This window comes from Helicoverpa zea, chromosome 16, assembly GCF_022581195.2.
Source record: "Helicoverpa zea isolate HzStark_Cry1AcR chromosome 16, ilHelZeax1.1, whole genome shotgun sequence".
Taxonomy (NCBI): domain Eukaryota; kingdom Metazoa; phylum Arthropoda; class Insecta; order Lepidoptera; family Noctuidae; genus Helicoverpa; species Helicoverpa zea.
The window spans coordinates 2,117,493-2,222,220 of NC_061467.1; the positions used below are offsets into that span (position 1 = coordinate 2,117,493).

General features: G+C 36.6%; 5 protein-coding genes across 9 annotated transcripts; 2 read left to right on the forward strand and 3 right to left on the reverse strand.

Moving 5' to 3' along the window:
- Positions 1-8,403: 8,403 nt before the first annotated feature.
- LOC124637302 (protein real-time) lies at positions 8,404-78,062 on the reverse strand. 2 transcript variants are annotated; one of them, XR_006985216.1, is made up of 17 exons: positions 77,783-78,062; positions 54,191-54,340; positions 53,770-53,901; positions 46,660-46,789; positions 46,171-46,350; positions 26,110-26,225; positions 25,059-25,248; positions 24,616-24,704; positions 24,074-24,332; positions 23,527-23,645; positions 21,551-21,676; positions 21,001-21,136; positions 18,560-18,681; positions 17,964-18,088; positions 16,950-17,089; positions 16,579-16,639; positions 8,404-12,265 (listed from the first exon to the last, which is right to left on the reverse strand). XR_006985216.1 is itself a non-coding variant. In XM_047173662.1 (15 exons), exons 1-15 carry the CDS (start codon positions 77,843-77,845, stop codon positions 12,178-12,180), a joined length of 2,025 nt encoding a protein of 674 aa, XP_047029618.1. In that variant the 5' UTR covers positions 77,846-78,062; the 3' UTR covers positions 8,404-12,177. The 2 variants fall into 2 exon arrangements, 1 of the variants encoding a protein (XP_047029618.1); XM_047173662.1 differs by lacking the exons at positions 16,579-16,639; positions 16,950-17,089.
- LOC124637301 lies at positions 12,849-15,918 on the reverse strand. The gene is made up of 3 exons (XM_047173660.1): positions 15,541-15,918; positions 15,043-15,258; positions 12,849-14,890 (listed from the first exon to the last, which is right to left on the reverse strand). Exons 1-3 carry the CDS (start codon positions 15,652-15,654, stop codon positions 12,866-12,868), a joined length of 2,355 nt encoding a protein of 784 aa, XP_047029616.1. The 5' UTR covers positions 15,655-15,918; the 3' UTR covers positions 12,849-12,865.
- Positions 78,063-78,567: 505 nt separating the features above from the next.
- Positions 78,568-90,272, forward strand: LOC124637829 (ubiquitin-like modifier-activating enzyme 1). The gene is made up of 8 exons (XM_047174521.1): positions 78,568-79,618; positions 80,598-80,996; positions 81,101-81,359; positions 85,742-85,917; positions 86,205-86,426; positions 88,229-88,480; positions 88,679-88,984; positions 89,121-90,272. Exons 1-8 carry the CDS (start codon positions 78,884-78,886, stop codon positions 89,892-89,894), a joined length of 3,123 nt encoding a protein of 1,040 aa, XP_047030477.1. The 5' UTR covers positions 78,568-78,883; the 3' UTR covers positions 89,895-90,272.
- A 2,720-nt stretch (positions 90,273-92,992) lies between these two features.
- On the reverse strand, positions 92,993-100,183 carry LOC124637831. Of its 4 annotated transcripts, XM_047174523.1 has the most exons (7): positions 99,689-100,183; positions 98,811-98,931; positions 96,597-98,735; positions 95,836-96,024; positions 95,331-95,467; positions 94,791-94,876; positions 92,993-94,153 (listed from the first exon to the last, which is right to left on the reverse strand). In XM_047174523.1, the coding sequence occupies exons 2-7, from the start codon at positions 98,907-98,909 to the stop codon at positions 94,074-94,076; spliced, it is 2,730 nt and encodes a 909-aa protein (XP_047030479.1). In that variant the 5' UTR covers positions 98,910-98,931; positions 99,689-100,183; the 3' UTR covers positions 92,993-94,073. The 4 variants fall into 4 exon arrangements, with proteins under 4 accessions (XP_047030479.1, XP_047030480.1, XP_047030481.1 ...); XM_047174524.1 differs by lacking the exon at positions 98,811-98,931; XM_047174525.1 differs by lacking the exon at positions 94,791-94,876 and having other exon boundaries at positions 99,689-100,182.
- A 410-nt stretch (positions 100,184-100,593) lies between these two features.
- On the forward strand, positions 100,594-104,464 carry LOC124637727 (protein-S-isoprenylcysteine O-methyltransferase). The gene is made up of 6 exons (XM_047174355.1): positions 100,594-100,989; positions 101,252-101,510; positions 101,878-101,987; positions 102,259-102,366; positions 102,758-102,977; positions 103,307-104,464. Exons 1-5 carry the CDS (start codon positions 100,774-100,776, stop codon positions 102,974-102,976), a joined length of 912 nt encoding a protein of 303 aa, XP_047030311.1. The 5' UTR covers positions 100,594-100,773; the 3' UTR covers position 102,977; positions 103,307-104,464.
- The last annotated feature ends 264 nt before the right edge of the window (positions 104,465-104,728 follow it).

A 104,728-nucleotide genomic window follows, 5' to 3' on the forward strand; every position in this document is an offset into this window, starting at 1 on the left:
GGGTAGGTATCTATAGATAGAAACGCACAAGGGCCGTTCACCTGTCATTATGCAGTTAGGTACCTGCAATAAGAATATGATTGCATTCAATTTTAAACATAGTTACTTATTAAATGTTGGTTAAGATCAACTTATCTAACACTTTTTTTTTCCGACGTCAAAAATCATCAAATGACCCCTCCCGCTGTGGGTTAGCAGCGGTGAGGGAGTGTCAGACTCCTACTGACTAAAAACCGTCGTGTTCCGTCATAGGCCTTTTATGTACCAGGGCCGCGGTATCTCTTTCGAACAACCAGCAGATAACTCCTTAACATTGATTAACATATTTCGATTTAGTTTAGTCTTTAAATTGAACTGTGATTTTATTGCCTCAGTCAAATCCAATCAAAAAAACAAAGATAATCCATTTGAAAGTCTTTTATGGTCAAAATGAAAGTTATTAAAGCAAAAAAGGAGAATTAACGGTTTCTTAAAAGTTTAATTTGGTCAAGATTTGAACTAGTCAGAACGGAAAAGTTTAGATCTCGATTTTAAAGAAGCAAATTCCTCGATTTGTTTTCCTGTAGACACTATTTATTACAATAGTATAAAACAATACGATTGGTATATATTTAGAACAAAGGACAGTCGGCAGCGTCCGGTGGGTGTCCGATTAATCACTGCTCTGAGTAACACATTGTAACGTCAACTTCAATTATAAAACAAATCATAATCCTAACACTTAATTTTGTAAAGTTAGTGGTAATCTTTGTATTTTCTTACAAAGTGAAAATCAGGTCATCCAAAATTAAGTACGCAGGTAGGGTCTAACATAAAGGGTTTAAAGCAATTTTATGCAACCAAGTTTTACCAAGAATTTAAGTGACTAGGTATGTTAACTTATGTTGCAGCTAATAATATCACATACCGTAATTGCTTCTTTTAATAAAACATTGAAAATTATGCAAAATAACCAATTCAAAAGTATACTAACGGCTACAATTAAAACGCCTTTCGAAATGTTTGTTATTGGGTAGCAGTGAAATGATGCTAATGTTTTTTGAGCAGGCGTTTAGGCGTCGGTAACCGCAGGATTATCTACACAGTAACAAATAAAGTAAATAATATTCTCAGCTCAATATGAACCATAAATCTAGTAAATATATACTTAAAGATTTTTATTTGCAACTCGTGTTTAGAACGAAACAATTACGAACTAATGTTTCTAAAAAACGAGAGAGTTACTGAAAATAAGTGGACAGTATTGGTAAAGTACCTATGTGTATATTTTCAACCATGAAAACCAGTTTACCACCACAGTACAGTTTACCAGTTCAGAGGTGTAACAATGTAAAATCGTAAGTCTAATCTTGGGAAGCAGGACAGTTCGGGATCCTGGTCATTATCCACTGTCCCCATATTCATTAGATATTTTACATTTAGCGTTACCATTAGAATACACTTATGATCGCCTGAACCTTATCGATAAAGGTTATCTACTCATGTGACCCTAACTACATACAAGATGTTACATTTGGAGTAGAGTTTGTTCAGCTGCGACTTCACAAATACTCAGTTCAAGATTTTTCAAATTCCTTTTTAAAGCAAGCAAGACTATCTTGACAAAATATGGTTTTACTAAGAGGAGAATTATGGTGTTACTATGAAGAAATATGGTCTTATCTTTATGCCTGAAAATCTTACTGAAATCAAAGGATACACTTCAAAATTTACCCTGAAAAACCTCGTAGAAAACCTATAAAGAATGCAATCACACTTGACACAAATATCGTGTATAGTAATTAGGTGCGCAGGCGTCGATTTCACGGTGCAGGCTTATCCGCTGGGTCCGCGGCCGTTAAAGTTTTATCAACATTCGATAAAGCGTTGGATCGGCGCGCGCTATATGTGGGTCGGTCGCTACTTGCGCGTGCGATGCCTACGATGTCGCTGGAGGGTAGGAATTCAGACATTATGAGGAATCACTAAGTGGAAGATAAGTATATGTAACAAATTCTGAATGTATTGTCGTCACAGCCTAATTTGAGCCTATTAATGTCCACTGCTGAACTGCAACCCACTTGCCCATACTCACTGGGTCGGTCAGCTTCAGAGATTTCGCAGAAGAACACCAAATATAGCTGACTAGCTGCTCCCAACGGTTCCTGTCCCATCCCGAGGGAACCACTTCTCGCACCTGGATAGAAATAAACATGTATATGTCTCAGGATTTTACATAATTTCCGTGCTCATTTAAAGACATCACATTCACAACGTAAACTTAGAAACGTTTTCTGCACCAGCAATTAGAAGCCTACCTATTTTATCCGAAATTCCTGACACGTAAAGAATTCCAAACCTGCTAGACACAAGAAGATGTTCTTACAAATTAATTCAGACGAATCGAAGCTCATGGTAGCACATTTTCATTTGATATAGATACTTTCAAAAATCTACCCACATAATATATGTATTCCTACCTACGCGGCGCAAGAGTGTTCGTAGCACTGCTTGAATTCGTAGCCACTGAATTAAAGCGTAGCATGCTGTCTCTTCAGTGACGATGAAAAGTTTACATTTGCATCGTTGCATGTGGAAAGATAGAGATTCTAACCCAATTGAATAGTTTACCGGCTTACAAAGACACGTTTTTGGTTATATTAGGAAACTAAAAGTTTAACTAGAATTTAGCTTATCTTCCATCATGAAATATAGGACGGATAGCGAATAAAATATGATTTGCTATGATCCGTGTTTACTCATATAAAATTCGGTCTCCGATCGAATCGATCGATCATAAGGTTAAGCAGCGCCTGGCACGGTTGATCTTGAATGGGTGGCCATGGTGAAACAATGTCAGACTGCGCTTTCAGGTTTGAAATTATTATTCAAATGCATACTAAGAGTAAAATGAAGGAAATAGTAAAATTATTCTAACACCCAGCATCCACATGCATAAACAGCCTTTGTGAAGTAGCTTTTGACAACATGCGTGCTTTGATATACCCGCCACCGGCGCCGGCGCAACTTTATGCAGATACAAATACCAAGTACCTACCACTAGGTACGGAAACGGCCATTTCAAAAACGTCCAAGTTGCACTTAACCCACAACATTACAAAAGTAATAGTAGAAAACTCCTTTAGAATTGTTTCAGAAAACACTTGTGCACACACTACTACGTTTCGAAGCAGTTGTTGTGTGGCGGTCGGCGCGTACGCAACTCTTCGGCAGTGCAGTGACGTCATGACATGACAGCGAGACAACCCGAGCGGATTGAGCAAACTATTTGTCTGTTAGCAAGTTTGTTCGCCCCGGCTCGAGTCGTCTGGCGTCATAACTCGACGGAACCCCCGCCAGGATCGGGAGCCGCGCCACGTGAGTCGCTGTCATTGGCTGACACTTAGGTTTTTCTTTTTCAATTTCCATTCTATAGTAGCAATTCCATTTAAGTATTGATTTGATTTTAGAATTTTCCATTTCCTTTTTTAAATTTTCGTTGTACTTAGAAAAGTTCCGGAAAATTCTCTCGTAGCCCTCCAATTTTCTCTCCTTCCATTAGCCACGGTGCACCATGGTGGAAATAAATGAAATGTGTGGGAATAATGTCAATACCTTGATTAAACACGAACTCAAGGTGATTGGCATATTGGCCACATGTTTCAGTTTTTCAATTTCCATGTTATTGTGAAAAACTCGAGTCCATATGGTGCGTGAGGTTTTTTGTTCATTTCATCTATTGTTCTTTTCTTTAAGGCTTAGTAGTTGTTTATGGGTGCTGGAAATAGGTTAATTGCTCTGTTGATGCGTGGCCCTTTTACGAGTACTTGGTTTACAACGATACAACCATGAAGTTTAGTTCTAATGAATTTAAACGGAAGAAATTGATTCAACAGTTGTCCTCCTATGAACATCCTATTTATTGGAACTCTTGTCGTTAAGACTTGAGATTGAACAAAAAGCTTTTATTTTTTCTGCAATATAAAAGACTAATTTCCCGTTTTCGTCAATATTTCTGCTACTTGTGTTCCAACTTACAAAGTGGTTCCCCACAAAACATGTAAGAGTGTCCACGTGTGTTTTTCTTTACCGCACTCTTCCTACAAAAACTGATTGTTGCACGTGGTTAGACAAATAGACATAGTTCTTGGATTAAGTATCACCAAGCGGGCCCTAATTTTTTATTACATTGATTGAAATTACACTATCAACTACTGTAATATTGGTCTTGAAATGGATCCCACAGTTTGGAGAATAATATTATTTTTGAAATTTTATTGGGGAATCTTTTCTTCAGTACTTGCCTGCTATTGAAACTTGTTTTCGACTGGCCCGCCCAGACGTTGTAACTCTGTCTGTGGGGTCTCTATGTCCATTACTTAAGCTTTAGGTATCATTTGATTCTAGTCTTAAAACTTTATTCCAAACCTTACCTTTTCTTCAATAACTTGTTCTCCTTAAACTGAAGTTTGCAAACAAGGCAAGTAACTTAACATTATCGGGCACGATTCGAAAAATTTCGCTCGCCAACAATGCGATCGTAAATGTACAATAACTGGGTTATGGGTTATGGAACACCAACTAACCGGTAAAGGGCTTGTAACGTGCATTATTTTAATTGTATTGTATTGACGTTATTACTTGTTCCTTTGGGTGGAAATAAGGTTAATTGGTATGAAGTCTAAGAGTACACAACACACTTTCAGTCGGCTGATAGCTGGTTTGGGCTCCTAAATCAGTATGAAGAAGAATGTAGTACCTACGTACATTACGAAGATCAGGGGCCCGATTCTCCTAAGTTAATATTGTCAAAATCGAATAGAAATTGAATCACAATATGATCGCAATAGCAGTTTTAACCTTATCGGGTATTCTGCTACTAATATAAGACCAATCGTATTCCAATGACATTCGATTGATTTGCGATTGGTCTGCTATTTTGGTGATTTTGGTCTATTCGGTAGTTTGCTGTACAATCATTTTGCAATCGTAAATCATTTGCAGACAAAATGATTAATATTGAATGACAGAAAAAGATAAAAACGTTTATTTCAAAGGAAAAATAGCGGAATGCCATGCCATTTTGATAATCAGCTCAGCCGTCTAAAACTTATTACTACGATTTTTCTTATATTATATAGTAGCAGAATACCCGATATGGTTAAAACTGCTATTGCGATTCAATTTCTATTCAATTTTGACATTATTAACTTAGGAGAATCGGGCCCCAGTTTTACAAGGGTATTTGTAAATGTACTTAGGTACTTAATAACATTTTCCGCTTTTTGGTTTTTCATGATCGACGCTTCGTGGTAGGTTCTTGCGGTATTTTCATACTGACGGCATAAGTTGTGTTAATAAACATGTGCTTTGTGTTTGCGTATGAGTGCGGTATTATGTACAGGCCCGTTACTCGGGTTTATAGCTTGACATACAACTGGATAATAATAATGACTGATTTTAGTGGGAATGGCGTTGTGGGTGGTATTGCTGAGTAGCAGTATGTATGTAAAATACCACTGGTACTCAGCCGACCCCAACACAGTTGGGAAAAGACTCGGCAAATGATGGTAGCTTAGTGTGTGGTATACTATTTAAGAGTAGCTAATACGTACAGGTTAAACATTCCAACAAATATTGGAGTTAATAACACAGCTTGCTTTAGGAATCGAATGATATAATAAGAAGTTTGTCCTATAGAGATCCCTAAGAAATCTTACACGTCCCAAGACAACAATACTTGCTTGATAATATAATAGACAGCTAAGTCAATGAGGGGTATGTACCCCAGACGGCATAGCTAGTTCTAAATAAAGGAATTCTTTGGAGAATGAAAACTATCATAGCTTTGTTTAAGAAAAACAAGCTACGCTTTCCCGGGATTCCTATTGAGGTTGGTTAGCCTCTAAACATTTGGGACCTCTTATAATGCGGGTGAATGGTAAAATGTATGTCGTTAGTAAGGTAATGGACTGGACTTGTGAGCCGGAATAGAACAAATCATCATAATGTGTGTTAGATACTTTAAAAAGGTTGTATCGAATTCCCAAGTACGTGCCTATTGGTGCCACGCCACCGAACCAGCTGTTCAATTGTTTAAAATAGATTTGTAATTACTAAAGTTTTAGGTCCCTCGGTTGTTAGTAGACGGCTTGGTAGTACCAAGTTTTGAAATCCCTTTTCTTGGTTAGGTAATGTAACACAAAAGCCCGGTGGGTCATTTCTCATTCTCATTCTCTTGCCCTTATCCCACTAACATTTAACTCTATGGGATACATTAATTTTCTTATCTGTACAAAAAACATCATTAGTCTTTTCTTACCCCAGATGGGCTATTCTGGACTGTTTCTAATTTGACAAGCATCTGCCCCTCAGCTTGATTCGCACCGCCATTATGTACTTTATACCATTTATTAATTAAATTCCAAACAATACGAAACTATGTAGTTATGCATTACTAAGTTGGGCTTGAAATCAAAGCGAGAATTACGAATTATTGCTTGGTTTCAGCTGTGATATTAGTCAATGGTTACGTAAATGTACGTCATTATTTCCATGCAAATCCGTATCTTTGACTAGCTGCGCGATAGGTAACTAAAGCCTGCGAGTATTAAGTACCTAGTAGTTCTGTGACGCTAAAACATGGTCTTTAAAACCAGGGAACATCTATTTGGTATAATCATATTATATTTCAAGTACCTATCTTAAGAGAACTTAAATAATATGATCATGTTGAACAATCTACTAAAACAAAGGTTATCTTCCACATCTAGTAAGGTAAACCTAACTATTCGCCATCTCGTTGACCGTTTCATTCAAATTCGTTGATTGAAACTGATGTAGGTACCATTTTCATTTTGCTAACAACACAAGTCCTAAAACCTTGAAATAACCAGTAAGCAAAGAAATTACGCTTTTCCGTTTGCGTAACTCACAACAAAGTTCAATATATAGAAAAGAACGCGAATTTTTCATGGCGTAAAATTGTCCGCCGCCTTATCGCAGCTATAAAATATTTCATACTCTTAGAAATAGGTACGTCCAGTAATAAATTTCAGTGTGATAGTTGGCAATAATACTTATATACTTTACTTACATGTGCAAAGTTATCATGTGGCCTTAGAAACATGGCTAATTGGAGATCAGGAAAGAGTGTTCATAATCTTATATCTACACGCTTATTTTCATTCAATCATTCATCTGTCTTCATTGCGCAATGCGTAACAAGATAACTGAGATATTGTACTAACACTTATAATATTAGGTTTTGAATTAATCAAGTTTTTCCTACCTTTATCATATTCCTTCATACTATGGTTGCATGTCTTTTTGATCTCCCATTTGCTTCAGCGTAGATATCCATTGATGATTGTTTGGTAAAAAATGTTTTCTTCTTCCATACTCTTAATTCTGTCTGCTGTCATCTCACAAGTCACGTAGATTTTTTTTCTACATATTGTCCATAATCAGTTATCAGGTACTGGTACCCTGCGATTCTATAAAACATCTAATTATATTTCCTACTTCTGAAAATTCAGTCACCATCAACTTTTATTTATTTATTCATACGTTTTAAGTCATGCCTGTTTTAGTGGGTACCTAGATTTCACAATCTAGGATTTAGTTTCACCGAGGGTAATTAAACCCTATAAACACATATGCGCCCATTAGTACATAAGCCTGTCGGGGCTGCGATATTGTTCGACAATTACCGGGGCCCTGATACATAGAGGGGAGGGCTTAGGAAGGAACACGGCATCTTTTAATCGGTAAAGGTCTGACACTCCCACACGCTGTACCGGGAGAGGTCTTGATGATTTTCAGAAAATGACAGTTGGCAAGGACCTCCAAACCGATATAGAGAGTAGGATATCTTTATCTAGCACTAATCTTCAACTTTTTTTAATAAGTATAGATTTATTAGATAGATCTGACCAAATTGACCTTCCACATAGTAGGGAGTTTCCAAGCTAGGTTTTTCTTTTAAAGCATTTTTGTACTTATTATTTTCTAGATTTTTATTGGCAGCTCATAAACAGTGTTATCGATAGATTTGCTGCTAGATGTATTTTAATATCGCTAGTGTTGGGCAATGTTATCGAGCTTTTGGGTTTTATGAGTGCGAAACTCTATGGTTGTGAAATTATAATATATTTTTTATGACTGTATGTTTTATTGGGTTGCCATACATATTACTTGTAGGGTAACTATAGGTAGGTATATATCGATCAAATATTTTTTCAAACCTATGGTTTCAATATTGAGGTTAATAATGATAAATGTCGACAGCAGTGACCCGTGTTGTTTTTAATTACTTCTCTCATGCCAAAAATATACTTTTGGCATAAGAGAAGGCATGAGAGAAGTAATTACATAATAAATTATAAGATAGATTATCTGGTTTCAAAATAAAACAACACTACATCCGTTATCATAGATTTTTATTTCAATAGTTCAATAAATTCTACTAACATTATTTTTATTGTTCTTAACGTGAAATCCTTAAATAAATAAATAACTCTTCGACAGGATCAACTTCGCGCTTACAATCGATATTTTTTTGTTTATCTTTTTATACATATTCATTTAATATTGTATGTCTTACAAACTAAAAATAAATTGCTCATTCACAACACTAAAGAATTCCATTACTTAAAAATTACAAATGAATCGATATAATTTTCATATCGATTAGAAATGAATCGTCTAAATTACAATAGTTGTCGATAAGACATCACAAAACTAATTTTAATAACTAAATATTAGCATTTACTTAATCAACTTGAAATGTAGTCAAGTTTAACCGACTTCAAAAAAGAGTTTTTATTGTATTAAATCGTCTTAATAATCGGAGAGTTATCAAAACTAGTTTCTAGAAATAACACTAGACACTTTCATATTTTAGCTGTTGTTTTATCTAGAAATAATGGTACAAAATGAAATACAAAAAAAAAACATAGAAATACATATAAGACATCAGATCTATTTCTACAATTATGTAAAATTGTGCTATAAACTGAAAATAAATACAAAATCCCTGTAGCAAATGCAATTTTATTAAAATAATTTAATACATACATGATATTGTTATCTCAATTCCGAATTACTTGCGTAGGCGATATGCGATGCATTTACAAAAAATATTAAAGCTATTCAAAGTTTTTTTTATTGTTTTATTGATTTATCAAAAATAAACTTTTCTGTGGTAATAATAATTTTGTATGTGTTTATAGAACTATTTTTCAATAAAGGACTTCTAGAATTTTTTATTTTTACAATTGAAGTATTACGACAACGGGCATAAGGATCAAATTGATATCCCAAATTGAATTTCCTGCTAATTGATAATTAAAATTAGTTCTTTTAAGACCCACCGGATTCGTCACATGTAGCCACTGCGCTATAATTTGCAATATTGTTCAAAATCAATTTTACTCATTAGAATATCCTACAATTCGCTAGATTTAAAAACTCTATTACGTAACGCTGCAGCGCCACCTACCGTCCACAATCAGATATCAATCCCACCTAACATTAATTGAAAAATAATTGATTTTGACGATAATTACTGCTATGTCAATTAAATGTGAACTTTATATAGACGGAGTAAGGTTTACTATGCGTTGCCGTAATGTCTGGTAGCTTATCGAAAAGTATTTGGATACTAACGTTGTTTGTATTACTATGAAGGTTGGTTTGATTTGTATAACGAGAAAATATGTGAAAAGTGATTATTTTTAATTAATTTTGTAAGAGTAGTTAGAAACAGCATCTGTACCACACAGTTTAATTCAATGTTCTCGAAGATTCTCTGATTATCTTAAATGTTAGTAAATACTTATAATAAATCCATTTACATATCACTAACACGCGTTATAATACAACTAATTTCACTACACAATAGTTTTAAAATAGATTTTCAGTAAGTTACGTTATGTACTCAAAATGTCAGATGCCTTTAACATGAATGTTTACGTCATAGCTTATAAGAGATACTATATAAAGACAATCTTTTCCTACTCTGTACTCCTCATCCGTCAAGCATTTGTATTCTCAGTTCAAAACACGTCAATTCCTTGCTATTTTACATCTAGTTACACTTATATAAAATACATACATACAATATATTATTATGTACGGAAAAATATGTGCAATCTGTTAGTTGACCTATCAAATGTCGTCACTACGGAACTTTCTCAAATATTGAGTTACAATCCTTACGCTTCACGTAAATATATGGCGGGTGTCATGTTGAGCGGGAAATGGCGCCATCTTGAAAATGAGAAGAAGAAAGAAAAACTAAATTTTGTTGGATAGAAAGATTGTTAATAGTTTATCGAAAAATTCAAGGTTGTAGTATTTAGTATAGCCAATCCAATGATGTATTAGATATATAGAGCTATATAAATAGTGCAATTTTCTTTGAAAGTAATTGCCTTATAAGATGCTGTATACATACTATATAGTTAGTGCCACAAATTGTAAATGTTGATTTATAATTTGCGATAAAATCATAAAAATAAGGAAATATCTAGAAAATGTATATAAATTGTTAAATAACATTTAAAATTGTCATAAACAAGATGTTTTATTTACCGCTCAATGTGACACATGCCGGCAAAATTAGGCCAGGAGCTTAGTCAATTAATTTTCACATTCAATTGTAACAAGCTCTGTATAAAAATACTCTGCACTTCTATTTATACCAGCTAAAGAGAAAGTGATAAGTAAATATTACTATTTAGTAATATTTTTTGATATATTGCAACACCGGCTCCTGGACTAAAAGCCTCGTACCTAACACAATTTTGTACCCAACTCTTTGTTACCTTATACATATTATTCTGAGCATTTAATTTGGCTACATATCTGTTTATTTAGCACATTTCTATGAAACAAGTCTATAACGCATGTTTTGAGACCCGAACAGAAAGATAGAGAAATTAGTATTTATAAAATAGATCCTCTATCGATCTTAGAGCATATTTCTTTTAAAATAGGGTCACTTCTTTTACCTAATTTACCTTAGGCCGCTTTTCAATTCCACATAGTTACAGAATTATTATACCTTTACACTTGAAGTTTAAACATGCGTTATTTACGACCGATTAAATGTACATACAAACATTTTATTCATATATTTAGCTAGACATTGAAAAATAGACTTTATATATTCCGTATAAGGTTGAAATCTGTTTGGCATATTCGCTACGTTTTAGTTAACACGTTTTATGGCTGCGATAATGAAAAAATATTATATAAAGACTATGATTTGTCACAGTGATTCTGGCTTGTTCAGACGGAGAGATTGTAGTGGTCGATTTCCACTGTTGTTAGAATAATTTTACTAAGCTACCATAAGGAATTAATTACTCCTACAGAAATATAGAGTAAATTACATTACAATGTTCGTAACTACAAGATTTACTTACAGAAACCATCTCTCAAGGATAGATTTCAAACTAACTTTCGCTAAGAAAGTATTCACGTCACAACATTATTTTCGCCAACTAACTCTCGACGTCTGAACACGCCTTTATATAAAGCCGTTTATGAACATACATACATTACGTGGATACTCAAGGACGCAATGAGATCGTGACATACTTTAATGTATTTATTTTAAAGGCATTACTACACAATAACTGGACAATGTTTGATGTTTAGGAGAAAACAGATTATAGTTGTTACATAGTTCTAAGATACATACAGAAAATTCTAGAACTATCGACATATAGGAAATGCCCGCACATTTAACGGTTGTCAAACCAATTATGCAAAAATGAAATAAAATTAACGATTCAAAATCTTGTATTTTATTACCATCGTAACCCCTTTATTAATTGCATTACAATTAAAATTAAACATTAAAAACTATTTTACAACAATTCAGTTGCATGGTCTATTATTCGTACCTATATCAAATCCGACAGTTATTATAAGAAATAACTTTGAACTAAATATAATGTAACTTTTTGTCACTAAGTCTAACACTAAACCTGTGAAAGGTTAGTCAATTCACTCACTTAGGTGGTCATATACCACCCCTCACTTTTTTACTTATAAGTGAACAACAAAATAACTTGTTACCTTATTGTTACCTCGTGTAACGTACCTCTGTTCGCAAGGTTCACTTTTAACCGGTTAAAGCTGGTTTAGGTCGGTGAGGAGCGGCGCGTGCGTCGCGGGAAGCTCGCATCACCGAGAGGGACAGCTACTGGCTACGGACTTGCCGCTGAGGCAGGAGAAACCACTTGTGCCGGATTGCAGGCTGGACATTGATCCTCTGTGGAAGAAATTACGGTTATATATTGAATGAGGTGGAATTTTGATGAGATTTTGGGGTAGTTAGTGCTATTAAAGTTACACTTTAAAAGTTATTTGTTACGTGTAAAAAATTAAGGAACACAAAACTTTGTTATAGGTACATAAAAACCTCCAACAACTGGAGATGAACATTTGATTTGGGACATAAGTTCCTTAAACGACTGATTCCTATTGCATGGTCCGACAATTTGAAGGGTTTTGCAAAATCTATTTTGTAGTAGAAAAGGAGAATGCCAAGATTCCCTACAAGACTCGGCCAAAACCGACAAAGATGAATTATATGTCATAAAAAAGGAAAGAAATCATAGAATTTAATAGTATAATTCGTTTTTTATTAGAAGTACACCAAAAAAAGTTATAGTTCTTTAAAGTCGACCACTTACTTAATACTTCTGATTTTAAATAGTAAATGATTAATTAAATTAATGACTTGTCAAATCATCTTTGCATACCTACAGGTCTTTTATAGTAAAAACACACACAAAACACAACAATACCTAACTACATTATTTTAAAATGTATCGAAAAAAAACCACATGTCATACTTTTTAACAATTTATTATTCATCAAATAGTATATCGTCATACTTAATTAATAAATCGTCTAAAAACTGGGCTGGAGGGGTTATATTTGTTTCATGCCTTGCCCAGCCAAGGTACCATAATATTGTCATTGTATGGGCACAGCAACCTACGGTTCTTCGTCCAACTATGCAATTACAACAGTAGTGTTCAACTGCCTCTCTCCCACTTACATTATTGTTAATTATGATATAAACATAATATATTTTTCGACTTATATGTCTGCTTTGAATTTTGCCTCTGAGAAGCCAGTGATTTTGGGAGAGTGACAATTCATCCCGCAGGTTGCTAAGATGAGCCTCTCTACACACTTCAATAGTATAGGAACCATTGTATCGAATATGTTCGCCATAATAAGACCGTGCTTGTTTTATCTGATAAGTACCACAAGCAATTAATATCAAGTCTTCCTGTGTGAGTTGAGGGAAGTTACTTATATTTTGTGAATCAACATTTATGTTTGTGAAATGTGCTCTCCTTCTATTGTAATTATTATTATTTATAAAATCAGCTAAAACATTATTTTGGTACATTTTTTGATTAATTATTTCTAGAATCTGTGCTGCATCAGTTCTGTCTGTATAACGACAATGAAACCGGTTTATCAATGCAGCAGCAATAGAAAAATCTACCATCAAATGAGATGATGCTCTATTAAAAAATTCATGGCGGAATATTTTAAATTGTTCTTTAAATATACCATTTACTGTTTCCACTACCCAACGGCACATGGTTACTGTCCTTGATCTATTTGCTGCTAACGTTGACAACTGTGTTTCATTCTCTTCTAATGAAAGTGGCATATGAACACTATAGTTACTATTTTCTAGAACTGATACTGCATCTCTAAAACCCCTATCCAGAATAAAAACATCACCATGTCGAAAATACTGCCTTAGCGGTTGAGACTCATTTATAAATTCATTTTGCATAATGTCACCATCTGATGTAGTTGCTGGATAGGGGCCAAGAACCTCTAAAATATACCCATCACAACACACAAACATAAATGGTTTCACAAGGTTCCTATACTTATGTAGAGAGTATGTATCCTTTTGATACTTATAATTTGAGCTTTTCTGGCAATATATATAAGTACCATCAACAATGACAATTGGTAATCTCTCCCCATTCTCATTAATACCTCCAAAAAGACCATTAGGGATTAAAAGATTTCTATTAGCAATCTCTGCCCTCGTCATATGGCTTAACCCTAAATGCATTGGCACAAAATCTTGTTGAAGCAACTCTCTTGCTTTGGACATTAAATTCTCCAAAGTACTGCGAGGCATTTGGAATAAACTGGCAATTCGCTCATTAGAGTCTCCATTTCTTAATTTCAATAATAATGCAGCTAGAGCAGTAGACCCTCTATGCATTTGAGATAACCTAGTGACTTCTGCCAACAATGTACGGAACTGCTCTTTGCTTATACCAAACCAATAATGTACTAAATGATTATCCATCATGTCAATATTTTCAAAATCAATTGATGTCTCTTTACTTAATAATGACACAAAATCATATATATATGCCTCTGTAAAGGTATGGTTCACTTCAATTTCATTTAATTGGTGCCATAAATTACCTCTTAAATGATAATTGCAGATGCGACAGTCAGCTGGAACATAGAATTTAAAATCTACAAAAAGTCTTATTCTTATAGATAATGGCACTACAAGTCTTTCAGCATGGTGACAACCAGGAAAAAAACAGCGGGCCTGCGAGTCTGATGCTCTCCCATACTGAGATAAAACAATTGTTGATACTTCTTGAGGGAGGGATGGAGAAGATTCAATTTGAACATGTTGTGTTACTTGCTCAGATGATGTACCCGGAATATCAGCAATAGATTCTTCAGATGTGGATGGTAGAGGTGGAACTGCAGATGATGTGGATGGTAGAGGTGGAACTGCAGATGATGTGGATGGTTCAGTGTAATGTTCAGCCAAACTATCACACCTCTGCCAACAAGGGTGACAAATCCGATCAGATGTACGTAGCTGCAATAAAATACAAAATAAATTATTAAATGAAATAAATAGCTATATGCCTTACCTGCTTATATGTTATATGTTTTACATAAGTAAGAGATAATGAAAGATTTGCTTAACATTTTATAGCATTTTGATAAAATATTAACATGAATACATACTGAGCGTGGCAAAATCCTCTCTGCAACAACAGCCCTTATGCGTACTTCTCTTTCAGTATTGCTTGATAATGTATGGGCTCTTGACCGATACAAAGACCTCCCACAGTGTACACATACGTTCCTATGCCCTACAGTATGTGTAAGTGGTCCTGGTGCTTCAATTGATTGATGTAGTAGCAACCAACAAGCATGACACACAACGCTATCCCTCGGTATCTATAAAAAAAAGAAACTTAGATTTTTCAAACCACTGATAATGAGCTATAAATAAATTATTGGATGGGTTAAGTTGATACGTTTTTTTATAATGAGCTCAGTGGCATGTTTACATTTTACACATAACATCGTGTTTCGCTAGTTAGGTTTTAAGTCCCATGTGATAGGGGGCGACGCTATTGCCATTAACCGGATAGAGTATATTATTTTGTTTGTAACATGAAGCAATCGCAATGACTATACTATTACAATATTCACAATAAATAATAAAACACAACTTACATCGGTAATAGCATTTTGTTGCTGGATCAATCGCCGAATGTCTTCAGTCTCAGTTTCTAACGAGTATCGACGCATCCGAAAGATATTTAAACCACAATTGATGCAGCGGATCATGGTTAATAGATTACAGCTTCAGATATCCACGTGAGAAAAGCCAGGTCAACAAATCGGCTGGTTCAAATGTTCAGTTGGGCGGGCCGAGTCAGCGAGTAATACAGGTTCAGGTTCAGTTTTAACAGCCAAGGTAGTCGCAAATGGTAGAAGAAAAATCGGAATCCAGAAACACAGCAATAAACAATACAAAACTCAAAAGGAAATCGGAATACTTCGTCACTCGGAAACGCGGGAGGAGAAGTGTTAAAGCTTTTTGACAATGACGTGACTGTCAAAAAGTTTTATTCAGTGCTGCCAGCGCTATAATGACATGATTAGATTAACGGTATCAACGGTATCAATAATCGATTTTTATATATTAACAATAAAAATATGATTATATTCAGAAACATAACTTATTATTATATTATTCATTATAATAGGGATTACTGCGTAATAAATTCACTTGCGCATCTTCTCGTAATGATATTGTTATTGTAATCGATTGGCAAGTGCAATTTCGTTTCGATATTGTTATTTTGGTCTTGGTAACATTTCTTTCAAATAGTGAAATCGTTGTGACATGTGTTGATAAATTAAATTACTATTTAAAATTACTTTTCAACGGTGTACTTCTACAGATTTTGATTATGTTGTATAATTCTTAATGTTTTTTAATACGAATGATCATAATTATAGAAAATCTGTCGGTCTTTATATGATTCGGGCCTATTCTTGGCATTGTCCTTTTTGTCATTTATAACTGACCAGTTACATGTGTCAACGACTGTCGGTAAATAATACAACAAAACATGCAAATAAAAAAAGCCTATGAGTTATGCGGAAAAATGTGCCAGCGCAGATACACTGATGTGCAGATGGACAAACATCGGCTGATGATGATGATTAATTTTTTGATGAAACTAAAGCACACTAAATACCAACTTTGTATTTTCTTTCATCCTACATTTTCATGGCATCTTGACACAGTCATAATATCATCGATTATTTTTCCGACCCAAATATCGACCAATAGAATTGCACCATTCGACGTCACGTGGTACAACCTACATGGTATTATACTGAAAATTTTTTGAATATTTTCTCTGGTCGTTGCTACGTCAAACTGACAGGTTGTGGCCGACATTTGGGACGGAAAAATAATCACTTATAATACCACAAGAGCTTCAAAATTATCACTCGCGCTTCGCGCTCGTTATTTTTTAACCTGAAAAACTTGACTCCTTCATTTGTTTGCAACGAACCTATCGGAAAATACCCGATAATTTTGAAGCTCTTGTGGTATTATAAGTGATAAATTAAATAAATATTTTTTTCATACATATATAAGTAATTGACTCTTTAATATAGATATGATATTATGTCTATTTTTGTTCAATTCGCAGAGCTTGGATGGCCGTTGTCCGATGAAGATTTAGGAAAACTTGGCGGCGAGCTGTAGTGCGACAAAAAATATGTGTGTTCAATGATAAAAGTGGGCGAAATGCTGAATAGGGGTGAAAGAACCCAGACGAGAATGTGTCTAACTAATTTTTTTCATCTCTATAATTTTATAAATGGTTTAATAAATAACGTAAATATTAAGTAATGCATAATATTGCATGATAAACATACATAAGTCATCCATTTATTTTTTTCATTCGGGAGAATTACTCTTTCGTACAATCTCACCGACCCGGCTAACATTGTGGGTTAAGAGGACGAATTGGAATTTTTGGCGCCAAGGATGTCAATTTTTCTCAGTAAATACAAAACGGATCAAAATACAACTTGGTTACCTGAAAGTTCATGATATAAGCCTTATTTTGTTAGTTGTAGAAACATGATTAGGTAACTTTTATAACAGAGAAAAATATATCAAACATACCTCTTTTTAAAAAGAGATTCACATATTATGGGCAAACGGGACCGATTTAAGCCTCTTAACTTTTTTAGTAGTTGAGTATATACATACTCTTTAAAATGGTAGTAGGAATTTTTATTAAATTATCATTTCTAAATATTAAAATTACAAAACCATTTTGTCGCTTACGACTTTTAGTTATAAGCTAGCGCGCGTATTGTTATCCTCGCCCCGCTCAGACGCTCCGACCCCTTTTGGCGCCTTAGATGCGCGTGCCGGTTATGGAATTATTGTTGACCAATTCCTCGCCTTAACGTCGTAAGTGGAAGCGAATTACTTTTCACTCAGCGTCTTCTCACGAATTCCGACGTCAATAGCGCTTCCTACTGCAGTCGGATGTTTTCACATGTCTAATCATATGTAGTGTCCCTGTTTGAGTACATAGTGTCCTTAAACGAGTACGTACTTGTAGTGGTGGCTGGTGAGGGTCTCGTGGAAGTACATGAGCTGCGCGGCGCGGTGCGCGCTGTCGGGCGCGTCGCAGCGCCACTGCAGCACGTAGCTGCCGCACTCCAGCATCACGTGCGAGCCCTGGGGGAGGGATCAAGTTAGAACAGGTCTTCAAATACAGCCAGGATATGGGACCCTTCCGACAGAAGCCCCTCGCGACAGAGAGCATGGGAAGCGGCTAGATACAGCCATCTGGGACCAATGCGACAACAGTTATAGTATGAAAACGTTTCTCAGCCCAGCGCCGATGGCAGACATCAGATCCATACATTTACATACTGTGTCAGCTGCGAGCTGAAAAACCTTCGCCAGTTGATCGAGAGAACCCTACGTCGGCGTCAGTGTACAGTACGACCTTGTTTGGAATCTTACAAGCTGATGCTGATGCCTTATTATTCACGGCCACAAAAAAAAACTGGCATCATAAATAAAATTGCTTTTAAAAATCGTCTTTGTTTTTAATTTTAAATATAACAACATCCCCATAGGTCCCCGAAATAAAACACGAATCACAACAAGACACACAAAGAACTTTCTAGAACATCATAATACCTGTATGCTCTCCCCATCATGGCAGACGAGGGTTGGCTCTACGCGGTGGAAATGCTCTCCCTCCCGCCAGCCCTTCTGGTCCAGCACCGAGCGCGCCTCGTCGCCGCCACCTACGCACAGCGCTGCAATCAATAGCTGGTGTTACCCGCAACGCAAATAAAACATAACAAGCGAAAATAAACCAAGATTAAAGGGGTGATAATGGGGGGTGAATGAAAACTTCGGTGAAGAAAAAAAACTGAAATTCAAAAATAAATGTAAATTGAGTAACACAGCTATTAGTTATAAAGAAAACTTAAATCTATTGTTTTTTAACATCAGAGTTCCATATATTCTTTCACTAATCTCAAAACGCAATGAAAATAAAGGTATTTTACGAACAGCAGGTTACATTAGGCAACCCTAAATTATATTGTCCAATAGCAACACTAAAAGCAACGGTTACTCTTATAAGATTACTGGAATCATCGATGTACAACACTTTCCTAAAACGCTGAACCAACATTAAGAAACCATTATGGTTTCTTCAGCACATCGAAGTCCCACGTCAGCACACTTTGAGGGTCGCGGTTTGCTCTTCATCCTCTCATCAGCTGAATGTCCTGTTTACCTGAGGGATCAGCCGGTGGATGGGAAAGCTCGTGGTCACTGCGGTACACCGCACATACGTAGATTTGACCAATTTAGGCGGCCAAAAATATTTTACAATGTATTTCGTTTTTTCTATCTTTATTTTATCATTATTTTATTATTTATTTTATTTAAGCATTGTATTTTGATAATAAGCATGTTTTATTGAAAAAAACCGTAAATATTTTTTTTTTAATGTAGAGTATCATATATTTTCATTTTAAAAGTAGTTATGATATTTTTTATTATATCTATTTCAAAATAATATGTAATGTAGTAAAAAAAAAATTAATATTTTTTTATTCCTCACTTTCTGCCTCTGATATATCAGACTCTGTGTTTGATTCAGCTGGTAGTAGCATATTTTATTGTTTCAGGGCAAAATAATCTTGTTTTGATGTTTTTTTTTTTGTTGGTCACATTTCTTCAGTTTCGTATTTCTTTAGTTTTCCTTCGTTTAGTCCTCTCACTACAATCTTTAAGTGATTTAGATGGCCGCCCCGGTCGATTTCCAACACTTGTCGGGCGTTCAAATGTTCTGCTTAACCAATTCTCATTAGTTTTAAGGATTTTTTTTACAGTTTCAGTTTCTTACTTTCGTAGCTATTTTAAAATATGCAAATCTTTGTTTAAAACTGCTTATATTATCAGGTGTGTCACCTTAATAGGTCAAAAGTTAGTTTCCTAGGTAATTTAGTTTTTCTTCCAAATTAGTCAGATCTTGCTATTGTATTTTATTGTAAATATAACGTTGGGTCACTATTTTTACGCCAGAGGTACTCAAAACAAAAAAAAATGCACTTTGTGACATTTTAAAGAAAAAAGTATTTTATTTTTGTATGAGCTTCAAATCTTAAAAAGCCTGTAAGTCGGACATCCGCAGCTATCCGCAGCCAAAAAATATGTCGTAAGCTAGTTTAATATGTCAAATATCTAAAACTAAAAAAAATGTTACGCGGTCGAACGCGATAATATAACAAAATTGTGTTTAAACAAGAAAATTACTAAAAAAATATTTTGCTTACACACCCTCTTTTAAAATTGAAATAATACTATAAAAAATTAAGTGATCACACTTAAAATATATTAAAATATAATAACTGTTACCTACACAACTCGAATCCATCATAATAGTTGCTTAAAATCAATTAGATAGCACAAAAAAAATTTTTCTTTAATACCGTCTACCGAGATCTCTAAAAACGTATAACGTAAAATTTGCACTAAGGTCAAGTTCCAACTCCTGGTGCAAGCGCATATCGCATGTTTGGTAGGTAGATGTGGTAAATTCTTATTGCTGGGGTATTCCTCTTTCCATTTTACCCACAATTTGATGATAACCTTTATTTAAAAAAAAAAGACTTTTGGCCAGCTAAATTGCTCAAATCTACGTTAGTGCACCGTGAAGGCGATGTCGTGGCGCAGCACGTCGAAGTCCCACGTCAGCACACTTTGAGGGTCGCGGTTTGCTCTTCATCCTCTCATCAGCTGAATGTCCTGTTTACCTGAGGGATCAGCCGGTGGATGGGAGAGCTCGTGGTCACTGCGGTACACCGTGAAGGCGATGTCGTGGCGCAGCACGTCGAAGTCCCACGTCAGCACACTTTGAGGGTCGCGGTTTGCTCTTCATCCTCTCATCAGCTGAATGTCCTGTTTACCTGAGGGATCAGCCGGTGGATGGGAAAGCTCGTGGTTACTGCGGTACACCGTGAAGGCGATGTCGTGGCGCAGCACGTCGAAGTCCCACGTCAGCACACTTTGAGGGTCGCGGTTTGCTCTTCATCCTCTCATCAGCTGAATGTCCTGTTTACCTGAGGGATCAGCCGGTGGATGGGAGAGCTCGTGGTCACTGCGGTACACCGTGAAGGCGATGTCGTGGCGCAGCACGTCGAAGTCCCACGTCAGCACACTTTGAGGGTCGCGGTTTGGTACTATGACTTCGTGCACCTGGGGGATAATAAAAGGCTTATGGAGACTGTTTAAATATATTTGGAAGTAGCTGTTGAAAAAACCAGTAGAAGTGTTTATTGTCTCAGAAAATGTGGTAAATATTTCGAAAAATAAAAAGATCGAGTAAGGTCTTCTTGTCTTAAATATGACTTTTATATAGAACCTATCAAAATAGCTTAGCTGCAGAAACAATAGCTCCACTTCAATCTCATCTTTCTACTGATTACAAAGTTAAGATTGAGAGATTGAAATTGAGATTGAAGTGGAACTCTTCTCGGTAAATTTTAACATTTTATTTTTTGAGCAATATAAATTCCAATAGCGCAAAAAATTACATACACAGTCATCACATAGAAAATATCGTGTGAAGTATTTTGTAAATAGATTCTATTCTTCAAAAATTCAACATACCTGTCCCTTCCCCAAGCTGACAGATCTATAAATGCTATCCTCACTCAGAGGGTCGCCCTCTCGCTCCGTGAACGCTCCACTCACGTACAAACTCTTCGGCACCAGCCCTCCTTCGTGCACGAAGCTCTGAGGACACAGAGATCTGGTTAGGAGTTGTAGAGGAAAGGATACGTGACTTGTGAATCTAGCGGGGTGTATGTCTGTGATTTGTGATGATGTGATATTTTTGGAGTGTTATTAAATAAGCTGGTATTATGGGTCGTGTTTTAGCTGATCAAGTAGACTGATGGAAATTAAATAATTCGTATTTTCCACTAGTGACTTCTTGAATATTACATGGGGATTATTGAAGGTGTTAAGTTGTTCTAATATTCTTGTGAAGTAATGGTGACTAACATCTAATACAGTAATTTGAGTGACGAAGTAAGAACCTAATTTTTTCGATTGTATTTATATTTTAATCAATAAATATCAATTTACATTTTTGTGGCCAGTACAGTGTGATAAATGCTAAGAAATGCCGTAAAAAAATATGTTTGTATCACTCCTTTGAATTGTTCTACAGCAGTTCTCTCGATACCTATAGGCATCTCATATGTTGACTCCTCAAAAGACATTGATTTGACATGGAAACAGAGAGTGAACAAGACGTAGAGAGTCCTAGCGTGACAGTGAACATGTAGATGATGTGCCAACACAGAGGTTCTCGGAGACAGGTGAGCCGACCACTGACTAGCACCAGCGCAATACACTCACAGGTAGACAGGCCTCGGTATCCGATGTAGCTTTAGCTTTATATTACCCTAGTAGGTAGTAGTTTACATATGTCTTATTTTTTTAATTAACTAATCAGCAAGCTCGCTCTAGGAGCAAAATTAGAAGCACCGTCTTACTACGCACAATAAGTCTTGAGCGAAATTAGGAACATTTTAGCAAATCTTTTGTTTGCTGAAGAAATTGTTTTCACAGACTTCTAGAGCGAAGAGGAGATTCTCAATGACTAAGGTTACAAAAGGTTACATAATGTGTACAGAACAGAGGTTAAGCAGAAGGTCATATGTTAAATTTTGGTCAGGTTGTTAGAAATTGGTTTCATGCTACTTTGTAACCATGAAAAATGTAAGAACGAGTTTGATTCTGGTTGGAATACACAACTGCAATAAGCATTCTCGGATTAGATTGTTATGACACGACAGTATTTGAGCTCAAATAAATGGTTACAATTTGAAAGCAATGTTCATAAATGAGAGATGTGCTAACAGTATTGCTAGCAACTATTTTATTCTACATTTATATAGCTTAAAACCTAGCCATAATAAAGTAAACAATGCCACGGATACCAGAGGCCTAGTGCGGTACTTATCGCGTACTGAGTCGAAATACTGATGCGGCACGTTTAGCGTCGCGTCTACTATGTCCGACTGCGGCCAGAATAAAACAACAATATATTACAAATATAATAGAAATAGGTTGGTTTATTATCCTGTGATTGGAAGTTGTACAGATGTGGGGGTAGGTAGAACCATGGGGTCGGTTCCAACAATACTGTAACTTGACATTAACTAAAAACTATAGATCCTTCTGTTATTTGTTTTCCATGTGTTATTTGAGATTTTTCGTCGTTATTGTTATATCTGCTTAGCATTTTCCCAACTAAACAGCTTTTGGGTGCGAGTCATACCGGATGAAGCTATGCACCAATGTTCTTTGACGTAACTTCAATAAGCTAAATTCTTTATTCAGCTGAAGTCTAAAGCCGAATTTTGGAGTCACCAACAGAAGAATGAGTCTTTCTCTAGCTGTGATTGGACCCGTGATTGGCTGTTTCTCCTAACCCGTACTCCTAATCACAGCAAGACAAAGACAGGCCTGCATAGCAATTGCGCACTTTATTCTAATCTTTCTTCTTGAAGTTTGTTTCAATCTGTTATTCGCTCATCGCTAGTACATAACTGGTCTTCTATAGTTGGTCTTACCTTGCATGGTCCTCCAAGGAAGTCGGGAATGAGATCCTTGGGTATGTAGTCAAGCAGACCTCCTGGCTGCAGGTAGTCCTTGCCGCCGTAGAATAAGAATTTACTTCGGGTGTTCTCGTCTGTAATGGAGAAGAACGTAGTAAGATTTGCTAGAGATGAAATTTTTTTTGAATGCATTTTATTTCCCAGTGGCTATTAAATCATAACTTTTAATTTTTTAGTAGTAGGATTTGTTATGAACATATCTGATTTTATTACGAGATTCCGCTCTTCTCCAATTAACTGTAATCAGCACTAGACACTATTGAAGATCAATTGACATTGGCTACAAAGAAACAAATGGTAACCTTCAGAAATGCAGAGTTATGATATGAGTGACCTATCAACGACATCGTAGAATACAAATATTTATTTATTGAATACTAAATTGCCCAGTTGACACCAGCAAACTTAACTCTATAGGCTTTCATTACCAATCCACCATTTCACAACTATTATTATAATGCACCCACCGGAACACCAAACTAATATGAAGCTCAACACTCACCAATAAAAGTGCTAACAATAGTCCACAATATAGGGAAGACTCTGGGCGCCCTCACGATCAGCACCCTGCCCATGGTCTCCGGGTAGTTAGCCTCCACGATCTGAATGATCCTCAGCAGCGCCCGCACTCCTGGCCGCCACAGGTGACGCATGTTCAGCCCGTCGAGGTCCACCAGCAGGCACCAGGATAAGACGGCGCTGTTGGACGAGCGGCTCGCCTCTTCTAGAAGTTTTAGACCTTCCTCGCATACGTGAAGTGTCTGGAAGTAAAAAGTGGGAGTAAAAAGACGTGAGCTGCGCTGTAATTTGAATAGAAGATTAAACCACAAAAGTACATATTAATCTGTATTTGATGGTATCTACACTAATGTTCTAAAGAGGAAAGATTTAATTGATTGATTGACATAAATGGGCTCCGAAGATACTTGACCGATTTGGAAAATTCTTTCATTGTTGGGACGTCACATTATCCCCGAGCTATTAAAGAAATCTGAGAAACCCAAGAGCAACTATATCAGGTAATTATAAAATGCAGCGCCTTACCAACTTCAAGAGGCCATCTTCTCCGATAGACTTGAGTAGTCCCTTCACGTCCATCTGTCCCAATCTCAGAATGTACAGCGGACGTCCGTCTGAAACACACAATAAAGTTGTTCATTATCTGCCTAACCTTTTCCAAACTATGTTGGGGTCGGCTTCCAGTCTTACCAGATGCAGCTGTATACAAGCACTGAGCACTGCTAACATGACTTGCTCAACCCATTTATTCCGGCAACCCCAAACCCCCTGGTAAGACTGATTACATAACAAGAAAAAAGAGGAAAGAAAAATCTAAGAATGTCGCCAATAGTGTAACTAGAAATTATCTCAAAACGATACATGCAAACCAGTATAGCCTAGAATCTAGCTCAAAGAAAGCTATAGGTACCTACATATTAACTGCGTGTATAATAGGTAATTCACTATGTAACATAATGCCCTCTCACCCTTGTCATGATGATGCCAGCCTCCAGGGAAGTACTGCTTGACAACGTCAGGAGTCTCGTACTCCGAGAGAATGCGGTCCACCTGGTGCTTCTTGCGCCACAGCAGCGACTGGGAGAGCATCTCTCTGGCCTTCTCCACGTTGAAGTCTCGGGCGCGGAGGAAACGGAGCAGGGTTGTGTCGCTGGGGACCTGACGAGGAAAGTTATTGACTAATTGGAGGGAGAATATTTAGAAGAGTAAATACATATCAACATTAAACACATGACTAGTAGGGTGTAGTAGACTATAGCAGTTATTGAACTATTCTAACGTAGCAAAGAAATAAGTAACAAGTTCATCAGACGTCTTCTTTACTTTCCCATTTTAGAAAAAAAAATTGGGGGTTTCAGCTATTAACATTAACTTATGTCTTATCATAACGACCCCCTCTGCTGTATCCGATACAGCATTACATACAAGTGAGAAACAATACCTTTTTTCCATAAGAGGAGTGATAAAAACAGCCATCTAAATTCTTTAACTATTCTCCGAACATAGAAAATTAACTGTCACATATGTTACCCCCGTGCCTTGGCACTTGGAGTCGTTGCATTATTCCGCTTCCACTTGTAGCGTACTCGCGCGACTTTACAATTTATAGCGCACGTGCGGAATGCCCGAAATTTCACCGCCTGTTCCGAAACGGCCATAAATTCCTGTGAGCACATGTTTTTAATATGTTTGAAGTATGGAATTGTGGAATGGAATTTAATTTTGTGACCAGCTTTCTGTATGAATGCATGTTTGTTATTGATATGCAAGGGTTGCACGAAATGAAAATATGTGCGCTCTGAGAACATTTTCATTTACACTAACATTTGACAAAAGATGGTTTGTTAAATGCCTCGCTAAATTAAAAGTATTTTGGCTGACATCGAAATCGAATAGAAGTTACAAACCTTTGTATTGAGCCCCTTGACAGTAGGTACAGAGAATACGTTTCAGCTTACACAAGTCAGAATCTCTTAATAAGAGACCAGGCTAAAGTAAGAATTTCCATCAGCAGCTCACCTTGCCCTTCTGCAGGTCATTGATCCACTTGCGCAGCTGCAGCAGACGCGACTCCTGCACCGGGCTCAGCTCGCCCAGGTGCCGCTTGATGTACTCGCTGTCCATCGTGTATTGTTCTGGAAAGAAGATCATTGTTCCTTTAGAGATTCATTTATAAAATTACAGCATCTCATAAGCTGACGAACATCCCACACAGGACTCGCCAACACGCATGCCCAACGCTGTGAGCATGGGCAAATTCCCCAGAGCGTGGGGAGGATGCAATCCAGCAGTTTTTAGGCTGTGACGGAGAATTGCATTGATATTCTGATTAATACAGCATGCAGTATCTACGCATCTACGTAGGTGCATCATTGCTGACTGACTGCCGAGTTGATGGGTGAAAACAATACAACAACATTTTCTTTTCCTAAACACCATAGAAGAGATTTTTCTGTCCCATGACTGACATATTACATTTTTGTAAAGTTTCTGATTTCGTTCCATAAATCCTTATAAACCAACTGCGATAAATTCTCACGAGTCACACGTGCGAGTAGAAATCGATATAATTTCTAGAAACTATTCGTATTGAAACTCGCGGCGATAATACTTCAGCGTTATTCAGTTTTCTGTTACTGAAACTGTATGAATGTTCTAGATCTATGAATATGTACCAAAGTGTAGATATGGTACGACTATATGTTGTACACATACATATTGATGAGAAACCACATTTGGAGTTTCTAACCGATTCTTTCATTCCTTGAAACCGTACGACTTTTTTCACATTTCATCACATTTCATGAGATCTTGAAACTATCAATTTTAAATTAAAATTAGAAAGTTTGGAGTGTCGTCGAACTTGACCATATCAGCCATATATTTCAGCATACCATGTTCTCGAAGTGCAATTCTTAAGGGTGTCAGTTTTTTCCTAGGACTAAAGAGTGATTCCAGGGCAGACCTTATTTGAAATTTTATTTACGCAACTTTCTTGTTTTGTGCTTAGTTAATAGCACAATAAAAGCCACGGATTTTATTGTGACTTAATCAAGTAACTATTGAGTACACATACTTAATACCAGTGTCCTCTACCAAACCCTGAGGGAAAAACAACGAGCATATCTGAATTTAGACGACAGCCAGACGGGTTGACCCAACCTGACCCAACCTTCCAAATCAGAAATAGCTAATCAAATTGTTCCAATTTCACATGTCGACTAGTTAAACATTTTATTAATTCTAATGTGATTTTAGAATTAATAAAAACATTTCAAGTTCTATCTAAATGGAAAGAAGAAAATACGGCACTGTATTTTTTCAGACATTTTACATATTATGCAAAGTTACTTATTGTTGTCTTAAAATTATTTCTAAAACCCACATACGTACTCGTATATTTTACAAGGTTTTATTTAACTTGTTCCATTTACAGCGAATTTTCAGCTTTGAAGATACACTTACTTCTTCAAAAAAGCCCAATAATGTTGCAAAACGTTCCCCAAATATCGAATACCATCTTAAAGGGTTTCCAAGGAGATTAAGTCCAGATCCGACACTTGATAGCTACAGAGCCCCTGTAGGAAAGACAGGTGCTCACCCAGGAGTCGAGGTAAGCTCCTTGCTCGCCCACTAAGCCCACACTAAACCCCTATTTGTATAAACAAAATAATGTGAATAACCAATAAGTACAATAACAGGGAATTTCCGATATAAATACAGCCAAAATAAATCGCCAAAATACTCCGAATTCGGTTGTTTTTTTTTGCTGTAATTGATACGGCGTAATCTGCACATCCCACGATCCTACACCGATGATGATTTTATTTGGATCACTACAATATAATTCCCGGTAATGTAACAAACAATTAATTACGTAGAAGCTACTGGAAAAACCAAAACAATACAATAATCATGAAAGCATGTGACGATAAGTTGATATTAGTCCGGTGGATCCCTAAAAATGGACCCTCCAAATAACGCGCTGACTGGCGAATATTTTTACCATCGGAAGAGCTCACTCGCACACCCACGCACCCCGATAGCACCCAGCTAAACAATGGACCTTAATCAAGGCTCTTTGTTAAACCCTTTTTACGTCATAAGGCTTACCGTATTTTTGCCGAACCATCCATTATAATGACACTTCCATTCTACTTTATACGGAAAAGTACTCGGAAATAATAATAAAATCCAAATAGTATTTGTGCTTCGTAGAAATTTTACCTACGGAAAAGTATCTAGAGGGAAATAAAACTGAAGTCCCAATCCATTTTATTAGTTCAGCGAATTATTCAGCGTCCCCGAAGGCTATTATTTTAACGAGCAATGTAAGTTGCTGGATCAAAAGACCTTGGTTTGTCGGCTTTGCCAAGTGGCAAGAAGTCAAGTAAAATTGCCGCAATTGCAGATACGATTCTGCAGTGACAGGGTTAAGGTCAGCCTCGCAGGAAACGGGTTAAAGCTCACTTGTTGGATGTACGTATGTGGGTCGATTAGACCGATCTACATACATTTACATATGCAATTTGCCAGAAACCTTCACTGAAAGTTAGTTCTTTAGGCAAATACATTGTGTTCAAGGACTTAGCAGATTTTTTTGCTGTTCCTAAATATCCGCAAGCATCAAATTAAGAAAGTAGAATTTACTTTTAATTTATTAAAATGTGTAATTTCTAGACGGCTGCATCGCTACATACCTATACTATAGTCTGAACGAATATAATATCTCTATTACATAAGTACTCATGCTTTCATGCACTAAATGTCTAGACTTCCGCAATATCAAACCGTCTCCAATCTGTTTCAGACATCCAATTTAAAACACAAACAACTATTCGCAAAAACTTTTAGACATAAGCGGAAGCATGAACTTTTCTCCCTAACAAGTTGAGGACTTAAAGTTCAAACCACTTATAGCGATATAAATCAGCTGGTATGTACGTGGGCCCAGCTCCCACGCGCTGACGTCACGGCTGTGACGTCACAGATACGATCCGTTCCACGGTGAATGGGGGATGAATGCGGATGAATGAGGGTGAGTTATGAGGATGCGACCGCTATCTCAACTTTGGGACACGATCATTTTGAATGTAGAACGGAACAAAGTTCTGTTTTATCTCTGTGTATGGTGGTGGAATTTTAGTCAGTTGTAGATAGTGTAAGTTCCTAACAGTGCAGGAATTCTAATCGATTCGGTAATTACGGAATACGACAGCTGTTTAAGCTATGTATATTGACTGTAATATTAATAGAAGGTGGCTCATGTGGAAATTTCTGACAATATTGGAAAAAAATATCACGAGTTCATAATGTTCATTATTGTTAAACCAATATTTGTGCTCAATAATATAAAAAGACAATAACAAAATGCAAATATACACAAGAAAACGAGTTGTTTTCAGAGAAAGATATTTTCACAAGAAAATTGTCGAGTATCCTTTATTGACAGAAATCTTTAGTCCGGAGAACACGGGCGATATTCCGAGATGAATCGGTGGCGTACAATAAGAAACAATATTGATGTTATATGTATGTACACAATGGATACCCTTTTGTGTTTCATGTTATGCTATTGATATAATTTGGTATTTTATTTTATGTAAACATATGGATTTATTTTTAATCTAACAAAAAAAAATGTTCAGTATTAGGATACATTAAAATTTGAACTATAGATTAGTAAGTATATCTTTCGTTTTATATGGTCAAAGTCAAAGTCAAAGTCAAAGTCAAATCATTTATTTCATTTAGGCCTTTACAAGCACTTATGAACGTCAAAGTTATAACTAAGTTTGATTCTAGTTGCCCATTCCAAAAGTAGCTTCCTATGGAGAAGAACGGGCAAGAAACTCCATGGTTACTCTTTTTAAAAATAATATAGTATTACAATTTGTATGTATTGATACATACAGTAAAAGCATGCGAAGATCATGTAGAATCGCAAAGACAAATGAGGATAAAGTGACAATTAAAATGCTACATGGTGTTCACATTTACAAATTGGTTTATATTTTGGTACAAAGTTACAAACAAATAATCAAAAGATGAATACAATTTTATTTGCTGGTGTAATTTTAATTTGTTAATTAATTAGATCTTGTCAGTATGTCCTATGGAGCAGGACCAGCATGTTTCCAAGCATTTTTATCTTGAATGTAATCTTCTAATTTATAATATGCTTGCTTACAAAGTGTGGCTTTTATATGAGTTTTAAACCGCATGTCATTTAGTTCCAGAATGTTGTCTGGTATTTTATTATAACATTTGACACAATATCCCATGAAAGATGTATGTACTTTAGATAATCTAAACTGCGGGATAGCTATCTTATTTTTATTTCTAGTGTTATAATTATGTCTATCACATATTTTTTCAAACAAATGTAAGTTTTTCCTAACATACATGATATTTTCACAAATAAATTGGCAAGGTACGGTCATGATATTAATTTTTTTAAACAGTTCCCTAAGAGATTCACGACTACGTAAGTTGTACATAGCTCTGACAGCTCGCTTTTGCAAGATAAATATGCATTCAATGTCAGCAGCTCGTCCCCACAGCAGAATGCCGTACGACATGATGCTGTGGAAGTAACTAAAATATACCAGTCTAGCTGTTTCTACGTCCGCTAGCTGCCTCATCTTTCTGATAGCATAGGCGGCCGAGCTAAGACGACCCGCAAGAGATGTAATGTGGGGTCCCCACTGTAGTTTTTTGTCAAGAGTGATTCCCAGGAAAACTGTTTGATTTATAAATTCTAGTTTTTCACTATTAAGTATAATGTCACATTCACTACTTTTTACATTTGGCAATGAAAATCGAATGCATTTTGTTTTTTTTTCATTAAGAGCCAAGTTATTTGCGTTGAACCAATTTTGAACCTGGAGAATGGAATTGTTTACGTCGTCTAAGGTACGTCTACGTCGATCAATATTAAAAATAAGAGAAGTGTCATCGGCAAACAACACCATTTTAGGTTGATTATCAAATAAGTAGGGCAAATCATTTATGTAAACTAAAAAGAGGAACGGACCTAATATAGAACCTTGTGGTACGCCCATTGCCATCACTGACTATGGTTTAATTTAAACCAAACTTGCGGGTCCAATTTTACATCTATGTATGTATATTACTATCAATTATTTCTGAGATAATCCTCTCAGAAATAATCACATGTGTCTGCTCATCTGCTGTGTATCTTTACATTAAAACAATTTGATAGGTAAACAGTGCTAAAATGCTACGAATGCCCTTATTTTTGCTCTAGTTGGTCTAGTTCTTGGTCTGTTTGGTCTAAACACACCCATAGCCCACCCAGATACAAAATAAATAAACGTGTAAGCTTAATTTGACTAAACACTGCTCTAGAATGCATATTATTAGCGCATTTCCTGGTAGTGTGCAACGCTGCAACAAGTTTATTGATTGTTGTAAGTCATATTGCGCAATTCTTCTTCTTCTTCTTCTTCTTAGCGTTTATCCCGCGGGTCCGCTTTCCGTATCTTCTTCTTCCACTTCGCTCTATCCTGGACATCTTCCTCTTCGAGTTCGCAGCTTATCATATCTTTCTTTACGACACTCAACCACCGCAGTTTTGGCCTGTCTCTGCGCCCTTGACCGGGTATATCGAGATTGAGTGTCGCATTGCCGATGTACTCAGGTGGTCTCCTTTGAACATGTCCGTACCATCGCAGCCGTTTTTCTTGTAGTTTGTCGGCGACATCGCGTACTCCAAGGCTACCGCGTACGTACTCGTTACGGATCTTATCGAGCCTCGTTACTCCGCACATCCACCGCAACATCTTCATCTCGGCAACTTGGATGGTACTAACATGCTTTTTTGTTACGGCCCACGTCTCGCTTCCATAAATGAGAACTGGTCTTATGACTGACTTGTAAATAATCCCTTTCAGTTTAATGGGCATTCGACTGTCGCAGGTAACTCCTGTAAGCTCGCGCCACTTAAGCCAGGCGGCTGATATTCGGTTCTGAATGTTATTTTCCAGGCTTCCGGATTTGGCAATTATGCTACCCAGGTATTTATACTCTTCGCACTGTTGAACTACTTGTCCATCAACCACTATCGGGTCAGTACGGGGGATAGGCACGTTGCACTCCATATACTGGGTCTTCGAAACGCTCAGAACTAGTCCACCTGCCTGCAACTGTCTCTTCCATGCCTCCAGAGCGTCTTCCAGAGCCTAACGAGTCGATTGCTACATCATCCGCGTACACACTTACACGACTCAATGTTCTGCTAAAATGCTAAGCATGTCTGCATTACTTAATAAGCTTTGAAATGCAAACATACAAGCACCAATCTAATGTATCTACCTACTTGCACAGATTACTAAATATATACTTAGTTACTACGTAATACTAGCCAGGGATTCCTTGCCGCATCATAAGATTGCATTTATGTCTGTCTGAACTTAACGAAATTACTTACTAGGATAATAATATCTTGTATGTTAGTATCGAAGCTGTAGGTAAATTATAACTGCTGCATGAAACATAAGCTCAGTTTTTCAACTACACATTCTTCTCTTACTTTCAATCGTCACTTTTTTGGTGTAGTAGAAGTCTTTACATGTTCCTTCGTGTTCCAGAACCGCAGTAATTCTTTCGATCAATCCCGCAGCCTTTCATACATAACCCTACAAGTTCCTATCTTGACATCATATTTTATAAATAAATCTAGCTTTCCATTAAGGCTTCTAGACATGTCTAATAACGCTAGGAACCAATCAGCCGGGCTCCAGGGGCGCATCCATATATATTATCGAAGAGTTCCATTCCCTTGGTACTGTGACCGCCCACGCGCTGAGATTTACTCGCAAATTGCGGATCACATGAAAAGACTGGAACCTAGATTATTGCACTGGATTTGCTATTAGATTTGTTAAAAATAGCTACGGTCTAGACATTTTGTTTTGTTGATAAATAAGCTCGTGTTGTCGTTAGATAAGATGGAAAAAGCAATCCTGAATCACGAAACGGCAATGAGCATTACTAAAATGCCTTAAATTTTGGGGTGCATATGGTCTAGCTACCGAGACCTACAAACCTCTCAATCCAAACAGTATGTCCGAAGCACCCATAATTCTTTCTAATGTGCAAAAAACGAGGTTAGACCTTTCGGCCATTACAAAGAGCTTAAACAAAGAAAAAGGGCAGAAAGTCATAAATTAGGCCAAAAACTTCCACCGGGCAGACCCGACTTTGACCCATTTTTGTTAGTGGGCCGTTTATCGCCGCAGGATGACAACCAGAAAACTTATGTTCTTACATGACCTAGATACTAGATAGCCTGTTATTATTTTTCTATTGGTAAAGGAAATTGCGACTCAGAACAATATTATTGAGTCTCTGACGCAATAAACCTTGATCAAGGTATTATTGAAGCTTGAATTAACCGCAATCAAGGGAGATTACAAGCATTTCTCTTCAAGGCTTATTGATCAACCATCTTTTTTATAGGATTCCACGAAATCAATTTAAAAGTTTTCCTACACTGAAATAAGGACAGAAATATTTGCAAAATTATTCTTGTGACCGCCGAAAACCGCCGTTAGAGTAATCTATTCGTCATCAGCGGTAAGCAGGCAAATGGCTAAATAGCTGCGATTAAGGTCGTTCCCGTGCGCCGCTTCCTGCGATCACGACCGGCGGAACCGCTCGCTAATCCGCTTAGCATCAATATTTCGTGGTAGCGACCCACATTGACGCATTGTCGTCGACAAATTGATGGGAATTATTTATAGGATGCTGTTGATGGATTGTGACATAGAATGTGTAGTGACTTTTTTATGGTGTTTTGATATTGCTTGATACAATTGAAATTGGATTAAGATAACCTTTTACGGACTGTCAAAAATGAAGTAGATTTTTATTTTAATTTTCAACGGTCTTGATTAAAGTACTCCGAGTAATCTACACGCCAGTGACGCCAGTCTTTTTTTTCTTTAATGGAAAAATATGTAAAAGCTTTAGCTATCTCCGCCAAAATGAAATGTCTTCCTTATCCACTTCTAGGAAAAGGCTCTCGTTGTAATATTTACGCGCAATTCAAAAGAACTGAACAAGAACAAAAGATAAATTAGAATCTGCTATAAAATTAAAATATAAAAATACATATTTTCCTTGGAAATGTTGAAAGATGAATGGGGGACGTCTGAAGACCACTCAAAAGTTTGTTAATATCGCGAGAATACGCAAATGTTTCAGAAGCCTGTCTGCTTTCATATCTACCCTCATATTTCATGCTTGCGTCACACGATGGATATGGAAAAGATGTGTATATTTCAAGTTCAGAACATTTACATGGAAAATACCCGAATTCCCACGCACTGTGATTTTAATTGAACATACAGAAATATACAATGCTTGGATTCTAGGGAATGCTGATAAGTACACCATATAGAGATTTCTCAGAAAGCCATTCACTCTCGATGTAATTAAGGGAACATAAGTATTTTCCTTTACATTGTTTTAGCACAATACGTAATGCCTCAAAAACCAGCAGATCGATAATTCTGCAGTGCAAGGTGAAAGATAATTACAGATACTTATGTACAAACATATTAAAGAACGCTATTTTCCTATAAAAACAAAGCTAGTGACAGCAAAACATCCGTAACACGGGTAGCAAAACAATACAAGCCTTGAACATCAAACGGCAGTCGCGTCTGTTTGTTTATGTAAACGTATGTTAAACAGCGTTTATTGTAACAAAACTATTGTTTGTCGAAGTCGATATATTAACCTACTCTTTAGCTAAATCTATAAGGGTTGCTTGGAAAAGGGCATTGGTTAGAATAAGTGTTGGATATGGGTGCAGGTGAGACAAAGAAAACACATGTATCCTGAACGACTGTTATATTTCGAATGTAAGAACGTACGATTAAAGTGAACATTGAATGATTGAATGTTTGACGAATGATTGAAGTAGGTATGCTTTATATAATCTTGGATATTTGTAAAGGAGGTATTATACGTACATCGTGCGTATATTCCAACAGCCCCCCTCAAATGTACAAGCATTTTATACAATCATAAGTCAAAAATCGTTTACCCAAACTTGTTATTTTTAATTGTACATACCCAATTTGAGCTTTTTATGTTAAAATTTTTAGGTCTTGCTATGAGATTCCAAGTATTATTTCTATGATTAGACTCTATTTCACTTTTTGTGGTTTTCAACATATGTATACTAGAATCATCCCCACTAAAAATGTCACAATAGGTGCATGGTAGTGATTGAACAGTTGTGAGCGATAAGCAAAAATGGGTCATCAATCCTTTTATAATCTATTGGGGTACTTTGAGAATTATTTGTATTACGTCTCAGTTTGCTAGATGAAGGTCCAGCTTCTGAGCTATTATCAGGGGAATGATTATGTTTGTGTTTGTTGCCTATTAACTTTGCCGATTTATCGTCGTTATCGTGCTTGTTAATTTAGGCGGGAATTTGAACAGGTATTATAGAAATACAACTCATCAAATCATCATCATCATTGGCCACAGAGCATCTTGGACAGATGATTGTGGTAGTGTTTGTCTACGCGGTTATTAGTGCCGCAAGCACTTTCTATCATCAAATCAACATCCCTCGCAATAGGGAATTGGTTATTTTCTGTATTAGGTAAATAGTTTGTAACCATTTTGGTCGTAACCAACTAATATGGCTTTAAATGACTTTTTTTTTCAAATTTCGAGGCTTTAGTTTTATCATGAACATGTTGAACCGAATCATCATCATTATTTTAAATGTCTTGAATGACTTATTTTCGGTTTCGTATTTTCGGTATTGATTGTGTCATGTTTCGTATGGTGTTTTATTATTGGCGAGCGCTTTTGTGGGTAGTCTATTTGTTAAATATGTATATTAATATAGCTTCATCCCAGAATATTTTATATAATTTCTAACCAATTTGTAACTAAATTTGTAACCAATGGTCGAGCCATTTCGATTAACGTACGATTCATACGCTCCTCGACACCATTTTGTTGTGGCTATTCGATACTGTTAAACAGTACCTAAGTTATTCCTTACAAACACAATAATAATCTTTAAATTCATTAGAAAGATATTCTCGCCCACTATCGCAATATAAATTAGTTTACTTTATGGTTAAATAAATTTTCACTTTTAGCAACAAAATCTTGAAAACATGTCAGCACTTCTGACTTAGCGTAGGTACATCAAATATATAACAGTGTGATATTGCACTGTAATGTATAAAATTGTCTATAAACGTAGCAAAATAGTTCTTATCATCTACAGTACATGGTTTTTACCAAATATGCAAGGTTCACATAATTCATCAGAATTATCAAATAAAAACATTATTTTCATCAACTCCATATTTGAACATTTGATTTTTCTGTTTATTTAAGTGAGTACTATGCCGTATTATTTATACTCTTTTACACAGTCTTGGTGATTCTCTTCAACAAAATTTAAATTACTCAGAGAATTATTACTGTTTAAAAGTAATACTAAAAAAAAACGTTAGTGATTGATGTTCTCACCTGTCATAAAACATTTATTATTTTTACCATAAATGTTAAAAAAAAAATTACCGACATACCAGTCTTTTGGCATATTATAACGTACCTCCGGTGAATATAAAACGTCATCAATTGATCCTTGAATTTATGTTGTTACCTCGATTTACCCTTTACCAAACTCCAGGATTGAAACTCCTTTCCTAGCAACACCGATCTTCAATGGTGTGGATAATTCGACGTACGAGGTTAAAACCTTTTTACATTGTCAATATTTTAATTTTTTTTTTTTTTAATATGATATATGTCATCATGATCTGTCACACCAGAATCTAAAAGAAAATAAACAGTATTATTTTCTACATAATTAGCAGACAATTTACATTATGAAATCATAAAAATGAAACCGTCCTGGTCATTGTTGCAGTATTCAATGTTATTGGCAGACTTTTGAAGTTCACCCATTGATTATTTTGCTGCAGTCCCTTTAAGTAACGGCAGTCCTTTTTGAAATTATTCCGACGTCCGCAATGATCACAATACATTTTTTTTTTTTTATATTATATTGATATTATATGCATTGAATTTCCGGGTTGATAATTATTTTTATTCTTCTTCTTTCGTGTCGATGACATGTCTTATAGTGAGACTACACTTTGTCAGCCCAATATGCCGCCACAGCGAGAGCACTAATTATTTTTATTTTGAGTGTGGGTCTCATGTGGGTCTCATGTGGGTCTCATTATTATTATACAATTCATGATCGAGTCGTAGTCTAGTAGTAGGCGTAGTCTTCACAGAAACCATATTGAGTTGCTCATCACCTAGCAACGCAGAAATAACACCGTCAAAAGATGTGATATTTTGTTCATTGTTAATGCAATTTTAATTTACACTCTTTCACTGAATTTAAAATTTTGTTGTATTACTTTTAACTACAGAAAACGGCCTGGGCCCATAACCTGTTGGATATGGGTGCAGGTGAGACAAAGAAAACACATGTATCCTGAACGACTGTTATATTTCGAATGTAAGAACGTACGATTAAAGTGAACATTGAATGATTGAATGTTTGACGAATGATTGAAGTAGGTATGCTTTATATAATCTTGGATATTTGTAAAGGAGGTATTATACGTACATCGTGCGTATATTCCAACAATAAGCTTCTTATATGTGGCTACTGAAATGTCTGGTAAGGCGATGTCTATTTTCTTGAAGATTATGTCTTCTATTATCATGATGTCAATCAAACCAACCTTTTGTTGTTATAAATTCTTTCAGTTTTACACAGAGCCCATTTAGTTATGCCTTGATCATGATATTAGACAAACCAACCTTTCGTTATAAAAAAAATATATATGTTAGATAGAGCACATTTATCGAGGAAGGCTATACATATGTTACTCGTAGTGCACGGCGGAGTAGTTCGAACGGGACACTGGTGAATCCGCTGGCGAAAGCAAGTTCTTAATATATTCTGGTCGTCCGTCGTTATTCTTGTAAAACGAAACTTACACCTATCCAAAATAAATAAGCCGTTTATTTCGGTGACTAATTAATTAAGGATCTAACAATCAATTTACACGTACGAATACTTGATTACCTCTTGTTAATGAGATTTCCTGCAAGATTGATAGTACAGGAAATATACCTACTGATGAATAAAAGAAAGGACATCCTTTTATCACTATTATAAACTTGTAGCAACAACAGCAACCTCTATTATAATAAGCTTCAGCAATCATAGGGACACTTCAAAATGGTGTAAGCCCTTTTTGTTGAATGCTTCTAACTAGAACTACCAACGTATTCCAGGTATTAAAGTTGCAAACTCCATTTAATTAAAGCAATATTAGTTTTGGGCAAAACTGACAGCCGCTCGTTTACGTGAACATAACGCGAATTAGTTTTATAACTAGGCTTAACCGTATGAATGAAGAGGTTTTTACCCTTGTAAGCTTTTACATGCGGAAGCCTGAGATAGATGTGTGTAGGGAGTTATATTTTAAACTTTATTGAAAGGACTTGTGATCGATTTTCAGGTGTATCAGAGGAACAGCAGATTACAGGCTTACCTCAAAATACTCAAACGTTACTTAATTTTAGTCTTTTTATCAGTCAGAAACTTACATACGTAAATGTGACAAAATCAGAATAATGTTTGAGCAGTCTTTAAAACTGAGAGGCGTCCCAGGCCGTTAGAACACCTAAATGAAAGCACATTGCCGATCCCTAGTTTGACATTTAATGCATACATATGTGTTGTCTCAAAATTTTAGTCTTCCCACCAGTAAATATTTCGCGCCTTAGCTTTTAATGCTAAAGGTTCTCACTTCCACTTCCCCTTAGTTTTTGGGTCACGTTCGACATTTAGAGCGCGCATTGTGCCTCTACAATGCTCAGTTCAGACCCATATGGCATTCACCGTTTCTCGTTAAACAAGACAGTCTTCAACTGAGAATTTCGTATTTTCGAGGTGCATCGATTCTGCAAAATGCATTAGATTCAGTTTGGCAACTTGTAGAATCGATATCTATTTCAGTTTCAGCTTTTAGAGGGAGTTAAACTTGCACATTTGAATGCGTGACAGTTGTTACTGCGTCTATGTACATGATGCTAGGATTATTTTATGTAAAACAAGATATTTTTGCCTTCAATCTATAAAATTACTTCGGTATTCTAGTTCCAACTTTCCTAATTAGAACAGCTGGTCACCCTAGATAGATTTTACATTGAAACTTCCACAATAGCGACCCGTTTACTAGGTCAGGCATTAATCATAAAACATCCTGTGGGCGTAACTTACGCCCCCTTCTCAGAAAAACAACAATAATCCGATTAGGAACTCAGTCTAATTTTACTTTGTAAATAACACCTTGGAAAGAAGAAAATACTTTCTCGCTTTATGTAGATCACGCTTAACATTTTGAACAAAGAGTAAGAAGTGGGCGTCTTGTCGTCAAGTTGGTCGGGCATCTTATAATACGCAGATAAGGGCACTAAACGATAGCTTGATGAGGTTCTTTTGTAAAGAACGACGAGCACTTTTAAGTTTCTTTTGTTTCTTCACACGTGTGCGGGTATTTAAATAATCTGGTCTTAACTGTAAGTACGTCATTTTTGTACCCTTAATTCTTTATCATAGAAGGGCTAATAATAAAATATCCGGATTCTCCTATCATTTACATGCATTCATAGGTTAAGTGCATCCATCCGTACAGTTACTATTTTCGTAAGTTCCATAGATCAGCCGTTTTATCTTAAAATATACACATACGTTGCAAACGCCCGTATAATTTAATCAGGAATACTGACAAAAAAATGAATGAGCGTAGTACAAAAGTCGATAATAAGCACCCTATCTTTGGCGCCTGCATGGCGCTATGCACCGATTCATTCAAGCAGTCAGATTGAGTCACATAATATTGCACGCGTCATCTGCGTGCCGCAGACATACGCCCACGACTTACTCAGGGTTTAAGTCTGGAACTTTAATTTATTAAACAAGCATGCAGACTTGGATAATAATACTAATATTGGATTTGTGAATCTTATGTGCCTCTCTGTTACTACATTTCATATGTAAATCGTCTTAGGCGAGCTCGGTTGGACCAAGTCTACTTTTTATTCGTTTGCGAAAAATAGTGACCTTCGTGGGCCAAAACAGAGATAATATTTCAAAACGTATTATTGTCCTCCTATATTGTATTTCGGAAATATTTTTTCGGGCGAAATCCGAACTGAAGGCCTACAATAATAAATCTTGTACCCAATATGTCATATATAAAATTAACCAGGACGCGTAAAAAATTTTCGGCCGAGCATACCACTCGGTTATCGCTAGCCAACAGGCCACAAAGCCTCCATTTTTCTAGCAAAACTGTCAAAGGAGGTTATCGATATTCGCAAAAAACAATATTTCCATACCATTAAATCGAAAATAGGCTTCGTTTGAGGGTCAGTGCAGGCCCGGCGGCGGATCGATAGCCTATTCAATTACTTAAGCGTATTCGCAGCGCTTTCCAATAACAATATCGTAGATTGACACGTGATACCCGCTGTCAGTGATAGATACACCTTGCCATTACTTCGCAACATTATGATCCTTGAAAGTTTGAACTCTTTGAACACTCTTCGATGAGATTTTCTATTAAACCCATTAGCTAAATGAAGGCCCTGAAGTAAACCTTGTTATGCCGAAAAGTTTTAAACACATTTAAAACTTAAAATAAAATATATTCTCCAACAATAAAAAATAATAATAAAACAAACATAATACTCAAAAATAAAAATAAAATATATTTACACTTATAACCGTCGCTCTCTTCTGCCCAAAAAGACAGAAATGGGAGTGGACAAAATGAGCATTATCACAGTTGCACAAACTAGCACCACTAGAAGGTTATCCCACCTGGTGAGGACCTGAGCCAAGGAGCTGTTCTCGCACGTGCACGGCTGGAGCCGCACCAGGTCACTGTCTGAGGTCACCTCGTCCACAGGCAGCCCTGATAAACCCTGATCCAGCTTAGCTTCCGAAGAATGTCGCCGTTTCAAAGAGTGTGTTCGAGTTGGACGACTGTCCTGTAGTCTCTGTCTGCTTCTGTGTAAGAAACCGGCACCTTTAGCTAAGAGGCTAGATTTCCTGTGATCTGATGATCTTTCTGCCTTGATACTTGACGTGCCTGGACTAGATGAGCGGAACCTTCTCGCGAGGCGCTTCAGGCTGGTCGATTTTAACAACGTGAGGCTGGCTGGCGGAGTGGAATCTTCTGACATTTCTGCAGAGGAAAACGTCATGTGAGGGAAGGAATAAGGATAGGGTAGTATAGGGTATATAGGATAGGGTAGTATAGGGGTTTATATCTCGTTGTGTCAAAATTTCTCGTACTTAAATTAGCTACGTTGAGAAAATCTGTTTCCAATATATTGTGTCGGTTTAGCATTAGGTATAGGTACTAATAATATATTCATTAGTCGACGGCCCGAGCCAAACGATGTAAACCGTAATTTATGGCAGTTTGCAAAAGCAACTTTTATGAATAAATCTTGGAAGTCTTTTTAATAAAATTGATACTGAATGATTTTGAGCAGGAAGAATATTAGAAGTCGTCTAGGAACCTAGTCGTTGCAGATGAATTTAAACCCTACAAAAAGTCCAAAATTTCAGTCCCTAAAAACGAGACCAGCATACGAAATGATCCAAAAAGCGAGGTACTTGACATTGGATTAACTAGAGCTACTTAACCGCTCGACATAATCTCGGAAGCCGTGCAGGTGCCGCAATAAAATCTACCGGCCTATTCATAAAGTTGACGAGCGATAAATGTTAGCTACTATCGATGAAGTGGGGCTGTTGATTCACGAGTGGTTTTCTTTTGTTTCGGGTCGGTTGAGGAGCGATAGATTGTTATCTTAGGTGTCGGGGGATTCGCACGTTTTTTTTTATAGAGTGAGCACGTGTGTTATTCTTATACGTATCGGATTTTTGTGAATGACATAGATTTATATATAGTTGTATAGCTGCAATAAGGATTCTTTAAGAATACATATTAGAAGAAGAGAATACATATTAAATCGAGGTCTTGAAAGCATATTGATGCACCCACAGTGCAAAGCCAAAAATTTACCACAACATGACAAGTTTTTTTTCTTCATTCATTGATATTTTGAATAAATAATACACGGTTTGAATAAAAAATAAAGCACATGTCTAGCCAAACATTCGATAAAATAAACCCCAGTTTGGGGCACTAAACACGCAGATTTATAAGAACCATATTTATGACCGTAAGGGAGGAACACGAAGCTCACTAAAAAAATAGGAAAGAAAGGAAGAAAGAGGGTAGTTTAGAGGTCGTTTGGCGAGAATCCCTTCCGAAATCTGATGCACATAAATCTTTGGGTAGTGAGAAATTATTTGCATTATGTTCACGTGCCAAGATTTTGTACGGACAAATAAGTTGGACAATATTTGTTCTATCTTCGTAAGACGTATTTGAATAAGAAATGAGAGGGTTGTTTTTGGGATTATGTTTACCCTTGAAAATCCGATAGTAGACTAGAGCTATTTATGAACAGTTTTAAGACTCAGAACATCTACTCTGTCTGGAAAAACAAACACGTTTTTCCAATAACACAACAACAGCCAGTTTACCTAATACCTGAAAATAAAACCCACGAAAAATGTTCATTCACAATAAACAAACACACGAGGGCTCGCGAATTTTTCAATCGAGCGGCCTTACAACGAATTTCGCGTTTAAAGCCGTCATTTGAATTACCCCGAAGCTCGCGTTTCAACATTTTACACAGAAATTCCACCCCAGTGTTGTCAGAAATAATTTATTTAATCGAAACCCTTACTAGGAATTTGAAATATTAATTTTGTTTATTCACTGTTCAAAGTGAGCTTCAACTAGACCTAAAGTATTTGGTTGGAATTCTCAATAACTGAAATGATGAGTTGATTCAATGTTATTGTTGAGTTTCAGTTTGTTCTATTCTGAAGGCTAGGAAGTTGGTAGTATTTCAATTAAAATAATAACATAAAATGGCAGATCCACTACCATAGATACATATTAGCTTTAGTTATCCATTTACTACACTCTGATTAAACGACATTTTAAAAGTAAATGTAGGCGAATAAATCTGTGTATAGAGACAGTTTTCTGCCTAGTTTACCTGTCCCTGAATTATACCGGGGCGCACAAACTTGATGCAGAATCGTCCTTGACCGAAATGCGGCATAAAACAAACGGTGAAGGCTGCTATATTGATTTTTTATTTCGTAACATTTACAAGAAAGATTTACCTAGGAGCTCATGGTTTACAGATTAAACCAACCTGGCGAGGATCTTTGAATTGGTTACCTGGGCATGACCAATATTTTATACATATTTCGACAGAAAGTCTGACAATCAGCGAGCTATAGAAACGTATCGGTATCGAAGAGAGAAACATGATAGATAAGGGCCTATTATTTTTGTCAAGAAAAAATCTTAATGCCTGTCATTTTTCGATAACAAGAAAAATAATAACATTTAGAATTAAATCAGATTCAGACAACGTCCAATATCGTGAAAGACGATCGACATTTTCTGTTTAACAATTCTTTAGGATATTCCGACATTTGTAATGTAGCGGTTTCAATCAAATTCGAAATAAAATATCCTATGTAAACTGAAAATTCAATTATAACCCTCGTCAAATTGAGAAATGGTTTACCAAATCGTAAATCAATGGTAACTTCGACCGACTATAATAGCAGGTTGAAGGTTAATTAGTTAGAATATAATTCTGGGACAATTAGCATAGATTGGCAATCAAGCAAATCCATTGGTGCGGTTAGCCTATTATTATAATAGTAAATGGTAAGCTAAACAGATTTGAGAGCAACAAGTTAATTGCATTCGGTAATCCACTGCTTCAGAAAATGCTTTGATTTGAAACTTAAAGATATATGGTTCATTGTCATCATTATATCAACCAATTGCTATACACTGCTGAACGTAGGCCTTCCCCAATGAGCGCCAACCATCCTAGTCTTGGGCAACCCGTATCCGTCCACTGCCCGTCACCTTCTTCTATATGGTTACATTAATTTGGACTGTATTCCTCCAAACATATGCAAATATAATTATCCTAACTTCATACAGAGCCTCTTTTTTTTTAACGACGCCAAAAATCATCAAATGACCCCTCCCGCTGTGGGTTAGGAGCGGAGAGGGAGTGTCAGACTCTTACTGACTAAAAACCGTCGTGTTCCGTCATAGGCCTTTTGTGTACCAGGGCCGCGGTATCTCTTTCGAACAACCCACAGCCCCGGCTTCATACAGAGCCTTGAATTCATCCCTCGCCTTCAACTAATCAAAGACTTTATCTTTCTAATTAGCAGACTTACGAGTTTGTTGAAGATATAAATAAACTCCCTTTGTGTTGAGTACCTCATTATGCCAAGATCACGCTCACGGAGGAAGGAAAGATGATGGAGACGCCATAAGGAAGGTAGGTTGGGCATGGCAACAAGGCATAATCAGTTACTAGAACTAACGAGGCGTTCGGGTTTCATGTCAACTTAAAACCAATCTATCAAAGATTGGTCTTGGTTGATTCGCGATATTATTTTGAAAATAATAGGCGGATTCCATAGAAGGCGTGTAAGGGCGAAGCTAGTAACGTTCCTCGTCCCTCGAACACCTGCATTTTGGCGCGCTACTTTCTTAGGAGATTTTGCGTTATGGCATCTCCGGTAGTAATTTTGTTTTCCATGATCACGCATTTCTTTTTGTTATGTAAGAGGTTCCCTGGCTTAGTATAGACCTTCCTACGCTTGAACAATAATAGCGTAGTCTGGAATAATAGGATTCAAGTGCTCGGCTCATGCAATTAGGATATACGTGTCTCCTGTTTTCATGACTTAACCGTTTTGGTCAGTTCTGAAATAATTGAATTTTGCAGCAGCAATGTTTTTTTACGGATCTGGATAATTTGTTGCGAAGTGTTTTTGTAGGCTTCCCAGAAGCGCGTCAAATACGAAGTCTTTTTTTTTAACTTCTTAAATGTACCTTTTCACAAACCTACACAAGTGGCAAAATAGATAAACACATGAGCTCAAAAGAGGCGCAATCAAAAAACAAATGTAATAAAATAACATCAAGGGCAGGCTATAACAAGCTAACCATTTGCAATCCACTTTGATCGAGCTTTCCCCCTAAAACGTTCCACAAAAAACGCGTATAGACGCGTATAAACTTATATACGCGGTCGTTTATATACACGTGTAAGTAACCCTCTCGCAACTGCCATAAATATTCATTATCCTTTAAACCAAGTTAACCCTTACGTATGACAGGGCACTTAGTATTTATGAGCTCGTTTTGACCTTCCGACTGTGTCCTTGCAAACATACGTTATACTGTCGCTGATAAAAATATTTTTATCCGGCGATTTTAAAACGGCTTTACAGACTATGAAACGATTTTCTTTGATGACAAACCCTTGTTTTTTTCGCAATGACAGAGAACACAAAAGAAAGTTGGATAATACTATATCCATCGCCGAAGGTCGATCAGTCATTTACAAATTCATGAAAAATACTAGTAAAGCCTTTGTGTGGGCGCGGCTGACACTTTGCGACAAGTTATTACTAGATTGACTCCGGAAATTTCGATCTACAATAGAAAGACTAGCCTTTTATAAATGGCACTTTTTCTATACATAGAATAATGGAATTTAAACGACAAAACACTAAAAAAATTGTGACACTTTGAAGGACGCAATCGCAATGCGTCTTCTCGGACACAGTTTCATTTAGTATAATGTTGCAAATTATCCTCAATCGATGATAGCGTGTAGTTTTTGCAAAAGGTATTCCCAATAGTATGTTTTCTTCCTCATCATTTCTCCTAGGTTATATTGTTGTTATATTATATGGTTCTTGAGCAAAGTCCCTCTAACGTGGCAGATCTACCGATCAGCCTGTTACGCAACTGCTGATGATGCATGTTGATCTAAACTGGACTTTAACACCAAAGGAATAAAGATTAGATTCAATAATCCACTGACCTGAGTCGGAATATTTCCTGAGATCAGCAATAGACAGCCTGGGGGACAGCGGCTCGGTTCCCCTGGTCACCGCCTGGCGGAGCTCCCGGTTGTACGCGATGTCATTTTTCTTCCAGGGCTTGAGCTTGGTCACGCCATCGTTGTGGACCTCCTTCATGAATACGTCGATCAGTTCCTTACCTGGTGAAGGTAATGAGTGATTATGACAAATGCTAATTTGTGGCAATGTAGACAAAAGATGACTCACTGTGTCATCTCATAAATGTGGGGGTATTGAATAATTTAATAATGCCAAATTGCTGCCAAAAGTTAGTTTAGTTTTACACAGTAAAACAACATTTCTTAAATTCGCTTTGTGAAAGTATCCAAGGTTATCATGAAAAGACAAGGACATTAAAAAAGTAAGGAATATTGAGCAATCTTTATCTTGACATCTGGGAAAAGGCATTTAACAGAAAGTCTGACTATCGAAGTTTATACACAACTCACCCTTGGCAATATTGGAAGCATATTGCTTCATGGCGATCTTCTCCACAGTGTTCTCGAGGCCGAAGAAGTTCTTCACATCCAGTAGAGCGCTCTGCTCGAAGCACGTCCAGTCTGGGTTGTCTGGGCACACCTGGGTAATTCATGAATGATTATTGTATTATTTATCCTTGTTTAAATACTTAGGTATAATACACCACCATTGACCAAGACCTCTAGAAGACCAACTGTGATTTATAAAGATTATCATGAATGAATAAAGTAGGTAATATCAAAACACGAGACAGACAAGATAATGCAAATATATGAACATAACGCTGCACCTCAAAATAAAAGAATTGAACATACATAACAAAAACAATTTTCTTCTCATCTCCAAAACATTAACGAATCTCATTGGTAACTGAAAGTCAAAGATTTTGAAACGGTCATGGTACAGTAACGATATATACGGACGTATCTTAGGCCAGGCTGTGTATGTACTAGTCTTGTGCAAATAACATCATTTTGTAACTTAATTATATCGACACTACAAACGTAAATGCTACTTAAGAAATCTTCGGTTAATTTTGGTTAGTAATCGTTGCGATCTACAACATTGAATAGGTCAAACTGTTTAAACAAAGGTTGAAGATTCAGTTATACACCAATATCGACTTCTTATTCGATTTAACCATTCAACTGGAAGTCATCGTTATTGTTACTAAGAGAACCACATTCTAACATCTCCTTAGCATAGCGATCTGACCTTTATTATTTAGGCTGACTTTGTTGACTGGTTTATCCGTAACTTTATATACGTCGTGCACTTTTTTGGTAACACCCAGACAGTCAACTTTTTATAATAGAAATAAAAAAGTTATAATATACAGCACTATCAACGCCGTAAAAGAAATAACATAAAATCCATGATCCAATAGCTAAGTTTCAGAGATGAAGTCAATCTACAAAAATAATTGAAATTAATAGATTTTAGACCTCGACTAAAAATTCATTTTACCGGTACATAGTACTAGGGGAATCCAAAGTTAATCTTACGGCTCTAGGAGCCAAGCAGTTCATTAAAGATAAGAATACTATTTTATGGATCACTCACCCCAATAATAGCATTGACTAAACTGTATCTCTTTAAGACACAAATAAAGAACAAACAAGCAATAGAATAAATAAAGAAACCTTATCTACAACTAAAACTATTATCTACGAAGGTGACAAAGGACTCGAAAATAACTAAACACATAAATATAGACATAGATATAGACACGTGTAACAAAGCAAATCACTTTCACCCTTCACGGTCACCACTCAATAGAAATTGTACAACAATAAGTAGACCTTCAATGGCTGATAATGTAGTTCCTGTATTGTGAATGGAACAAGTAGGAACCACGACGTCCCAGATATCCAGTCATAGAAGATTAATGTATCACAACAAACAAATATCAAAGGTTCTATTATTTATTCTATTATTCTTCTCGATATTTGAAAACTTAACCACTCTATCTCTCAGTAGTGTTTTGGGAATATTTCTACTCAGTCGTCCGTGTTTTCGGCTCGAAACTACTCCCTCTAGCTTTTAGAAGCTTTTATTTGAAATTGTTATTTATTACATTCAACGGCCATTACTGTTCGCATTCAAATATTCCAACATACCTCTTACATTGGACTCACACAATAAATTATTCAATATTTTTGTTATTCTTTTCCACCAAGCTCCTACGGCTCTTGTTCACACATATTATATTATACGACATGACATAACAAATTTTCACATCCTGCCTCTGCTTATATTACAGTACTCCATTAAAAACATCTTTAACACCCTTGGAGAAGTCCTTGTCAATACAAACGATACGCGCCCCTGAATAATCCCTCACTAGGAAAGTTATTAGAATTTGCAACCACAATCAACCCACAATGGTTAATATGAAAATAGACTTTAATTAAAACAGGGTAAAGTGCATTATCGTGTTTTATTAGCCACGACTTGCGAGCATGCAATCAGCAATTTCTCGCATGTAAGTATGAAAATACACCCTATCGTGACGGAGAAAAGTGGGAATTCATTTACAAGGATTAAATCCATGCAATGTATGGAAATATAAATTATGTGTGTTGGTAATGCGTTTCCCTTGCAATGAGGGATATGACTAAACATTTTCTAGACTTGAGGTTAATTCAAATGCTACATGGATTGGTTTCCATTTACGTCAATTCGGTAACACCGAATCATAAGAACATCGTAAGTAGATTTTCTTCCCATGTCACTATTTTAAGGATAAACAAACAAAAAAGATGTAAAGTTGACCTTCCATTACATGTAGCTTGGACTTTGAGTAAAGACCTCCGATCACCTAAATGATAAATAAATTAATCGTAGCATTGGTGTATCTTATGAATATTCAAAATTATATCAAAGCAAAAACAAAGAACTATTGAACCGCTTTAAAGCAATCAATCACACAATAAAGTTTACACCTTCAATTTCAAAATTGATCGTAAAGTTTGGACCAAAATTTGGGACACGGTGTACAATAGCATTTAAAGCGACATTGTTTAAACCGGATCGTGTTGGGGACAGGTTTTCTGGCACCTGCCGCTTTGACACTTTTTGGCAATGACATCGAAAATTGAACGCTTCGAATTCTGTACGTTTGGGAATCAATGTGATGAAGGTTCCAGCTGAGTTGGGGCTTTGAATTTTTCTGGCACAAATTGCTGATTTGTTCCTTTGAAACGTGTTGAAGAATGTTAAAAGGAATTTTCCTACCAGAAGCGATACATTGTTCAAAATTATACTCATCAAAGTGATCGTTCTTAGCAGAAATAAATACAAAACTAAAAGCTATGTCTTCATTTAATCCATGTAATTAACAGCTGAAACTCTTGGACGTAATTAGCTATAACCACGGAGGAGAAAAGACTAGCGGAGATGCCCTAACGAAAAATCTCCTAACAAAGCAGCGCGCCAAAATTCGGGTGAGCGGGGGACAAGGAACGTTACTGTCTCCACCCGTGCTCCACCCTTATACGCCTTTTATGGGAAGCCACCCATTTTTTGTAAATCCATCTAGCGTGGAATAGGATGATTAAAATCTAACCCTAAACTAACATCGACCACTAGTGACATACTCAAAAGTAAAGTAAATACTCAAAATTAATAATTCTTTTAAAATAGAAATTCAATTAAAAAGTTTAAAGAAGCATTCATTTGAAATGAACGAAGAAAAAGAGAGAGATAAAAAAGTTAGAAAATTAATTGTTTTATAAGTATTATTTTGTGCAGAGAACTTGCCCCACAACAATTTATTTACTCCTCCAGAAATGAAATAGGTTTCTAGGAACTATTAAACGGAGACTCGATGAAAAATCATTTTTATTCACCACGGGTCTAAAATACCCCCATGGTGTAATTTAAGTATCAACTTATGGCATTGTGTTAGTTCGTCTACTAGCCACTATGGCATCACAAGCACGAAAATTCGTTCTATTTGTTCTAGAACCGTGCTGCGATGACTGTTGTTATTTTCGATGTTGCCACATTACGAAATTCACCAAGAAAAATGGGAATTAAAATTATAGGGACAGTGTTTATCAAATTAGAGTTTTCACAACTGTATCATAACGGCGCATCCACTAAATAAGTAGCAGACTTTATGTGAGTCGGATGTTGCTCTGAGTAAAGGTACATTCAAAAAGTATGTACGGCAAGAGAGATATACCTATGTAAAACATTGCTGATCTATTCTAATATTATAAAGAAGAAAACTTTGTTTGTTTGTTTGGTTGTAATGGATAAACTCAAAAACTACTGGACCGATTTTAAATATTCTTTCACCATTAGAAAGCTATATTATCTGCAAGTAACATAGGCTATATTTTATCCCGGTGCAGGCAGTAGCTCCCACGGTACGCGGGTGAAACCGCGGGAAAACGGCTAGTGATGAATATAAATAAACATACATAGTTAGAGTTATGATTAATTTTAAGATAATTGCAGCTTTTTTAAATAAGACCTTTTTTAAGAATGGGTGATTGCATTTTCGATGTCTGGTAGCACTTAATTTTGTAACGGGTCTCTCTGTCTTGATGAACGCAATTTTACTTCAAATTTACGTAAGTCGACTACTTACCGAAAGATGGTGTTTTTATAATATTAAATTTTCATGATAATATATCATATGTTTTGGTTTGTAAATAATCTATAAAAAAAATTGTAGGATGCAAGGAAAAATGAAGCTGCTTTTTAAGGCAAAAATTGGTACCAATAATATACATTGATACAAGATTGATACGAAAATAATACAAATTCACTTAGAGGTTCTAGAAATGCAGCTATTCGACGACAGATGTCTCTAGCAAAAAATATGTTTTAAAGCTAAAATATTACTTACACGTGAAATGTTATCCTATGGTATGTTTGAGTTTGGATCCTGAGCAATTTCTACAATTAATGATAGCGCATTTCATCGTTTTAATCGAGTAACAAATAAAATCTGTTGAAATTGTGGTAAAAATACAACTATGACAAGATGTCAGTTTGATGTAAAGGACGGTATATGGGCGGTGTCCAGCCACGCCTGCCGTGACGTAGTCGTGACGTATTTGACCTACCTGAAGGCGCGTGACCTACCTGCGTTAGGGCATCTCCGCTAGTCTTTTCTCCTTCGTGGCTATAACACAGTTATAATCTACTAGATTAACCAGTACATTTTTTCCAGGGTCAATATTTATAACCATCGTAACAACCTGCTCACCAACATTCAGAACTACTGGTGCTGCAGACCAGTCCACCCCACATCATTAGCAAGTTCATCGCGTGTTCACTTTCTATGTTGCATCACCCCAGATATAATCGCCTGAATTATTACCTTCCTCTAGCACCTCAGTTACTTCGTGTTGCAACAGTGCAATATTTGTTATTAAATAAATTGCTCCGAAATTGCCAGCTTCCCCCAATTTGGCAATGAATACCAGTCAATTATCGTTTCGTTTGTGGATAAAACGGTCCTTTGATTGATGGGTGCGTGAAGATCAAGTTCTATCATGTTCTATAGAACATTTAGTATTACCACAGATTATATAATAGTTACTACGTAACAGATAAATCACTCCATACAAAAAAGTCCATACCTACTGTTATAAGCACCTACAAGTTCCCCAACTACCTACAAATTCCTATCTGCGTTATAAAATGAACCTTAAAAGCTCGAGCGCTTGATTGTTATTCCAATGCGATAGCGCACAGTTCAGTGACCGCAACCGTGCCGTGGCCGTGCTTAGGGTTGCTTCTAACAATTTATTAATATTTAAGTAGGAAAACAAAGTTACGCTTATTTTAAGAGAGCCATTTTTAAAACTGAGTTTTTAAATAAAAAGTAATATCAAGAATATTTTTCTTTAGTTAACTATTGTATTGCCTACTAAAATGGAGTATGGGTATATATTACTAACTAAATATTACCTAATACGTAAGCATAGGTAAGTACTTAAGTAAAGCTTTCGTCAAAATCAAAGTCGGTTTCCAACTATTTTTCGAGCACAAGTGCCCCCATACCCCATATGGTACAACTCCGTCGAGTGTGTTGATACATACCTAAAATTGGTTTCTGCGTAGCGACACGCGTAATGTTCCGAGTTGTCATTAAGTTGGAACTATACCTAGGTACTTACACTCGAAATGTGTTTTGAGCTACAAAACTCACAATACAGTTCATATAACTAAGTAGGTATCTAAAGTAAAATAAGTACCTAATGATCTCTGTTGTTAAAATCATAAAGTAGAAATGTATTAATTTATAAAAAAAAATAGAATTACTAGATAAGTTCATACATATAAAATGTTTCTAAATCTTACAATAGTAGCATATAAACCAACACAACTCAAAATAATCCATCAGTTTGTGAGGTAGCTTAAAAAACCTAATAAAAACCAACAGCATAACATGCCATGAAATAAAAATAATAATATTAGAGCGCGCGCGGCGCGTGTGACTGTTGTGCGCCCTGTGCCGCGTGGGGCTACCGGTAACCCAGCGAGCGGTAGGCATTTATCGCGCGCAAGTACGTCGAGTGACAGAGGCCTGGTATTACTTTGATATCCGTCTTTTTTAACTAACGATAATCCTACGCTGAAACGGCCTTACCGGCTCGAGTATAAAAACAAATAAAACATTAAATTACAAAGACTTCTTTTTAGGTGAATAGATTATTATACTTTCACCTGAATCCGTAATTTTGATATCCGGTTAGTTCCCGGCTATAAAAGCGTGCTGATTTTAACAAAACAAACATTCTAGATACCACATATTTACTAAACATTTTAAATTCAAACTGAAGTAACTAAAGCTAAACAGCTCAGCACTAGAAACGAAAGTCATTAATTATGATGATGTGTTTACACAGACGAGAATATACACCAGCCTGGTAATTGAAATGCCTTCTCTCCGTATAATTAACGCGTTCAAAAATTCCAAGATTGAACTTGAACTATTGCTGACTATACACTGACTTCAAAACTGGGTTTTACATCACAGATACATACATTCAAAGATATAAGGACCATTGAATCCTTTGTGAACAATATTCGACCAATTACTTCAGATAACAGGTTCCCTTGTCTCATTATAAAAATACTGTTACATCTATTCAAAACATTGCCTTACGTAAGAAACAACAACAAATACAGTGGAAAACTCCAGAAAAAGATAACAAAAACAAATACTTTCAGCGAATTTCTCAGGATCTCCGTCAAAAAACACAAACTTGGAGATGTATCGAATAAGTAAACTCGTCCTTGGGGACTTGTAGAAATAAAGTAGCTACGTTGATAGCAACTATAAATATTGATGGATCGCAGAAACATAATGTGATAGAAAGACATCATTATCATTTTTATTCAGCGGCAGCATCTTTCCGAAAATTGTTCTTTGGGGATGTACTTAAATGTGATCTCTTTAAACTAGAAGGCAATTACTATAACACTATATGGACGATAGTTTTTCTGTGTATCCATTTTACTATTGCACTCGCAAATGGCTAAATGGACTCTTACGGCGGAGGTTACAAATAAAAATATGACCTGTAGAATCATAAAGATTCGTGAGTACTTACATAGTATTTACATTTCTCGACAACCCCGACCCTGGAGGCGAAGGTCTCGTTGGTGGCTTCGATCTCCAAGACCCTTTTCTTGAGGTCCAAGTTGTTCTTCTGGATGAAGTAGATATAGTCAACGCCAATCATCTAGAAAAAACAATTATTAAAGACAACTGAATTCGAAGAAAACTTACTCCAATTTTATTTTAACAGGTTCAAAGAAATTCTGAAGTCGAATGAGAGTTTTTAATCGTGCAAGATAATAAAAGTAACATTTTTGGCACGGAAAAAAATAGGTCACATGTTTCATTCAATTTGATTGCGACAAAAATAAGATTATTAAGTGGGATCGATAAGAATAAATTCTGCGCAATTTCACCAAGAAATGTATTTTTGATTGTAATTGTAATATCTCAGTTCGTGTGTCTGGACGTACTTTTTTAAGAAGATAAGGAGCTTCCACGTTGAGCTGACACCGCCTTGTAGTCAGTCTCACGGAGTCGTCTGCTGACCAGCTGTCCTCTGTAATAGCGCATTCCACCACCACCGGGATCTGGGGGCAGCTGGGGAACCGCCTCTCGTATGCCTGGGACAAACAAACATTCACGTTAGCATTTATTTTACTTTAAATATTTACGAATGCCTAAAAGTCACGCATAAAATAAATAAAACGTTCAACCTAGGTCGACTAAAGAACACCCGTAAATAAACCACCTACACCCAAAATCGGGCCTTTAGAACCGCATTAGCATTTTCTACGCGAAAATAAAACCTGACATCATTAATTTTCCTTCCAAGCCCTAGTTTTACACCCCCAAATTACTATTCCAAAGCGCGATAAACATCTTAAATACTGCTTTTCGTGTCTAAGTTCTTAATTCTAGGATTATTAGTTATAGTTTCTAACTATGCCAATGTCCCATATTAAAGTTATAACAGCACGGATAGGCAGGCAGATACCATTAAGATCTGTTGGATCTCTACTTAATTCCAAAATGGAACAAATAGGGCCCGACATTTCTGCCGAAAATTCTGGAACGGCAAATTCTGCGGAGTTGACAACGTGGCATCAATCAAATACAAATGTTTATGAACATTTGACAGTGAAGGGCGAAAGAGATTTCAACCGAGTTTGGGTGCAATATCCAATTTGGGACTTATTTTCGGCACATTTATCTGCTGTTAGAATCAGACTTTTTCGGTTTTTCTACTTAAATTCTTTTCTCGGTTTCCCCCGGAGACTACCATTCTGCGTAAGCCTGAAGTCATTTAATATTTACTGTTGGAATTGGTAATGAAGTTCTTCTATTAGTTTGGAATTACGTGATTAAAAACTTACTCGTAGAAATAAGCTTTAAAAACGAAGCTAACATTTGCGTCAACGATAGCTGAAACATCAATAAAAGTGTAATTGAAAAAGTTTAGGTAGTCCTTAAAACTTTTTATTTCCGTAACTAGCAGCGCGATGTTCGTGGAAAAGTTACCGTCCATTGATATTTTATGTCTAGATTAGGAGGAGGCGTGTGACTGGTCACGTTGTACAACATGTGTCGAAGGCACGTGTGAAAACCACAATCTGGAACTTCGGTACATTATTGAATCGTTAAATGAAGAGGAGGAGGAAGAAAGGTTACCATGAACATGTTTCTTGGCAAACCTCTTTACAAAGCTCTCACACTCACAAGTATACTAAGAATTTACAACAATATAATTTGGAGGATTCCACAAGGTTCTATATTTGGACCGTATCGTGAAGTTTGTTTCTGCAACACGCCTTAAGCGATCTGGCTGTACAAAATGTATTTACGTAAGATCTAAATCATGTGTTACCTTTGTTTGATATTTAACGATGTATTGTGGCTTCACAATCGGTGCGCGACAATAATAGCTCATTCGTGTTACGTGTTTCTGCTTTATTGCATATTAACTTCATAAAAGATTTGTCTCACGTACAACATTCCTTCAGCATGGTTAAATTTTGTTTAAAGGGAGTTTTCAGGGGTTTCATAGGTAAAATTCGATTTGAATAGGCTTTGTTTCACTAATGCTTTTATTACTCGAATATTTGATAAATAATTTTCAAAACTTGAGTGGCATAATAATTAGTAATGAAGTAGGTACAGTTTCCAGATAGATATTAGGAGACTGTTTAGTATTCAGGTGGCATTTCAGCCAATGGTAAACAATCCAGGTTAAAGATTTCACTTTCAAATACATACGTATTTGTGTTTCAATGGACGATTAAAAACAACAGCCTAGGGTTCACTGCTGGTGGTAAAGCTTTGTACTCTTGAATATCTAGATATTCTGAATGTTATATGAGCCTTTTGTTATATTTTATATTGTAATTCAAAACCAGAACGTAAATATTTTATTGGTAACTACATATACATACATGTATGGGTTTCGAAACGAGGTTTTTCCTTTTTTACGAGAGCCTTATAAGCTTATTCAACCTCTAACATGTCATTAATGGGGTACGATAATGTCTAAAGTTTGGAAGAGAGTAAGGAAAGCTTTATTTCACAAATTATAGCAATTTGGAAACCCTTTCCTCAGTATGGGGGATTTAAACGTGTTTCTCACATAATGACACATATCGATATAATTCTAAATTCCCTACCTGATGCCTTACACCCACTCATGACGGAACGAGCGTGAACTGAGTATTTGCGATCTAAATGTCATAATGCGACAAACAAATAGTTGAGCGTACGTGACTATTCTATGTATTGAGCTACGCACACACTAAGCGAACGGTGTATTCTTTTCGCTGCTATGGTTATGTACTTGTGTTTCCTATTAGACTTGATATAGCGTGTATAGATATAATGTAACCTTATTCCTTAAACCTTAATGACCCGGATAAAAAAATTACGACCGAATCATTAGATCCAATCTGAGACAGCCTTACTTATAAATGTGTATTAAATAATAAGTAATTCTTAAGGGGTGTTTAAGAAAAAATCTTACTTATAAACGTTGCTTAACTAAATCACTAGCTTAGCAATGTCCTAAATGAGCTGTCAAATTAAGTAGCCTCACACCCTTGATTAATCCGCTAATTAACAAAATGGCGGATCTTTACCAGCTGATTTTTCATTCCCGGTTTTTTGACAACTCAACTTTTTAATTTTATATTTTACGGTTGTCATTGTTGCCATTACACAACGTTTTGATGACAAATATTTTTTTAAGCTACCAACATTCCGGTAGTGTTGAGAAATTAGTATGGTTTTATATCATTATCTGTTCATTACTTAAGACATGCTTAAGCAACGTTTATAGGTAAAAACAACTAAAACACTACTTAAGGCTTTAAGTAGTAATTAGTGCAAACAATGCTTAGAAGATGATTAGTTGATTTTTATAAGTAAGGCTGTTAATGTGGTTAAGTTTAACTTTTTGCGAAGGACATTTTATGCCAAAAAACTGCATCCTACTAACTATCATTCCACGAGCATGAATTGAAGTACCCTAGAAGTCAAATACCCTATTCTGGATAATACCCACCAGGACGAAGGCGGCCATTGAGACGACGACCTCTAAAAGCTATCGAGCCCAAGGGGGATTCGAAAACGTGTTCAACAGCTAAAGGGGCATAAGTGCATTGGAGGAAAATAGAAAACTAGCTAGGAAGAGATGATAAATCTGCTACATGTTTCAACGCTTGTTGAAGTGAATCACGGGCGGGATCGAACGATATTGGATTTTAAAAATATCACGTGAAATATGCATGAAATGAAAATGCAGGCACGCTTTTAAAAGCGGTTTACATGTATTTTATGCATGGTTTTTGATGTCATTCTTAAAAGGTGGTCTGATAAATAAGCGAAGCAAAATATCACAATCAATTAACACAACATTAACAAGCGCATTCATTAACTTTTAAAAGTTTTCATTCGTGTGAAACAAAACTCATTTTCATGTTACCCAAATAAACAGTTACCTAAAACGGCTGAAGTTCAGAAATAAATGAACTCATACAAAATTAATGTTTTCCATTTCAAGTGTGATTATAGCCTTACAAGCAATATTCCCGCAGAAGCCTGTTTACCTTTTTGAAGGGAGAATACTAATCTATGTACTGAAAGCAATTTGGGGGAGACTAATACAATATGACAGTCGCTATGAAAGCAATGAAAGAGCAAATAAATCCAATATCAAAATATTTCGATAGTAATATTAAATTCTGCAGCCATGTACCGTCCTTTTGTGATCTCAGTATTTGTGTTGTGGATCACGATTTTACAGAAGACAATGAAAGGCTAATATAATATAGTAATAGTTCTACGCCTTGGAACATCTCATATCACTACTCTCTTTACACATAATGAAGAGTATGCCTCCTCGATTAAGCTGCACTATCTTCTAATAAAGGCACTTATTGCCTCATCACTACTAACGTCTACTAAAAACATCCTTACACCCTGTGGTATAGGAAAATATTGCAACATGGAATTAAAATTGCTACCAATAACGCTTTAGACAAGACAATTAGGAAAAGGAAACTGGAGTCTAGCAAATAGCGTGGTCAAAACCAATTTAACTAAAACTGTGTTCCCTGGAAGTGCAACTGGACCTTAATGATAATTTCTTGGTGGACCTAAGCACTGGAACAACTTTGTCGTAGGTCAAGGTTAGTGGAACAGGTCGGAGGTCTAAATGGTAAGGAAGTTTAGGAGTATGAAACTTGACGATGCACAGTATTTTGTAATGACACAGAGGGATGTGGTAGGATAGCTTGCATTTTTAGAAAATAATCCGTCTACATATTAGCAGTAGATGTTTAGAAAAGTATGGCCATATTCACCACCCTCTTAATATTATTACATAGTACCTATTTTAGAGCTCTGACCATCTACGCCAAAAACTCAGTAGTCAACTTGCTACTTGGAATCACTGTCATGAACTCGACAAAACTGTCATGCTGTCATGTCACCCTCGTCAATTTATACAAAATTCCATCTATAGTGTTAACATCTCGTCAAGTTCTAACCAAACAACTTTTCTTCAAACTGAGACAATATATCAATAGAAATTTCTGACGTCATGCGTCATTCCGTATGTCGGCTTCGAACAGCGATTGTTGCTGTCAACCTGTCATTTGTATGTGCGGCGATTCTGTGATGTCACATTTCATGTTTGTTAATTAATATTACCAGTACTTCATTTGAAAGTAAATTATTTACGTCATAAGTCTAGACTTTTGGGGTCATGAATAAACACGATTGCGATAATTCTTCATGAAGCTGACCAATCGCTACTGAATCGATTGAAATACAGCGGTAGTGCATTACTATCGAGCATGAATAAAACTGCCAATATCAATTTGACCTTGTGCCCAGTCGCGATGCAATCGTCTACATAGCGCAAACAAACATTTTCTATCTCCATTTGTCGATATCCTTAGTAAAGATCTAGATATAATTGTAATGTAATTTTTCCGTTGTATCTTTAGTAAAGGTAAATTAAAATGAATTTGTCGGGTTTTGTTTTAATTACAATAGACGACAGATGGGTCATTAATCACTGTGATGAAACAATACTGATAATAATGAACAATACACTTTAAAATATTGAATACGTTTAAGTAGAACGATTTTGAAATTAACTAAACAATATTTGGATACAATTACTATGATCAGTTTCGTTTACATTATTAATTAAAAATATGACAGTGGTTTTAGCCAAGTTTTAATAGCCAACTATTGAGTAAAGAGTTGTCAAATTACATCTACGTTGATGTGAAGATCAAATTATCGAATTTCATCTTAGTCATCTATGTAAATTGAGTGAATACGATGATTTTATTATGACGATACGAGCCGCGGAAAGAACAGAAATAAATAATGGGAAGCAAACTCTTAAACGAAGACGGTGCAAATACTTGATCCTCGGTAGGCTGTGTGGGACACGAACGTCATTCAAGTTTTCCTGAAGAAGTTCCCAACTCTTATTACTTTTCCCGTAAAGTACTTTACAACTTTTGGTCGTCCCGTTCACAGCTTATACGTTTAAAAATAAAACATTATTTTTTCGCCAAGTGTGTTCTAAATACTACGTTTATCGCAAAAATAATTTCCAGCCAATAAAAAGTAACGCAATCTTCACGAATATGCGAAATACGAATTTCGAATTCCCGACGTTGCTCGAACGCGTTCGTGTTGTAACATAACGATTTCATATCCGTTCGGACACCGTCGGCCGGTGCTCGGCGAAGGGCGTTCGTTCGTTCCATTTTCAAATTCAAATTTCAATCAAGGTATCCTCTTGATTCGGAAGCGCGATTGGCTGATGAATATTTTATTGATTACAACGGCTGATTCTTTTGTGAGTTTGCTTTGCAGATGATATTTTTGTAGTCTTGCATCAGTTGTAGGCTTGAATTTATTACAAGCTCTTTTGGGTACAGTTGTAAACAATGACGAACATAACATTGTGCATGTGCTGCTAATTATATAAATCACCACTGTTATTGTGTTAATTATAATTATGTATTTGCGGTTTTTTCCTTAATGAAATAATTATATCATCTATAGATTACACAGAGGAAAAATCAACTGATTATATTTGATCAATTGTTTAATCATTTATTTTAAAGAGAACTGTAAATAGCAGATCTATATGGAATACGGAATATAGTCCTTGACCCTGCGATTCCCGATTTTTAAATATTTTTCATGTCCATAATCCAGGTGACCTATCGGAAATTAAAATGAACGGCGCTGAGGTATCGGCATCAGAATTTCATGCTTTTATGGAGATTAAAGAATTGTATAGCGAAACAGCTACTTTGATCAGTTCACGCTCCGATGAATTTGTAGAACTTAAATTTATCGATTTCAGTAGTTTCAATGTTGAATTTGTATTATACAAACTTTCTTGTTCAAATTGAGATTTTATCATATGATGCAAAAATTACATAATCCAAGATGACAGTGGTAAAAACAAGACTTTAAATTGCTTGGTTGGAAATATTTTCCTTCCTCTTATCAGAACAAAACAAGCACTCAGCAAAATGGCATTCATACAATTATGTAAATTGATACTAAGACTTTAATGAACGTTTAAATGAAGAATAAAAATTAAATTATAAATTTAAAAAAACCCCCGACCCAAAAAAAAGCACGCAATTATTATGACAAAAGGTTAAAAACGCTAAACCCTATAAAAAGCAAAAAATAACTTTTAACACTACGTAAGTACCAACTAAAGCATGTCAGACTAAACTAAATTTTGTCGTGTCGGGGGACCGCTCTAATTTATTAGCCTAACGTTAGAAGTAATTATATACTACTACATTACATATACTTTTTATAACTTTTTATACAATTTTGTTTAGATACGTGTTTTTTTTAATACGAATGTTGTAATTAGGTAGGTATCATTTGATTTATGTAAGTATTTTTAAAGGTAAAAAGCGGTCCCCCGACACGTCAAAATTTAGTTTAGTCTGACATGCTTTAGTTGGTACTTACGTAGTGTTAAAAGTTATTTTTTGCTTTTTATAGGGTTTAGCGTTTTTAACCTTTTGTCATAATAATTGCGTGCTTTTTTTTGGGTCGGGGGTTTTTTTAAATTTATAATTTAATTTTATTTCATGCTTTTTGAAGGAGCTCCTTAATTTTTCCTTCTTTCATTTAATTTCTTTTATTTTAAGATGGGGTCGCTATATGCGATCTCGGCCAAAAGAAGCTGTTTAACAATCCTCATGACAAACCAGCTCTGGGAGAATTGCACAGATTGAGAAACAATAAAGATTAACCTTTGGTCATTCTAGATTTTCAGCAAAAATATAAATCGGTTTATCCGTTTCATTCCGGCATTCCAGGGTTTCATCCGCCACATCCCATTTCCAGCATCAGGTTCTCGTCAATCAGAAACATGAAGAGAACTCGTCAAGACAAATTCAACGAGCCCAAACTCGATGGGTTTACTAAACGGCAGTTCAGGGTTACGTATCCTATCTTCGTGTCCTAACAGCAGACCAGCTCAGTGGTTCCAGAAGACATTAGTATTTCAAATTTCAGATCCCACATATGCTTGCAAGTAAACTGAGCGTGTAACATTCCTATCACACCTAACAAACGAGCTGATGACCTTGAAGACCTGAACCGATTTCCACCAAACATAGCTAAGAACACTCCCGAATGACATTCCTTTCAAACAAAAAAAACCGCATTACAATCGGATCATCCGTTTGGGAGCTACGATGCCACATACACACACACACACACACACACACACAGACACGTCAAACTTATAACACCCCGTCGTTTTTGCGTCGGGGGTTAATAAAAAATGAGATAATTCTCTAAGAACTATCATTAAATTAATTAGGCTTGGAGTGGGGTGTCCTTGTCTGCCTTAGCATTGAGTACGATCGATATTATGAAAAGCTGTGTTTTTTCGCTTTTAAGTGCCATAAAGTTAAGTAGTTATTACACGCCGTGGGAAACAAACATGTGTTATTATGAGTCACTGCGGCAAAATTTTAGTCTTACGGCCAGTTTTACCACGTTCGCCACAATATTTGTTTTTATCTGCAGTGCTTCAATCATGAACTAATCTAACAGACAATCTTTAAATCAAGACACGAGAAAGTGTGACGTTTGTCTGTTTTAAATCTCCTAACATACAATTTGGCAATTCGCCACAACAACAGGATAAAAACAGTTAACGAAGGGGACTACAAACAAAAACGTGTCCCCATCCGAAGGATTAACGACCTGAAGGTCGTGGGGACAGGGGAGCAATTTGACGGGAGCAATCCATCAGATTAGGAATACTCGACGCAATTGCCGGTGCCAAAACGTGACTACAGACCGTCACACGAGACCAATAGACTCAATTCAAATGGTACACAATAAGTCATAGTAGGACCACTGTATCATTGAATTGCGAAAAATGATTGAACTATTAAAGGACGCATAACTTTAGTACTGGAGGGCCGCTCTAAAGCAAAGAGTTGTATATTCCAATGGACCGCTTTGATCAGCGATTACACAGAAGCCATTACATTTAATAACCGGTACTTAACGCGGTATGTAATTAAACACAGCGACACGGCGTATGTAATTGTCAACCATTTGTAGGCACGCAACTATCAGGTCACGTGTTCCCAAGTGTTGCCTCCTCATCATGCAAACAACTTTAGCAGGCTTCTAGGAACACTTGGCGTTTTAACGGCTTCCCTGGAAACACGCGATTTCTAAACAGCAATCGCCGTAAAAGCTTTAAGTTATGTCTTGTCATGTGCTCTCTAAAAGTTTCATTACTTCTCAGGACCTGCATCTATGGGCTGCTTTATCAAGTTAAGTGGAAATCAAGTCTTAGAGACGACTTCTCATTAAAACTTTAGACAAGCTGTTCCTCACTTTGAATGAGAAGTAACAATTATTACCTCGCTTGATTCAAAAGCCTTTTCTAGACCACCAGTGTTCTTTAATTTTTATTGAGCGGAACGGGATAATGTAGCAATTAAAATAATAAGACAATGAGTTACTTTAACAACAACCATTAATAATATTGTTCATTCAAGTTTATAAAAGCATGTTTTACATAACTTGCGTGTTCTATGAGTGTTTAATAACAAAATGGTATTACGTAAGATCTCTTTAATTTTATTACGACAAGCACGCACGACATGTTTCGTGCCATCAATAGGTTCATTCAATCGAGTATTTTGGAGCTTTACCGTAACGACGACCTCCAGTACTTGCGAAGTTTAATTTATTCTGTCTAATCTGCGAAGATCAAGAGTGAGGAAACAACTTCATTTTATTTATAGACAACAATGGATTGGCAGGAATTAAATTGATATATAAGCCTCTGGAAATTCTGTAGCTATAAATTAACAACATTGTGAATACACAGCATAACTCAATCAAGTTTGAAGATCAGTCCAAACAAGAGTTGTTTTGAGCTAAGGCCCAGTTGTGCCTTGAAGAGTACTTTAGAAACGAGAAGTATCAAACTTTCTCATATTTGTCAACAAACTCGTGGAGACAAGAGCAAACATTTCCAAGATGAGAGTGAATCTCCTAATATATTTTTTATTCATTCACGTAACCTTACTGCTCGGGGAGCTAGAGAAAACAGCTCATTAAAGATTGCTGAGGAAAGAGCTTATCGCGTCGCTCACTGCAAATGCAGACTTAAATGGGTAATGCGGGCTCGAGTGAAGCTCACTGTTATAAATCTTACAATCCAGAGACTGCTATTAGAGCACTCGGGCAGAATTAGGTAATGTACTAATAAACTTACAAGTTTATTTGTATCGCAACTTTTTTAATACAAACCTTTTAGAAATGGCAAATCAAATACAACTAAATACGTCATTCATGTTACAAGGACCACATAAATGCCAATCTTCATTACAACATAAGCATATTTGCTTAAACGAACACGTAGAACATTATCAAGCACGCACACTCCCAAACAAAATATTTCCATTTTATCTTAATCTTTCTCAAATCCACATTTCGTAACACGTCCTCCGTTTTTGTCTCTGGAAAGACATTCGCTGTTATCCGCAAAAACAGGGATCCGTGAGCGATATTGCAGACTTCGCCCTTGACTTCCCCGGCATTGGGATTTACTAGGCATATTATTTGCCAATAGTAATCCTCGGTTCTGTAGCTTATGTCCTCCGATCTGAAGGCCGTCATCTGAATGATCAATATCTGCGCTTCGATGAACAAAGGTTAAAGGTAGGGTCGGCAACATTTGGATTCGCATTTTTTGCGTTATGAAAGGTTTGGGATGCGTGTAATGGAAAAGGAAATGTATTTTTTGGAGATGGCGAGGGGCGTTGAGTGGAAAAGGTAAACATAGTGTAAAAGGTTCAACTATCAAGGAACAATATTATTATTGTGAACACATTTGGTTGTGCGTAAGAACATAAAATGTTACGAGTTATAAGGTTATAAGTACCGACACGGCAATTCCCTTAACACATTTTCCTTCATCATCACTACTGCCATGAATCACAGTAAATAAAATAAGCCATGACTTGATCAAAACAATGCAAAGATTATTAGACAAAGGAAACACAAATCGTCAAATGTATTGAAATGCAAATTTTTAACTGACTGGATACTGGCGCCTTATCGTCACAGTTGACAACTTGAACACGTTTATTGACACTTGCAAGATCTATTGTTAAACAACTTTAGTTTAATAGCTCACGTGTTTCTTTACGTTCGTGATCAAATTCAACTAGCGAAACTATTGTTTGGAATACTAAAATATCCGGTATGTATAGGAAAACTTTAGAAGTATTGTTTACAGATGTTATTATTGTTCACTTATTGTCTTGTATAATTTGCAAACAACATTCATTACAAACATTTTCAAATTACAATTTCTCTTCTCAATAGGAGATAGACTGATTTGGATCGATTCTATCAAGATCATTACTAACATTGAGACAAGCAGATTTTCGAGCATTTTCTACCAATTTGCACACAAGAATGTCAGAAAACATGTTTCCTATCTAATTTTACGCACAAGCCGACCTACATATCTTGAGATAATTAAGGGTCACCGATAAACACTAACCAGCGCATACCTAACGTGATAGCCGAATGTTCCGTATCTATTGTTTGTAATTATATCAAAGTTGAACTTAGTAAACGAAAACTACATATATGTATAGAACCCTTTGAATAATTAATCCATTTAAACAACCGAATAAAAATGTTATGGGCTCCAGAATTCGGCAGTAAATTAGAATAGAAATTATAAGCCTTAGGAAAATCCTTTCAGAAACGTGGAATATTACTCAAGCTTTTAGTAAGAATAATAAATAATGAAGGACAAATTAAAGCAAAGTAACTCAATGTTTACAGATGATTATAACCATCTTATCAGTCGAATTTCGCAAGCGTGTTTTAAATTTTCTGAGGGGCTAATTCCAAATCCAGTTAATCAATTTCTCGTCTCCACTTTGAGGAAATTGATAAACTAAGATTAGCCAATAAATTGGGATATTTAATCGTTAATCTGAGACCACTTATAGCAACTCCACGTGCTAATAATAGAATTTCGAAAAGGTCAGGCGTCCCTAGAGATTAGGAGCCATAAATACGTGCCCATGCTTAAGTCAACAGATTATTAATTAATATTGTACAGAGGATATTTTAGGAACGGCGAGTACCTGCTTTCATTATACTTTGTTTTCCATCCAGGAGGATAATAATTATAAGCTTCCAAAATTAAAATTCTCAATGTAAAAAAGTTAAAATTCTAACATAAAATTCAAGCACTCGATATAGTCATCCCTGCAGGAAAATTCAAAGAATTAGGTCGGAAAAGTACAAAAATATCCCATTCGGGCCAAACGAAAAATAAGAAGGTACTTAAAGTTTCGAATAAGCCACAGGTACAGCTACTTCAAATTTAATTTACTTCGCAACAAGAGGTAAGAGGCTTCGCGAAAAACATCCAGAAATACTTTCCAAAGAAAATGTTCATAAAATATTGATAGCGAAAACCTTCCTCAATTTTAAGTTAACAACGAGTTCAAATTGCTGTAATTGGGTCACCCGGAGGAAACTGTTAATTAGCTTTTCAACTTATTAGTGAGAGTTTAGAGTAATCTAATATGAAAGTAGCAACTGGCCGTTATAGATCTGACCTTGTTAGTGGAAGCTGTGATTTCTTTACATCACTCCACCTCGACAGAGTCAAACATTTTATTCAATATAGCTTTTACCTGCTCAAGGCAAGTGTCGAAATAAAACTTTTAAGTAGGAGACTAGTACTTAAAGTAAGTCAAGTAAAGCAAAGTAAGAAGGAAAATAACTGCGCAACAACTCCAGTCAGATATGGCGTTATTCTCAGAATGTTTGAGAGAAACTTCGTCAACAATTTAGTTCTTGCAAAACGGAGAATCTAGTAATAGTTAGCAGAGCAGAGCTTGCATACCTCACAAATGGGAGCATCGGAGTATACAAAGGGAACAAAGAATTCTTTGTATTAATTAAACGTTTCCTTTTTAATAATAGAATAGTTTTGTTAATACTCATACTCTCTCAAATGTAATATCTTACAAAATCATAGCATTTCCTTCAGAATCCCGTCATCGCTTCCACATAAATATTTCACATAGCCACGATACCGGTTCAAGTCAGATTGCAATTTGCAAAACCGGTCTGAGCCGGTCTCCGAAGACGCTTCGCAGCAGTATAGAACTAATAAAGCTAGCTATTTCAAAAGCATTAAACTAGGAAGGTGTTCTAACTAAAACTAGCTACAAGAGCGGCAATAAAAAGATAGTAGGTGGTGTAAGGAAGTGAACACGTACAATATTGTGTGAATGTGGTTCTATATAAGGAAAAACAGATCTCTTTGTTCGTAATACTGTTTTTAGTGCACCAACAGATGTCCCATCTGATACGTTATGAGATAACAGAGACGTTTACTTAAGTGTTTACTTGTCCAAAATTTGATAAAGATACACAAAGTCAACAGAGCAGCGTTTGTAAATAATACGTGTAACGGAACTGAATATTGAGCTTAGGAAATGATATTGAAAGTGGAATAACGGTCCGCGAAAACAAAGAATTGTTTATTGAATCTGAAAGACAATATCCGCAAGATAATTATCTATTTGGGACACTATTCAGAAAACAAATCAAATACACTATAATAACATAACACACGTGGCAAATAGATAAAAGATAAGAGCGAGATGATGGATGATGGTATCCATATAATCAACTAAAACAATGAATCACTAAATAAATCATTCCAGTTGAGATTAGTTTCAGGCTACTAATCCACGCAATAGCTGAATATTACGTACGATAAAGTACACAATGTAAAGTATCAATATCAAGGTAATGCAGATATATTTAGCTATTCCCGAGGAAGACCAAAACAACAGTTTGGGAGCTGCGCAAACGCCGCTCTGTTTATTTATACGGCAGACGCTGGATTATATTCGCAAAGTTGTTTGACAGCTTGTTAGACGGTTATGTCTTTTGGTGTTGTCTGGGAAACGGGTTTGAATTCATGCTCTTTGTAGTTTATTGCTAGTCTTAGAATGTTTACTAAAATTAATATATTAATCTTAGGAGGCACATTTCTTTGAAGATTTATGCGGTAGTTACTCATGTGAATGAGCAGCCGGATAGAAGTCTGTATAGTAAGTGGAAGTACAATGCCAGTATTTTGCTTTTAGCATAGCTGTAAACATCACTATTGCAGAATCAACAATTTATTTTAATGCAGATGTGGAATCAACACTAGGACTGCAGAACTATCATGCCACGCCATGCATATTCATTACCTCCAATTTAGAGAATCAGTGATCTGCATACTGACCAAAGAACGCTTCAATTGATTTTCATTCCTATGGTGATAGTATTACAGAACAATTTGGGATGGCCCGGCTCAATTCGAAATCAACTTCCTCTTGAGGTAGATTTCCGGCAAATATTTTGTTGTTATGAATTCGATATTTATATGAAAAGATTTATTTCAATACCGGTTTTCATCCGGAAGAATGACCGCAATAATTAATAACGACGTATGGGTTATTTGATCAGCTTCAAACAATCTTATGTAGGCAGTCGTACCGAGAGTTAATTTAAACATGAGACAATTTTCGAGGTTATCGCGCATTTAATAAATATCATGCTACACACACAACAAAGAAGTGTAGTAAAAAGCAGATCTTATTGGAGATAAGAAATAGCTCACTAGAATTTAAAGATGAAAAAAGTTTGCTCTACAAGAAGAATCCTATCCACACGGAAAAGCATTCCAACAACAAAATTACGAAATGCTTTAAAACTACTACGATAACATTGAAATACCTTCCCACTTTAGTGAATACCACTGTGAAAGCCATTATTATGGAAATAAACATAAAGGAACGCGTTAAAATGTAATTAAAACACGTGTAAACTGAATGAAATTGTTTAGGTAAAATATTTCATCGGCAGGCATTGTTATTTGATAACATTGGCGTTTAATTATACCAAGGGGATTATTTTTAACCAGAAAATTTTCCTCAAAAACTTCTGCTTTCAATTTTACGAAGTAAAGATGAGCGGCTATTGAAAACTGTGAGACCATTCTCCAAACTTTTGCATTGGAGCGGGTTTAAATATTAATATCTGTTGATAGTACTTCTCCAACTTTACCAATGACAGCGGAATGTTATAATGTAGTAAAAACGGCAGCAAACACAACAAAACAAACACGCATTTCTGGAATAAGGTCATCGGCCATCTCTTCCGCATGACGGCTGTCCTTGTTATCAGCTGGTGTGATGACAATATCGTCTACTCTCTGTGTCAACAAGGACTTTTATTTTTGTTTGTCAGTCTATAAACTTAGAACTAAACATTTTTCTATCTAGTCTGTTTACCGTTTAGAAAATATGTAGAGAGAAGTATGATGAGATTGAAACTGTTGGGGATATTGGAAATTTTGCGAGCATCTTTGGAAGATTGGTTCAAAATGTATTCGTGCATTTTATTTTAAATTTTATTCATATCTTCAAGGTGTTTCATTGACAAAATGGAAAGCGATGACTGCTCTCCAAAGAACCTTTTTCGGTTCCGGGTAAGCGTTGAATGTTTTTATTCAATTTGTCGCAAGCTTTATCTTCCTGTAGTATAAAACTAGTTGATAGGTCATTGGCCATCTTCTTAATGATGACCTCTGCCACTTTGCTGGACAGCGGCGCAGATGGCTCTTAGGAGCACTTAAATATGCTTACTCCACAACATCAGCTAAGTGGGGCACTAAATACACACTGGCTTAGAGCTTAGGGACAACAGAAGTTTGCATCTGCTTAGATTTTGTGACACAGTGTTTGTATTTAGACAACCTTATATTCAATTCATGAATGCAGATTTAAAATGTTTAAATTAGAAAGGCATCCGATATAAAAGTAACGATATGCATGAAGGAGAAATACAACACAACAATATTACATCAGTCTGGACAAAATTAGAGTTAGGTACGGTCGCATTAAACCGATCTGGGTTTTTACAGCAGCTCCACAACATAAACAAGTTGACCACATAGTAACGATATCATGAGCAAAACTAAATAATACCAGGAAATATATAATAAAAACACCTGCAACCGCAGAAACCTATACCATGGATATATGTATTAGCAGTAGCTGATCACGAGTCTAGGATCCTCGTGTAAAGCTCCTCATCTATACAGAAGAAACATTATTATATTACTTGTACAGATTTCTTGACGTGAAGCCTAAACCACTGGTGCTACAACCCTGTCATTTAAGCAGTTGTCTTTTGTCTTGCCAGCAGTCAAGAGGATTCTTCGAGATATGAATTATGTCCCTCAGGACAAAGTGCATACAGCGGAAAAACGGTAATCAAGAGTATTCGTACATTTCCCAGTTGCACCCGCAAAACATGTGAGTAATTTGTAATTTACCACACTGCACGTGTCGCGAGACGTGCACATCTCACAAACACGTTATAACAAACTGGCTACTAATTAAAGATGATTCATGTTGCACCAATTAGACAGCTAGTATACAGATAAGTTCTAAACAACAATATATTTCAGTAATTGTTTTACATTTCCACAACATGTGGTCTTAGTAAGCAAAAATTAGGTAGACGATCTGTTGTTATAAACCAACGCCGAAAACCTTGAAGTACTGAATTATTGTCTCAATTCAACCTGATGGGTGATTTTACGTGAACACCAGAAACATCGAAAAGTAAGGACAAAACAAGAAAATATTTAAGTGTTATTAAGAAAGTTTCTGATATCTAAGAATATGTATGTGACAAATAGGTTTGACTACCTTTCTTATACAATTTAACGACTTATCTAAGTACAGTAATATTATCAAACATTGTTCTTATAAAATAAATACATAACGTAGAAAAAAACTTGCAACTTGAATGTCATTGTCCGATATTTAGGATAACGTATTACGGGCACAATAACGTTTTGAGGGCAAATGAGTTTAATCTTGCTAATAATAACATTTCGTGAATTAAACGCCTCTTATTATTCGTTATGTAAATGAGTTCATACGCCTGTATTATTAAACTGGTCTTTATGTAGCTCCTTAATTTGTTTCTACGATGATTTTAATCATATTTATATTTTTAAAAGGCCATATTGTGGTATGCACATTCAATGCACCGTTCACTACCAGAATGCTTACTAAGTTCACTTTAACTGTTCTTTTGTAGTTATGCAAAATATTTGCCCACTAATAACCGACTTGCAGTTGGGGCCTTATAAAGCTTGCAAACGATACAATTTAGAAGGAAATAACAAGTAACCAGTAAACAGCATTGCACTTGTTTATTAGAAATGCATTATCCTAATGGGTATTTACCAACGTCCTGCGGACACAGCTGATAATGGTGACACAAACAGATTTATGAATGGTCACGTCCTAAATCCTATTGACAAGATAGCTAATACTACGCAGGGCTATGCATACGAGGATGTAATGGCAGTAGCGTGCGAAGAATGAATAGCTTGGGAATTAATGTCGAAGATTGGGCTATGAATAGATCCTTTGAATCGAATAGGATTGAAATGTCAAAGGGACTGTGCTGGTATCAATTGACTCTCAAAATTACCCTGATGGAATGAAGAAGAATGAGAAGAAGAAGATAGCAAGTAATCCATAGAAATAGACTCCAATCCAGTAAACGCAGAAAGGATCACGACATTACATGGAAGCAAATGACACGGCATCTAAATACAACTTTACTACAACAATAAAACGGAACGACAAGTTGCTGATATGAGAACAATAGTCTCGAAATCTAGACGTATTCTTCCCCAAAGATAATCAGAACGTGTCAGATAATTGTGAAATGTCGTAGTAGAACAATGACACGAAACTTCACCTTCATTTGAATGTCATTGACGCACTTGAAACAATATGCATGTTACATGTTATATTGGCCTAAGGTCGCGGGTTCGATAAATGTGCCAAATTATTTGGATAACAAATATGGACCCTTCCTAACATTTATGAAGAAAGTATTCTATATGCTATAGATCGAGGACCCAAATAGAAGAAAAGAGACGCTTCGTCTACGAAGAAAAGTAGATCATCGTTCGGCGACAATAAAACAACAGCAAAGCTAACAAACTAAGACAGTCACTGGATAATTTTTGCAATAGCAAGTTCATTTCAAGCCTACAACCCAGAATAAAAGAATGAATCACGATTTCTACGTCCGAAAACCTCAGCTAGACAAACCATTCAGATCATCGACCGTAGCGTAACTAGCCAACTGTCAATCTAAACCACACCTTCGTGCTAAGGAAATAGAGTCAAGAATCCTTTACCACGTACTTAATTATAAAATGAACTCGAGCAATCGGTCATGGCAAGTGAAACCCACTAATTTCGAAGGTCCGATTGAAATTAGACTTTAGTGCATTGTGTTAGAAACTGTTGTTTGTTAATATAATGATGCCACCCCCTTGGAAAGCAAATGATTCCAAATAAGCATAAGATGTAAATTGACCTCCGTTACTACCAAACAGGAGTTTTCATTAATTGTAACAAAATGAAAGTACAATGAACCATAGGCCGATGAATATTTATGGAGGATTTATGAAACCATTACAAGGAATGAACAAGTTTACGCCAAAATTGAATAAAGTACTGATGTAACCGCAATCAATTAAATACATGGAATCGCATTAAACGTGCTTGATACTGATAAAATCAAACTTGCAATATTACTCATTCACTGCGAAAACGTGACCAATCCCGTATCGCTAATGAATAAATAATAATCTGTTTCCGAAGATCACAGTTCAGGAATTATGATTCTGTTTATCAAGTAGGTGAGAAATTAATATTTATTAGAATTACATAGTTGTATGCTAAGAAGTTAAGCAGTTATACTAGTCTTTGTGCAACAAAGGAAGATAGAAAGATATCACTATAGACAATGGTACGAAAACGCAAAACCTATGAAATAATTTGTTGATTTTGGAGTCTCTACGTTCTAGAGTCAAATCAGGAACATGATAACATGACATGAGAGTTTGTAACGTTGTAGGTGACAATCTCTGGATCTATCGAAGGTACTGATATTGCCGATTCTTTTACCATCGGAAAGCTCTCTTATTTAGAAGTTTCAAACGCTGTAGCCTGTACTTTATCTGGTCTGTTTGCAGTTCCTTCGGGACGCGGATGAAGCTGAGGGACATCTAATTGGACGATTAAATTAACTTACGAAAAGTATAACATAAAAGTTTAGTGTTGCAAGCTCCTATTTCAAATTGCATGCAAATTGTACCGAATGCAGGAAAGTTATCCGATATCCTTGTCCGCCATCGCGAAGTGTAAAGTCACTATTGCGAGAACTCTGCCTTAGGTAACGGTAATTCCCTGTTTGACCTAAGCAACACAAAAAACTTTTTTTACAGAGTTTGTGATAGTTTTATATCGTAAATGCGGTATAAGTCCCTCCGTTTGTCTTGGTCACGCTAAGATTATCGAGTCTAAATAACCTGAAGGGTTTGAGTTTGGTTTATATATTTCTTCGGGATTTGAATAATGCTTTCAGTGTTTACTGTGTAAAAATACATTTATTGGGTAAGGCTATGAGAAAAGAAGGGAAACAGCTGTTCAGCTTTCGCGTAAACAACATTTTTCTAAAATTGCAATCCGTGTCATTCAGGACGCGAATGAATCCGGGAAAACAGCTATTTTTTCTATAAAACTAAACAGTTCAGAGAAGAAATATTCCACGGCGCTAAATTTATCGCATACGATACAAGATCACGAGGATCCACACGTGTCTGCGTTTAGCGCTTCTGAATAACAGTGTGAAATCATTTAGCATTGTTACGAGTTGTATCCAAACAGCTTTGTGCGCCATTTTAAGACCAGCTTACGAGAAATTGGAGCCTCATAAACGGATTAGTGGTTTGTTTGTAGTTAATTAAGAAATGTTTGCTTACTTTTGTATTTTTAACCGACTTCCCAAAAAGGAGGAGGTTCTCAATTCGTCGGGATCTTTTTTTTTTTTTTTATTTTTTATGTATGTTCACCGATTACTCAGAGACGCCTCGACCGATTTGCAAAATTTTTTTTTTGTTTGATAGGGTTTACCTCCCAGGTGGTCCGATAGTCACCAGGTCAGGATCTGATGATGGAAACCCTGAGAAATCGAGGGCAACTTTCGAAAATCGTAGGCATACGTAGGGTAAAAACTTGACACTAAGGCGCACGTCTGATAACACTATGCAATGGTGAAGGCTTGGAGCTGACTTGATGATGAAGACCAGAGAAGGTCGAGGGAACTTGAACAATGAATGTGTAAAAAACTACCTCGTGTTTGGGCTTATTTTGTTCGTATTGACGAGACCTTTGCAACAGTGAAGGTTTGAAGCTGACCTGATGATGGAGACCAGCGAAGGTCGAGGGAACTCGACAATTGAATATGTAAACTACCTCGTGCTTGGGCTTATATTGTTCGTATTGATGAGAACTTTCCACTGCGGATATGACATGCGGATAGTGACAACTATGCTTGTCACTGAAAAGCTAAAAATAAAAAACTTTTTACAAAAAAATAAAACCGACTCCCAAAAACACTGAAAAGCAAAAAAAAACTATTATTAGGTGCATCGGCCTAGAAGTCGGTGGCGTTATAAACTTAGTTACATCCATTAGACACCGACTTCTAGGCCGATGCACCTAAGAATAGTTTTTTTTTGCTTTTCAGTGTTTTTGGGAGTCGGTTTTATTTTTTTGTAAAAAGTTTTTTTTTAATGCTTCGAAACTGGTGAACATAGAAACTGGGCTCGCCCTCTTTGGCATAGTAATCAAAATTGCGCCAACAATGAAAGCGGACGTAGGCCTAATTATTTTGATTAACTGTATCCGCAAATTCTTCGTGTTATGGGTAATAAATTTTATATTCATTCTGCACTGTTTACCGTCTTTGCGAACCAGATCACGAGACATTTCAGTTGCTTTGTGAGCAAGAAGAACCCAATCATTTATTATACTTACCGACTTAGATCTTTTCTTAATGACAATAACTGCAACCTGATATGGGAAAAAACGCTAGCCTTTCGTGTCTAAGAAGCCATTTTATATTAGGTAGGTACTTAATGAAGTGTCGAAACATAAGGACCTACCCAATATCGATCGCTTCGGAACTGCTATCCACCGCTATCGTTGAGTGGTAATTAAGGACTCGTAAACACAGATTAGAGGGCGATAAAGATAAATATCTACTGAAGGTTATATCATTCGTGTAGTCTGACACCGTTTGGAAAGGACGCCGAAACCGATTTTTTTTTTTAATCGACAAAAAATGGGATAAAGTAAACAAAGTTGATGATGAATGATACAGGCATCCATCCGATAATTACTAAATAAATTAGTATATTCCCCAATTGAAACCGCATTTCGAAAGTGCAAACAATTATGTTTACACAATACAATAATTGGTAACATCATTACGGATTGGTTATAGCGTGAAATTAATGCAATATTTTGGATGCAAATAACAATTTAAAGCTATTGGCTAATTGTTTATTGCGCATTGCAGACACGACTTTGGAGTTTTTTTCACACATACCTAGGTTCTCTTTTCTATGTAAATATCGGCTGGTTAGGGGTAAAATATCATCCAGATGACCTTGCTCTATGGTTAACACACCACCACAGAATGAACTAATCTAAACCAAGGTAAAAAACACCTGTCCCACTAAAAGCCCTTATCAGCCAAACAAATGAACTTCATAATATTATGATAAAACCTCACGTGTATTGATAACGCTGGCAAACGTATCGTGTGACAGTGAGTAACGGTATCATTCTTTGCGTTTAGCATTCTGGGCATGCAGAGTGAAAAGAGCGCGGATAATGGCGGCGGCGACCATGCAGGCTAGTATTGTTACTGTTCACGGTTAAACGATCTTTAGTATTGATATAGCAGACGAACCTACCTAAGTCTGTAGTAGTAGTACTGAAGAAAGAATATAAATATGTTAAGGACATGCATGATGGAACGGAAAGTGAAACGGAAAATGAAATGGAAAGTCGTGGTGGCCTAGTGGGTAAAGGACCAACCTCTCGAGTATGAGGGCGCGGGTTCGATCCCAGGTCTGGCAAGTACCAATGCAACTTTTCTAAGTTTGTACGTACTTTCTAAGTATATCTTAGACACCATTGGCTGTGTTTTGGATGGCACGTTAAACTGTAGGTCCCGGCTCTCATTGAACATCTTTGGCAGTCGTTACGGGTAGTCAGAAGCCAGTAAGTCTGACACCATTCTAACCAAGGGGTATCGGGTTGCCCGGGTAACTGGGTTGAGGAGGTCAGATAGGCAGTCGCTTCCTGTAAAGCACTGGTACTCAACTGAATCCGGTTAGACTGGAAGCCGACCCCAACATGATTGGGAAAAGGCTCGGAGGATGATGATGCATGATGGAACATCCTATTATTTTATATGCAGATTTTTACAGTAATTCCCAAATTCTCTTTTTTTCTTACATCAGGCTCCTACAAGTGTAGCCATAATTGTATCTCTGGTAAGCACAACAACAGTAGATAGAATATTGGGAACGGTTGTTCATGGGAATTCCCTCGGGCCATGGGTCGCACAACCCTTGAGATACATCCATTTGTTTAGTATTCAGAATATGAATGTCATCCTAAGGAATTTGGGCAATTGACTACAGATTCCCAGATAACAGATGTGATGTGCATAGTCAATATGCTATTTACTTTTTTCATGTCTGCTTGAAATACCACAGCTATAATGTAATACTTCTTTACTTGCAAAAATAACCAGTGGAGTAATAATCAATGTATGTTGAATTAAGTAGGTTTATTAGCATAGAATTCTGTTGTTAATAAATTATCTTTGTGATCTTCTAGTTTCTAAGCTTCTCTTTTTACTATGTAGCTAGTTTATCGAACCTGATTTAAATGCATGCCTGAACGTATTCAGCGATAAGATCTTATTAGATTTAAGAATGAGATTAGATTTTATATTTTGATATTAATATTTAATCTAGAAATCTTAGAATAGAAGTATTATTTGTTTGCTTTTAACAATCTGTTTGAAATAATAATCAGGACGGTAGTCAAAGAAAATATAAACACAAGATACCTAGGAAGTAGGTAGTTCAATGATACAAAAACCGTTGCTGATAAACTTATTTACAGCAGTATTATAACAACTTTAATCTTAGGAATATTTTATAGTCAAGATTAAAACAAAAAGAAGTTTGTGAAAACACATTTAAATCTAATTAATTTCTCTAAAAACCAAAGATTTAATGGCCCAGTAGTAGGCCTCATTTTACATTGTCAAGTATGAGTTAAATAATGTCACAGCAGAGTAAATAAGTAGACCATAGAGTAATTATGGCATAAATAAAACCTCATTCTTCTATTAAAAATAATATAAAATTAGTAATTCTTACAAGAGTTGTTTTATAAGCAGTTTACATGATGAACTTGAATCTAATGCATATGAATATTGATTATAATATTAAGCAGAGGTGTAGGTACCAATAATAATTATTATTGGTTACTGAACAGATTTTTCCTTGTCACACAAGGATATGCCTTGACTTCTGTGGTTTCTAATTATTTGAAGAATAATTATTTAACACTACTTTTATCTTAATTTATTTCAGAGTAAAACACATAATCTTATTCTAAAAGGATTTGCAAACAATACTGGAGAATAATTTTAAAATTCTAATTGGAAAACAAGTCAACAAACAAAGATCATTATCGTATTTATTAATTTACCTACATTCAGTCAAGTTTTACCAATTCTTAAAATAAAGTCAGTCTTAAGTGTAAGCAAACATTTTGGAGGTGAACATTGCAAAACTCAGCACTCACTCGATTGACAAACCTTGCTGACCAAACACTATTGTGAACCATTGAAGGAAAGTTTTCATAATTTATGTGCAGCCTGACCTTCCAGCTACCAACTATTGCAATTATAATTCATACAATTATCATATAGTTACTAAATAAGTGATAAATACTCACGGCCATCACCATCTCGAAGGGATACTTATGTACCCTCGTTGGAGCCACAAACTCCTGAACCATTTTTCACAACTTATAAACACACGTATCAAAATAAAAGAATACAAGGACTTCACAATCTTTTCAATATCAACAGTTTCACACAGTAGTCATGCTGCTCGAACTCCTTTCACTCGCGATCGGTACGACAACAATATATTCGTGCGTCGAGTCAGAATTACACCGTGTCGTGAACTTGAAATAAAATCCACGGATTGAAACAAAATGGAATGTTTGCTCTGAAGTTAGGTGCTTGTCAGATTGATTGACACTTGACAACTTTTGTGTTGCAAGTGCTAAATAATGTGAAAAATAAACCAAAAAGCGTTTCGGATACGTCGTCGATGCTTGATGCTTTTTACAAAATATGAAGCTTATTTATGATATTTAGTTATATATGTGTCATTTAAGTATTCAAATATCTGTACATCTTGGCATCGGAATACAATGCATTTTATTATCGATTGATCACGACATAACTTATTTTTTTCACATTTATGTCCATGTCGGGTATTCCTTTATTTGGAGAACAAAAATTTTCAAATTGTCTTTTTTTGTATCTCTTGAAATCATATTGTGGTTAAACCATGGTTAAACATAGAAAAGAAGATGCAAAACTAAAAAAGAAAGAGCAGAATAGTAGTTTCTAGAAATAGATTTTTTAAAAAGTTTCAGATTTGAATCGCAGCTTATGGTAAGCAGATCAAAGTTGCTACATCTGAAAAAATACAAATTTGCAATCGCAAAGAGAACTTTTAAGTTCCATATTATAACTTGCCGCTCAGAGATAGTCCGGTTCTAAATTAGTAAACTTGAAAGATAAATTATCAGTGACGAATTAAGTTCATTAGAATCTCTATTTTTATCGAACTATCAGAAAAATAACCAAACAAAATATCATTTCCGCAGGTCATTTTCCACGTATTTCGCAACTAACTTCAAGACAGTGAGTAAGCGGGCCTTGACGAAGCGCGAATGTCGCTTTCTATTATTTGAAGATTATTTCTTCTGAATTTAAAAAGCAAAGCAAAATTCTGGCAAAATTGTGCGCGTTCGTGCCCGATGTCTAGTGCTGAAGTCGCCGATAATTCCGTTGACCCCCCGGCGAAAAAGCGGAAACTAAATACAGGAGAATCACGTTCCAACAACTCGGCAATGGCGAACAATGGGACGCGCGTGGAAGATGAGATTGACGAGAGTTTGTACTCGCGGCAGCTATATGTGCTGGGCCACGATGCCATGCGGCGGATGGCCAGCTCGGATGTGCTTATTTCGGGACTCGGGGGTCTCGGATTAGAGGTAGCGAAAAACGTGATCCTCGGCGGAGTGAAGTCGGTAACTCTTCATGACGAGCGGATATGCACGATTGCTGATTTGTCGTCGCAATTTTATCTGTCCGAAAAGTCAATCGGGCAGAACAGGGCTCTGGCGTCATGCGAACAGCTGGCGGAGCTGAACCATTATGTGCCTACTACTGCTTACACGGGCCCCCTCACTGAAGAGTTCCTGCGTAAGTTCCGCGTGGTGGTGCTCACTGGTGCTTCGTGGGTGGAGCAGGAGCGTGTAGCAGCCATTACTCACGCCAACGACATAGCTCTTATTATAGCAGACACTCGAGGCCTGTTCTCCAGGGTGTTCTGTGACTTTGGACCTGAGTTCACAGTGGTTGATGTGACCGGGGAGAACCCGGTGTCAGCCATGATCGCTGACATCACACATGAGTATGAAGCAGTGGTCACCTGTCTTGATGACACCCGTCACGGCTTAGAAGATGGTGACTATGTCACTTTTAGTGAGGTTTGTATTATTTCATTACACAATTTTGTGGAATAATTATTAGAGTATGGTTTTATCTGGCCATTAATTTTCATTAGGCTCTAAGATGGAAGAATTTGTCACTTGTTGAGAATTCTTAACGAACTTAGTCATCATTATAGTTTGTGTGTATTTATAAGCTGAGAATATTTCAGTGTCAGTGTTATGATGTTATCACCATGGTGGCTATCACTTATCCATGACCTATAATATAATTAAGAGCAAATATTTTGAATTTCTGCCAGAAACTCGTGTTTATACATATTGTCAACATTATGCTGCCAGGTTTATAAATGTTGATGAACACATTTTCATTCAGTTTTCCATGTGGATTATGAACACAAATCTTTTCTTTATCATAGAAACATATTAACAGCTTGTATAATTAAGAGTATTTATTTAGTTATACTGTGACTTTTTCAATGTGAACATCTTTTCTTAGCCTCATGAAATCCTCATTACTATAACATGTAATTATCATGGTATCATAACAAGTTACAATGGATATAACAAAGATAAAGTTTCTTGTTGCATCTGCATACATACTGCAATATGCAGTTGTTCTTGAAATGCCAGCCATTCCATGGACAATGCTAATATAGACTGCATGCAAAGTAATTAAAACTTCTGTAGGTAAAGGCAATGGAAAAAAAGAGTTTATAGTGCCATACTTCTTTTATTATTCTAGCAGTACAGACATACTGCTGTATTTGAGACTAATTTAAAGAACCTCAATTAGATACTTAATGAGAAGACAATACTGAGTTTTTTTTTGTGAATTTGTTTTGAAGATGAGTTGAATGACCTTAACGTTTTGACCATGACACTTGCTTTGATGATTCAGTTTTCTTAGATTAGCTCAACATTAGCAGATCAATGACCTAGGAAGCATTGATGTAAACTCACATTAATACACATCCTTATAATAAGTTGCTATAGGATTTATTCTTTACATCCACAGGTCCAAGGCATGACTGAACTGAACGGCTGTGAGCCACGTAAGATTAAAGTACTTGGCCCCTACACCTTCAGCATTGGTGACACAACCAACTGCTCCAAATATGTCCGAGGTGGTATCGTCACACAAGTGAAAATGCCCAAGAAAATCCACTTCAAGCCTCTGAAGGAATCTTTTGCCAACCCTGAGTTCCTGATTGCCGATTTTGGCAAGTTCGACTACCCTCAACAGTTGCATGTTGCGTTTGCTGCCCTCTACAAGTTTGAGGAGGCTGAAGGTCGTCTGCCAAAGCCGTGGAGTGATACCGACGTGTCCAAGTTCATGGACTACGTTGAGAACATTGATGTCTTCAAGAATGGAGATATGGAACTCAACTCTGAGCTGCTTAATACCTTCTGCAAGGTTGGTATACTACATAGCTCGTTGTGTACATAAGTTTGGATCTATCTTACTAATTATATAAATGCAAAAGTTTAATTGAAATAATTACTATCTTCATCTCCTAGGTGGCTGCGGGTGACCTGAACCCCATGAACGCTGCTATCGGTGGTGTTGTAGCCCAAGAAGTAATGAAGGCCTGCTCCGGCAAGTTCCACCCCATTATGCAGTGGCTCTACCTGGATGCCGTTGAGTGCTTACCCAAGGACACTTCTCTTCTCAATGAAGAGAACTGCAAGCCTGTTGGGTCAAGATATGATGGCCAGGTGGCTGTGTTCGGCAAACACTTCCAGAAGAAGCTGGGTGACCTCAAGTATTTCATTGTTGGTGAGTACTGTCTATCTAGATTTTAAGATCGAAAAGGGTAATTCTAAGAATAAGCTTCTTTGCATTTTATTTATGTTGTATTGGGAGATTGAGAATTATTTATTAGAAATGTATCACTGTCCACTAGTGTGATTCATGTCAACACAAATAATGGAGACAATGGGTATGTGCCATTACAAACTAAAACTAAATTCCATTGTTTCGAATTAATTATCTTACGTCAAAAGTTCGTTAACCTCTTAAATGTTATAGACCGTTTTACTGTCACTATCTGTCTGTTTTGCTATCGTTTCTTATCAAAACAACGTGTATAAACATGAGGAACTTCACAAAGGTACCTTGAGGGTACCATTAGTTGCTGTTTTTCCTTGTATCGGCGGTTAGGGCGCCCTTGACAAACGTACTAACAGTTGATTGCCACGTTTATCGGATAAATAAAATAATTAGACGCGTACTTCCAGCAGGGCTACAGATCTATATATTAGTGAAGATGAAGAATTTGTTTTTTTGAAAGGACTAACCTCAGGACCTACTACTGGTTTGATTTGACCTAGGTCCAATATGGAATACAAGAGAATCTTATGCATCCTCATTATCAATTAAGAAAGAAACTTAATACTGTTAGATTATTTTTACCATTTTATACCTAGTTATTACAAATTATTTTCTATAAATACAGGAAACTACTACTTGTAACTCTTTGTTCACTTAAATGACTAAGGTATTTTTCTAACTTGGTTACTGGGTGCCTGACTCATTATCTTGTAGCGATGCGTGTATTTCCTGCTTTATTAAAAAAAAAAACTTCGTTAATTATAGACTACAAATGTGTAGTAAGGAACACTGCAGAAACTAAAATGTATAAAACTGTTAAAATGAACTCGAAATTTTGGTGTTTCAAGTTCCTATTTTTTCGTAACAAGTGTCTGTTTTTGTGACCTCAACGACTTGCTTAGGTAACGTAATTCACACAACATTAACGTAATTAACTGTAGTAAAATATTCAACAAATATAACGAGTTTTCTTACCCTGAAGGTACTTATACACTAAAATAATAAACATGTTTTTTTCTTGTTTATTTGTAGGTACCCTAAAGGCTTCGAATCTAATTCCATATTTTGTCTTAATCTATATTTTATCCGAAACCTCGGGAAAACAACTAGACATTAACATTAAGACGCCACCGTGATTTTGATAGCCGTTTGCCATGCCAAATTATAGGACTACCCGCTTACCAATGGATCTGAAATTTTGATATAGGTAAATTGATATCTTTATCTAGATTCTGCCAGAACGAAAACACGATACTGATAATTTTACTCGATCATAATTAATTCCGAAAACACGTCTAAAAAAGTACTATTTTTGAAATTACAAGGAAGTTACACTATCTTTATGTTTCAAAATTACTCTAATATATTCTTAACATCAATATTAACGTTCTGTCAAAGTCATTTTTCCATAACTATTACCAAACATTTTTAATTAAAGTTTTAAGATATTGGATTTTTTGAGCGGCAGCGATCATGATAGACGCTACGCAATTCTGAACCTTATGTCCGTGCTCTAGCGATTGATACACAATGTGTACGGAGACGAGCCAGTCCGGCGATAGCCCTCGTCGAGGTCGGACCTGCGCATGTTGTCGCTCCGGCCGTAGGTATAATAATTTGTGACGATAACTCAGATTTGCGCGCGGCCCTATGTGTGCGTCGGCTTGTAAATATACAACTTTCGCTCGTGTGACAGTGACGTCGTCCGAGCATGACGTGTTCTTATCGCTTTTTGTTATCGGTACAGTCGTTTACAAAAATGTCTAGTTGTTCACGAAGAAAATGTTTAAGGAGTCAGGTAGCGTTTCAAAAAATGAAACAACATCCAAAGCTTTTTATTATTACATCTTACAGTTTTTCATTATTTTCTCATAAGTTTTTTCAAATTGACATTGACAGTATCTAAGAAATAAATGAGGTGAAATATCTAAGATGAATTAAATACTCCTTACATATTTTCTAGCTCGGGGTACGAGGACAATAAATAAAAGTGTGGACTTGATTTTTCAAGTAGCGATTCAGAATCATTATAAATAAATAAATATTTTTATTGGGTATTAAACAAATCAAAAACGAACTTAATAATTTCAATAGATATTTACACAGATAAATAAACATTAAATTACGTAATAACTGTTTTTCCTTAAACAGCCGTAACCCCTAAATAACTGTATTTGTACCCGACTGTACCTCTTGTCACGCACACAAAGTCACTGTATATGTACAAGGGTTACCCACACATAACTGCGCGCAAGACTGAGTTGAACTTACTATAAGCACTCTGAGAACAAAAAATCTATGGAGACCGTGTTATACTATAAATTCTTTTTTTTTACATTATATTATTATTTATATTTCAGTTTTAATAAATATGTTTAAAAATGAATTACTTAGCTTCATTACTTCTTTGATACCTTACAGCTTCACTACATACATTTATAGCATACATAACACACAAGATCTACGACGCTTTTATTCCTTAACCACTTAATTTTTACTAGCTGTTTAACGCGATTTTAGCCGCATTCCCGGGGAACTTCTTCCTGTGCCCGGATAAAATATGGCCTACATTCACTGGGGATAGTGTAAATCTCTAATTGTGAAAGCAAATCAAATCAGTTAAGCAGTTTCAGAGCTTATACAATCCACAGAAACAAACAATCAAATCTTCCCTCTTTATAACATTAGTATAAATTATTTAACACTGGTCAAACGCTTTCATTTTATACCCATATTGAGAGAGCTATAAAAAAACAATGCAATTCAGCATTTTCTGGCGGTGGCTATCTTGGACTTTAAATAATATTATACATGATTCTACATACTAATCAAGCCCTTTCATTTGATATCCATACTGAAGGAATTGTAAAAAAAATATGTTATTCGCCATTTTGTGGCGGCGGCCATCTTGGGCCGATATTCACCAAATAAAGCTAGGAACACTCCCGATTTGAATTTCATTTCAAACAAAAAAACCTAAATACATATCGATTCATCCGTTCTGCATATACAAACACACATACACGACACACCACACATACATACACACAACCATACGCGTCCAAATTATCATATTACTCTTCATAAAAAGTTTTCATTACAAATATTTTTTGTAAGTACAACAAAAAAAAATCCGATCAAAAAATAAAAAACTTAGGTAAGTTGCGGCTCCCTATCTTCCCTGTTCGGTTCTCCTGACCCCGCGCTGACCTCGGCGTGTGCGATTGGCGCGAAATTCAAATTTTACACATTGAGTGAAGAGTATAGCTTGCGCGACGCGATAGACGCGGAAGTGTAGTGGGCGGAGCTATCTAAAATCAAAAAATCCGCGGTGCGGTCTTAATAAAACAATAGTAAAAGCTCACAGAACATGGCACACGTGTCAAGTAAAGATCGTTATCCGAGTAATTGCTCGGTCGTAGGTATATTATGTAGTATTGTGAAGCGTAGGCATGGACTTAATACCTGTTTTATTGATTAAAGCTTCCGAGCTATCGAGGTCGTGCCAATCGATTCCAGAAACTAATTTACTCCTTCTATTATGTCATCTGTTTTCTGTGCAACTTAAACTTTATGTAATGCTTTGAGCTGTATACGCCTAGATACGTCGTGTTAAGACTTCATCTCAAGCTTTTATTATGTCCGATAAAATATTTTTTACCTATGCTTATCCTTAATTAAACAAAACGTTTCCTTACCGAAGCTATTTATATAATTTGCATATTATTCTGATAGCGCGTTATCTTAGGAAATACAAAGCGTAGATAATGTCTTAGAAATTAATTGTTTCGAAAATAAACGAAGTTATAGACAGCTATCTTTTGAATGCCATTGAATATGTTAATGCGAAGTTGTAACTGTAATAAAATGGTCATTGCCGCCCTTGAGCGTCCGCAAAACAAGATGTTTCGCATAACACGCGTAATTAAGAATGTTTTTCATCAGAAATAATTAATGGGTCTCTAAATTGCTAGGACCATCAGTCCATGAGGATATCAATTTGTTAAAGCATCTTATATTTTCGGCACAAATACATATGGCTTTTCTATCGGTTGATGTGTGATACACCATTGCTTTGTGTAAATCGACGCGCGTATGCGTTGTCAACACGTAGTATAAAACAAAGTCGCTTTCTCTGGCCCTATATCCCTATGTATGTTTAAAACTACGCGAAGAACTTTGATGCGGTCTTTTTTAATAGATGGAATGATTGAAGGGGAAGGTTTTTGTGTACAATAACATCTAGGTTTTTTTTTAAGAGTTCTAAAGATGTAACAAATAAATCCGTTCCACCAATTGGAATATAACCATACGTATCGTACCTATAGGCGCTGGCGCCATCGGCTGCGAGCTGCTGAAGAACTTCGCAATGATCGGCGTGGGCGCAGGCGGCGGTCAGATCACCGTCACCGACATGGATCTCATTGAGAAGTCCAATCTCAACCGCCAGTTCCTCTTCAGACCTTATGATGTCCAGAAGCCCAAGTCCAGCACTGCTGCTAGGGTAAGTTTTTGGCAATTTAGCAACCAGTTTCTTGTCTTACCTAAAAAGTCCCTATTTTCATTATTTGTGTCGTACAGGGCCGTTTTCAACACAGCTGACCTTCCTATAAGAAGTGATTCTTTAAATCTGAAATACCTACATATATGCAGGGAATATGAGAATAACATGTTGATATATCAGCTCACTTTGTTTCAAAAGTTTCCTCAGCGACCAAACCCCAAGGTCTTACAGAGACCTATGTTTATACACTTTCGAGAATATTGTCTAAAACTATTCTCCCTTTTCAGGTGATCAAGCGCATGAACCCCGACATTAACGTGGTAGCCCAAGAGAATCGCGTGTGCCCCGAGACTGAATCTGTCTACGATGATGCGTTCTTCGAAGCCCTGGACGGCGTGGCCAACGCACTGGACAACGTGGACGCTCGCATTTATATGGACAGGCGCTGCGTGTATTACAGGAAGCCGCTGCTGGAAAGCGGTACTCTTGGTACTAAGGGTAATACACAGGTCAGTTGGGTTACTTGTCCATAAAGTATAATTAAAAGTAACTTTTATATAGTAGCTATCTAATTGCTATCAACTTGTGTATGAATAGTGCTTCATTCTCTATGAAATATATCGGGTGTGTCGTTCATAATCACATTAAATGAAATGCGTTAGTATACTGGTTAATATATGTCGATTAACACAAAGGAAAAATAAAAATAAACATAAATAAAAAAATGAATTTTTCGAACAAAGTAAATAGAATAAAAATGTGCGAAAATAAGAACACCATATACATGTCAGTCTTTACAAACAACTGAAATTCTCCCTTGAAAACTGACAGATGTCAACTGATCAAAACATTCGATACTCCTAACTTTATCTCTGCTTTACACATGATGTTGTAAATTATGAAAACGAAAAATGACTCCTGTGGTGGCTAAACCACTGAATGGATTAGGTTATTTTTTTTACAATTCGCGATAGAATATCATAAAGTATATGTGATAGGATTTATAGTTCGGCCATTCAGAGAATGCGTTCCTGACACGTCGCGATTGAACTGACGACGTAACTTTGCAATGGCGTTGCAGTTACGATAAAAATATTTTTGCTGGTTGTTTACCGTTTTAACAATTGAGGAGCATTAAAACAACATTATTATATCAATAATCAATGAATGTTATAATTTTGTGCCAAACTGAGTGTCAACTAACTTGGTAAACAATATTTTTCTAAATCTATACTGCGCTATTACAAGGTTATGTCAGCGGTTTATATTTTGTAGTGCTGTGCTAAAAATAACAGGCAAGTATCGTAATCTGTTCTTATACAGTTATAATATAAAATAATACGTTTTGATTTTCTTTTTAAGAATTGGAAAATAATGGACTATAAGACTTAATTATAACTTTTATGAAATATAAAAATAAAACTATGACCAAACCGCATTTTTATACTTAGATTAAAAATGGTAACCCCAAATGGCGTTATGGGCCGCCATTTTGTGACGCTAAAACAGTCGTCCGTTGTCGTTTCGTGCGCATAGACCACGTTTTTCAAGTGTTTTCGATCTGTTTTTATTTGATTACCCGGCTTTTGTTAGACCGAGATATCAGGATTGATTCTGTTATTGATAATAATATAATTATACATGTAGGCGAAGATGATGATGAAGACACCACCTCCTCAAGCAAATCGGAGTCTGATTAATATTCTGTTCGCACATTCAATTCAATGTACTTGTAACAAAGAATAAATAAAACAATTTTATTATATGAATATTACCTTTTTTTGGTTTCCACTTAAATAACTAAAATATAAAACAAATGATTCCGCCAATTTAAAACGAAAATAATCTTAAAATAATGCGGCGGTTCATTTTGAAGGAACGGTAACGAACTCAGTGTTATGTTGTGCCCATCACTAGTCGTGACTAACTGATAGGTGTCAGGAACGCATTCTCTGAACGGCCGAAGTATAATGTGATTAGGTACGACACACCCGTTATATGGCGAAACCAAAAAATACAAATGAGGGAATAAGAAACACGACGAAGAAGCAATGCAAAAATATAGCCCTTCCTGGCAGTTGTAAAAGTAAATCATCGTCATCATCATCATCATCTCAGCCATAGGACGTCCACTGCTGAACATAGGCCTCCCCCTTAGATCTCCACAGATACCTGTTGGAGGCGACCTGCATCCAGCGTCTTCCGGCGACCTTCACAAGGTCGTCTGTCCACCAGACAGTAAACGTCGTAAAAGTCGTGGACAGACACAGACAGTAAAAGTAAATGCTTAATATTATTTATTTCCTTCCAGGTTGTAGTCCCATTCCTGACAGAATCCTACAGCTCCTCCCAAGATCCCCCAGAAAAGAGCATCCCAATCTGCACCCTGAAGAACTTCCCGAATGCCATCGAGCACACCCTGCAGTGGGCTCGTGATGAGTTCGAGGGTCTGTTCCGTCAGGCTGCGGAGCATGCTGCCCAGTATCTGAGAGATCCATACTTCTTGGATAGGACCCTGAAACTGCCTGGTAGCCAACCCCTTGATGCTATTGAGAGTGTTAGGGTAAGTTACATGAAGATTATGTTTGTGATAGATTATCATTGGTAATTACGTGTGCAATGCAGATATTTTGTACAATTTGAGCCATGCACAACTTAATAAAAAACTGTTGTGATAGTGTCTGAATCTTCAAATAAGCGACAGTATAAGGTCATGCCATAAACCTTGTTACACGCTCATTTCTATCTTCCTTCATTTCAGAACGCGATCCACGAGCGCCCTCTGACCTTCGACGACTGCATCACCTGGGCTCGCTTGCACTGGGAGGCTCAGTACTCCAACCAGATCAAACAGCTCCTGTACAACTTCCCGCCCGACCAGCAGACCACTAGCGGAGCCCCGTTCTGGTCCGGTCCCAAGCGCTGCCCCTCGCCCCTAACCTTCGACCCCTCGGATGAACTGCATCTTGACTATGTGGTGGCTGCCGCTAACTTGAGGGCTCATGTGTACGGTATGGCGCCTTGCGTTGATAGGGAGAGAATTGCAAAGGTTGCTGCTAGTATTCAGGTGAGAATTTGATTTAATTTTACTTTGATAATTACAAAAATACTGAAATTGTCTGCCATTTTGGAATTTTTTGTGAGTTGGCTTTGACTTTAGTCAAAATGAACAATTTATTAATTAACTTTTGTAACTTTTCCAGGTGCCAGATTTCAGCCCTAAATCCGGTGTCAAGATCGCAGTGACAGACGCTCAACTGCAGCAGAACAACGACGACATGGACCACGACCGAGTGAAGAACATCATCGCAGAACTGCCCTCGCCCGCCAAACTCGGCAGCCTCAAGATCACGCCCCTCGAGTTCGAGAAGGACGATGACACTAACTTCCACATGGACTTCATCGTAGCCGCCTCCAACCTCCGCGCAGCTAACTACAAGATCCCGCCCGCCGACCGACATCGCTCCAAACTCATCGCCGGCAAGATCATCCCGGCCATCGCCACCACCACCTCCGTCGTCGCCGGCCTCGTCTGCCTCGAGCTCTACAAACTCGCCCAAGGCTTCAACACCCTCGACGTATTCAAAAACGGATTCGTCAATCTAGCTCTTCCTTTCTTCGGATTCTCAGAACCCATAGCTGCCCCAACAAATTCGTATTACGAAAAGAAATGGACCCTCTGGGACCGCTTCGAAGTGAAGGGCGAGATCACTCTCCAACAGTTCCTAGATTACTTCAAGAACGAGCACAAGCTGGAGATTACGATGTTGTCGCAAGGAGTGTGCATGCTGTACTCGTTCTTCATGCCGGCCGCCAAGTGCCAGGAGCGGCTGAACCTGCCCATGTCGGAGGTGGTGACGAAGGTATCGAAGAAGAAGCTGGAGCCGCACGTGAAGGCGCTGGTGTTCGAGCTGTGCTGCAACAACGCGGACGGCGACGACGTGGAGGTGCCCTACGTGAAGTACACGCTGCCCTAGGCGGGCCGCCCTCGCGCTGCACAGGAGAACGTCTACAGCATAATAGTTACCACTTGGGAGATGGTTCGTTCACATCGGGAGCCGCAGCCGCTCGCGAGTGGGCCGTGTCGGACGATAAACGAGATGTACAGATAGTGTTTACATGTGTGACGTTTTATTTTGTGCTTCAGAACACGCTTTTGTCTACTTATTGATTCATATATTTATAGTAGTTTATAATTGATTGATTGCTCACGTCTCATCAAACGCGCTAGCATTTATTCTTTTTTATTCGTCTCGTGATACCACAATAGTTTTTACACCAAATTTATTGGATATTTTTAAAGTTGAAATCAGATGGGTCTGTATATGGAAAGAAATAAATAAAATTTGAGCATTCTTTTTGTTTTATTATTCTGGAAACGATTGACAAACTACCCAGGTCATATACCGAAATTCATACAAGGCATACGTATATAGATAAGCAACTCAAAGTACAGTATTTCCGATATTCCGGAGCTGAGCACTCCGAACAATGTTAGGTATAAATAAAAAAACCTGATAAGTTTTTGCATTTTTATTGCGTAAAAAATATGCACGAAAATACAGTACAATAATCTCACTGTCGGAAAACATCTTTGGAAATACTTGTCATACATACCAATGAAACATATAAGACTACAATTTTTTCGGTTCTTATGATACTTATGTCTTTTTTAATTAAAATTATATAATGTTGCACTAATCATGTCTTTTGCAACGTAAATACAATAAGTTATTTTTTATTTTAGTTCGATACAAAACGTGCGTTCCGTTATAAGTAGTTAAATCATATTTTTAAATGCAGTTTATAACATGCAGATACGAGTAGTAACAGAAATTAGAAGTAGTTAACCACGAGATCTGAGACAGAACTGACTAGAGGTGCAGAGATTAGCACAAACGATCGATAAGTTAAAAGATGAACTAAACTTAGTTAGTAAAGTGTAAAACCACATACAAATGGAGAGATTGACATATTTATTCTGTTTACCGATTAATTAATGACTGGGAAGATAGATCACAGAAGGGAATAATAAAGAACAATATGTAAGGCGTTAGATAGAAGTACAATTAATGTAATTGCCAATAAATATGGGTATATTCAGGACATCTATATAGAGTTGGAAGCACCATGAAGTTATAAAATTATGATATCCATTCCTGTAGTGTAGTAAACGATTTTCCGCAGCAGAGGGGAAAATAATATATGAAGAATAAACAGTGGCTAACGAGTTATTTATAAAAATGCAAAGCCAAATGAGTTATGTGGAGTCTACACTATAATTTAGAGATATTACACCATGTGCACAATTCCAGAAAACCTATCGATTACTAAACTTACAATTATGAACTTTTGTATTTATCGCAATACAACTACATACAAAAGGCCTCTTTTTAAGCTTATTATTTTCATACTCTTTAAAGTTTTTCGTTTAGTTTTTAGTAAAGATCAACCACAAGAAAGATATAATTTCTGACTACTCAAAATAAAATTTTAATGTACACTCACAGGCACAATTAACCGCCCACCTATATTTTTGGTGACCCTGTTTGTTTATGTTAACTGTGGCTTATCTACTGTTTTGTTTTTTGTTAAGTGGGTACTTTAGCAACAAACTAAACACTTATACCCTTATTTCGATTCATAAACTTGTGTCACCAAAGCGTTTTTTGGAATTTAGTCGCAGCTTGACATTGTTGCAGTTACGTTACCTTGTTTACATTTCTTGTTCTTTTCTATCCTCCTGTGCGAATATTGTTTAATTTGAGTTTTTAGTGCTTGATTATTCTTTGTGACTGAAAAAAATGCCACTCGATGCAACTGGTGCTGCTAGGGCAGTGGCTTTAGCTGACGCTGGGTATAGCCAACGTCGCATCGCTCGTACGCTTGGTGTACCTCGAACTACGGTACGAGATGCCATCAGACGTTTTCGGGAGACTGGTTCATACACGAGGAGGCCAGGTCAAGGTCGACATCGGTGCACTTCAGCTCGGGATGACCGCTTTATTGTCAGTAACGTCCTAAGAAATCGCTTTTCCACCGCTACTGAAGTGCGTACACGTCTTTTTGAGGTGAGAAATGTTAGTGTGAGTGAACGTACCATTAGAAGGAGACTGGCTGAAAGGAATCTGAGGGCTTTTCGTCCAGCTCGTGCTCCACAACTGCTTCCACAGCATCGTAGAGCTAGACTTGCCTTTGCGCGAGAATATGCTGACTGGACTATGGAGGAATGGAAGAACGTACTGTTTTCAGATGAGAGCAGAATAGCCTTAAGAGGTCCAGATGGACGTCAGCGTGTATACAGGCGCCAAAATGAACGGTTTGCTCCATGCGCAATAATCGAAACCGTGGGTTATCAGGGAGGGTCCATAATGGTTTGGGGAGGAATCACTTACGAAGCTCGTACCGATCTTGTGGTGTTTAATAGAGGCAGTGTAAACGCTCGAAGATACGTGGAAGAAGTCTTACAAGACCACGTCGTACCTTTTGCACCATTTATTGGGGAGAACTTTAGATTAATGCACGATAATGCTCGATGCCATACCGCAAGATCCGTCACTCAATACCTCGATGAGGTCGGGATTCAAGTTTTGCCATGGCCTGCACGTAGTCCCGATCTTAACCCAATCGAGCACATTTGGGATAACCTAAAAAGACGTGTTCGAGCAAGAGTACCAGCCCCTGCGACCTTAGGAGAGCTCAAAACGGCTGCGGTAGAGGAGTGGCACAATATCCCTCAGTCAGATATTCAGGACATCATGGATGGATTACCAAACCGGTTACAAGAAGTCATTAGGGCTCGAGGTGGTAACACCCATTATTAAAATTAAAATGAATAAAAAACCGATAATTTTTTTCGAAATTAAACTCATAACATTTTTATGATTTTTTTTGATAAATCGATCATTGGCATTTTTTTTTAAATAAACTGTTTTTTTTTTTTTAATTTTGTAATTTTATTTATCCCAAATGAATGCTTTTAACGTAACGTCCATCAAATGTGGTCAAAATTTGACGATTACTGAAAACTGCAAGAAATACAAGGTGGGCGGTTAATTGTGCCTGTGAGTGTATGATGATTTATCCAAGAAAGTCGCCACTAGCTAGGCACTCGTTTTTCTTGCCACTTCTTCACCTCACCACTCTTGGCAACCCCGTAAGATTTGTCTAGTCTTGCCACACTTAAAAATTAAGTTTACTTCATACAACATTTTGTTCAAATTGGCATTCATGGTATGAAATTCTTATATTTCAGTGAATTGAAATATACTCTAGTCTACTATAATATGTCGCTGTGTTTAATTTATAAATGTGCACTTATGCTAAATCTAATTTATCAATATTCAAAATATATGGTACCGATTAATCGGAATACTTTTAAAGCTTATAAAATTATGCATTATTTATAAAATTACGCTTGTAAACACAGCGACGGAGTTGATACAGTTCTTAATTTTAATTCTAAGTTATTTTGGTGCAAATATAGGCACTTTGCTTTGGAAGCATACCGAACGGAATAATAATATTACAACCATAATTTAAGACTTAAATGCTAACAATAAATAATTTTGTTACAAATAATATTTGAACTTATATCGGTGTTTTTATATAAAAGTTGAGTTGACGCACAATATGTAGATAAAGTTTTCCTTAATTTAAGTTTAAATACACTTGAAGCCAAACTTTAGCACGATAGTCTTCTTGCTGTATGTATAAAAGAGAGCATTCGAAACGCTTAAAGCTTATATATTTTTCATCAAAATTAGTCATTGTATTTATCAGTAATAAAAAAATGTTACGGACTTTTCTAAGTATAGCCCAATTGGTCAACTTATATTTTTGACTCTTGAAGATATAAAAATAACTGAAAACAATTACTATCAATTTTGGTGGCTTAAAATTTTCGTATTTTGCTTGTAAAATAGAAGCCTTAAAAATACATCAATCAAAAAATATTTCGAGAAACGATAAAATTTCAAACAAAAACAATAAATTTTTCATATAATTTGTTTCTTGCAACACAGATAAAGTGGGGAAAGCCTTAAAAAGCTGGAAAATTTTGTTTGAAATTTTGTCCAAATTTATAGGCCGATGTCGCGGCGCGTCGCCCAGCAGTGGGCAAAGAAGCGCGGCAGACAGCTGGGCGTGGGCGAGGGTCAGCGCCACGGGCGTCGGTGCGGACTTGACATTTGGCGGGAAACTGATACGCCCGCGCGCTTTTCGTCGTTAAACGTCTCTGTGATACCATACCGAAAAAATTATGACCAGAAGCAGTAAGTACGATCACTTTTTGGTAGCTTTTCAAACTTGGTGTCAACATTTGATTCGATGAAATTGTGACTCACAATTTAACGCGTTTCATGTCTTTAAATATGCATTTAAGTTTGTAAAGCTACTGTAAAATAAACGTTCCGTTTACACATAAAAAATCTGAGCTAGAAAAATTCAAACCAGTTCTATTGATGTTTAAACCCATTCAGTAATTCTTGGGAGTTACTTAATGTATTTAAAAAATAAGCAAAAAACAATAATTATATTGAAACATTTATTCCAAAGTAAAACTTGTTAGGTAACAAATGATTAATAAATTAGTAAAAAAAGCAACACCGTTTTCTTGAATGGCAATATAAAAATAAGAATTTAAATGTAAGCACAGTGCTGTTAGGAGAATAACCAGGCAATTGCACATTTCAGAGCAAAGCGATATAAGAAAAAGAAAATAATTGTATTATGGAATCGTTTGCAGGCAAGTGGATGCGTGATTCATAATTTTTCGTTTTTTCTAGGTTCTTTTAATGAGTGTGCAGAGTATGAACCATTCCTAATGGGAAAAGAAAAAGGAAAGCTGGCAACATTACGTGGTTCAGTGTTACCATAGTACGACTGCGTCATCAGCGAGGGTGGAGGTCGCATGGTGCGCGCGGGAAACGCCCCGGTGTGGCTTTGTGACATTAGGTCCCTGTTTTATTAGTTTTTGTTATAGAAATTGATCAAGAATTTTAATATGTATGGCAGATATCCTGTTACTTATGAATATAGATTATAGATAATACGGAGAAATGACTATGGTCCGAAATTGGGCTGACCATATTTTAATAAGGTCATGAAACAGCGAAGGATCAAGGATCCTAAGTTTTAGTCAACCCTAAATATTTATTAAATTGAATGTTCACCTAATAAATCCATCACCAAATATCCAAACACCATTTTATATGCAATGCATAACCTGCTCACCCCTTAATCAATTGAATAGAGAACAGATTTATAAATAAAAAAAATGCGCGAGCTTTACCTTGAAATAGCGCTTTGTACAATTCACAATAACAGAAACAAGTAGACACTCAAACAAAAACAGATACACTCTGTCCAGAGCACTATTTCAAGATATATGCTACATAGAAGTACGGACTTACGTCTGTCTAAAGGAGTTGTTGGCTTGCCGCGCGGCGAGCGAGCGACGGCGCCCCCTGTCGGCCGCGATGAGAGCGCAACGTTCCGAAGCCGTGCTCGCTACGAATGTGTCGTGAAGGGAGTAACATGCTGCTGTGATCTGCAACGTTTTTTGAACCCTATTTAGAGTTGGTGTAGGTAAAAAATTGAATGATGCTAGTCGAATAAGAACAGCAAGACCTGTGTCATGTACTCCCCATAGATCTTCATGTTTGCGAAAGAAAATTCTCTAAAAACTAGATATTAATTACATAGTTAACCATTTAAATTAGTGGCAAGAAAATATTGAGTGGAACTATTGAAAGATCTATTTAACTATTCTACGGTTAGTTACATTCTACTATCAAAAATCTTAATTGTTAGACAACAAAAGTACTCTTCTATCTTTTATTTTAAAAGTTCTTAACATAACGTCCAAATTCACCAGTTGACCCAGAACCAGTGCACCCACATTCACAGCAAGCCTACCTGCTGTATCAACCGCCGATGCAGATCCACATCAGCTCCCCTGATCCCCTCCCGATCCTGATGCAGCTGCAGGGCACACAGTAGTGCATCCTTGATGGTCTGCACGGTTGCCTGAACCCGGTCGGTGCGCATGAGTCGACGGACCAGGTACCCTTTGGCCACGGCCACTATTTTGGTAGCTGCCGCATGCTACATAAAATCCGGACAGTACATAAAATTGTATTGCGATTTGTGCTGGTTGCCGAAAACCGGGGGGATTAGGAAACCAGTAAAGGATTTGTGGCACAGGTTTTGGGATAAGGAGTAATTTTTTTATGCAGTTTGAATTGGAGAGTCATTGAATGGAGTAAAAACGTAGCTGATGACTGGATGACTGGATGACTATGCCATTATCCGTTAGCGGAAAAGACGTCGTAGAGTACATATTTTTTGGGATATGGAAGGGATCAAGGTACAATAATGTAAACCAAAAGGATATAAAATATCAGAGGGGCTTTAAGAAATAAGGTCGGAATGGCCTGGGATTCAGGATAAATGGAAGGAACTTAGGAAACACATAAAACAAATAACAAATATAACAATGTTACACCACAAACGTTTAGCTAAGACAATACAGAACTAAAATGTGCTACTTCGAAATTAATCTTTACTGGTATTAAATTATTGCAAAACAGTGTCAAAAACAATCAAATTTTATTTTTTACCACACTATTGAAGAACTATCCTAAAAGATACAAATTCTAGTAAAATGAGCAGATTACCTCCTCTGGCGTCCCTTGGATGTTGTACTTGGACTTGGCCACTCTCGAATTAGTGCTGTTGATTGAATTGTGTATCGTTCTCTCCATGTTGCGGATGGCATTGTCCGTAGACTTGCTGCAACGCATCGCAGAACTCGTGTGCGATGCTCCATGAAGCGTTTTGATTTCCTTACCGAACACGTGGCTCATGGTGCTGCTGGTGTGCTGGCTGTAATCGTCGTTGTCAGAAGGAAACGTCACGTTCAAATCGGCCATCGTGTCGTTCGTTCGATCGGTTAGCATCGGATCCAACTCCTGATCAGATGATGCGCTCGTGTCGTAGTTGAGTCGTCGAGACGTCGGGGTGTTTCTCTGAGACGGGGAGTGAGCCCGACCCTTACTCGCCTCAGGTTGTGGCTTCGGAGGCAAAATCTTGGTTCCGTTCTGAAAACGAGGTTTATTCGGTTGCTTTTTGATGCTCCCGGAAATATCCCTGCTTTTCTTCAGAACGTTATCGCACTGGTTGATGTAGTTGTTAGTTTCAGTCAATGTTGTCGAAACAGGACTGCCGAAATCACTTTGATCCGGAGACTTGTAGTTGATCAGCTGACTCAGGCTGACCGGGCCCCGAACTGCGTCCAGATGTTTGTCGCCCCAAGCCTCCTTTACTTCTATCGGAGACTTGGGACATATAGTCTTTAGCTGTTTGAAGAGCAAATTATTCTGCTCCTCAAACACTTGCTGAAGGAGCAACTGCTCCTTCTTCTGTTTTTCCACTAACGTTGCCATTTGTAACAACTGCTGATTTTGTACTTTCTCATAGAGCTCCCGCACGCGCGCCGCCGGGTCGTCCGATTCAGATATTGGTGTTGGATGCGCGTGATATTGGGGCAATGGCTCAGGTTGTTTTCTTATCACTTTAGGTGACCCTGGATCTTTTGCTACAGGACGGTTGCTACAATTTCTTACTGGACTAATTGATTTTCGATTTAGATTTTTTGGAATTGGTTCAGATTTAGGTGATATATCATTACTGGGAATCGCATTAGATTTTGTCATTGGTTTTGGCGCTACGACGTTGCGTCTAGCTTTATCTAAAGTAACGGACTTAGTCCGCGTGGGTGGTGTGTTCTGAGGAGACTTTTTCACTTGTTGATTTTTTAGGACAGTTCTAGTAGATACCTTCCTAGCAAGATTGTTTACGACGTTAGTCTGTTTCAACTCTAGTGCCATAGAAGACCATTTCACTTTGGCAGTTTCCAAGTCCCAACTTCTACGCTTTTTGTTCGGACTACTCAGGTTAGAAAACGATTCACTCATCGATATAGAGTTCACCTCGATACCGGTATTCTTGGATTGTACTTCTAGATGAGCCATGAGCTGTGGACTCGGGTTCAGTATAGTATAAGATCGCTGGCGTATTAATGTCGGAGCAACATGCAAGTCTTTAATGCTCTCTCTGTGCAAATCGTTTAAGGATCCAGTAAAGCTCTTGGAGCTAAGAGACGAAGGACCATCTTGGAATATAGGTACATCAACAAAAGGATTGCTCAAATTATGTTTATTAACACTAAAGCTGAAATCAGTAACTTCTTCGGCTTTCGCTTTTTGTTTTTTATTATTTCTTTCAGAATCTACTTCCGTGATTACTTCTTTTTCTGTTATTACCTTTTGAGTAATTCTTCTTTTCGTGCAATTATAATCTCTTTCTGGAAGATCTATTTGAGAGTGTGGAGCCTTTTTAATAGCTTCAATAACATTCTTTCCAGTTTCATTGATGCTTAAACTGAGATCTATTATGAATTTTGGAGAGTTAGACCTAGAACCTGAATCCACTGTTTCCACAACCACATTGGAAGTGATATTGTTACAAATACTGGTCACGGGGCCGAGTTCTGGGGATAGGGCAAGCGCTTTTTGGCCATTTTGAGATGAAGTGATAGCAGTAATTTTATCTATATTAACATTGAAGCCAGCCTGGACCTCCTCATGTGGGAGTTCATAGCTTTGTTCGCATTCAGGCAGTTCAGGAGCGTCAGTCTTATCCTCAGATTCCGAGTCAGTGTCTATGACATAGGGCTGTAGAAGAGTTATACGCTTCTCAACTTCTCGGGCAAGAAGTTTATAGTACTGCATTTCTTTGCGACATTCTTTAGATAACTGAAATATAAAATTAACATGCGTAAGACACAAAACATACACAGAATTATTAATGCAATGATTATTGTTTGTCACCTCTGCATGTATTTTTAACAATATTTTTTTCATTTTTACAAATATTTCCAATAACAGTGTTCTAATAAGGTCTTGAACAACTAATGACAATCTGCACATGCTATTTTAAATGCTTGACTTTCTGCAAATAAATGAAAAAAATAATGTAGATAAGTTGCCAGGTAACTTAGAACTTTAATGAGCATGGTTCAATGTTGGGTTTACCTTGGTGCACATGATTCAAAATCTACAAAAAAAAACGCTAAGTAAGAGTCAAAGCTCTATTTTAATTTTACTATACATTTGGGTACTGAACCCCAAGAAGGTCAATTATGATGGTTTTTCATGTTTATTGCAATTTTATTATTATGTTCTCATCATCATTACTCTCAACTTTAACTACACGAATATGAGGCATCGAATGGACTGACTTCAGGCGGCAAAGTTATTTGATGAGCACACTATGACAATGTCACAAGCATTTTTTTATTAACATTATTCGCTTCAAGAGCTAATCAGATTTGGAAATTGACTATTTATAAATATTCAATCCTTGTTGTCTAATAGAATTCTTATTGGTTTATACACAACAAATGTGATTATTTAGGTCAAAAGGTTTTCTGCATTTATCGGTTTAATTAAATTTACCCCTTCAACCTTGACATACCCTCTTCACACCCTTACATTAGAGCTTGTTAGAGACAACAAAGTGTTTTGTTTATCTGTGATGATAGCTAAACTAAATGATTTCAATTTATTTGTAGGACTTATAATGGTACCTATTGTGCTGAAGGATTATCAATGCTATTTGTGTTCAGGGAGGATTTCGTTTGGTCACCAAATCATCCCTGGGTCTTAGTTTAGTGTAAGGTCATCTATTTATTATAAAAGTAACTTACAACAGGCGGAAGGAGCGGCACCCCATTTATTTTCATGCAGGACACGTACTGGCCTGCCCGTCGCACAGACTTCACGTCCCACGGGTCGTTCATCCTCGTCCTCCGGACCTCCGCAATCAACGGCTCCTGGACTCCTTGCCTCCCCACTAAACTGCTAACTCATCAATATCCGACCACTATCACGGCCATAGGAAATTGCACGCCACTTTTTAGTCTATCTAATGTATTAAATCACAGATTTTGAACCTTATGACGAGGGAAATTTAATTTCATTAAACGCCGACGGCATCGCATCGTAATGTACCAGATGTTGTCATGCACGATTACGTCAGTTAATAAGTATTTTAACCGGTCTGAAGGAGAACATTAATTACAATTTACTCTACGGTATGCGGTGGATGCAGAAATATTATATTGACTGTTCTGATATTAATTTTCCAACTTTATTATGAATATTGATAGAATAATCGGTACTCGTCGAATAACATGAATTTGAAAATATTGCACTGACTTTTCTCAATTTCAAGGTAACTAAACAATCTTAATATTAATATTCCAACCAATCTCATAAGAGCATTTTTGTGTATGCATTGTCATAAGCCAATAGAAACGTTAGAGAAAGAAACCACTTTTATTTAGCATAAAGAAAACAGGCTTGCTTTGCAGTTGTCAAACAAACTGCGTGTTGCCATGGTAACTTTTAAAAATTGATTTATGGTGCACATACTTTGATGATAAGCAGTAATTTCATGCCATCGTAATCAATAAAATTAAAGCAAATTCAGGCTTAGCTTCGTAACTTTTACTAGTTAATAACTAACAATGCATTCCAATCATTAAACACTTTTTGAACGCGCGCCGCCATTCTCTGACTTGGATGACATTGACTCATGCTCACTGACAGTGACAGTTTGACAACCCTACATGCGGGAGGGGAGGTATTATTAGTTTCTAATGTGAATTTTCGGATAAATATTTTAAATTTTCAATGATTTCTCCAAAAAAATCATAGTTTTTATGTTTTAAACATCAGAAGAGCTTTACCAGCTGGTTTCCAGATATTCTTACAGTTACAATTCAGCAAAATGGACATCATAAGGATGAAAAACATTTGTCCCGCCGGAAAACAAGCGTTAATTTGTTTTTTTCTCTCTATATTTGTGTTTACGATATCGTTCTTCTCTGGGAGTATTCTGGGCTTCTCGTCGGAGCTATGGGCACTAACATATTGGGGACCAGCATTGTATTTCTGCCTGTTTAACTTCATATTAAGATACTGCTATAAAGGCTTCATGTACGAGGTAAGATCCTTATTATTGGATTAATTAGATATATTTTGGTGTGCAATGCTGCTTCAATAAGCTACCTGACTTTATATAAGACTACACTAGATGCAAGACTGTTTTAAGATTGCAGCTTATTAAATTAACTTTTGGGTCAGCATGACTCTTGCTAATTTAGTAAGCATTATTTTTAGAAATCCATTTTCTTCTTTTTAAGTATGCAATTCTTGTATGTATCTAGTACTCGTCCTTATTACCTTAATAATAATACTTTTTCCAGGTCTCACTCAGATCAGCGTTTCTCGGAGCAGCATTTTCTCTGGGCATCTTCCTGTCTACCTTCGAGAATGGCTGGAAAGTGTTTGGGCTGTACACCATGATACTGTCGTTCTTCCATTTCTCAGAGTTTGTGTCAGTAGCTCTTACAAACCCGCGGACTCTGTCGGTGAACTCGTTCATATTGAACCATAGTATCCAGTATGGTGTGGCTGCGGTGGCCAGTTGGATAGAGTGGGGAGTGGAGTATTACTTCTTTCCTAGTGAGTATCCTAAAAATAATGATATTTTAAATCTGAGTTTGTTTGTTTGCTTGAATGCACTTATGTCCACAATAAGGCCAATTTGAAAAATTATTTTTAATTTTACTAATTTCGAAGCAGCTGACAAAAGTAAGTAAGCATAAAACAGGCCATTAATGTATCTATTTCTAGAAAAACCAACTCATCTACCTTGCCTTTTTCAGCAGAACTAGCCCATTTTTCAGATTTCACATTATGTATTTCAACTTTTAATTCACATACCACAATTTTCATATAGTAGAAATTAATGCTTAGTTGTCTACATAAATGTTTTGATACCTATAGACTTATTATTTTTCTAATAATGTTATCAATATATTTACTTCAGATATGAAGACCTACTTCTGGGTGTCAGCCGTGGGTGTAGCAATGTGTGTCACGGGGGAGCTACTCAGGAAATCTGCTATGTTCACAGCCAAAACTAACTTTAATCACACTGTAAGTAATACTTTTTGATTGACAAATTGGTAGGGTCTAATGACTCAGTTTATATTATGGTATTTGAATGCCTAGTCCTTATAAATGGAAACTAAAGGGTTGATTAGACCTGCTCTAAAGATTGAAATATTTCTTACTTATTTTAAGGTGTTTTTGTTAGTAGCTACAAATAAAAACCATACGGCTACTTGCCGCTATGATAGGCGCCCTTATGATAGCCACGCTATTTGAAGGCACTCTAATTCCTCCACAACTCTTATTTACTCCTCAGGTTCAGTTCGTGAAAAGGCCTGATCATCAGCTGGTGACGCATGGCGTGTACTCCATCTGCAGGCATCCCAGTTACGTGGGCTGGTTCTACTGGTCTATTGGGACACAGGTAAGACTTCATTGAACCCTCGTGTTGTAAGAATTAAATGATATTGGTTGCACATGCAACCTTCTTCCAACACCATTCTTCATAAGAAAGCATATAAAGTAGGTATTATATAGAGATGTATTACCTATAGGAATACATAAGATAGCACACAAGAAAGTAGATAAGGGAGTACTTATATCGGTAAGTTTATAAGAAGCGTGCATAAAAAGAAGAAGTGAATGTGACATCAGAAGTAAATTATGGTTATGTGTCTACAATAGATCCGCCAATGCGCTTAGAAAGAATAGTCGTTACCGACAATCGGTCTGAATGCCATTATTTTGCAAAACTTCAAGCTTGAATCCGTGTCCAGTGTACACCTTTCTATATACCAGGTTTGCCTATCTTCCAGATAACACTACTAAACCCTCTCTGCATAATAATCTACGGGCTAGCTTCATGGATGTTCTTCCGGGAGCGAGTGTACGCCGAAGAGCTGACCTTGCTGACATTCTTTGGACCTCAATACGTGGAGTACCAGAAGAAAGTGGGAACTGGACTGCCATACATCTTGGGCTACATCCCGGAGAACACTGCTCAGAATCTTAAAGATGAACATTGGAGTTATTGAGGTAAGGTTCAATATGCTACATTTATGCCTATATTTAGATTCTCCTTAATAAGTCTGAGTTTTAGATTTGTAATAAAACTAGGTAATATTATAATAGTTTCAGTAGTTTTGGCATGAAAGTCCGGCTGACAAACGGAGTTACTTTCGCATTTGTAAGCAGTATAGCTGCTGTGCTTTAAACATGTTCTCGATACATTTGTTTCCCACAATGTTGCATGCAGCGTTGTTTTCGCTATTAAAAATATGGAGCTAGGCTCCCACTGAAATAGCAGCAGAAATATAGCTCTAATTCACAAACACTATGGTTTATATTTCGTTTTATATCCACAGGTACATTGCAGATTTAGTTTCAATACAAAGTGGGTACAGCAGGCTCAAGTCACAGTTATCTAGTCTAATACAATAGAATAGATAAATAAATTTTACGTTAAATATATTTTAACTATATTCAGCTGGTTTTCTAGTTGAATTCATGACATCAAACATTATTATTTACCATTCTTGTAAATATGAACTTTATGCAGTTTTAAAAAGGATTTTTATGTTGTTAATCGAAATCACCTTTTTTAATAGCAACTGAAATGTAGTTAATTATAAAATAACAATTTTAAACAAAAGAGTGGTTGCTTGTAGCGCCATCTACAACTAGGTATGCATAAGTTTTAAACGCTAAAAATGGCATAACAATTAAAATTAACAAAAAGCTTTATAACTAAAGTACTTATTTCTTTGTAAATAAATATGTACATTTTAAGCCCATTTCTTCATAATAAAGCCACATATTTTCTGTCTTTCCTTCAAGACGATGGTTTTATTATGATATAAGGGGACAAATCTTTACAAAATTTCTAAGACTTCTTTGATAACTAACTTTACCAAAAACTAAGTATTTACTAGATTTTCGCTACTATCTTATGAGTAAATGACTTTGTAAATAGACTTGAAAACTTCGTATTTTCTAATATTTAAAGGCGTTCAGAATAACTTCCTGCATCTGTTTCGCTTCTAACGGGAGACCAATTTGTACAAGAGTCAAAGAGTCACATTTTGCCCGCATGCGGTTAGACGCCTGTACATTAAGGTGTAATAAAATTGCTATTAACAGTCTTAAAACGCAAGCGCAAGAGTTAACCTCTGAGCTTGTGTGACTTTTTCTAGAACTAGATTCACACGCATCCCGGGAGAACTACCTACTCCCATATCGGTAGTTTAAAAAATGTGTACGTTTTCCGGGTGCCTCCTGTCTCTCTGCAAAATGTCATTTCAATAAGTTCAGCGCAATAGGTAGATAAATGTTTGCTAATTTACATAATAATAAGCTGGATTTATGGAATTTGCGGGCTGCTAACCGCGAGCAAAAATATAACTTCTTGACTCCCATAATATTATCATAGAGCAATGATTGTGATCGTTATAAATGTTTGTATGTAAAGGTTGTGAATGTACGAACAAATGTTGAATCAAATAAATATTTTTAATGATTACGTACACTTTGTCTTTTCTTATTACTCCTTAAACATGCTACTTATAACATCACTATAGTTCGGCCATTCAGAGAATGCGTTCCTGACACGTCGCGATTGAACTGACGACGTAACTACATTCATTGATTATTGATATAATAATGTTGTTTTAATGCTCCTCAATTGTTAAAACGGTAAACAACCAGCAAAAATATTTTTATCGTAACTGCAACGCCATTGCAAAGTTACGTCGTCAGTTCAATCGCGACGTGTCAGGAACGCATTCTCT

Coding starts and splice junctions, on each gene's coding strand:
- LOC124637301 (XM_047173660.1), bottom strand. CDS start 15,654: ATGATCCGCTGCATCAATTGTGGTTTAAATATCTTTCGGATGCGTCGA. Junction 15,259..15,540: donor AACAAAATGCTATTACCGAT/GTAAGTTGTGTT, acceptor TTTTTTTTATAG/ATACCGAGGGATAGCGTTGT. Junction 14,891..15,042: donor AGAGGATTTTGCCACGCTCA/GTATGTATTCAT, acceptor ATTTTATTGCAG/CTACGTACATCTGATCGGAT.
- LOC124637829 (XM_047174521.1), top strand. CDS start 78,884: ATGTCTAGTGCTGAAGTCGCCGATAATTCCGTTGACCCCCCGGCGAAA. Junction 80,997..81,100: donor TGCTTAATACCTTCTGCAAG/GTTGGTATACTA, acceptor TTCATCTCCTAG/GTGGCTGCGGGTGACCTGAA. Junction 88,985..89,120: donor AGGTTGCTGCTAGTATTCAG/GTGAGAATTTGA, acceptor TAACTTTTCCAG/GTGCCAGATTTCAGCCCTAA.
- LOC124637302 (XM_047173662.1), bottom strand. CDS start 77,845: ATGGTTCAGGAGTTTGTGGCTCCAACGAGGGTACATAAGTATCCCTTC. Junction 54,341..77,782: donor CCTTCGAGATGGTGATGGCC/GTGAGTATTTAT, acceptor TGTTTGTCCCAG/GCATACGAGAGGCGGTTCCC. Junction 23,646..24,073: donor TATTGTTAGCACTTTTATTG/GTGAGTGTTGAG, acceptor TCTCCATTACAG/ACGAGAACACCCGAAGTAAA.
- LOC124637727 (XM_047174355.1), top strand. CDS start 100,774: ATGGACATCATAAGGATGAAAAACATTTGTCCCGCCGGAAAACAAGCG. Junction 101,988..102,258: donor AAACTAACTTTAATCACACT/GTAAGTAATACT, acceptor TTTACTCCTCAG/GTTCAGTTCGTGAAAAGGCC. Junction 102,367..102,757: donor ACTGGTCTATTGGGACACAG/GTAAGACTTCAT, acceptor CCTATCTTCCAG/ATAACACTACTAAACCCTCT.
- LOC124637831 (XM_047174522.1), bottom strand. CDS start 98,909: ATGTGCAGATTGTCATTAGTTGTTCAAGACCTTATTAGAACACTGTTA. Junction 95,468..95,835: donor ATCGGCGGTTGATACAGCAG/GTAGGCTTGCTG, acceptor AAAACGTTGCAG/ATCACAGCAGCATGTTACTC. Junction 94,877..95,330: donor AACAACTCCTTTAGACAGAC/GTAAGTCCGTAC, acceptor CTAATAAAACAG/GGACCTAATGTCACAAAGCC.